Source organism: Canis lupus, chromosome 25 (genome assembly GCF_011100685.1).
Source record: "Canis lupus familiaris isolate Mischka breed German Shepherd chromosome 25, alternate assembly UU_Cfam_GSD_1.0, whole genome shotgun sequence".
In the NCBI taxonomy this organism is placed as follows: domain Eukaryota; kingdom Metazoa; phylum Chordata; class Mammalia; order Carnivora; family Canidae; genus Canis; species Canis lupus.
In genome coordinates, this window is record NC_049246.1 from 26,335,582 (window position 1) to 26,457,477 (window position 121,896).

The 121,896-nt window shown below is 46.0% G+C and overlaps 1 long non-coding RNA gene across 9 annotated transcripts; it reads right to left on the reverse strand.

The window, feature by feature from the left end:
* Positions 1-78,071: 78,071 nt before the first annotated feature.
* Positions 78,072-119,794, reverse strand: LOC100685020. 9 transcript variants are annotated; one of them, XR_005378606.1, is made up of 8 exons: positions 119,764-119,794; positions 114,079-114,194; positions 113,578-113,724; positions 113,288-113,359; positions 91,743-91,889; positions 86,984-87,092; positions 83,890-84,039; positions 78,072-79,197 (listed from the first exon to the last, which is right to left on the reverse strand). It is a non-coding gene; the product is annotated as an uncharacterized LOC100685020 (long non-coding RNA). The 9 variants fall into 9 exon arrangements; XR_005378599.1 differs by lacking the exons at positions 83,890-84,039; positions 86,984-87,092 and adding an exon at positions 94,149-94,307; XR_005378602.1 differs by lacking the exons at positions 83,890-84,039; positions 86,984-87,092; positions 113,578-113,724 and adding exons at positions 94,149-94,307; positions 113,839-113,991.
* Positions 119,795-121,896: the final 2,102 nt, after the last annotated feature.

Genomic DNA, 121,896 nt, shown 5'->3' on the forward strand with positions numbered 1-121,896 from the left:
CACTTTAGATTGCCCGAGAAAGACGACAAACTTTATAAAAACCAGCAACCTAAGAAAATTTTGTTTGTGATCTTTTTTTTTTTTAACTAGAGGTAGAGTCTAAATGTTTATACATGAGCACAGTGTCTGCTAAGTCTCTCTTAAAGGATTGTGAGATCTCTTATCCATCCACACACTTTACCATGTAGAAGTCAAATCAGAGGAGATATTTGTATCTTGCAGTTATATTTTAGCAATTTTGCAGACTGGATATCAAAACCAGAAAATTGAAAGGGATGTGCAACTCACTTTACAGAACTACAAATGGGCCATTCAGACTCACTGAATGGGTTTTTCCATATAGAATCACTGGTCCACCCACGTAGGGAATCAGAACACCAATGCCACCGCTTGAAAGGGAAGAACAGTTCATAGGACTTGGTTATATCCTTGTATCCTGTGTTTTTATTTTCTCAGGCAACTTTTCCGATAAAACAAGAGCTCTATGATCTTAAGCACCTGCTCTGTTCCAGGTCCTTTTTGCCACAGCTCCACTAAGGAAAAGCGTGTCTCCTCATTTTACAAAAGCGGGAACTCCTGAAGCATTGCAAAGTTTTGAAACTTGTCAAAGACCAAAATACAATTAAAGGGTGGTAGGGGATAGAATCTGTGGGCCTCCAGGGTTTGAGGCTCACCACTACACTCCCACTTTTCTCCTTAACAAGAAGCAGCTACTTTTAACAGTGGTTTCTTTTTCATTGCAATAGAATTGCAAAGATATTAACTGACCTTTATTACACTAAATCCAGGCTCTGTCGCTTATTGAATGACTTTAGACAAATTACTTAACCTCTCTGCCTCAGTTTCCTTATTTGCAAAAATGCAAATGTTAAAGGTATCTATCTTATGAGTCACTGTGAGGATTATGAATATTAAAATTAATATATATAAAGCACTGTAACAAGGTTTTATAAAACCTGTAACAGGCACAAAGTTCTATACAATTGTTGGTCATTATTATTATAGATTTCTAGTGTGCCATAAGACAGTGCCTCAGATATAATCATACTATAATAAATGGGCATCTTAAGTATTGTAAAAAAAATTCTGAAAATGGGATTTCTAAAACATACTATATAATGCTTTTAAACATCTTTGCAACATCACTAATGATAACGGAGTCAATAGCACTGTATTCTAGAGTCACATGTTAATTCCAAGACTGTTCATTATTTGCTTTGAAAACTATACAATAAATTATTGGTTTGTTGGACATTTTCTTCCAGTACGAAGTTTGGGTAGAGGGTGGATACAAAAAAATTTGATCTGAGGGACATCTGGCCGGCTCAGTTGGCAGAGCATGTGACTCTTGATGTCCAGGCTGTAAGCCTGAGCCCAATGGCTGGGTGTACAGATTACTTAAAATGCCAAAAAAATAAAAAAAAATCTAACATCACCAACTGCACTCTTTGTGAATGAAGGCAAAAAAAAAAAATCAGTACCTCATAGGAATCTCTGGGTTTCAATAAGTAAATACATAGGTTTACCTTGATAAAATATCCAGTATTTAATTTTTATATCAAATAGTTGACCATATCATTGTATTTTCTGTAATACTCAACTTCTGCAGTTCTAAAACATAACTTCATACTTTTTTCTCACATAACTGCAGAAAAAGAAGATTTATCATTTTGTAAGCCAATTTCCAATACGCATACAGACGCTAATTTACAAGCTTTAAAATGTAAATGTTAAAAATGCCATAAATCTAACATTTGTCTTTATTACGTGCTCTGCCTTTCTAAAGCGTAAAGCGGCTGGTACATTACCTGGGCGTTGCATTACTGAACAATAGAAGGTGGAGAAAATATCACTCTATACCTTTCTGGAAAGACGAGAAATCATCCTGCTCATTTTTGATACTAAGCCTTGGTTCAGGCATCCGCAGAGATAGCCTCGGGAGCTACTGAGAATGGCGGGTCTGGCCTCACCATGGGGCTCAGGCCTGCTCCCCATTTTTTCCTCTCTTCCTGATCACTCATTCCAGTTCACTTCAAATTCACAGACCAAACAGGAAATGCTTTCTTCGTGATTTCGCCCACAGCCCTTTTCCAATCTATTTCTGATGGTGGGAGGATCCAAAGCTTTGCCCTCCTGTCCGCGTCTATTTGCAAGTCACTCCGGCTCTTTGGGCTCAGCTCACACCTCGGTTCTCGGCCTGCCGCGCACACAACTGTCACACGCGAACGCACACACTGGCCAGCAAGAAGAGAGCGGGCCGCTGCAGGGGAACGTGGGGCCTCGGAGGTGGTGGGGGTATCCCTCCGTGATCCCTGCCTTTACAAACCTGCAAACCTGCTCTTGGCTGTCCATTCCTTTTCCGAGAAACGCAGGAAATACTGCCCTGCGGCGCTTCCCCAATCTTCCCCGAAGAGCCACAGTGCTGCCCCGAATCCTCCCAGCCCGGGGTACCTCTCCACTCTGGTTCCCCACCGAAAGGCCTCCTGGTGCCCTCAGCCTGGCGGCAGTTGACCAGCCGGGCATCCTCCTCTTCCCTGAAGGACCCCCACCCCCACCCCCACCCTCAGCCCAGAGCCAAGCGACAGAATACCGTGGAACGGGGCAGCTGGCCGAGGCCGGCGGAGGGACTTACTGCTTTCCTCCCAGGTTCCGGCCTTCAGCTACTTTCACCCACAGCAGGGTGAGTGGGTGGGGTTGCTAGCTTCGTGGGTGGCGTCTGACTCCCCCGACCCCAGTCAGGAAGGCTAGGAGGCTGGCCAGAAGGGCATCAAGAGTCCGGGCGCTCAGTGGCCCCGTTCCTGCCTTGGAAGCGCGTCCCTGGGGCCCGAGGCCCAGTCGCGCTGCCTTCCACCGCCACTCTGAGTCCCCGCAGTCACCGACGGGCGACACTCCGCCGTCTGAGCCCCCCGGGCGGCCTGTCCCGGGTCAGTGGGTCAGTGTGATTTAGCACGGCCATCACCCCCATCCAGGCCCTGGCCTGGGAGGTGCAAACAAGGTCTGGAGAATGTATGCGGGGGGGGGGGGGGGGGGGGGCGGGGATTAAAAACGTTCAAGTTCACACACACACAAAAATCAAAAAGCACTTCGATTACCCCTCTCCGCTTCCCCCTCCTCCACCTCACTAGGAGTTAAAGACGCTAGTAAGTCAATGCCCAAAGCTGAGCAGTCTCTGGCCAACTTGGGGGCGGAGGGAGTGCCCCACGTCTCCTTCCTTCCATCCACCAGTTACCTCTCCACTCCCAGGCAAGCAGCGCAGAGGAGCTCTGAGTTTCGCTGACGGCGGGAAAGAGCCCGGCGAGGAAAGAGAAGGCCGTACCTGCCGGGACTCGCGCTTCCTGGGGGGCCGGCGCGCGCTCCCCTGTGCGCCCGGGGAGCTACTGCGGCGGTGCCTCTCGCGGCCACTGTGCCGGCCGCCTCCGCGTCCCCCAGGTCCCGGCGCGGGTCCCCTCGCCCCTGCGCCCCGGCTCCCGGGCGCTGACTGGCCCGTGCGAGTCACGTGCAAGGGCGGGGGGCGGGGGTGCGCCGCAGAGGCTGCACCTCCGCTCTGCGCCGAGCTGCGGGGCTGTTCGAAAAACTCCCCTAGCAGGCAAAGTCCAGGAGCACGGATCTCGGAAAGGGCCGAAGTGCCAGTGCCGGGGCGCGGGGCTTCACCCACCGCCGCGCCTGAGGTCGATTCGCTTTGCAGTTTTGCCCAGGGTCGGCTTTATTCAGGAGCCCCCCTCGCCTCCCTCCTCCCTCCACCCCATCCCCCACCCCCGCCTCCCGGTGGTCCGGGTCTAGCCGCAGTCCTGGACTCCCGCGGCCAGGGGCGGGGCTGATAGAAGGAAAGGTGACCTCTTGGGCAAGACCCCTGATCGGCTGTGGTGCACGGGGCCATCAGACGAGCCCGGCTGGCTGCGAGTCTCCGCGAGGTAGTGGATAGTGGGGATCCCGCTAGCCCCAAACTGCGAGTGGAAAAGACACGAAAGCTGGGACTGGCCCACTCGAGTCAGAGCGCAGGCACCAAAGCTTCCCTTTAGCCTTCCCAGAAGCCTGGGGAGTCCGCAAGGTGGCCTCTCGAGTCCTCAATTTTATGTATTTATGCAGAACGTGCACCCCTTCCTGGCGACGCTTCCCATCTCCTACGGCCTCCCACCTTCAGATCTTTCCGTTTTCCCTGCAGCCTGCGGCGCCGCCGCACCAATCCCAGGGACGTGGCCGGGGCGTGGGGAGCCGGGCAGTCCAGCAGGGTTTCTCTGCAGAGAGGTCTTCCAGCCACCCCAGCCCCCTCCCTAGAGTTGGGGGCGGGGAGGGTGGCAGGCCTGAGTCTGGAGTCGGCGTCAGTGCCTAGAGGCCCCAGCGCAGCGGGGCTGCGAGCCGGAGAGTCCCTCAGACAGGTCTAAAGGTTAATAGAGCAATCACAGGGCCCTATTACCGCGTAAAAATAACCCATCGATTACCGCAGCCTTCAGCCCCAGATAACAGCCTGCCGGTCGCTCTTAGGCTTTCGGTTAAACACCCCCCCCCCCCCCCCCCGCAGAGCCGAGTTTCTCTCTCTAGGGCAGGTTTTTCATACCAGATTAGAGGGGTCGGGAGGGGGCCGGGATACCATCCTACATGAAACCCGTGCGGCCGCGAAGGAAGGGTAAAGGGTTGCGCCAGCTTCCGCTGTTGGTAATCGGCCGTGGGTTCCCGGCCTGCGCGAGGGCAACCCGGGCGCTCCGGACGAGACTAGCACGCGGGGCTGATTAGAAGGAAACCCCCAAAGGGATCGTGGCCAACTCATGGGGATTCTCAGGAAAATCCCGGAGGAAGGATTGAGCGCGGCTGCGCGGGGAGTTCTCTTTCCTGAGCGAAACGTGCGGAGGTTCAGACCGGCCGAGCCTTGGGGAGAAAACTGAGGCGCCTGGCGGAGCCGCGGAAGGTCTGAGCCAGGGCTGGACGCACCCACGCGGCCCCGATCCCGACCCGCAGGCAGCCGCTCGCCTAGGCCCCTTCCCACCCCGGAAGCTTAGGACGGTCTGTTTAGGGACCCTGCTCCGGCTTCCCTCAACTCCTTGCAAGCGCCTCTGCAGAATTTGGCGCTGACAGATCACAGATGTCTGGGAACCTAAGGGGCTCCTAGGGACGCGAAAGCTGGAGCGGTTTGGGGAGCACCCTCGGTGGGCGCACTTGCAGACGCATGGCGGAGAAGGGTATGCGACCCCTGTTCTGTCTGAAACGACATCCCCATTGGCCTGTGAGGGCTTTCTGGAGACTTACACGCGTGGGCTCGGACAAGCGACAAGCTGTACGGGCCTCCGTTTTCGGTGGGGATTTGTGTTTCCAGCGATGCCCGAGGTCTCAGAGCTGCTTTCTGCACGCGACCCTCAGAGCTGAGCCTGCAGCCTGGGCAGTGGATTTTCTTAGCAACAAGCCAAGGGCTTGGGGCTTAGCATCTGGTGGAGCGGCCATCCAGGCGTCCTCACCAAAGCCAAGGGCACAGACCACCCTCAGGCGGGCTTCTACCAGTTGTGCGGGGTGGCCGGCAGTGCAAGAGCTTGTGTGCTGAGGTTCGCAGCCGCTGGGTGCCCTGGGGCGACCCCACACACACACTGCCCCCACGCCAGGCCCTGAGAACTTAAGTCTCCTCCTCTGTACTGGGATGGTGGAGGTGGGGTGGGGTGGGGGTGGGGGGGTGCACGACAGGCCCAGCCTGCTCTACGTGGCCATTGTAAGACCCCAGATGGAAGAGCTTGGTTTTTCTAAGCGCTTGCTTGCTAGGAACCCGGGATTCCCCAGGAGTCCTCTTCTGGCAGGGACCCGACAGAACTGTTTTACCCATGCCCGTAGCTGGCGCTCTTCAGGTGGGCTGAGGCCTGGGAACCTTGAGAGATTTGTTCCTTCTGGGAACGCCCCTGAAATAGAGAATTTATTGTGTTTCCTGTGGCTTTTTTCTCTGGACCCGGAGCCCCAACTTTCTCCCCAAAGGGCTTAGCTCAAGGTCCAGAAGGTGGTTGGCGAACGGTCTGTTCTTTTGGGGTGTTTGATTTTCCCTTGCTCCCTCTCTTCCTCCCTCTCTTTCGATCGGCCCCCCTCCCTAGCTGGGGCAAGGCGGGAGCCCCTGCGGCCGCCGCGCGCGTTGCCAGGAGCAGGGAGCATTTCAAGGCCTCGCTGGGCCGCCGGCTGGAGGAGGTTTATCGGCTGCCGCTAGATTCCCAGGCTTCTCTCTCGTTCAGGAGGCCGCTGGGAAGGGTTGGGGGGGGGGGGCGGTGTTTGAGGTTCGGATTCTTGGCTATTTTTAAGGACATGTCCCTGGGCTGGCCTGGGATGGTGGCCCAACCCCGCTCACGTCCTCTTTCCGCTTTTCTTTCCCATAGTCAACAGGGAAATTTTAATACTGTAAAAAAAAAATCTTTGATCTCTTTTTACTAATGGCCTGCGTCTAATGAAGAGTCAAATCATGAGATTTTAGACAAATAAGAATTACTTAGATGTATTGCATACTTAAAAAAAAATTCTCCCCAGGACACAAAAATGAATTGCAGTTTCTTGCTCTCTTCAGGCCTCTGGGACTTGAGCTGGTCCATACCCCAGTAAAGACGCAATTGTAGGCTGGACATGGTGTAAGAGGAATCTGAACTCTAGTTCCCTGAAAAAAAGAGTGACTAAACCATGAATAAACCGTGCATGACAGACTTCATGGTGACACCAGGGAGGGTCTCCCCTGGCGGGGGTAACCGGATTTCCTTGTGGGACCCAAGCCAGCTCATTTTAACCTCAGGTGCCAGAATCTCAGATTTTGGTTGGTAAAGCCATTTGGCACCCTGCGGAAACCAGCCTCCGCGGTTCCTTTATGAAAACCAACAACACCTGAAAAAACACGGGGCCCCCATAGTCTTATAATCGGAACAAGGGACCCCCATAAAGAAAAAGAACCAAAGAGGGGACTAGGAAGTCCTCCCTCGTCCTTTATAACGAATTCCTCCAAGATGTACACGTTTCTCTGCGGACGTGGACACAAGGGCTCAAGACAGATATGCAAAGTGACCCGCGCTGAACGTATGCTGGCTCCGTCCCATGCGGCCCTTGAATTCCCCCACCGGGTGCCCGTTTCCTCCTCTAAGACTCACAGCCTCACTCGAGTTACCCACCCTGCCCCCTGTGCAACCCCCCTGCAGACAGACGACCGGAGCTGGGAGAACCAAATTGCCGGGCAGGGCTGGTCCCCGTTGACACAAAATTGGAGAATGAATTAAGCTGCAAGCCTACATAGACCTTTCTCTCCTCCAGCTTGGCATTTGAACACCCAGAATTCTTTGTGGGGTGGGGCTGTGAGTGGGGACATAGAGACCCCCGCTCCCTCCCACCAGAACGAGCTCAGCACCTCAGGAAGTGATCATCAGACTCCCACTGGCAGATGTGAGGAGAGAAGGAAGCTATGCTTTTTGATTCTGTCTTGTTTTTAAAAATACTATATCATCCGTCGCCGGGGTGGCTCACTCCTTAAGCGTGGGACTCTTGATTTCGGCTCAGATCATGATCTCAGGTTCCTGAGATTGAGTCCCTTATCGACTTAGAGCTGGGCGTGGAGCCTGCTAAAGATTCTTTCTCTCCCTCTCCTCTTCCCCTTCCCCCTCTCAAAAATAAAATAAATAAAATAAAATAAAATAAAACTATTTTAAAAATATTTGATGTTGCAAAGTGAAGCCATGGTTTCACAGACCTCCTCAAAAGCCTCCTTGGTGCTTCCGGGCCGAAGGATCAGAGGTTTTGGCACACCCTCTAATATTTTATAGTCATTTCCAAATTACTGAACACTCTCAAATTCCATTTTTTTTCTGGAGGAAACAACAACATCGGGGAGTGAGAGGGAGGAAGAAATGGTTTTACCGTCTCATTCATCTCATTCGAACAAGAACTCAGAGACGAAGAGAGGTTAAGACACTTTTCCCAGGTGGCAAAGCCAGTGCACTGGGCAATAATAGGTCACGAATCTAGATTTCTTAGAAGTCTTATTTTTTCCACCTTATTTAATATTGAGTTCCTATCATTAAACACTCTTCTAATTGTTTTTTTAAAGTAGTCTCCATACCTAGCTCAGAGCCCAATATGGGGCTTGAACTCAGCACCCTGAGATCAAAACCTGAGCTGAGATCAAGAGTCAGATGCTTCACCGACTGAGCCACACAGGTACCCTGAAACACTTTTCTGAAACCCGCGTTTTGTTTTTCCAATATTTCTAAATATCCTTTAATGAGTACACCTGACATTTAAAAATTAAAATGAATTTAAAATAAAGCAGGTTGTTGTCTCCTAATCTAAGATCCAGTGAGAAGGGAAAGAAAAGCATAAAGGAGGCTCCCCATTTTCATTAAATTGGGGGAGGATGCCAGAGACTCTTTAAACTGGGAAGGCGCTCATCAGGTCCCGGGGCAGCAGACGCAGAACTGAAACCCGGCCTCGGCGGCGCCCACAAGTCCCGGCACTTGAGCCAGCGGGCGCTGAGTGGAGAAACTTCGGCTGGCAGTGGCTGCGCTGACGCTTTCGCACACGCCCCTTTCTCCCCTTTCCCAGCCTGGCTCCCTCTCTCCCTCCTCACTCAAGAACCTTATGAAAACAGCAGCAAACGGGAGCTTCCTGTACCCACTGTCCAAGCTTCGGGGAGATGGGATCCTGGCCTGCAAACTCTTTGAGGTGTCCGGAGGTACCCCCTCTTTGGGCACCAAGCCTGTCACATCTGGGGCCTGTCTTGGTGATGTGGGCCTCAATGTTTTCACCCGTGGGTCCTCCCTCCCTCCCTCCTTCCCTGTCAGAGACTTTTAGAAGTTGCTGTGCTGGCAGTGCAGGATCCAGAGAAAGAATTTGATAAATGTTCTTGGAATACACAAAATGTCAATTTGCTTTACTCACAGGCCTTACATTCCCTAGAGTTATAAATTCGTTTATCTGTGGTTGGTTATACACCTGCCTCCCATACACACACATCCCAGAAGGTAAGCTCCATAAGGGCAGCGGCCATGGCTGGCACTTAGTAGATACTCAGTAAATGTTTGTTGAATGATTAAAATTACAAAAGGGATTGCTAATGGCATCTCTCAGGGCTGATGGGAGTTGGAGAATGGAACAGTCCTCTTTCAAAGGGAAATGTGTCCCTTGGCACACAGTAGGTGCCCGGGGTCACCACCTAGATGTGGAGGCCCAGGCTAGACACCAAGATTTGGGTCACTCAGGTAGCGTTTATCTGCGTGGCTCAGCCCCACCCTCACCAACTACAAAATCTCTTGCCCAAATCGAGGTTACCCCTAAGGAAACCCCATAGTCCCCGGCCTCCAGAATCTGCAGCAAGATGGGATTTCTGGGTGCAGGCATGCAGTCGGGATTTTGGAAGTTGAGTGGAGCTAGACAGCCCGATTAGGCGCTGAGACGGCGGTGATTGGCAAGGAAGGCTCCCTGGCTCCCCGGAACAAAGACCAAGGACGGGACAGAGGACGCGGGGAGCGGTGACTCGGGAGGCACCGGAGGACCCAGACCCATAAATCTTGAAAAGATGGAAGGACCCAGCCAAATACTAGGACCAAGAGGAAATGAAGGAGAGGGGGTATGGAGAGAAACAGAAACAAGAGAAAGGAGAGACAGAGGAAGGCAGGCAGAGATGGGGACAGAGAAAAAACTAGGGAGCACCTGGAGAGTGAGACAGGACTATGAAAGCTGGAGAGGAACAGGGTCCTTCCTTCCTTCCGTCTTCCCTTCCTCCTTTCCTCCCTTCCTTTCTTTTCCATTTATTGACAACCTACTCTGTGCCCCAAACTTTCCAGGCGCTTGGAACAAAATAGAGAAAATTGTGTCTCCAGGAGATTCTAGAAGAGGAAGCCAGACAATAAAAAAAAGTCAAATATATGGTGTTAAATGGTGAGGAACAGGGTATGACCATGCAGAGAGGGGAATTAGAGACGGACACCAGAGAAAGGAGAGAGGGGAAGATAGGAGAGAAAAAACACCAAGGTGACAGAAATAGAGATCGAGACCCCCAGCGAGAAGAGAAAGGCAAGAGAAATGGGAAGGAAAGCGCCAGGGCCCACTGGAGGGGGGGGACCAGATAGGGATGAGGTCAATCCGGAGGCGAGGGCTCCCCGCCCCCACCCCGCCCAGCTCCCAGGGAGGCCGGTGGTGGTGACCGGGACACCAGCGGCCGGAGGGCTGGAGCGCTGCCAGTCGTCAGACCCCGACGCACAGATCGGGGGACTTGTGGGGCCACCAGAGACACGATGTTCCCATCGCCAGCTCCGGCGCGTTTCCGCCCAGGCTGCCCCCTCCTCCGCCAGCCCCGGCACCCTTCCCCTGGCTACGGAGCCCGAGGTGACCCGGAGCTGGAGAAGACGCCCAGGCAGGCGCCGCGACCTGGCGCGGCCGAGCGAGAGACAGGAAAGTGTCAAGGAAGCAGAAGCCCAAGTGCGAAAACAGCGGGGGGGGGGGGGGGGGGGGTGGAGAAGGCGGGGGCAGGCAGGGGGTGCTGGTGCTGGTGGCTGGAGGCCTCGAGCTCCTCCACGCCCGTGGGCTTCCCCGCAATGGACAATAACATCGCTTCACACGCCATCACCTCACACTTGTAGCAGGTGCCCACAGAGAATGGTCTGGTCGTTCTTCTAACGCCTATCCCCGCTTGGAGGTATTTTTTATTTGGGAATGATTGGGGGTTTTTGCAACAGCAGGAGGAAAAGGGAGGCATGGAGCTTGCAATAACTAGACTGACGTATTTCTCTTCAAGGATATGAATTAAACTTCTGACACGAGAGAATAAGACGACCAAAAGATCCCTGGCATTTCATTTCTTTCCCACCAGCTTCAACTTTCCCCCACATTCGGCGGGACATCTGCATGCTTGATTGAAAGACGAGGGTGCTCTACCTTTAAAGTGTGCTTTCTTCTACAACCCCAGGCCCTCTTCGGCAGAGGTGCTAATAAACAGCAAATTGCCACAAGGCAAGGAAGTACAGGGAGACTAAGCAGGAAGCCAAGGTCTGAGTGAAATAGAATAATCAGCATCTAGATAGATAGGGGCCGGGCGAGCTTTTTGCTCCTCGGAGTTGCTGAGCTAACCCCAGCACTCTTTGCTAACCTTCTCCCATCCTTCCTCCTTCATCTCCTATCATGCAGCCTCTGGAGCTGGAGTCTTTCTCTGGTGAGCAGAAGAATCTCCCACCCACCCTCCATGAAGTCTCCGGAGAAACCCACACTCTGCTCGGAGGACTGAGAGCAGATAGTATAAGACACAGCCTCCTCATCAAAAGCGATCAATTTCTCAATTGCTATGTGAAAAATGTCTTTACTTCCGTTTCAGAAGCCCTAAATTCTCATCTCGCCCCCCACCTTTCTCTCTTTCCATCCCTCCCAGGTTCTGTAGCTAGCACACAGGCATTCCTCCCCAGATTCATTCATTCATTTCTTTTTTTCTCTCTCTCCCTCCCCACCCCACACTTCCATATACCGCTGTTGTCAGGGACTCTGACATCCTCACCCCAAACTCTTTGAATGTGGCTGTTTAGCAGATGTATTATTCTCAGTATGCTTCAGGATAAGACAAGCTAAATGTAAGTTATGTTTTATTTATTTATTTTTAAAGATTTTAGGGGATCCCTGGGTGGCTCAGTGGTTTAGCACCTGCCTTTGGCCCAGAGTGTGATCCTGGAGTCCCGGGATCGAGTCCCATGTCAGGCTCCCTGCATGGAGCCTGCTTCTCCCTCTGCCTGTGTCTCTGCTTCTCTCTCTCTCTCTCTCTCTCTCTCTGTGTGTGTGACCATCATGAATAAATAAATAAATAAATAAATAAACAATCTTTAAAAAAAGATTTTATTTATTTGACACACACAGAGAGCACAAGCAGGGGGAGCAGCAGAGGGAGAGGGAGAAGCAGGCTCCCCTCTAAGCAGGGAACCCTATGCGTAGGCTCCATCCCAGGACCACCACCCCCCCCCATCATGACCTGAGCCCTGAAGGCAGAGACTTAACAGACTGAGCCACCCAGGCACCCTGCTGGTACCCTCAAAACCTACAGTTGTTTACATAACTGACCCAAACTTAAAACCACAGAAATGATCCCCAGCTGGGGAATTGATAAGAGGATGTACATCCATACAACAGAATACTACTCAGTAACAAAAGAGAATGAAATGCCAATGCACACAACAAGAGTGGATCTCAAACACACAAGAGGCCAGACTCAAAAGACTAAATGAATCCATTTAGATGGCACTGATAGGGGTTGGGGGGGAGAGGTGACTACAAAGGGGCAGGAGGAAATTTGGGGGAGTGCTGAAAATATTCTCTATTTTTAGATTGTGGTGGTAATTACACCATTTGTGTGTTTATCAAAACACAAAGAGCTGTACACTAAAAAGAGTGAATTTACTGTAAGTAAATTTCATCTCAATAAATCAGATCCTTCAAAAAGCAGAGGGAAAATAGAGTTTTGCTGGGGTAGCATAAGATTCTTTAGCCCCTATACTCTCCCCCACACACACCCTCCCCAGTCTTGTTGCACACACCCATCCCCAGTCCTTAGCGAGACTCCACATCCCTGGTACATGTTCAACTCCCACTTAAAATACTTCAGAAGAGTGATTTATATACAGAAGAAAGTTTTGCATCTCTTTCAAAAGGATTCAATTTCCAAGGTTAGTCCTCCCTATTGCTCATCCTTCCTCGAGGCCAGCAGGAAATACTACAGCAGTCTATCTTGGACACAGCTCCAGTGCCTGTTTCACACATGTCCCATGCATGCATCCATGTTTCACAATGGGCTGCAGGGAAGGTGACATGTGAAGGAGGCTTATACTGTTCTCTCATCCTGAGGGTCCTGGAGCCAGGTATCAGAAGCTCAGAAATTGCTAAGTCACTTGCAGCAACAACCGTCACTCCCCAGGGAACCTACCAGGGCAGTAGAGGATGGAGAGTGAAAGACCTAGCTGGCCATCTGTCTCTCTAGACAGACTGGGTTTTGTCCAGCTGATCCCATGAGGCAAGAATAAACCAAACCATGGCCTTGCAAAAATGAGTTTACCACTGAGAGTAGGACTGTATTTCTAAATGGACTAAAGGAAAAGCATTTGCTGAAATGTGGCCTTTCCTGTACATGATTCTACTCAACCCTCACAACAGTTCTGTGGAATAAGTCATTTTGACTCTGATTCTTACATCAATTTTCATTACACTCAGCTGCAGTTTATGATGTGCGCAGGGATGGGCAACCATCGGGTGGATGGTAATGGGAAGAAATTGTGCCCTGTGCCAGATAAAACCACACTTTGTACTTGTATTTTTCAGAAATCATAGTCTAGTGAAGATCACTGGGGAGCCCAAAAGCCACTGATTGCCTGGGCCATACAATGGCTGCGCTACCTTCCCTGCTCAACATAAGTGTGTGTGTATGTGTGTGTGTTGATGTGTATCCTTCCCCAGAGTTGTTGATAATATCATTGTTTCTAACTCCAGGCAAACCACTGTGGTCATGGGGGTAAAATAAATGTTAGAGTTAACAGACACCTGTTGATCATTGGCTTTAATCTTATCCTTTTCACTTGAATTAAAAAAACCCAACACTAATAAAACACCACCCAAACCAAAAACAGAACAAAACTCTACAAAATATTGTGTTTCCTGTTATAAACAAAGCAAGCAGTTTGGCTTTGTCCATTTCCCTGTTACTTTCATCCCATCCCCATCCTTGCAGAGCTTGCTAATTAATCAGTGGAAGAACCAAAAGGTGAGAAAGAAAGGAAAGATGTGAAATGGATGCAGGAATCACAACTAGAAGAGCATGGTGGCAGGCAACATTCTGGGGAAAAAAGGAAAGGAATCCTGAGGACCACCAAGGATCTGATCTTACTCCCTGGGAGGCCATGGGTAAATCAAGGACTGGGGCTGTGGGCCACAGTCTTCCTCTTATGAAATGAAATTGGACACCGTGATCTGATAGTGCTTTCAGCCTGGATGCCTTCTGAACCTGAATTATTTAAATTCTCTTACAAGTGTTGGATTCATAGAGTGAACATTTATTGAATACTTACTATGTGCCAAGCACCCTGCAAACCTTTGGAGTGATGTAAGATGAACACGAGTCTCTACATTCAAACAGTTCAGATCAGTGAGAAACGGTCCAGCATAAAAGAAGAGAGAGAGAGAGAGAGAGAGAGAGAGAAACGGTCCAGCAAAAAGGCAACAAACAGAAGAAAGTTCTGGAACAGATAAGTGCATGAAGAGAAACCATGTAAACTCCTTGTGTGTGTGGGGGGGTAGTTGGGAGGGGGAAGTAAATTATTTTAAGGAACTGTATTATTTGTCAGTGTAGGTGTCCCAGACCTAAGGATGTAGTGGTGGCCTGACATGGGAATAGGAATTGCGAGGACCCTGCACGGTTCATGCGCTGACAGGCACACCCCAAACTTCCAACTTGCACGACCTTGCCCATTCCTTACATTTGATGCCAAACATGTATATGGGGTCATGGCTCCTGCAGAGTGCCAGGGTGGGGCTGGCGCAGGGCCTGGGAGTCCCCGTGGGGAGATGTGGGCTCTAGTTCCTATTACCACCCGGCAGTGTGGCCTCAGGCGTGCCCAGTCCCGGACACTGCCGGCGATCTGGCTCTCAGTTTCCTCATCTGTGAAATGTACAAGTTGAGCTGGATCATTCCTAAGCTCCCTTGCAGCTCTTTAAAAACAAATGAAAACATCGTTAAAAGACACTAGGGTTGGGGCAGCCCCGGTGGCTCAGTGGTTTAGCGCCGCCTTTAGCCCAGGGTGTGATCCTGGAGACCCAGGATCGAGTCCCACGTCGGGCTCCCTGCATGGAGCCTGCTTCTCCCTATGCCTGTGTCTCTGCCTCTCTCTATGTGTGTGTCTCTCATGAATAAATAAATAAAATCTTAAAAAAAAAAAAAAAAAAGAGGGATCCCTAGCTGGCTCAGCGGTTTAGCGCCTGCCTTTGGCCCAGGGCGTGGCTCCCTGCGTGGAGCCTGCTTCTCCCTCTGCCTGTGTCTCTCTCTCTCTGTCTCTCATGAATGAATAAATAAAATCTTTAAATAATAATAATAATAATAATAATAATAAGAAGAAGAAGAAGAAGAAGAAGAAGAAGAAGACGACGACACTAGGGTTAGGACGCCTGCCTGGTTAAGCCTCGCCTCTGCCATTGGCTCAGGGCGGGATCCCAGGGTGCCAGGATCGAGTCCCAGGCCGGGCTCCTGCAGGGAGCCTGCTTCTCCCTCTGCCTCTCTGTGTCCCTCATGAATAAACAAATAAAATCTTAAAAAACAAAAACACCAACTTAGGCTCAAGAGGTGGGATAAAGTCAAATATTTGTTGATTGATAGAAAAATGCTTCCTCCGAGCCACGCCTGTTGGGGCTTCCCTGAAGTCGCCAGGCCCCCTGGTGCACGCGGCCTCCCCGGGCCTCCCTCCTCCCGCGGGTGCCCCGCGCCTCCGCCCGCGCCGCCGGGGTGATGGATGGCCGCGGAGCCGGCGGCCCGTCAGGCCTTATTGATGAGGTGCGCGCTGACGGCCTCCGCGTAACCCGAGGCGGCAGGAGGCGAGCGCGGGGCGGCCGGCGGCCGCAGACTCCGCGGCGCTCGGGGTCAGCCCCCGGCCGGCTCCGCCGAGGGGGCGGCGGGTGCGGAAGCGCCTCCCGGGCCTGGCGCCCCGAGCGCGGGGCCCGCTTCCTCCGCGCGGCCGCCTGGCTTCCCGCGCCCCCGCCCTCGGGGCCGCAGCCTCCCCGGCCCCCGCCCCCCACCCCAACCCTCGGGGCCGCAGCCTCCCCGGCCTCCCCCCCGCCCCCCCCGCGCCCGCGCCCCGACCTCCGCTCTTCCCCCCGCGGCGAGGCCGGTGCAGGCGCCCGGACAGCGGGGGGGCCCCGGGGCTGCCCTAGCTCCCGAGCGCCTTCCCAGGGCAGGGCCGCGCCCCGCGAGGCGGGACTCCACTGTCTAGTGTCGGGGCGATGACGCCGAGCCGAGGGGAGAAAAGTCAGGACGCCCGCGAATATCCCCTCTGAGCTCGCTAGACATTTGTATAGTGAGAGTTAGGAAGACAGGCAGGTAAATGAAAGTGAGTACACCTACGCGTAAAGATGTAATGTGCCCACGTGGCATCCCCCCCCCCCCCGCCCCATTTTTGGACACTTTTTATTTTTTAATTGAGCAAGCTTTTAAAAATAGATTTTATTTATTTATTCATGAGAGACAGAGAGAGAGAGAGGCAGAGACAGAGGGAGAAGCAGGCTCCATGCAGGCAGCCCCATGTGGGACTTGATACTGGTACCCCAGGATCACGCCCCTGGGTCAAAGGCAGACGCTCAACCGCTGAGCCACACAGGCGTCGCGGTTTGGTTTGTTTTGTTTTGAACAATAGCAAAGACGCTTCCCTTGCTCTCATTGTAAAAAACGATGGAGCTTGGTTCATTCTCACGCTTCCTACTTAATTTCTTCCCAGTTTCTCCTTCTTCCATCTTGCTTTACCTCCTTTTCCATCCCCTGCCTTTTCAGAATGAGAAGAAAGGCTGCACGGCCCCTAAGGTGAGCGACTGAAGGCTGCAGAACAGGGGCAGGTGGCTTTTCGTTCCTCTGCCTTTCTAGTGAAAGCGCCCAGGGTCACCTCCTCTGTCCGAGCAGTGAAGGTGAGGATCTGGACATGAAGCCTGCAAAGCACTTTCAATTAATGAGAAATAAAGGCCTAAGTCAACAGGGGAGGCAGCTTAACCCCAAGAGCTAAGGGGCACAGTTGTTTTCCACACTTTGAGGCAGGGACTAGCCTTGACAGGTAGAGTCCGAATTCTGCATTAGATGTAACTTAACAACTGGAAAAGGGGTAGTCTTTCCTCTGGGGACAGTAGAGAGAGTGGTGATTGATGTGGCCCAAGAAACTCATTGGAGAACGCAGCTTAGGCCAGGAGAGTCCGGGTTTAGGCAGCAGGTGGTAGAAGCTCGTTGATCTGGGAGTCCCCAGTCTTGGGTTCTAATTTGACAACTGTTACCCAGTGAGTGGCAGGACTGCAGGCAAATCACTTAACCTGTCTAAACTTTAATTTCCTGTCCATAAGATAAAGAGACTAGACCCCTCCCTACATCAACATTTGTAACTTGGGGGCTCTAGAAGTAGGTATCAGTGCCCCCCAAAAGCTGTGATACAAAGGGGCTCACTCCTGGTCCTGCAAAGTGGAAGGGTGGGAATGCCAGGCCTTTAAGTCTGAACCTAATCTTAATGAGCTTGTGGAGCAAGGAACCCAAAATATGAGGCCAGTCTGAGTGTGTATGATAAAAGGCTTGGACTGCAGATGAAAACTTCAATCCATTTACTAGGCAAACATTTATTGAGTAACAGCTAACACTGGGCACTTACCATATGCCAGGCATGGTGCCAAGTCTGTTGCATGGATTGATGAGCTCATTTATCCACACGATCACTCTGTTTCCCCCATTTTATAGATGAAGAAACTGAGGCACAAAGTTATGAAGTAACTCACCCAGCTTGATAGGTCACGGGGCCAAGATTCACAAGCAAATAGTTTGCCTTCAGAACCCAAACACTGCCCATATAAAAAGGCACTGGTTTATATGGACACAAAAGGGAAAAAGCAAGGGCTTTCTTCTTATATATCCTCCTTTAAATTTTTTAAAAAATACTTTAAACTTCCATTCCCAAAATCAATCCCTTCTCTCCCTCTGGTTTCACAATGCTTAGTGCATTGTATTTCAGCTCACTGTCTCCCCATGTCTGCCTGTCTACATCTCCCCATCTCCCAAATTTCACTCTTCTTGAGGGCAGAAAGCCTATATTTGATATTCCATAGTTCCTAACAGGTAGTGGATGTTTTAAGAAATTTATTGAAGGCACCTGGGTGGCTCAGTGGTTGAGTGTCTGCCTTTGGCTCAGGTCGTGATCCCAGGGTCTTGGGATCCAGTCCTGTATTGGGCTCCCCACAGGGAGCCTGCTTCTTCCTCTACCTATGTCTCTGCCTCTCTCTGTGTGTCTCTCATGAATAAATAAATTAAATCTTTAAAAAAATAAGTCAAAAATAAAAGAAGTTTGTTGAGATAAACTCAGAAAATTGCAGTTTCAACTTGTCATTCCATAATATAAAATCCCTGTCCTTTATGACTGAAGATGTAGTATCAGGGATGTGACTGAAACACATGCGCCATGGTCTCTTCCACCCAATGCAAACATAGAAAAAAAGCTCACGTGCAGAAGACATCATGTGACACCTCACCAGCATCTCAGCTTGAGTGCACCTGTTGTGGGGTGACTATGGCTCCATGCATATTACTGGTCTCAGAACAGCCTCTCTCTGACACTGACATCGATGTGGTGTCCTGGAGTTGCAGGGACAGCAAAGATTCTGGTCCAATACACTCATTTACTAGATGAGGCAGTAAGGACCCAGAAAGGGCTACAGACTTATCCAGAGTCACATAGCTATTGCATGGTAGGGGTGGGAGCAGGGGCTCTGGGACTCTGCTTATATACTGTGTTCTTCCATTTCAAAATGCTGCTGTAGGAACTGATATCTCCCCTCTATAAATCTGAACCCCAAGGCCACGCTTTCCTCACCCTGATAAAATCACCAGGGTGAGAGTATTGGCGATAAGGCAGCACTGAGCTCTGGGGTAGTCTGGGAACCTGGTTAGCACTGTTGGCCCCGCCCTTTCCAGGAAGGTGGCAACAGTGACCCGGACTAGTCCCCAGTGGGGGCAGGTGGGGGTATGAAGATGTGATACAGGGTCTCAATGAATCATAGCCTTTCAAAACTATAGTCATCTCATGACCCTCTTAGAGTGAAGATAAACCATCCAAAAGGGGCACTCGATACATTTTTACATTTCCAAACTGAATATCTTCCAAATATCTTGTGGAGTCATAAATATTCCAGCCTTCACAATAAAGAAAATAAGACAGCAATGTTGGAGGGCACATGATGGGTAGGGTTCTGGACTTTATCGTTGTTTTGACTCCCACCATTTCATAGGGTGATCCTATGTTCCAGTTTATGCCCACCATCCTGGGTAATTGTCAGTAGCACATATAAATCAGTTTCACATAAATTAAATGATCCCTCTTTGTCACTTGAACTCTCTAAGCCTCAGTTCCCCATCTACAAAGTAAAGGGTTTTGAGTAAATATCTTTCATTTTCTTTTCTCTGGAAAATGCTTCAATTTTATGAATGTGGGGCTCTAAGAGATGTCTCATAGCTTCTTTTGTCTAGGCAGCTGAGAGCAAAGTCACTTATGGATTGGTGATTGCTGTTATTGACATTGAACTTTGGGCTTCAGGTTCACCAATGACAAACTGGGATTGATTAAAAATAATAAAATAAGCCAGCACTTCGGAATAACCAGAGCTCACCTCCCAAATAAGCAAATCATGTTATTTTTTTTCATTTTTGGGATATGTTACTTTATGTTACTGCTCTTGGCACTCTTTGAGTCCCTCCTCCATCTCTCTACCAGTTTGTATTTAATATCTAGCTAAATGGGAGAGGATTTTTTGATTTGGTTCTTAATTGGGTAATCAATTCACTGTCTCCTGTTTGTTTTATGAATTTTCCCCTGCTCATGATGTTTCCCAACTCCATTCTCATGATAAAGAAATGGTGTTGGGGACAAGGTTGTGGCAAGGCCACCTCCTTACTGTGCTCCTTGTTATGGCTACCCCAGCAGTCAGGCAGTCTCCCCTTTCCTCCTATTCTCACATAAACATCCCCCTTATACCCGCCTGACTCTTCGAAATGCAAGTGCATGTGTATATATGTGTGTGTGTATGCTTTATTTTGTCACTTCGTTAAGCTTAAAATAAGTCATTGATGGCTGTAATAATATTTAATAATGCTCCAGATCTCCCACAATGCTCTGCACAGAGTAGGTGCTCACATATACTTCAAAAAATTAATTATGCTTGAAGAAATCTGGAGACTGAATTCTCTGTATAAGAAATTGTCTATTTGTAAAATGCAAAAATCTGCCTCAATTTCTCTCTTTTTTCACATTTCAGGAAACCTCAGGCACAGCCACACTTGTAAACGTATGGCTTTGTAAACCACTTTATTTTTTACTGTTTTGATCTCACATGTGTGGAGGCTCTTAAAGTGCTATTTACTTCACTTTATACCTTGCACCTTGGAGAGGCTGGATGATAAATGAGAGATGAATAATTCCTTATTGCTACTTATCTGCTAAATCTATAAACTAGTGTCAGCATTTACTCAGTTGGGTTTAAAGCTATGTCTGGTATACTTATTAACCTGCTTAAAATAAGCCATAAAAATGGGCTTGGTAGGCAGTTTTTTAAACTAATTTTTAAAAATCACATTGGTCATTTTCCACTAACTCATGGGGTAACCTTTGGCAAATCACTTAACCTCCTTGTGCTTCACCTGCAGAATGAAGGGGGTGGGTTCCTAGATCAGCTGTAAGAGACTTGCAGCTCTGTTATTCCTAGATTCCATGATTTTCAAATGAGGAAATTAAGGGATCCTGATAACACCTATTAGAACAATTACAGATTAGTTCATATTCATGTCTCAAGAATCCTTGGCATATCCCTGGTGGGTGCGGGAGGCAGCACTTGGTAGTTATAGCAGAGCATTTTCAGTTGTATTCTGTTACTTATTAGTACTGTGACCTTTGGCAATGCAGCACTTCTGAGTCTCAGTGTCCTCATCTATAAAATGGGCACAATACAGTGATACACTGATTACTCCAGAGAGCAATCAAATGTGAAGATCAAGTGTGACATATATGTAAAAGTACTTTGATGAATATTATTCATTGTCCCCAATTTACATACGAGAGCAATTTACAATTCGAGGTACTGTTTGGTTAATCAGTTTGTAGCAGGGCCAAGGGAAGGATTATTTGACTTGTCTTATTCTACTTTTTTTTTGTCTTATTCTACTTTGATGACATGTTGAAATCATTTAAAAATTATATAAAGATTACATAATCTTTATAAAGCGAATATATAACAGTTGAGTCTTCAAGAAAAACCTGTGTCTGATGAGACATTTCTGAGAACGCTAAATGGCATAGTGATAAGAAAATCAGTCAATATCTTACTGGCCTACAGACCTAGGAACTCCCAGTTTCTCCCAGTAGAAAATAAAGCATTTTCCAAAGGCTTCGAAAATATGTACCCTTCCCAGCTCTGGTTTTCCTCATACCCATTGCTTTGGGATACACTCTGGCCAGGCAAGAGTACTTGTGGTCTGCCCAAGGCTTTGGGTTTGATTCCCTTCAGGGACCTGTGAGAGAAAGCCAGTTGTTGCTGAGGATTTTTGTTGTAGAGAATTCAGTCAGCAAAGGTGTCTGGAACATGTCCCTCTGAGAATTATTCTTCAGGACAGTACTACCATGTCTGTACTGTGCAGGGGGCTAGCAAATGTGATATGAAGATGAACATGATGCTTAACTGGGTCCTGCTTGCCTTGTAGAGGAGAAAGGCAGAGATGAACAGTCTACAAAACTGTAATCCTGGGATCCCTGGGTGGCGCAGCGGTTTGGCCCCTGCCTTTGGCCCAGGGCGCGATCCTGGAGACCCGGGATCGAATCCCACATCGGGCTCCCGGTGCATGGAGCCTGCTTCTCCCTCTGCCTATGTCTCTGCCTCTATCTCTCTCTTTCTCTGTGTGACTATCATAAATAAAATAAACTGAAACTTAAAAAAAAAACTGTAATCCTATAAAAATTAAAGTTCTGTGGTTCTACCAAAATTCTATTCAGATTCCCTTGTGGCCTGCCAAACAAACAAAGGCTGACCTCAATGTTAAAAAAATTTTAAAAAGTGGGGCGCCTGGGTGGCTCAGTTGAGCATCTGCCTTTGGCACAGGGCCTGATCCTGGGGTCCTGGGATCCAGTCCTATATTGGGCTCCCTACAGGGAGCCTGCTTCTCCTTCTGCCTATGTCTCTCTGCCTCTCCTGAATAAATAAAGAAGGAGAATAGGAGAGGTATTTTAAGTCTATATTTCTACTATACTTAGACTACAATTTTTGTTAAATGTTTACTTGCTAATTAACAACAATGAAACTGATCTTTAGTTTGATGTTACTTTTATCTTCTGTTGACCAAATGTGCCACATTTTAATTAAAAATCTCAGTACAAGGTCTTTTGAAGTTTCACTAAATTTTAGTACATACTTTTTAAAAGATTTTATTTTTAAGTAATCTCTACACCCAATATGAGGCTTGAACTTACAACCCCGAGATCTAGAGTTGCACGTTACACTCAGTGAGCCAGCCAGATGCCCCTAAGTTTCCCTAAGTTTATGGTGGGATTTTGTTCCTTTTTGTTAATATTCTCCCCCCCCACACACACACAAGCTCATTTCACACTCTGCTTATAAAGGGGGAGGAAAGCAGCCTTCATCTTTATAAAGTGCTACTCCTTTTAATAAATTAAAACTATTTCAGTTCAATAATGGGAGCTGACAGTCATTGAAACATGTCCTGTAATTCATATGGTCTTCAGTCCCATTCTTAGGGGTTAACTTTCTTGCTTTCACAAAGGTCTTCTTTTTGAACACCCTCTCCAGCTTTGGGGCACCACCAAAGGTCTGTCTTCCCTCCCCTGTCCAAGCTCTCCTCCCCTTCTCCGGGGTCTGAATAATCAGCTTTTATTTGCAGCTGGACCAGCACCTGGCCTTACATTCCAGCACACTCTTCTGCCAGCAAAGGGAGTTTTGAGAAGAGGAAAGTTACAAGAAGTTAGACTATTGTTTTCAATTTCAGAAACACTCAAGGTTACAAGTGAAATTCTGAGACAATCTGGATGGCTGTGAAAAAATTTTCTAAAGGGGGAGGGGAGACCTCTTTGTGGAAAAATCACTCCTACCAATGGTAAACGTCTTCATCCAGGAATCAAGAGTCCGAGACTATTCTTGGAGTTTGAGTCCATTGAGTTTTCGAAGTCTAAAGCAGAATTCTCTAAAATGGATATGCTTTTGTCATAAGCACAATAGTCACAAAATCAAAATCATAGGAAGAGACATATCTTGGATTTGATCAATCCTCCCCACGCCTCTCAAAACATCTCTTTTTCTAATGTCAAGGAAACAGGAACTCATTGTAATTCATTTGGAAAATACAGGAAAGCATATCAAGAAAGAGAAAATCTATCCTTCACTGCATCAGCCAGAAAGAACCACTGAGAACATTTGTTTTCTCCTTCCTCCCACCTCTCTCCACCACTTTCACACCGTATAGAGTGTTTTTGCAGTCTATTTTTAATTTTTTTAAATACGACAATTTCCATGTCATTACATATTTTTAAAGATTTTATTTATTTACTTATTTATTTGAAAAAGAAAGCACGAGGGTGCGGGGAGGGAGACGAACAAGCAGAGCATGGAGCAAGCCCTGCGCAGGGCTCAATCTCACAACCCTGAGATCATGACCTGAGCTGAAGCCAAGAGTCTGGGGCTGGCTCTACTGACTGAGTCACCCAGGCGTCCCTCTGTCATTAAATATTTTAAGGAAACAGTGTGACGGCTACATTATAGGTTTTGCGTTGTTTATGTAAATAAACTCTTACTGTTCATAGTTTGTGTTGTTTTCTACTTTTTGCTATAATAAATAGAAGTTTGATGTGCCCTTGTCAAATTGACATACATTTTGGTAAGTAGGGCACCTCATAGACCTCTGATTCTTTCCTTGGGGTAAATTTCTTTTTTGGGGCGGGGTGTAAATTTCTATTACTGGAAAAGTGGGCCCAAGAATGTGAACACTTATAGGGTTTTAGATCTGTATTGCAAGATTGCGTTCTAGAAATGTTGCATCCAAAATTTCCACCACCAGCAGCACTCAATTTTGGGCCAGATAACTTAAAAATACATCTATCAATTTTTCAGGTAAATTTCCACATTTTATCAGACAAATTTAATTTCTTAAGGGCTTTGAAGCCAGAGGTAAGAAACAAACAAACAAAGCCAAATGAAATCAAGGAGGAAAAAAAAAAAAAAAAGAAATCAAGGAGGGACATTGATGCCCAACTGAATGAATCACGCTGTAGAGACTATTTCAGGGACTGAGGAGAGGTCCTGTTTGTCTTGTAAAGTTTTTTTTTAATTTAAAAAAATATTTTATTTATTTATTCATAAGAGACACAGAGAGAGAGGAGAGACACAGGCAGAGGGAGGATAAGCAGGCTCCATGCAAAGAGCCCGATGTGAGATCCCGGGATCACGTCCTGAGCGGAAGGCAGATGCTCAATTGCTGAGCCACCCAGGCGTCCCTGTCTTGTAAAGTTTATGGGAATTTCAAAATATAAGAAACTGAAGCACAGAAATGTTAAGAATATGCCCAAGTAACACAGCCAGTAAGTAGTGCAGATGAGATTCAACATATTATTGTAACACTGGAGTCCAGACTCTTACCACTGACCCAGGGACAATTTGCACTTAGTATCTCATCAAATCTAAAGTTTCCAGAACATTCTTTGTCATGAGCTTATTGTCCAGAAGTTGCCTTTTGTAGCCTTTACCTTTTTAACCAGCAAATGAGAATAATCTCAGATTATGTACGAAGGGAAAATTTATCTTGGAAGAAGGTGGCACTCAACTATTGAGAAGCACATTCATACATCTTATTTCTAGGATATGCCAGAAATAGAAGAGAAATAATTTGCTTGCGGTCACCCAGTTTGCAGCTGGTTGCATCAGGACTAGAATCCAGGCTCTGGTGATTCTTTGGCTATTGCCTATAGTGTTTTCTCTGCCAGCAAATATCCTCTGTGGGCAAGTGAAGATTTGCCTAAGGCCCATAGAGCTTTAAAGTTTCATGGGGTTAGTGTCTAGCAACTGGGATTTCCCTCTCCAGGAGAAGTCTGAAGGGGAAGTGGCACAGCTGGGTTAGTGGGATGTGGGTTGCAGCAGCATGAGGGGCTTAGCACCCTGAGTTTAGGTGTGGGCAGGCAGAGATGATCCTCTCTCAGGGAAAGACCTGCCAGTCCAGTGAGTCACTTTCAAGCGGAAATCTCAGGCAGGAGTGATTATTACTAAGGGTAGAGACTGTTGCTGGCCTTCTGGGGAGGGGATTCCTGCATTGAATGGAAGGCTGAACCAGATAACCTCTGGGGCCCTTCTAGCTCCCGACCTCTCTGATTTGTATGTGTTGGAGTAAAGAAGTGAGCAGTCACGGGACTGGAATAGTTGATTTAGGGTCCCACCCCAGTCGCCAGTGGAGTTCTCATCTTGGGCAAATAATTTAACCTGTCAGTACAAGGCACAATGCCTGGCCCAGAGTAAAGCTTTGTAAATGTTTGCTGAATGAATGAACGAAAGAATGGAGGATGGATTTAAGTCTCCCAAGTCCGGAGGAATATTGGTGAATATTGGATTCTTACAGTGCCCTTTGATTATTGTGGAGTTTGAATGAGACTATGTAAACTATATATTGAACTTCTTAAACTATATGTTGAACTTCTTAAAAGGAAATTTGATCTGCCAAACCCAAAGGGATTCTAATTCATTCTTATACTGGCAAAGGATAGAAATATAACATACCAGCCTCAGGAAGCCTACTTCGCAGTGGTCAGTTTTGAGCCCACACCAAACTCTCTATTTCATTAATCCCTCCTGTCGCCAAATGGGGCAGCTCAAAGCCTCCCAGAACAGGGTGGGGCAGCCAGATCGCATCCCTCCCTCCACCCCCGCCCCGGATAAATGCCGAGGTCTAATGGATTGTTCAAGCTGCTGTCCAGATTAGATAGCAAGCCCCTTCGTTATCGCGGCTGGAGCAAACTCGGGCGGCCACTAGGATGAGAGCTTTCTAAAGGCAGCCCCGAGAAGCCTGGGGAATCCAGAGGGCAAGAGAGAGCAGAGAGCTGCTGACAAATCCTGGGGCCCCAAGGCTGTTTCCACAGAGCGCCTCTTCCCAGAACTTGCCCCGACCCTAAATCCTGCCCCTACTCCCATAGCATTTAAGGAAGCAGGTATCCGATGCGATTGGTTGTTACTAAGACAGTAACTTGTAGATTCTGCTTGTTAACCTCAGAGAAGGTGGGAACACTTGAATGACACCCCCCCCCCCTTGATACCAGAGAGATGCTTTTGCACAGTGATGACTGCATCAGAAGGGCTGTACCTTTCCTCATTTTTTGTTGTTCCTGAGTCACTGCAGGGGAAGCAGAGCTGACTTTCTGATTCTCCCTTCCTAATTCTCCATGGTCAAGTTTTTACCGGTTAATGACCCTGTTTTTTTAAGGAAAAGTTTCTTTAGAGTTTTAAGTTTCTTAAATAAACCTTAAGGTTTTTTTTTCTTATGAGCTATTTTTGTCTTCAGTCATTATCCAAAAGCAAAAAAAATCTACTATTTATCAACACTTATAAAAATAAAATTTCATATACGCTCTCACAACAAATTCTACATAAAACAATGATAAATGCTCAAATCATTATTTATCTACAAGGATATACTAATTGTTCTATCATTATTATGATAGAGCTACTGTGATATAACAGAAAGCAAATAAAATCTTAGCTGGTGAACAAGGAAAAGTTATCTATTTATGCCATATCAATTTCCTGTTAAATCTTACAGTTAGTGAAAAGCCATAATAAATGGTGTGGCAGGACAAATCATCTGGCTCAGTATGAAATGTTTCTACAACATTAAAAAAAAAACTCTGCATCATGTTTTCTTTCTTTCTTTCTTTCTTTCTTTCTTTCTTTCTTTCTTTCTTTCTTTCTTTTTTTTAGTGAATCAATCTTGGTAGACATCCACCTATGAAAATGATTGTATAGTGTGGTATTTTAGAGGTGGAAATTTAAGACCTTTCTTAAGGGCAAACAACACAGCTACTGTGTAGTTTAATATCCAGAAATTAAGATAAGTCGCCAACAGGATGGCTTCTGATTCACCCAATAAGACATCGTTATCCAGTGAGTTCTGCATGCAAGGATCACACTCAAATTAATTTAAAAACGAATTTACCATGAGGAGTAAGGATCTACGGTTGGGATGAGAAAAGAGCAAGCGAGAGTCGGGGGATTTTGGATTTTAAAGGTGGCACGAATATCTGGGAGCACCCCGGAGTCACTAAAATCAGCCAGGTCTGCAGCCGCCAAGGACCGGCAAAAGAGAAAGGTACTCAGGTAAAAAAAAAAAAAAAAAAAAGAGGAAGAAGAAAGAAAGAAAGAAAAGAAAAGAAAAAAGAAAAAGAAGAACAAATTTTATAGATAAAGAACAAAGTAGAAAGGGGAAAGGATTTTGATTAAGCAAGAAAAGGAAACTCAGGAATTGAATTGGAGGGAGGAGAACGAGAACCAGAGAGGGAGGTGGGGGTGGGTGGGGATGAACGAAAGAAAGGAGAAAACAAGGAAAGTTAAGACAATACTAAACGAATAAAGAAAATCCCTAAGACCTGCGGGTAGGGTGGCTGAGGGAGAACAACACATCACCGCATCTAAAGAAAAGGCAGCAGCCATTCCAAACCCCGCCCTGTCAAACAGCGACCCCGGGCACGCCGCACCGGCGCCTGGACACGCGACCCCCGCGCGGGCTTCGCTCTGGGGGCTGCGGCCACCGCCCCCCGCCCCCCCCCCCCCCCCCGGGGGGCTTAGCGAAACGTGCTTTTGGAAGGCTCTGCGGGACAGTCTTTTCTAAGACCAATTGGACGGGTGTTGGGGAACGGTCGAGTGCGCGGCCCAGAAATGATAAAAAGACAGTGCTCTCCCCCCAGAACTTGAGCTTGCCCAGGCCTGGGAATCCAGTGGCTTCTGCACAAGCCCCTGGTCCCGAAGCTTCGAGAAATCTCTACTTCCGGCCCCTGCGCCAGCCGGGGACCGTGCAGAAAATGTTAAAGCTCTTCAAATCGGGCCGAAGGAGACTTCCCCAATTCCGTGTTGGTAACCACTAAGCCCACGAGCTAGGGGTGCCATCCGCGCCCCTTAGAAGCCCCCCAAACCCGGCCCAAGAAAGGACTGAGGCAGTGCCTTGCGGACGGGAGTCGGGTCCGCGGAGACCCTCGCTCGACTAGGTCGCGGGGAGATGTCTTTCTGCACAGGGATGCTGCCGTGCACGACAGCCTAACTCGGGCTAGGGCGCGCGCGCGAGGGATACCCGTTTTGTTCAAACTCCTACTGTAGTTCTTGGCCTGTTCTGGGACCTTACGTGGGAGCCACCGGGTAGGCAGCAGAGGGACGCGGCTTCCTTGCGCCCTTCGCAGCCCAGACCAGACGGGGCACGGCACTGGGGCGAGCCGGGCCAGGGTCGCGCCAGCCCCCGCACTGGGAAAGGCGCGGGCGGGCTGTGGGTGGAAGCCCTGCCCACCTTCTCCACCTGGGTGTTGAGAATCCCCCGGGCTCGGAGCTCCCCAAAAAGGGTCTCCCGCGGAGAGAGCGATCTGGGACCCGTTTTGAGCAGCATCAGGCCCAGGCCCGAGGTCACACGGCTGATCCCGACCTGGACTCTGGGGTCTGCGGCCTGGGCTCTGTCGCCCACTGGCCCTGCTCGGGCACACTGGGTCCCGCCGGGATCCCGGGGTTGGAGACGCGACCCTGGAGACCGCTGGAGCGACACGCACCCGAGGTCGACCTGCCCTCTGCGGCGCCCTAAAGGTTGAAAGCCTTCAAAGCAACCTAACCGCAGCCTCGCCAGGGGCAGACACGATTAGAGGCAGTTCCGCTGCAAAGTGGCATTGCAGGCAAACGGTCTAGTTCGCTTGCAAAGACCCGCGGGTTCTAGAACGTGGTGCCGCGCGCCGGGGTTTCCTCCAAGCCTCGGGCGGCTGCAGCAGCCCCGTTGACCGCCACCGCCTCCTTCCCCACCTGCTCGGGCTCTGCGCCCACGGCCGCGCCGCAGGGACCACACGCCCGCACCTTAAGCGCACCCGAGGCGGGAGCAGCCTTCTTTGGGGCGCCCACGGCAGTTTTCCGCGAGGGCGGCGTGCTTCTCAGTGGGGTTTTTTCCTTTGGGGAGATCGCCTCCAATGCGGATTGGCAAATGGTCTGAGCCCCCTTTGCGGGGACACCCCGGCCATGTAACTTTGGGCAGAGTAACTTCTCCCAATCTTTCTTCTCGTCTTGCGGGGTGTGGGAGAAACACCACCTCCCACACGGAGATGAATTCGCAAACTTTTGAAGCGCCATTCAGAAGGGATTGCAATTGATCACTAATTAATACATTTTTTTTTTTTACTTTAGGAGCAATTATCTGCCTCTTTGGGGGTCCCTGAAGCTTTACTGGGTGTTCCCCTTATTTGGGAGTGTCCATTGCCACCACCCCCCTCCCAGCCCCCATTCTGTCCCTTAAAAAAAAAAGTTACTTTTCATTTCCTTCTCCAAACTCTCCACGCGGTTAGGACTGTTCGCCCCAGACCGGGCCCATGAAGGCCAGGGACACTTTCTAGGTCGTGGGTATCCCCGCTGGGCCGCGCGCGGGGACCCCACCCAGTCCGCGGGTGCCCACATTGGGAGCTCAGCAGTCCTCGGTTCCTTTTCATTTCGCCGACAGCCCTAAGCCTGGTCTCTTCCCTTCCCTCCCCTGTCCTTTCCTACCCTCCGCCGGAGCCTGACGCCTCCCGGTTTATTGACCTTAGATCGGCTTCGGGGCTTTATCAGGCCCGGCGGAGTGTCCCGCGGCGCACCCCCCCCCCCGGGGGGGGGAAGGGAGCCCTTCTTAAGCTTTTCTAGAAACCTCTTTCCTGCCCCGTCTCCACTGGGCTCCGAGAACCTACAGAGAAATCGTCTGAATTCTGGGGATCCTGGAGGGAACCGAAGCAGAGCCTTGAGGGCCACGGATATTTTCTGTGTCGCCCCTTTATAGATAACGCGGGTGAAAGTGCCTCCCTCCCTCCCAATTATTCGGATAATTGTCTTGAATCTCCACTTGGTGCTGTGTTTAGACAGTTGGAGATGGATCGTTTGAATTTCTTCAGTATCTGTCCTATCCCAGCCCTCAACGCCCTCTTCTCTACTGTCCCCAGCCCTAAAACATCTCTGGACTTACACATACAAACTATAATTTTACATCCTATAAATCACTTGGCAAATATAACTAGGCATTAGAAGGTCGTTTGAAATGGATATTTTATTGAGCTTGAGAAATAGAACAGGGATAAAGAGCAACTTCATACCATTTCCTCAATACCAGCCCCACAAAGCTGTCTTAAAATCTCCCCTCCTCCCCCCCTCCCCCCACCAACTGAACTTGGCCAATGCAAAAATCACCTTCACAGACAAATTCTTTAGAAGACAGAGGAAATGTCTATGTCACTAAAAATGAACTCCAATCTAAAAACTTCTGTAAAAAAAGTTCATGAACTGGGACTTTCAAATATCCTTTTACTCTAAGCAGATTTATCCAAATAAGACTAACAGAAACAAAACACTTATCACTATAATGGAAAAAAAAAAAGCCAAACCAATTTTGTGATCATAGGTCATAGGATTCTAGCAGCCTTTCGCAGTAAGGTTTTCCCTCATTTCAGATCGGCACTTCCTTAATCTTGCCCAGCTAAAGACCTTTCAATTCCCTTTATTTTTGACAAATACGCAGAAGAGTGAGAATGTCCACTCAAAGGGGGAACATGGGAAGGAACAGGAGAAACATGAGCTGGGCAGGGGAATGATAAGTAAAGCAGATGAATGTAAGTTTTGAGATAGCTTTTGAATTTGTCTCACTGGAAGCTGGCAAGGCTTTGGGAGAGGGAAACACAGAAGGAATAATTTTCCATTCCCTGTTAATATTTGTAGTAAGTGCACAGACATCAAGAGACTTTGCACTAAATCAGACCCAATTCCCAAAGAGCACTTGATTTGTCCTCAAGAGGCTACAGAGTTAAAATATGCCCTTGTCTGTTTTTAACCTTTGGGCAAAGGGAGGAAGCTCAGACAACTGGTTGGTTTTGAACTCTCCCAGAGCAATAGCTGTTAAATAATGCTTCACTGAGAACTCCAGTCTTCTCATTCTCCACCTCTGTTTTTTCAAAGCTACTCCTCTGTCTTTACTTTTCTTTCAGACTCACCCCTTTTCTCAGTTACAACTAAAATTCAAAGCTCATTTGTCCCAACTCTAGATTTAGAGAAAGCAGAGGTAATTTTGACTTGGATGCAAAAGCATATGCAACCAAGCTCTTCAAAGCACGACAAAGCGTGCTTTGCACAGTCATTACTGTACACTTGCAAAACCCACCTCTACTCCTCCTTCCCATCACATGCCTGGCTCCAGAATAAATGAAAAATTAAACCCTACACCTAGCCTGGCTGACCCTTGACCTGTAAATAGGCAAAGAAAAATATCAGATCCTGAAGGCCGAGAGGCCTATTCGCTAACAAACCAATGAAGCCAACAGGAAACGCTGGTGAGACTTTCTGCCCTGAAAGCATACTGAGCACCTCTGACATAGATCAGGAAGGGTTTTCCTAAGCTTTCTCAAGGGGTTCTCAAGACTGAGCATCAGTGGCCTCCTGGGGTGAGGTGGTGGTGGTGGGGAAGCCGTGAGATCTGGGTGTGTTGGAAGGAGCAAAGGCAGGAGGGTCCGGGGCACCTGGTCAAATCCCTTTGAGTTTTTGTGCGGTGTGTATTTATTTACTTTTTCTTAGGAGACTGGCCATCCCCATCGATTTCTGATTGTTGGAGTGGGAGGCTGAACCCGGAAATAGAGAAACTAAAACACTACCAAGTTGTGAGAAAGAGAAACAGAGGGAAAAAGTGGGAAAGGAAGCCTTGCCCTGTGGTTTGGCCTGGTAAGAATCTCCTTTCTTCCTGTCCTCAAAGGTCTGAGAGCCTCCAGCTCATCCTCAGTCACTCACTGATGGGTCCTTGCCCCTACCTCCCCTCTCCCCACAGGCTCCCAACTCAGCGCTCCAACCTTAACCGACCTTCTATTCCTCTGCGGGGCTGTGGGCCCTCCTGGGCTCCTCCTGGGCTCCTCCCGGTGCCCTGCATCACCCCTCTGCCCAGACAGGGGTCCCCAGGAAGGCCAGGAAAGGACTCACCCCTGGTGGGAGCGGTGCCCCTGTAGCTCCCCGCGGGCCCAGTGCGAGGCAGACTCTCAGGGACCGTCTCAGTTCCTCAGTCTCTCAGTCTCAGGGATTCCAGGCTGTTCTCAGCGGGGTGGGAGGGAGGCGTTGTGAGCTGCGTCTCCCAGCTCCCTCGGAGCTCCCAGCTTTCCCCTCGGAATTAGATAACAGGAAAAATAGATAAGAGAAGTGGTTCATTAATTCAGCAAGCATTTTTTTTTGGGGGGGGGGTATGTGTACAAGTGGAAGGAAATCCTGTTAGGGAATGAAGCCCTGGTTGGACATTTTTTTAAAAAGTCAATGTTCAGAATGTTCCAGAGATGCTTCCGGAAGGTCACTCAGAAGGACCGAGATGGACAGGAAACAAACTTAAGGAATCACTATTTGTGGGGAAAAGTGCTGACTTCACAGCAGGGGGCCCTGCACCCCAAGTCTCTCTCAGAGGCTAGTCCTGCCCTTCTGAGGAGTGGGGCTGGATGCTTCACATTGCCTGCTTAGGTAGGTGCTGTCATCCTCCGAGGGTAGAAATCACAGTCACTGCAGTACTGCTCTTCCTAGTACAGCAATACAAAATCAGAGATTTTTTAAAAATATTTTTTAAAATTTTATTTATTTATGATAGTCACACAGAGAGAGAGAGAGGCAGAGACATAGGCAGAGGGAGAAGCAGGCTCCATGCACCGGGAGCCCGACGTGGGATTCGATCCTAGGTCTCCAGGATCGCGCCCTGGGCCAAAGGCAGGCGCCAAACCGCTGTGCCACCCAGGGATCCCCAAAATCAGAGATTTTTAAAGAAAGATTTTATTTATTTATTCATGAGAGACACAGAGAGAGAGGCAGAGACATAGGCAGAGGGAGAAGCAGGCTCCCTCCCAGGGAGCCCGATGCAGGATTCAATCCCAGGACCCCAGGATCCTGACCTCAGCTGAAAGCTGAGGCTCAACCAACTGAGCCACCCAGGTATCCCCAAATCACAGATTTTCAAAGCTCTTTTTGTGTCGTATTGCCTGGGCTCCTCACAACGGGAGCAGGTAGGCAGATTATATAACAGTAAGAGGAAATTGAGACAGTTGAGCTCCAAGAGGTTAGAAATGTGTCCATGGCCCAGTCATACAGCAAGGAAAGGGGTACATGATTAATTGATGATTCCTCATCTAGCCATAAAGAAATCACTGGATTCTTAGAGTTAGAAGATACCTCAGAATTCCAATCTTCTACCCAAAGCAGAAAGCACCAATGAGGTGATTATCTGTACTCTGGATACTCCTGGTATGGGGAGCTCACCACTCTACATTGCATGTAGGTACAGCTCTACTGGCCACCACGCTTCCTTGTCTTCCAGACGACCCAGGATGGTGGGGCTGTGCCACGAACACAGGAAGAAGCAGGGAGCAGTGGTTGTGGCCTGACCGGAGGTATCAGGTAAACCAGGGCAGAAGCCTACCCTGTCAGGCCCGGCATTATTTAGAGTGAGTCTCACTCAGCTGTGGAGTCAGTATCTCCCAAAGGCAGTTAGTTCTTAAGAAGCCGCAGAAACACAACACCTTTATGTTTTAACCTATTTCCCAGTTCCCAGTCTCCCAAAATCCTTACCATAGTCTCTCTGGAAAGTGGGGAGAGAATGTACAAGGGATGACTTTTTTCCACATGGAGACCAGGAACCTGAATCAGCAAAGGTAAGCGAACTGCCAGAGGTCAAAGAGCAAGTATATGGTGGAAAAGAAATCAGAGAGATGAAGGCCTGGGAAAAAAAGGGGAAAATGTAATGGGATAATGAATTTTTTTTCCCTTCTAAGAATTTTTAGTTACTAATGTTTTTGTAAGTGATGAATAAGGTGTCTATTATTGTTATCTGCCTTTACACTCTTCCCCCGCCAAATAGCTTGTAGAAACTATGCCACAGGAAGATTTTAGTGTAAAACTCCCTGTGGTGTCAGATCATTAAAATTCCTAAAGAGTGAGCTGAACAGTATAAGGTCTGGATGCAGAAGCTTGGGTCCTTCTTTCTCCAGGACCAAGGTGTCTGTTATTTCACAAGAGGACTGCCTTGTTCCCACATAGCTTCTCTTATGGACTTTTAAAAAAATTATTATGGTAAAATATATATAACATAAAGTTTGCCATAGGAACCAGTTTTAAGTATATGTCCTCTTCCTAAGCTGAAACTCTGTCCTCATAGAACACTAACTTCCCATTCCTCCTCTCCCCTGGTGATCCCCATTCTACTTTCTGTCTCTATGGCTTTGACTAGTCTAAGTGTCTCATACAAGTGGGATCATATAGTCTTTATCTTTTTTTTTTTTTATAAGATCTTATTTATTTTTCATGAGAGACACACAGAGAGAGGGAGAGACACAGGCAGAGGGAGAAGCAGGCTCCCTACTGGGATCCCAGTGTGGGACTCCATCCCAGGACTTTGGGATCATGCCCTGGGCCAAAGGCAGGCACTAAACTGCCAAGCCACCCAGGGATCCCCTCGCTTGTTCTATTCAGTCAGAAGGTAACTCCTAGAGATGATGGAACTGCTGATAAAAGCAGCTAGAACTCTAAAAATCGATCAAAACCCACGCCAAGGAGAGAGCCCGAGACTTTCTGAGATCTGAGGAACACCTGTTTTTAGGTCTCCTTTCCCTGTTCCTTAACACACACACACACACACACACACACACACACACACACACACACACAGAGTTTTTATTAGTTTTTCTATTATCAAATTGTTACATATTTATTGCTAAAATCAAAAGTACTACAGAAGGTAGAAAGCAACAGTCTTTCTTACCACCTGTCCCTCTCTCTCACCAAATAACTCTTAAATTCTGACTTCCCTTCTAAAAACTCTCCTTCCTCTGGGGTGTTTGACATTGAACATATGATGAAGAGACAGTCTCCAGAAATTACATTTCTTCTTCTTGTGTGAGTAAATTAATTAATATCTTTAAGACTCAGTTTTCAAATCCATAAAATGGGCACGATAACAATTCTTATAGGGTTCCTATGGAGGTGAAATGGGAATTACTTAGTGTGAAGTCTAGAATTAAAATGAATGACTGAGTGAATGAATAAACTGTTATTAATATTATTAGCTGTGGGCAGAAGAGGAGGCTTGCTGGAATATTACTCAGCCATTAAAAAAAGAAATCTTGCCATTTGCAATGATGTGGATGGAACTAGAGGATAGTATGGTAAGTGAAATAAGTCAATCAGGGAAAAACAAATATGTGAAATTTAAGAAATAAAACAAAGGATCATAGGGGAAGAGAGGAAAAAATAAAACAAGACTAAATCATAGAGAGAGACAAACCATAAGAGACTCTTAATCATAGGAAACAAACTGAGGGTCGCTGGAGGGGACAGGAGTGTGGGGAAGGGGTAACTGGGTGATGGGTATTAAGGAGGGTATGTGATGTAATGATCACTGAGTGTTATATAAGAGTGATGACTCACTGACCTCTACCTCTGAAACCAATAATATATTATATGTTAATTAATTGATTTTAAATTTTTAAAAAGATTTTATTTATTTATTCATGAGAGACACACACAGAGAGAGGCAGAGACACAGGCAGAGGGAGAAGCAGGCCCCATGCAGGAAACCTGATGCGGGACTGGATCCCAGGACCCCAGGACCACAACCTGGACTGAAAGCAGGCACTAAACTGCTGAGCCACCCAGGGATGCCCTTGAATTTAAATTTAAAAAAAAAAAAAAAAAGGAAGACCCTTGCCTTTAGCCCAGTGACTCAGCTGGGGCCTCCTGAGTCAACCTATGTCCACGCAGGATATCTGTGGACAGTTGCCTGGCAGGTGTTGACCAGCTGCCCAAGAACCCTTCCAGGCTCAAGAGGAACTTATGGCTGTGCCATGCTTAGCAGGCAGCTCCTCCAGTTGTGGTGATGTTACTGTTGATAAGTGTGTCCTTGTGACTGGGAGGCCCTAGGGTGACCACCAGCTTTTGGTAAAGGTGAGAACGTCGGGCCTGGGCCTTTAGAACATCTCACTGACTCTGGAAGTCCCTGAAGTCCGTGTGGCATGGACTGGGGTAAGGATAATTGGAAAACAGGCCAAGTTCTGACTTAATTGCATTTCCACCCTGTTGACCTATCTCTCTTCTCTAGCTTGTCAGTTTCCAATTTTTATTTTATTTTATTTATTTATTTACTTATTTTTAAAGATTTTATTTATTTATTCATGAGAGAGAGAGAGAGAGGCAGAAACATAGGCAGAGGGAGAAGCAGGCGCCCTGTGGGGAGCCCGATGTGGGACTGGATCCCAGGACCCTGGGATCACAACCTGAGCCAAAGGCAGACGCTCAACCACTGAGCCATCCAGTGTCCCTCCTGAAAGTTTCTTAAATAAAACCCAGGCTGTCTAATTAGAGAGGTCCCTGGGGTTTTTTATTAGTGTCGCTTCATTCTAGCTTGATCTTCTGTGTCTGCACCCTCAGTCTCTCACCCTCTTGTTCTGCACATCGACTTGATGAGCCAGGACTGTAGCTATGAATGGAGACCATTCCTTGGATTCTCATCATGGTATCAAGTACGATGCTGAGCACTTTGTGTGTATTTTCTCTCACCCTTTTTTATCTAACTTTATAGAAGGGCCTTGAACTCAGGGCTACTAGCTTCAACCCTGATATGCTTCTTGCCTTGCCAGTGGACTCTGAACTGCTCATTGGACTTTTCCTCAAGGATGTTCTCCTCATGCTCTCTGCTAGATAATACCTGTGCAGCAGTTTACAATTTGGCAAGCATTCACCTCTGTTCTCTCATGTGACCCATTAACCTTGTGTGTTCAAGAGCCAGAATCTTTCCCTCCTTGGAAACTCAATCCCTCCACCCTAGATTCATCGGATTTCAGGCCCTCTGGTCATGTCCAAGACCAGTGCAACATTTCGTTACTCACACTTTACCAACATCCTACTCAGATCAGTCTTTTCGTAGAGTTGGGGCTCAAGGTGGACATATTTGCAAGCTCCTGTCTCTTGTGTTGATATATAAATTTGCATGTTTGGTTTTGGCTTGTTTCTCCTTGTGGAACATAAAGTCTGCAGGGGTAGGGACTGTCTGAAATTTTCCTTTTTAAGGGCAGAGAGGACCTTTTTGGGGGGCTGATCTCCGCGCTTGGCCTCTCTTGTCCCTTCTTCCAGTGGGAGAATCTTCCTTCCTATGGGACAACCTTTTTTGTGGTGTAGTTGGAACAAGTGACCTAAGTTGGTCAATTTGAAGATGCACTCAGTTTTCCTGAGACTTTCCAGCCAGGGCTAGTGATGAAGAAGCCATCTGTATATTGGGCTTCCAAAGTTGGTGGGATGTGCATCTTCAAATTCCACATGTGGAAGAAGGTCTGCTAGGTAACAAGGACCATGATGACATACTTAGAACCCCTAGATTCGGCTACACCTTTACTAAGCGAATATGAACTTTTTTAGATACTTGCCATGAGAAGAGTACCAACAAAGGGCTGCACACACAGAATAATCTGGAATTCCATGGACTGGCTGGCCTGTAAAATATATATATATAGTGTGGAGGCTGTGGAATTGAAGAAACCGAATCTCCATAAGTGATCAAGCCTCCTTTGACAGTACGTATTTTATTTTTAAGAGATTTTATTTATTTATGAAAGACACATGGAGAGAAAGGCAGAGACATAAGGAGAGGGAGAAGCAGGCTCCATGCAGGGAGCCCGCTGTGGGACTCAATCCTGGGACTCCGGGCTCACGACTTGAGCTGAAGGCAGACGCTCAACCGCTGAGCTACCCAGGCATCCCTCACATTATGTATTTTAAAAGGAAGACAGTGCAATAATTGTTGTCATCCTCCACAGTTTATTAAAAGAGATGAGTGCAATCGAAATAGAGGAAAGGACTCATTATAACCCACGTGTTCTTCCCTTTACCGGCCTTACTCATAGGAAAGTCTCTTGGCTGCTAATACACTGCTGTGTATATATAATAATATAATGTATTGTTATAATAAGATTATATATATTCACAGAAAGATGCAAAGACAGTACATTCCTTGTATTCTACTCTGTTTCCCTCAGTGATTGCATCTTACATAACCATGGTACAGTATCAACACCAGGACATTGACAGTATGTGTGTATCATTCTTTGTCATTCTATCATATGTAAATTCACGTACCCATCCCTGCAGTCAAGATACACAATTATTCCATCAGCACAAAGACCTCCTCCCCCTTGTACTACTCCTTTCTAGTCACACCCAACCCCCTTCCTAACACCTGGCAACCACCAATTTTCTCCACCTGTGTAATTTAATTATTTTGAGAATGTTATATAAATAGAATCATAGAGTACCTGACCTTGTGACATTGGCTTTTTAAAATCAGCATAATGTCCTTGAGATCCATCCAGGTTGTTGCATTAATTCATTAATTCATTTATCATTAATTCATCATTAATTCATTATTCATCATTAATTCATTTCATTGCTGAGTAGAATCCCATAGTATGGGTGCACCACTGTTTATTTAACCATTAACCAACTAAAGGACATTTTGGCTGTGTTGACTATTACAAAGGAAGCTGCTAAAAGTAATTATGTACAGCTTTTTGTGTGGATGTAAGTTTTCATTCCTCTGGGATGAATGCCCAGGAGTGTGATTGCTGCATCACATGATAATTGTATGTTTAGTTTTGTAAGAAACTACCAAACTGTCCTCCAGAGTGGCAGTACCATTTTATATTCCACTGTCAAAATGTGAGAGATCCAATTTTTCCACATCCTTGTCAGTATTTGATATCTGACTATTTTTAATTTAAGCTCTCTGATAAGTGTGTAGTGATATTTATCATGGTCTTAATTTGTTTTTTCTTTATGGCTAGTGATGTTTCTTGAAAGTCTTTTCATGTGCTTATTTGCAATTGTATATTTTCTTCAGCGAAATGTCTCTTCACATCTTTTGCCCATTTTCTAATTGGGTTGTTTTTTCAGTGTTGAGTTTGAGTTTTCTTTATTCTTTTTTTTTTTTTTTTAAAGAAGCCCATGTTCTTTTTTTTTTTTTTTAAGATTTTATTTATTTATTTATTCACGAGAGACAGAGAGAGAGGCAGAGACACAGGCAGAGGGAGAAGCAGGCTCCATGCAGAGAGCCCGATGTGGGACTCGATCCCAAGACCCCAGGATCACGCCCTGAGCCAAAGGTAGATGCTCAACCATTGAGCCACCCAGGCGTCCCTCAAATGACCTATTTCATATTAAGAAAGTTGTTGTAGTTTGTTTTTTGAGGAATTGGTCCATTTCATCTAAGTCTTCAAACATGTGTGTGTAGAATGGATCACAGTATTCACCTTTTGTCTTATGATGTCTGTAGGGTCTGAAATAATATTCCTTGTTTCATTCCTGATCTTGGCAATTTGTATCTTCACTTGCTTTTAACATTTTCATTTTTGTTAGAGTTTTGTCAACTTTACTGGTCTTTTCAAAGAACAAGTTTTTTGTTCCATTGATTTTTTTCTCTATTATTATTTTGGTTTTCAAATTCCATTGGTATCTGTTCTTGCCTTTGTAATTCTTTCCTTCAACTTGCTTTGTATTTATTTCACTTTGATTCTTATAGCTTCTTGAGGTGGGAGTTTAGATTACTTATTTGAGAGGTTTTTCTCTTTTCTAATACAAACGCTTAGTGTTATAAATTTCTTTCTTAGCACTGATTTAGCTATGCCCCTCAAAATTTTTCTTAAAAAAAAACCTATATACTCCTTTATATATTGGCAAACTGAGTCAGAACAAGATTACATGTTCAAGACACACAACTAGTCGATGGCAGAGAAACCTCTGTCTCTGGGACTAGTTATTTCTCCTATATTCCACAGCTTACCTGGTGATTTTATTTATTTTATTTTACCATAGTGCTTTTTTTCCCTTTTTAAGTCATTATTTAAATTGAAGTATAATTAGTATACAATGTTACATTAGTTTACGGTGTACAATATGGTGACTCACAATTCTATACATTACTCAGTACTCATCAAGATAAGTGTACTCTCTCTCTCTCTCTCTCTCTCTCCCTCCCTCTCTCTCTTTTTCAGTTTCAGAGATAGAATTTTAGTGATTCTAAAATTCTAGTTGCCTATAACACCTGGTGCTCATTACATCAAATGCCCTACTTAATGTCCATCACCCAATTATCCCTTCCCCTCACCCACTTCCCCTCTAGCAACCCTCAGTTTGTTTCCTAGAGTTCAGTGTCTATGGTTTACCTCCCTCTCAGTGTTTTTTAAAAACATTGAGATATAATTGTGATATAATATATTAGTTTCAGGTGAACAATGTAAGGACTTGGTATTTGTATATATTATGAAATGATCACCATAAATAAGTCTAGTTAACATCTTTTACCATACAATTTTTTTTCTTGTGATGACAACTTTTAAGATTTACTCTCTTTGCAGCTTTCAAATAGGCAATGGAGAATTATTAGGGATAGTCGCCATGCTGTACATTATATCCCATGACTTATTTTATAACTAAAAATTTGTACCTTGTGACCCTCTTCACTCATTTGGCCCACCCCTCATCCCTCACCTCTGGCAACCACCAATCTGTTTTCTGCATCTATGAGTTCATTAAAAAAAATTCCATGTATAAGTGAGATCATATTGAATTTATCCTTCTTTGTCTGACTTATTTCACTTGAAATAATGCCCTCAGATTCTATCCATGTTGTCATAAATGGCAAGAATTCTTTTTTATGGTTGAGTAATATTTCTATTGTGTATTTATCATAACCTTCTTTATCCATTCTTCTGTTGGTGGACACAGCTTGTTTCCATGTTTTGGCTACTTTTTAAAAAGATTTTATTTATTTATTAATGAGAGACACACAGAGAGTGGCAGAGACACAGGCAGAGGGAGAAGCAGGCTCCACGCAGGGAGCCCAATGTGGGACTTGATCCCAGGTCTCCAGGATCAGGCCCTGGGCTGAAGGTGTTGCTAAGCCACTCGGCTGCCCCAAATTTATCCTGTTTTGAGGTTCACTCAGTTTTTTGAATCTCTAAGTTTATGTCTTTTGCCAAATTTGGAAAATTTCAGGTTTTTTAAAAATACTTTTTAAGCCTTGCTCTCTTCTCCTCTTTTCCTGGGACTCCAGTGACATGAATGTTATTTTTGTTGTTGTCGTTATTGTCCCATCATCTCTGAGGTTCTTTTCATTTCTTTAAGCCTCTTTTCTGTCTATTGTTCAGGCTGGGTAATAATTTCTACTGTTTTATTTTCTTTTTCCTTTTTTTTTTTTTTAAGATTTTACTTTTAAGTAATCTCTATGCCCAATGTGGGGCTTCAACCCACAACCCTGAGATCAAGAGTTGCACTCTCCACTGACCAAGCCAGCCTACTATTCTATTTTCAAGTTCACTGATTCTTACTTTCATCCCCTCCATTCTGCTGCTGAATCCATCCACCAAGTTTTTCATTTTGGTCACCATATTTTTTAGTTCTAAAATTTCCACTTGGTTCTTCTTTATTTGCTCTTATTTACTAAGAGTTTCTGCTTTTTCATTTGTTTCAAGTGTTTGTAATTGAAACCTTTCTTTTATTTATTTATTTATTTATTTATTTATTTATTTATTTTTATTTATTTATGATAGTCACAGAGAGAGAGAGAGAGAGGGGCAGAGACACAGGCAGAGGTAGAAGCAGGCTCCATGCATCGGGAGCCCGACGTGGGATTCGATCCCGGGTCTCCAGGATCGTGCCCTGGGCCAAAGGCAGGCGCCAAACCGCTGTGCCACCCAGGGATCCCCCTTTCTTTTTTTTAAAGATTTTATTTATTTATTTGAGACAGAAAGAATAAACGGGGGGAGGGGCAGAGGGAGAGAGAGAGAAGCAGACTCCCCGCTGTGCAGGGAGCCTGCTGTGGGGCTTGATCCCAGGACCCTAAGATCATGCCCTGAGCCGAAGGCAGACAACTGACTGAGGCACACAGGTGTCCCTATTGAAGCATTTCTATTGGCTGCTGTTAAATCTTTGTCAGATAATTCTAACATATATGCCATCTTGGTTGATTGTCTTGCCTTATCAAGTTGAGTTTTCTCTGGTTCTCAGTATAACGAATGATTTTCAATTGAAACTTTGGCATTTTGCATGTTACATTACAAGACTGGATTTTAGTTAAATCTTCTGTTACAGTAGTTTCTGGAACTACTGGAAGTTTGGGCTCCCCACTAAGCCTCTACTGATGCCACTCTGTCTAAGATCACTAGAGGTGTGTTGTAACTTTGTGTGGCCTCCACTTATACCACAGGGAAGAGGGTGGTCTCATTATCAATGTGTGGTGGTGAAAGTCCTGACTCCATTAGGCTTCTCTGACACCATTCCAGTTGAGAGTGTGGTTGCTGAGTTGCTATTGGGTGGGATTATGGGACCAAGATTCTTACATGATTTTCATTGACAATGCAAAGTGGGGGACTTCACAAAAAAAGGTTAAACTTTATTGAAGGAGAAAGAAAAGATGAAATAAATGAAGAAACATACTATTCTCTTAGGTGAGAAAACTCAATATTGAAAGATATGTTGATATTTTAGAACTTCACAAATTTGTCTTAACATTTATTTGAAATAATAAAGGGATAAAAATAGCCATGAAAGAAAAGTAATCAAAAGAGACTTGACCACTAAATGTTAAAATGTATTATAAAGCTGTAATGATAGCAATGAGGCATTGACTTAATAATATGTAGATTGATCAATGGAACAGAAATAGGTAGTCCAGAAATATACATAGGAGTTTTTTACATTATAAATGTGGCATTTTATAAAGAACAGATTATTCAATAAAAATGTGTGGGCACCCCAAGATTGCCAGAACTCATACAGCAATTCGGCAGTGTGGCAGAATACAAAATCAATGCCCAAAAATTATTTTTATACACTAACAATGAGACTGAAGAAAGAGAAATTAAGGAGTCAATCCCATTTTCAATTGTACCCAAAAGCATAAGATACCTAAGAATAAACCTAACCAAAGAGGTAAAGGATCTATACCCTAAAAACTACAGAACACTTCTGAAAGAAATTGAGGAAGACACAAAGAGATGGAAAAATATTCCATGCTCGTGGATTGGAAGAATTAATATTGTGAAAATGTCAATGCTACCCAGGGCAATTTACACATTCAAAGCAATCCCTATCAAAATACCATGGACTTTCTTCAGAGAGTTGGAACAAATCATCTTAAGATTTGTGTGGAATCAGAAAAGACCCCGAATAGCCAGGGGAATATTAAAAAAGAAAACCATAGCTTGAGGCATCACAATGCCAGATTTCAGGTTGTACTACAAAGCTGTGGTCATCAAGACAGTGTGGTACTGGCACAAAAACAGACACGTAGATCAATGGAACAGAATAGAGAATCCAGAAGTGGACCCTCAACTCTATGGTCAACTAATATTCGACAAAGCAGGAAAGACTATCCATATCCAATGGAAAAAAGACAGTCTCTTCAATAAATGGAGATGGGAAAATTGGACAGCCACATGCAGAAGAATGAAACTAGACCATTCTCTTACACCAGACACAAAGATAAACTCAAAATGGATGAAAGATCTAAACGTGAGACGAGATTCCATCAAAATCCTAGAGAACACAGGCAACACCCTTTTTCAACTTGGTCACAGCAACTTCTTGCAAGATACATCTATGAAGGCAAGGGAAACAAAAGCAAAAAAACTATTGGAACTTAATCAAGATCAAAAGCTTCTGCACAGCCAAAGAAACAGTCAACAAAACTAAATGACAACCTACAGAATGGGAGAAGATATTTGCAAATGACATATCAGATAAAGGGCTAGTATCCAAGATCCATAAAGAACTTATTAAGCTCAACACCCAAGAAACAAACAATCCAATCGTGAAATGGGCAAAAGGCATGAACAGAAATTTCACCAAAGAAGACATACACATGGCTCACAAGCACATGAGAAAATGCTCCGCATCCCTTGCCATCAGGGAAATACAAATCAAAACCACAATGAGATATCGCCTCACACCAGTGAGAATGGTGAAAATTAACAAGACAGGAAACAACAAATGTTGGAGAGGGTGTGGAAAAAGGGGAACCCTCTTGCACTGTTGGTGGAAATGTGAACTGGTACGGCCATTCTGGAAAACTGTGTGGAGGTTCCTCAAAGAGTTACAAATAGAACTACCCTACGACCCAGCAATTGCACTACTGGGGATTTACCCCAAAGATACAGGTGCAGTGAAAAGCCGAGACATCTGCACCCCAATATTTATAGCAGCAATGTCCACAATAGCCAAACTGTGGAAGGAGCCTTGGTATCTATCGAAAGATGAATGGATAAAGAAGATGTGGTCTATGTAGACAATGGAATATTACTCAGCCACTAGAAAGGATGAATACTTACCATTCGCTTAAATGTGGATGGAACTGGAGGGTATTATGCTGAGTGAAGTAAGTCAATCGGAGAAGGACAAACATTATATGGTTTCACTCATACGGGGGAATACAAAAAATAGTGAAAGGGATTATAGGGGAAAGGAGAGAAAATGAGTAGGAGATATCAGAGAGGGAGACAAACTATGAGAGACTCCTAACTTTGGGAAACGAACAGGGGTAGTGGAAGGGGAGGTGAGTGGGGGGATGGGGTGTCTGGATGATGGGCACTGAGTGGGGCACTTGGCGGGATGAGCACTGGGTGTTATACTATATGTTGGCAAATTGAACTCCAATAAAAAATATACAAAAAAAAAAAGAATAAAGTAAAAAATTGTGTGGGCAATTGCAAACCATTTGTAAACAAATGTAAACATTTGATGGCAAATGTTATCTCACACTGTATGTTTAAATTTTAGTTGGATCAAATATCTAATTAAAAACAAAACCACAAAAGTTGTAGAAAAAATATGCTGAACATTTATATAATCTCAGGGTAGGAAAGACCATTCAATGCATGACATCAAAGGTACAAACTATAAAGATGTATCTTTATAGATTTAACTAGACAGAAAATTAAAACTCTGTATGGCAAAAATTATTATGATTTATTTGCAATTTACATGTCTGATAAGGATCAACATTTTAAATATACAACAAACACAAATCAGTAGGAACAAGACAAGGCTTCAGTACAAAATTAGATGAAGGATATGAATAGACATCTTATACAAAAAAAGAAATAAAACTTGCCAATTAATGTGAAAAAAGTTAAACTTCACTAATAATTTATATGAATGCACATAAAAACATAAATGCAATATTACTTTTGTTAATTGAGTTAATAAAGATGAAAGATGGTTAATGTGGCTGAAGAACAGAATAAGGTGGTCAGTGATTGGACCAAGATGAGCCTGGAGAAATAGGTTTGGGCCAGTTTGTGGCCATGCAAACCATGAGAGGATTTGGAGTTTTATCTCCAGAAAAATGTTAAGTTTTTGAAGAGTTTTAATCAAGAAAATTACATGCTCAGATAGACGTTTTGAATAGCTCACTATAGCTCACACAGGTGGATAGATAAATAGATAGATAGACACTATCTATTTAGGTATATAGCTGCATTATCTATTTGTGTTGGAAAATGTCTGAAAGGAAATAGTTAATTCTAATATTTTAATAGTAGCTGGTTTTGGGTGATGACATATCTGGTGATTTACATTTTTTTCTTTTTTCTAATTCATACTTACCAATTTTTCTGCAAATATTATGCATTAAGAACTTATTTTTTTTTTAGATTAAGGATGTGTGGAGATAAAGAAGCACAGGATTTAACACCTGATTTTCTCACTTACTAGGTGTTTAGCTATTGAACAAGATACTTAATTCTTCTGAACACGGCCTGTTTCGTATATGTTCCTGTGAATAAAAATAAATATAAAATAACAAAGTTTTATACTTAAAAGTGGTAATGATAAAATAGTTGTCTCACAGGGCTTTTATAAGCATTATGTGCAATTGCACACATAATTAGTATTTTATAAACTACTATGTAAACATTAGTTGAGATGATGTTTATATCACTCACAGTTTTCCAATACATGTTAATAAATCTCTTAATTTATCTGTGTAATTTATTTAAAGGAATAAATGAGATACCACTGTACCTTTCTGATTAAATGTGCAAAGAAGCTACTTTAAGTTTATTTATTTTAACAAGGATTTATTGAATGCTTGGATGAAGTTGGGTAGTGTCAATACTGTGACAAATTTTGGAGGTTTCAAAAGATTATCATTTGTAGCAAATATTCCCAAGGGAGTTTCCATTTCTGAGTTGGTATCACCCATTCTTTGTACTGAAAAAAAAATATTTTTAAAGATTTTATTTATTTATTCATGAAAGACAGAGAGAGAGGCAGAGACATAGGCAGAGGTAGAAGCAGGCTCCATGCAGGAAGCCCGATGTGGAACTCGATCCCGGGACTCCAGGATCACTCCCTGGGCCAAAGGCAGATGCTGAACTACTGAGCCACCCAGTACAATTTTTAAAAAATATTTATTTTATTTTATTTATTTAATAATAATTTATTTAAGTATTTATTTAAATATTTTATTTATTTATTCATGACACACACACACACACACACACACACAGACGCAGAGACACAGGCGGAGAGAGAAGCAGGCTCCATGCAGGGCGCCTGGTGGGACTTGATCCCAGGACTCCAGAATCACGCCCTGGGCTAAAGGGAGGTGCTAAACTGCTGAGCCACCCAGGGATCCCCATCCTAAAATTAAAAAAAAATATATATATATATATATTTATTTATTAGAGAGACAGAGTGTGAGCAGGGGGAGGAGCAGAGGGAGAGAATCTTCAAGCAGACTTCCCATTGAAAGCTGAGCCCCACCTGGAGCTCCATCTTGCCACCTGAGATCATGACCTGAGCTGAAACCAAGAGTTGAACACTTGACTGACTGAGCCACTTAGGTGCCCCTAGACTGTGCTTTTTGAACAAATAAAATTATCAGACAAAATTATCAAATCAACTGGCCAGTAGAGAGTATAGCATTTGAATAGAATTGCCAGGTAATCTTCAGGACATATGAGACCTACTTAGACTAAAATACAATGTGTTATTTGTCTGAAATTCAAATTTAACTGGGTATCTTGTGTTTTTATGTGCTAAACCTGGCAACTCTGAACATGGAGAGCCCACTATTTTGGGGTCAATAGAGGGGATGTGTGTATTGGTGAGGATAGCATGTAAGTGGGAGGGTACCTAGAGCACTGCATTATGAAAGTACCCTTTTCCAAAATTTGGATTAGTTATGACAACCTAGAGTTGAGAATAAATGAGTATTTAATGAAAGCGGCATTTGAATCGATTCATGAAGGATGGTGGATTTCCCAGGAATAGTATCCATGTACATAACATAGTATGTTGGACATAAGGCCTGCGTGTTCCACCCATGATTCCCATAATTCCTGTTTTATGATTTGTTTTTCTCAAGTCACTCATGCACACTGATTCACTGATGTGTCAGAGCCTCCCTCTATCAAGCTGGCTTGTGACTAAGCTGATGATGATTGAGTCCACAGACCAACACACTTGTCGCTTTAGGCTGAAAGGGAAGGAGCTGGGCCAGGAGACGCCATGCTGAGTTGGTGTTTTTCTGGGAGTAAAGTCTCCTCTCGGGAAGGTGAATGAACTCTTTTTCTGCCCTGCTGCACAAGTCACCTTTCCCTGGTCCCTTGGTAAAGAGTGTATCTTCCTCCCTTTGACAGCTTATTGTCACCGGATGGTTTGTTCCCATTTGTTGAATAGTGTGATGGACACTTGAGAGTCACCACCTCACGCCCTTTTCATTAAAAACAAAAAATAAAAACAAAAACAAAAAAACAAAAAACAACCAACCCACCCATAAATACCAACATTGAGATTTGGGTTTCTATCTGAGAAAAATCTGGAAAGATACTGCACATTTAAAGCTAGTTAATTTGGCAGAATGGGATTAAGAGATTGGGGAGTGAGAGTAGGGTAGGTGCTTGTACTCTTTTTTTTTTCTTTTAAGATTATTTATTTATTTGACACAGAGAGAGAGAGATTGAGAGAGAGAGAGAGAGAGAGGCTTGCACAAGCGAGGGGAGCAACAGGCAGAGGGAAAGGGAAAAGCAGGCTCCCCATTGAGGGAGCCTGACATGAGGCTCCATTCCAGAACCCCAGGATCATGACCTGAGCTGAAGGCAGATGCTTTACCAACTGAACCATCCAGGTGCTCTGGCACTTTTACTTTTTATAGCCTATACACTTTTATATTGCATGCAAAGAAAAAATCTCCTTACATAGAGAAAGTCATGATATTTCAATAGACCAGTAACAAGGTGGTAAAACTAGAGACCCAATTCTAAACTAAAACCCACTCCCAAACACAATTATTTTCATTCATTTTGAAGTACTGCATTTCTCATGGCACAGCTACAGTCATAGATTATGTGCTACTTTGTATTCTGCTGTGTTGCTCAAAATTTTATCACGGCTGTTCCTTTATATTGCTGTAAATTCTAAGTGTCACTTTTCAGGGCTAGAAGGTGGACTTTGAGTTACCAGTGACTTGCATCACCAACTTGTCTTCCCTGACCAGCTGAGGAAGGGCAGGGGGTGTGTTCCTTGTTTTTTTTTTTTTTTTTTTTTTCCCATCTGGAAAATGAGGTATCGGAAGTAGGTTTGCTCTGGGGTCCCTTCCAGGTGTCATCTATTACCTTCATGAAGTACATCATAAATAATGATCCTTTGGACATAATTCTTTGTAAATCTTCATTTAATCCACCAGCTTTTCTGTTTTAAGATCACTTGGTGTAACACAGCTCATTTATCCTCATGATAGATACACTGTGGTAGATAGAACTTTCGCTTTCAGAGATGGAGAAACTGAGTCTGGAGGTGTGGGATGATTTACCACAGCATTGGCCTCTTATCAGGGCAGCCCCGGGATTTGGCTTCTCCGTGTTATGGGTGATGGATAGCAGACGAGATCTCCAAAGAGCAGACAATACGAGGCGGCTTAGGTATGATTATTAAATAGATCCATCATGCTCCTGTCATCTCCATTTTTCCTCCTTTTAGATTCTAAGTCACGATTTTTCTGTGGCGTTACTTTGGGACATATTCATGAATGGACCCTTGGAACCAACACACACACACACACACACACACACACACACACACACACATGGCAATTTGGTCACACCTACTGGGCAGATAAAGCCAAAGGGAGCCTGCAAAAGGATCTGTAGATAAAAAGTCCGGTATCTGGGCAGGTAACACCCAATTACAACAGAGCAGTGTTGACTTACACTTTTCCTTATCGGGGGAATCAGGTATTTGTGTAAATCAGAAAAGGATTTGATGGATACTACTTCATTGGAGTTTCCAGCCAAAGGACAGGTTTGGTTAAACAAAATATATATTCTTCTTATCTACAGTGGCAACTATCATGCAACTCCCCGTCTCCCTTCTACTCCTCCAAGCCTTATAAAAACGAGGGCCTTATCTAGAGTTTGTAAGAGCCTAATGTCTAGCAGAGTCTGTGCTAAAATCACTCTGACAACACTGCATCTCAGGCCCAGCTCAAGCCATCCGGGCAGACAGATGATCTTTCCTTATCTCCAATTGTCCTGGCAATAAATGTCTTTTTTTAAAGATGCCTGTTTAGACTACCCCAGGGGAGGAGAACAGGTACCATCTCGCTTGCTGGGAGAAGATCTGGAGGCTTGCTCTGTGGCGTTCAAGGGCCGTGCCAGGAAAGCACAGCTCGGAGGAGGAGGCTGCGGGTCCCCACGAGTCCAGAAAGAAGACCACCTGAAACAATGAGGAGATGGGGAGCCTCGGGCAGGGGTGGGAAGTCTGAGTTTGGGTAATAAATACGTAGGGCTGGAGGCAGACACAGGGGAAGAGGGTTAAAGTGGGGAGAGTGATTTGCATCAGGCAAGACAAAGTTGCTGAGATTTGGGTGTCGCTTCTCAAAAAAGCTGGTGGCCTTTCAGGCGTGCTGTCAGGCACTGGCTGGGGATGGTGAGCAGCACAGACGGTGGAGTCCAAGACCTGAATGAAGCTCTGTCCCGGAGCTGCTGGGAGGCCTGGATCAAGGCTCTCTCCCTCTCTGGGCTCTGGAATTGGTCTTTCTGGAGCACGCTCTGTGGTGCTCGGGACCCCGGGTGCAGGAAGGCAGCCACCTGTGCCTGCATTGCTCGGGCTTGAGACGCGTGGCCCTGGAACTCACACGGGGTGGGCTGGGAGCCAGGTGAACACTCTTCTGGCTTCAGCCTTTGCCATGGATCCAACCTGAGTTTGCCTCTCCTCTGGCTTCTAGGGCGCTTGGTTTTTGGATACAAGTAATGAGTTTGTCGCAGTGAAAATCCTGGGGCAGCCCGGAGTCTCCCCAAGAGCTTCCTGTGAGAACCAGCACATCGGATGTATGGGTGGCTCAGCTGGTTAAGTGTCTGCCTTTGGCTCAGGTCATGATCTCAGGGTCCTGCGATCTAGCGCCGTGTCCAGCTCCCTGCTCAGCCGGGGAGCCTGCTTCTCCCTCTCCTGCTCCCCCAGCTTATGCTGTCTCTCTGTCAAATAAATTAATAAAATTAAAAAGAAAGAAAGAAAGAAAGAAAGAGCACATCATCTCCACCTTCCCCCCTAAAAGCAGCATCTAATCTCGTGCTTCAGATGACCCAGTGACACAGATGCGTCTCTCTTCCTGGGAAAATCACTTCAGAACTGCACAGGGCAGTCCACATCTTCCCTCTAGCTACTTAGTCTAAATATAATTCCTCTCCTTAGTTTTGTTTTGCATTTCCCTAATAATTAGTGATGTGGAGCATCTTTTCAGGTGCTTATTGGCTTTTCCTATGTCTTCTTTAGAGAATATCCATTTAAGTCCTTTGTTCAGTTTTTAATGGGGATGTTTTTTCATTGAGTTATAGAAATTCTTTTTTCCCCCAAGATTTTATTTTTAGGTAAGCTCTATACCCAACGTGGGGCTCAAACTCACTACCTCAAATCAAGAGTCGCAAGTTCTACTGACTCAGCCAGCCAGGTGCCCCTAGTTGTCAAAATTCTTTAGGTAGTCTGGATATTCCTCTGATATGAGACATAGGATCTGCAAATATCTCCCCCATTCTGTAGATTCCCTTTTCACTCTTTGGATTATGTCCTTGGATGCACAGAAGTTTTAACGTTTGATGTAGAGTCAAATTTATTTTTCTCTTTTTGCCTGTGCCTGTTGCCATCCTTTCTTAGTTTTAATTCATTCTTTTTAGTCCTGGTAAGGCAATCAGGGCTCAGAACATTGGAGAGAGGAGCATTCAGTCATGTATCTCCTTGGCATTTACTGCAGAGTACTTGGAGGGAGCAGACGGTGACGATCCAGGGCTGTCCTCTGTCAGAAGCCACAGGCAAAGCTTGAGATTCACTCTTGGAGTTTATTTCCTCTCTGCTCAGCCAGCTCAGCCTTATTTCAACTATGTGCTATCACCTTTCTTCCCAAAGCCACAATTCTCTGGATTTTGTGACCCTTGCCTTCCCGAGAGACACACAGCATAGCGGCCACACTTGTGGACAATTTCAGGGTCCTTATGATGTCAAATGGATGGACTGTGAGATGTGGGATGGTTTTGGAGAGCCAGGGGCACAGCGATTTTCATGATCACAGGATCCCAGACAGTGGGGGAGAACAGAACCTCATAGCCCTGTGCTCTCCTGGGCCCAACAACTCCTGGCATATGCATGCGCGCACGTGCACGAGTGTGTGTGTGTGTGTGTGTGTGTGTGTGTTGACAGAAGAAAGAGAGAAAGGGAAAGGCTGTAGCCACTTTGTTCCTTCCCTAGGAGGAAGCAGACCCTTATGCTCACATTTGGGACAGAAATCTGCCTTTTCTCTTCAAGGCTGACTCTGGTTTGGGACTCTCCGAAGCTGTTCTCTAAAGTGACTCTTTTGTTCAACTTCAGATATCGGCCTGTAACTCATTTTGTTTTTACTATAAAAAATTCCATTTTAAAAAAAAGATTTTATTTATTTATTTATTCACAAGAGAGATTGAGAGAGAGGCAGAGACACAGGCAGAGGGAGAAGCAGGCTCCATGCAGGGAGCCCGACGTGGGACTCGATCCTGGGTCTCCAGGATCACGCCCTGAGCTGAAGGCAGGCACTCAACTGCTGAGCCACCCAGGCATCCCGAAAAATTCTTCCTTGACTATGAAATTAATTCACACACCCTGAAAAAATTTTGGAAAATGTAAACATATACAATGAAGAAAATAGGAGCCATCTATAAAATCTCTATTGAGAGGCAGCCTTACATTACATTCTGAGGTATTTCTTTCCAGGTTTGAGAGGGAGAGGTGGGTTGGTAAGCAGAAAAACAGCTAGATAGACAGACAGGCATAGCTACTTCAGTAGGCATATATTTCTTGGTTGATGTCATCCCTATATTTCATTCCTTCTCTCTTCCCAGACCTCCTTGTCTTCTCTCTCAGCTTCTTAGCTAATTGAGAAAACAGAAGCCATCCATGTGCTCTCACCCTACCGTCCACCCACCTACCTCTCTCAGGGCTTGTCTGTGACCCTCCTTCCCATCTACACGTGGCCACACTGCCCTTGGTCTTCTATAAGGCTGCTCTCTCCTCTCCTGTGGACTGGACCCCATTCCTTCCTGATGCTTAAAGGGGGTGGGTCCTACAAATCTCCCCTCTCTTCTTTGACTCATTCATTCTTTCTTTCCTTTTGGATCATTCTTGCCACCATCAGACACAGTATAATAGCTGCCTTCTTTCAAAACTAAACTCCCCCTTACTTAATTGCACATTCCCCTGAAAGCAGGGGATAAACCATGCCCGTTCTATGAGGGATGAGTAGGTGCATTCAGTTGTAGTATAAGGTACACTGAGATTGTGGGAAGTGATTCTGGAAGGGGAGGCTGAGCTCAGAGGGCTCAGGGCTTAGTGTGCTTTATTCTAGAAATGATAGGGAATCATTTAGGGTTTTTGAGGAAGAGGGCCATGGAGGCTTCCTGTGTTGGCTTACAGCAATGAGGAATGGTGGGGAGGGCCATTGGGTGGCAGGGGTCCCAGCTCAGGCCAGAGAGGACTAGGTCCTCAGTGACCGAAGTAGCCATAGAACCCAGAAGAAGCACTCTGCAAGAGACCTGGTCTGGTGTGAATTTTTAAGTCACAAAAATAGGTTGGACATGACTGGAGAAGGAGTGAGGGGTAAAAGATACCTCCAGCAGTGGGACAGAATATTTATGAAAATGGGGTTCTCTCGCTTTTTAAAAGAAGGCCTGAGAGGAAGATAACAAGGCAGATGGTTTCTACAATGTGGAGGTGGGACGCTGGTTCTGGAATGCTTCCACTAGAGAAAGAACCATGAAGGTTTTGTCTGCTGGGCCTTCCCAAGAGTAGGCTAGGGTGACTGATGGTGGGAGGGGGGTCGGAAGGGCTCTCTAGGTACCTGCCCCTCTGCCAGTGGGGCCTCCTGTGGACGGCAGCAGGGGCAGGTGGTGTGCAGTGAGCCCAGTCCTGAGCAGGTGTGGAGGATGCTTCTGTGGAAGGGCTCTTAGTTTGATTCTCCTTCATTTACAAACAAAGCGAGAAGGGTCCCATGGAGGGGATTTGTGGGGGGAAGCAGAAAAATCTCTTGGTGAAAGGAAAAGTCTGGGATTGGACAGGGGGATGAGTGGTGGGGAGTGGGTATGGTGGGGATTGAGGACAGCTCTCAAAACTTACAAGTAACCGGGCAGCTGGGAGTGAGAAGATGGGAGACGTAGAAGAGTCCAGAAGGAGTCACTCGGGGAACAAGTCCTTTCGCAAGCAGACCAGAAGGGCTTGGAGGGGAGCTGTCGAGCTCTGCAAGGCCTCTTGGGTTCCTCTCTTTATTTACATGAAAGGTAATATTTTCGCTTCTGAACTTGGAAAGTAGGACCCCTCCCAACCTCTTCCTTGAAAAGGGAGCACCAACGGCCAATTGGTTATTTATTTCTTTCTAATCCTGTGGTTTTATGGGGCCGTAAATGAGGGCAGCAGGGAATTAAAGAAAAAGGTGTAGCCAAGACAAATAGCAGAGTCCTTGCCCATGTGGCACTTGCAGTCTAAAGGTGTGCATGATGCAATCTCATGGTCGCTGTGTTCCCAGGAGGTCAGGGGGAGGCTACCAGGGCCAGTCCCGGGGGAAGCCAGGACGTATTTGGGAGGGACAGGTGGCCTCAATCCACAAAGAATAACTGAAGGAAAGGCTTCTCCTGGAGCAGTGAGGGGACACATGGCAGGTCAGCGCAGGTGGGCACAGGCAGGCGGCAGGATGGGAGATAGCTGGAATGATGCAGGATGGAAGGGACCCTGAGCTCATCTTCATTTTGGAGAAGTTTTCGTTTTGGGGTCATAGTTGAGTAGAGAGAACTGGGGAGCAGGAGACTTGAGTAAGGCCAGCAGGTGCCCAGCTGTATGACAGAAGCTACCAAGAGTCCCCTGGCCTCACCAGGCGATTGGCGATTCTGGATGCCTCTCCCAAGGGAACCACCTCTCACGCCTGGACTATTTGGGGATGTGTTTAACACTGATGAGATGAAGAGCCCATGCATCTGTGACAAGGAAGTACTTCCCGAAATAAGTTAGTGAAAAGTAATCTGGATATTTGGGGACTTTAGCAAGTTCTGGAAGGCTAGAAATGAAGAAAAGGCTGTCCTGTTAACATGGCTTTAGTGGAGGTGTGGTCCCTGGGGAGAGAGGCCAGCCTGGGTTTGTTAGCAGTTTTCTTTCTTTTCTTTTCTTTTCTTTTCTTTTTTCTTTTCTTTTCTTTTCTTTTCTTTTCTTTTTTCTTTTCTTTTCTTTTCTATTCTTTTCTTTCTTTTCTTTCTTTTCTTCTTTTCTTTCGTTCTTTCTTTCTCTTTCTTCTTTCTTTCTTTTCTTTCTTTCTTCTTTCTTTCTTTCTCCTTCCTTCCTTCCTTCCTTCTTCTTTCTTTCTTTCTTTCTTTCTTTCTTTCTTTCTTTCTTTCTTTCTTTCAGATTTTACTTATTTATTCACGAGAGAAAGAGAGAGAAAGTCAGAGACATAGGCAGATGGAGAAGCAGGCTCTCCTGTGGGGAAGCCAATGTGGGACTCGATCCCAGGACCATGGAATCATGCCAAGGCATGATGGCATCATGCCAAGGACCTGTGGCCAAGGCAGACACTCTACCACTGGGCCACTCAGGTGCCCCTGTTAGTGGTTTTCTAGTGCAGGCCAATTGGCATTGGATTCCTCAGCAGAGAGTGGTGACTTCCCAGGCCACAGCATGTTGAGTAAAGGATCTTATAATCCATACATTCAACCTTGGGGACATCATGCTGAGTGAGATAAGCCAACCAGAAAAGGACAAACACTGTATGATTCCACTTACTTGTGGTTCCTGAAATAGTCAAATCTAGAGAGACAGGAAGTAGAACAGGGGCTGCCAGGGGCTGGGGGCAAGGGGGAGGGGGTGTTAGTGTTTACTGGGGACGGGTTCAGTTTGGGAAAATGAAAAAATTCTAGAGATGGATGGCGCTGATGGCTGCACAGCCATGCATGTGTACCCAATGCCTCTAACTAGTACACTTAAAAATAAGATGGTATAGGGGCACCTGGGTGGCTCAGTTGGTTAAGCAACTGCCTTTGGCCTGGGTCATGATCCTAGGATCCTGGGGTCAAGCCCCACGTCAGGCTCCCTGCTAAGTGGGGAGCCTGCTTCTCCCTCTCCCTCTGCCCTTCCACCTGCCTGTGAGTGTTCTCTCTCTCTCTCTCTCTCTCTCTCAAATAAATACATAAAATCTTTTTTTAAAAAATGAGACAGTATGTCTTACATGTAGCATGCATATGTAAATCTGCAAGTCACTTGGGATGGACTTTCTTTGCATCAGTCTGGTTCTGACCTGGATTTGGCTCTCTGAGCCAGTAGGTGGTGGCTGATGGGGAGTCAGGCAGCTCTTCTCCATTGGGTCATGATAAATGGATAAACACCACCCTGTTTTTAAGTCAGTCTCCTCTGCGTGGGGGGCAAACCTCTGGAGCCCACTCACCTCTGGGAGAAAGGCAAAGGGTGCCCCTGCAACATGCAAAGTGAGGCCCAGGGTCTGAAGCCACAGCACCCCCTCATCCCTTCCCCTCTCCCCACCGCGGCAAAGAGGCAGGGAAATGCAAGTAGATGGTGTTGGTCAGGAGCAGCTGGCCATTTGGAAGCACGGGTTTCCACGTCTGGGTCTCTATCGCCATCGTTAACCGGTGAGCTGCTAACCCCCATGCACCTCAGCTCCCTAATCTGTAAGGTGGCCTCCTTATTATCCATCCCTCAGGATTTAGAGACTTCTGTAATATAAAATGTACAAAGCACGGGGGGCTTTGCACGTGCAAGGGGCTTGCACGGGGAAGCTGTTCAACGATGCCACTTACCTTCCTCAGCCACCTCCCCGCCTTGTAGCCATGTAGTCCTGGGGGTTCAGGCTGTGGTCACAGAATACCGCACCCGGAGTGTCCTAAGCCCCACACATTTATTTCTCTCGGTTCTGGAGGCTGGGAAGTCCGAGATCATGGTGCCGGCGGATTCCGCGTCTGGTGAAGACCCACTTTCTCCCACCTTCTTGTTTTGTCTTCAGCGGGCTGAAGGGGTTAGGGAGTTCTGTGGAGTCTCTTCTTTTTATTTTTTATTTATTTTAATTTTTAAATTATTATTTTTTATTGGAGTTCAATTTGCCAACATATAACACCCAGTGCTCATCCAGCCAAGTGCCCCCCTCAGTGCCCATCACCCAGTCACCCCAAACACCCACCTCCCCCCTCCCCTTCCACTACCCCTTGTTCGTTTCCCAGAGTTAGGAGTCTCTCATGTTTTGTCACCCTCCCTGATATTTTCACTCATTTTCTCTCCTTTCCCTTTATTCCCTTTCATTAATTTTTATATTCTGTGGGGTCTCTTTTATAAGGGTACTAAACCTGCTTATCACTTCCCAAAGGCCCTACCTCCGCATATCATCACTTGGGGGCATTAGGATTTTAACATACGAATTTCAAGGGACCACAAACTTTCAGGTCATAGCAGTATAATTTAAGAAATACACAGAAAGCTCCTTCCCTTGAGATTTTAAAGAAGAGGGCAGATGTCTTTCTGCCGTGGAGTTTTGGAGGGAGGGCGGGGACAGAAGGTCTTCTGCAGGTCCTTGGTCCCCCAAATCCTGACTTTCACAGGGGTGGCCTTTCCATGCGTGAGGGCTTCTTCGGGACTGTCTTTTCCTGATGATGTTTATGAATATGTCTGTGAAAATGCCCCATTCCACCAGTGGGCAGAGAGTTTATTTTTGGCCAGTCAGCAGCCGGATAAAGACCTGGTCATGGCCTTTGGCTCACAGCCCCTCGTTAGGCGCTGAGGGCCAGGGTTGGTGGCCATCAAGAGAGGTGTCCTGACCCTCCCGCAGTCGGGTCAAAGTGACCTCCAGCCAGCTCCAGGCCAGAAGCCAAAAAGGATAAAGCGGAAAGTATTAAGTTGTCTGGATTTGATTTGATTTTTCATTTTGTTTTTGTTTTTATTGAAGTTGGATTTGTCACCATATAGTGTAACACCCAGTGCTCATCCCATCAAGCACCCCCCTCAGTGCTCATCACCCAGTTACCCCATCCCCTACCCGCCCTGGATTTTATTTTATATGATGTAAAACATCTGAGCACCAGGAACTAGAAGTCTAGAAATTGGGAGTCCAGAGGAAAAATACATTGGAAGGTTGTACTTTGCCACTTCTCACTACCATTAGTAAGGAGAGATTGGGAGTGATACAAAGGTAAAAAGAGCCGAGGGAACAGAAAATCATGAGAGCATGTGGAAGAATTTGGGCTCTTGTGCACTACTGGTGGGAGTGTAAAATGAGGCAGCCACTGCCCCATTTAAAGTTCCTCAAAAATAATTAAGCCTGGAATTGTCATTTGATGCACAAATCCCACTTTGGGACACATATTCAAAAGAATTGAAAGCAGGGCCTCCAAGAAATCTTCATGCACCCACGTTCAGAACAGGATTATTCACAGTTGCCCAAAGGTGGAAGCAACCACGTATCCATCAGCGGATGGAGGGATAAATGAATGTGGTCCATGCATACAACGGCATAGTATTCAGCCTTAAAAAGGAAGGATGTTCTGACACAGGCTCCTGCGTGGATGAACCTCGAGGGCATTCTGCTAAGTGAAGTAAGCCAGCCACGAAAAGACAAAGACCGTATGATTCCACTTACGTGCGGTATCTAGAATGGTCAAATTCACAGAATTCAGAAAACAGAATGGTGGTTGCCAGGGACTGCAGGGGTACAGAGTGAGCAGTAGTTTAATGGATATAGAGTTTCAGTTCAAAAAGACACAAAGAAGACTGGAGATGGATGCTGGTGATGGTTGCACAACAATTAATGCCCCTGGAGTGTACACGTACAAGTGGTTAGGAGGGTAAGTTTTCTGTTATGTGTGTGTTTTGCCTTAGTTAATTTTAAAAAATAGAGCTGAGGTTGTGCAGGGGTGCAGAAGCCAGTGAGGTGGTTGGGAGGGACGGGTAGCCTCTCTTCTTAAGGAACGGACCTTAAGGAACTCTAGGGAGTTCTTCTCCCTAGAGAAGGTGCAAGTGGGCACAGGCAGGGAGGGAGGCAGTGGGGTTTGAGAGAAGCAGGGTGAGGAGGGACCCAAAGTTCAACCCCTTTGTTTTAGAGAAGTAAAAGAAGAGGTTTGTGGTTGAATGGAGGGAGCAAGCAGGCAGAAGCCTCAGTTTCCGCATCTGTACAATGGGGTTTGTGAACCATCTTCCTTAGCATAGTCCCTGGGACACAGGTCCTCTAGGCTTTTGGTGTGTGGCTAATCCCCTGGCTCTGGTTCTGGAAGGAGTTCACCAGGACAATCCTCGGTAGGATTTCTGGGGGATGGGAGAGGATGTGGGCAGAGCCCAGGGGCTGATTGATGCTGCCACCGATCAGTCTAGGTTCTCTCTGGTGTCCCTTGAAACTCTTTATCATCCCACCCACCTGCCTGCCTTCTGTGTTACTGCTCTCAGCTTCCTTGTCTGCCACCTTTTTAAAAATTTTATTTTATTTGAGAGACAGAGAGAGAGAGAGGAAGAGAGAGAGAGAGAGACAGCATGTGCTCAGGGAGAGGGGCAGAAGGAGAAGCAGACTCCACTGAGCCGTGAGTCCGAGCTAGGGCTCAATCCCAGGACCCCAGGATTGTGACCTGATGTTCAACTGACTGAGCCACCCAGGTGCCCCATCTGCCACCCACTTTTCTTTCTTCTCCTGGGTGCCATTCCTTTTCCTTCATGTCCAAAAGCAGCAAAGAAATACCATTTTTGTGTGAGGCTGACTTTTACCGAAGGCCTGGGTGCCAGCAAGGAGATGTTCACCTCTCAGGACAACAGGGCAGACACATTTAAATGCAACATTGGACAGTATTGTTCTGGGGTTCTGCGTATCCTTGCAAGAGAATTTTCCCTCACATGAGAATTTAGCACCGACTGCCATGTTGTACCCCCTCTCCACAGACCCTCCTCCTACTCTTGCCTTTCGTCCTGCCCTGACTATTTCTTCCTTGTCAGATTGTGCAGAAACTCGAAAATTCCTTTCACCTTACCATGCACGGTGGGGCAGCTCTGTATCTGGCTGCCATGCTTCCTGAGGGCAGGGGTTGGGGATGTGGGAGGTGCTACTCACCTTTCTCTTCTAAGAAGCCCCAGTCAGGTATTTCCTGAGAAGGAAAGGAGATAATGTAGGTGAACACAGGAGAGTGTGGAATGAGGCTTAGACAAGAGCAACGAGCCTCCTCATTGACCCTGACTGTGAGGCTGCTTCCCTGACAAAGGGGCCCAAGAGTTGTAGCAGCAGGGCAGGTGCATGGGTGACAGGATAGCCCCCATCTCCCTCACGTGGCCTGGGCTCTGCAGCAGCACAAGAGAGGCTCCGTCCCAAAGCCTTAAGGATGGGTTCCTGTGGGTGGAGGCCAAAGCCCTGGATGGAGAGCTCAACTGCCATATGTGCAGGAAGACACTGATTTTTCATCTGGTACATGTTGGTTCTATGGTCCAAGGTGAGGGAAGTGCATAGCATTGGAGTGAGGAGGTTGGGTCTCAGGTAGGCACATCTGCCCCATCTTAGCTGAGTGACTGGGCAAGTTAGCCCCTCTGTGTCTTCTGTGAAGCATGGAGATAATAAGGGGCTACCTTATGGGGTTGTTGCAAGGAGTCGGTGAAATACTGTGTACAAAATAATTTGGCATATAGTAAGTGCTCAGCAAAACTCACCTGATGGCATAATGATGATCATCATGGTTATGTCAAAGCCCCAGGGTTGAAGAATGTGCAGCCTGGTAGGAGGCCAGGTATGCTATGTCCCTAGGGAAGTCCAGCCCATTTGCACTGCACCATTCCTGTCCTGTTTTTGAGAACGCTCAGAACACAGGTCTGGGGTGGGGAACAGGACTAGCCAGGAGCCCCTGGCAGTGATTTGGGGTGAATGAGCAGGACCAGGTATTAGGCTGTAGTTGCCAAGGAGTTGGACATAAGTGAGGAGACTGTTAGGCACTGCCATGGGCATTTGTGAGTCTTCCTTGGCAGCTCTAAACAGAAGGAGAGAGATGTCCATCTTTGGGGGCAGGTTCAGAAATCACAATTCCTGTCGTTGAGAGGTGACCAGGATGATGTCCCAAGTCCTTTGGTTTTGTTTAATGTTCAGCAAAAGATACTTCCTGCCATTGGATACCATCCCTGAGACAGGGGGGGATGCAGGGATGTGGACCAAGAGAGACTTCCCAGAAGAGGAAGTGGGTTCTGAAGGATGAATAGGAGTTTGCAAGTTGGATGATACCAGAGCAGGGCATCCTGGGTACACAAGCCAGTGTATGCTAATATATTTGGTGATGTATCCTCTCCCTTTGGCTCCTGTTACACCAGACTGTTTGCTGCAGCCCATGCTCCCCTAGCCCTGCTGCCTTACTGCCAGCTGCTGAGACCTGGTCTGTCATTCGGGCAGTGTCGCCAGGATTCTATGGCATTGCTCACTGGATAAGGGTACTGATATCCCTACCCCCTTATACCTACAAATCCTGATGCTGGAGGTCTTGGGGAGGAGTGGAGAGTATGTGGGCAGAAAGAAAAGGCAGGAAAGCATATTATGTGAATACAGGTACCTCTACATGTGGAGACATTTTTTGGGTGACGAATATGTTCATTCTTGCAGCTCTGGTGATGGTCTCATACATGTGTCAAAACCTATCAAATTGTAGGGGCACCTGGTGGTTCAGTTGGTTAAGTGTCTGCCATTGGCTCAGGTCATGAGCCAAGACCCTAGGATCCAGCCCCTTATTGAGTTCCCCTCTCAGCAGAGAGTCTGCTTCTCCCTCTCCCTCTGCACTTGTGCATGTGCTCTCTCTCTCTCTCTCTCTCTCACTCTATCTCAAAAAAATAAAAAAATTAAAAAAACCCTCATCAATTTGTATACTTAAATGGTGCAGCTTATTATATAGGGGTTATGCATCCACAAAACTTAAAAAACAGTACATTGGTGCCTTAAAATTTTTGGTTGCTTTTTTTCTTTTTAAAGGTTTTATTTATTCATGAGAGACACAGAGAGAGGCAGACACAGGCAGAGGGAGAAGCAAGCTCCCCACAAGTAGCCTGGGATCACACCCTGAGCTGAAGGCAGATGCTCAACTGCTGAGCAACCAGTGTCCCCTTTGGTTGCTTTTTAAACATGTTTCTTTTTTTTAAAACATGTTTATTTTTCAGTGTAAAACTAGTACAGGATTACCAGAGAAATTTAGAAATTCATGAAAGCAGGAAAAACAAAGTGAATCACAATTTGTTTGCTTTTGCTTTTTGGTGAGGGATCATTATTACCAAACCAAAATATGTGCATGAGGCTCACCCAGCATCAGTCGCACTGAATGGAGAGTCTCCTGGGGGCCTGTGTCCTGCAAATGTCTAACTACTCCCCCACCCTGAGACTCTGGTCCAGTGAGTCTGAGAGGGAGATCTGGAATCTGAGTTTCAAGCTACGTGGTGCCTGGGTGGCTCAGTCCGTTAAGCGTCTGACCTTGGTTCAGGTCAAGATCTTAGGGTCCTGGGATGGAGCCTGGAGTCAGGTTCCCCATTCAGCAGCAAGTCTGTTTGTCCCTGTCCCTCTGCCCTCCTCCCCTCCCCTGTTCTTCTCTCTCTCAAGTAAAAACAAAAACAAAAACAACAAAAAAACCCCCACTATCTTCTCTTCTCAAAAACTCTGATCTAGGCAGCCCACAGCCTAGTTTTTGAGGAATGCTAAGATGGAGAGTGAATCACGAAGCCCTGATAGTCCCAGACCTTTTCTCCTTAGTCCCAACCATGCTACTAGTACCCCCGGATACATGTTGAGGTCACAGCTGTGTGGTGAGAGAGAACTGGCTGATTCTAGTCTTAAGAAGTCTTGTAGAGGTACCTCGGTGTCTCAGTCGGTTGAGGGTCTACCTTCGGCTCACATCACGATCCTGGGGTCCTGGGATCGAGCCTGCTCCCCTTCCCGTCTGCCTCTCCCCACCCCCACTCCAGCTCATGTTCTCTCTCTCTCAAATAGATAAATAAAATCTTTAAAGAAAAGAAGCCTTGTAGTAGCAGCAGCAGCAGTAATATTAATGGTAGTAGTGCTAATATTTTTTAAAGATTTATTTATTTATTTATTTGAGAGAGAGAGAGAGAGAACACGAGTAGGAAGGTCAGAAGGAAAGAGAGCCTCAGGCAAGCTCCCCACTGAGTGTAGAGCCTGGCTTGGGGCTCAGTCTCAAGACCCCAAGATCATAACTTGAACTGAAACCAAGAGTTCGTTGCTCAACAGACTGTGCCACCCAGGTGCCCCAGCAGTAGTGCTAATGTTAGTGATACTAATAGTGGTGCTGGTCCTAATGGTTATAAAGGTAATGGCAATATTAATGGTAGTAGTGGTAGTATGAATGGTAGCAGTAGTAGTGCTAATACTAATGGTTACAATAGTAGTGGCAATATTAGTGGCAGCAATAGTAGTAGGGATATTAATGGTAACAATAGCTAACATTTACGGAGCTAATGCATCTAAGGCACTGTTTCAAGAGCTCTCCCTGTGTTATCTCAGTGCTAGTGGTTAAGAGCAAGTTCGATGTTTCAGTGTGAACTTCACCCTGCCACCACGAGTTCTGCAGCCTTGGGCAAGTTACCTAAAAGTCTTAAGTTTCACATGTCTCCAAAGCAGATATACAGATGGTCAACAAGCACACAAAAAGATGCTCAACATCAATAATCATCTGGGAAATGTAAGTCAAAACTCCAAGGAGACACCACCTCGCTCACATCCGTTTGGATGGCTGCTATCAGAAAAAATAGAAAATCAGTGCTAGTGAGGATGTAGAGAAATCAGAACCCTTGTGCTCTGCTGGTGGGAATGGTTGGTGTAGCAACTGTGGAAAACGGGATGGTGGATCCTCAAAAAAATAACCATTTTATCCAGAAAATCCACTTCTGGGTATAGACACAAAAGAATGGAAAGTGGAGACTCGAATGGATATTTGCACACCATGCTCATAGCATTATTCAGTGGCCAAAAGATGGAAACGACCCATCTTTGTTGATGATAAACAAAATGTGGCATACACGTTTAATGGAATTCTACTATTCAGCCTTTGCAAGGAAGGACATTCTGACCCAGGATCCCACATGGATGAACCTTGAGGAAGTTATGCTGAGTGAAATCAGCCAGTTACAAAAAGACAACGACTGTATGATTCCACATAGATGAGGTACCTAGAGTAGTTAGACTCATAGAGATGGGGAGTAGAAAGGTAGTTGCTAGGGCCTGGGGGGAGGTAGTGATGGGGCTTATGGTTCAATGTCAATTTGGGAAGATGAAAATGTGTTGGGGGCACCTGGGTGGCTCAGTCGGTTAAATGCCTGATGCTTGTTTTCAGCTCAGGTCATGATCTCAGTGTGGTGAGATTGAGCCCCACATCAGGCTCTGTGCTCAGCAGGAAGTCTGCTTGAGATTCTCTCTCTCAACCCCTCCCTGCCCGTCCCTCTTTAAGAAATTGTTCTGGAGTTGGATGAGGGTGATGGCTGCACAACAGTGTGAAAGGTACTTAATGCCTCTGAGCTGCACACTGACAAATGGTTAAGATGGTAATTTCATGTTATGTGTATTTTGTAGTTAAAAAAAGAGAAGGGGGAAAAGCTCCTAGGTTCCAGTTTCTTCCTTTCTAAAATTGGGCAAAAACTCTCCCCTACCTCTGAGGATGTGAGGGTTGAACGTATGAACATGTCTCACACCTGAGAGAGGCAGCCAGCCCCGGGTGAGTGGTCAGCAATGCTCACTGCTGCAATGCTTGTTAGTGTCATTTCAAGGGCCAGTGCCCGGGGATGGTCAGCCCTTTTCTGGGTGACCTCAGGCACATCCCTACACAATTCTGGGCCTCGGTTTCTCCACACAGGAAAGAGGAGCTGGGATCATCGCCCTAAATGTGATGATCAGTGCAAGCTGCCTGTTGGAATCACCCTCCTAGAACCTGGAACTGACATCCAGGGGCAGCTCTGGCCCCTTTATTCTGCTGGCAGCCAGGGCTGAGACTGCTCTGCTGAGATTGGCAATGCTGGGGTGATGTGGGGTAAGTCGGGATTTGTGACTCACAACCCCCCATCTGGAGAAGCCCTGGAGAAGCTCGTATTTGATGGACCTTCCCCCTATGGGTGTGTGACACGCGGTCCTGGTGTGTGCAGGCGTGTGCATGCTTGTGCCTTTGACTTGTGGCCATTGACACATCAGTGCGTTGTCTATGCAAGCAGCAGCGGAGGTGTGAACGTGGAGGGAGGGGGCGCTGTGTGGAACGGCACACCCCTCAGGGACCAAGGACATGGGGAGGCCTTATGGCGGCATCTTTCCAGCCTCGCCTGCACACAGGGGAGGCTTCTACAACACTGGTGCCTGAGTCTCAGAGTCCCAAGGCCCCGGTCTCATTAGTCTGGGGATGGCCTGGGCTCCGGGATTTTTCACAGCTCCCCTGGGAGGTTTGCTGTACAGCCAGGTAGAGAGCCTCTGCCTTCAGGGCCAAGGAGAGGAGGCCCCAGCCCAGCAAGTCTAGTCCAAGGGCTGTGTGGTGTGTGAGGGAGGCTACCTGTAAGCTGTTTATTGCCTGCTTGAATTACTGGGTAAATATTGACCCGAGGCTCTGGTGTCCCAGGAGCTACCTGTTGTTTTCACGGGCACATCTCTGGTGCGGTGGGGACACCTCAGGCTTGGGCTGTGCCAGCCAAGAGAGAGGCAACACGGAGGCTGAGCATCTCTCCAGGAACCCGGTGCCAGGTCCTCCACTGGAAGCTGGGCTTTGTGGGCAGGCACATTGATATGAGGGAGAAGACAGAGCGGTGGAGTCAGGCTGATGTTGCTCAAATGAGCCACGAGAACTTTGACAAGTGTTCGAAGCTGTCTGAACCTCAGTTTCCCCATCTGTATGACAAGAAGAGCAGTAGCTATCTGCAGAGTTACTGTGAGGATAAAGTGGCATGCTGCATGTAACATGCCCGTCACATAGCAGTTGCTCAATAAATGGGCTTTTTTTTTTTTTTTTTTTTTCTGGACTAGAGAACCAGCCAACTGCCTGGTCTGTGGGAAGTTGCTGCAGTCCTCCTGCCACCAGGATGGTGTGTTACCCAGTGAGAAGCTGATGGCCCCTGGGCCAAAGGAGACAGAACTCTTTCCCTTCCTGTTATGGGCCGATTTGTGACCTTCCATCCCCAAACTCCTGTTTCAAAGTCCTAACTCTCAGCATCTCAGAATATGATTGTGTTTGGAGACAGGGCCTTGAAGAGGCACTTGCATTAAAATGAGGTAATCGGAGTGGGCCCTAATCCAATTGGACTAGTATTTTTATAAGAAGAGGAGATTAGAACACAGACACGTACAGAGGGAAGCCGTGCAAGGACCTGGGGGAAGACGGCTGACTACAGAGCAAGAGAAAGAGGCCTCAGGAGAAACCAGCCCTCCTGACACCTTGATCTTGGACTTCCAGCTAAATGATGAGAAAATACATTTCTGCACTTTAAGCCTTCCAGTGTGTGGTACTTGGTGATGGCAGCCCGAGCAAACTCATACAAGTTCCTATAGCAAAGGGAAGGGAGAAGAAATGGGTAGGAAATATCAGAAAGGGAGATAGAACATGAAGACTCCTAACTCTGGGAAACGAACTAGGGGTGGTGGAAGGGGAGGAGGTGGGGGGTGGGGGTGACTGGGTGGCGGGCACTGAGGGGGGCACTGGAAGGGATGAGCACTGGGTGTTATTCTGTATTTGGCAAATTGAACACCAATTAAAAATACATTTATTATTTAAAAAAAACAAAAACAAAAACCGCTCCAGATCCTGCTCCTCACCAACCACATCAAACTCTGTCCTCTTCTCCCAGCTTCTAAATCCTGGACTCCTCCCCTGCCCCCCCCTCCCCCCCGGAGAATCCACTCACTGAGTTCTAAAATCTCCCAGCTTTTTCCGTCACTGTCATAACCCATTGGCCACCTTCTCTCTCTGAGAAGAGAGATTGGTCTCCGCAGAGACCAAGGATTGGTCAGATGAGAGAAGGATTGGTCACCGCATCCTCTCTTGCTCACCTCTGCTCCAGGACAGCCTTGGTACCAAGTTAATTTTTCAAGGTCAAATGTGATCACATGACGGAGCACCTCCCCACCTGCTTGGCCCAACCCCTTTCCCTCACTGTGATCTATGCTTTCGCTACATAGAACCCCTTTATGGTTTCTGGAATGTGCTGTGTTAATCTTATGCCCCTGGGCCTCTGATCTGGGCCCCCCGCCTGAGCACATTCCACCTTTCCTGCTGTCAAACTCCTATTCATTCTTTATAGCCCCTGTGTGATGTTCCCTCTCAGAAGCCCTCCTGGACGTTCCAGGATCATGATCAGCCCTCCCTCTTCTCTCTGCCTTCCTGGCCCGTGTACAAACACTATCACATGCAGTTGTGAGATGCTCTGGTTCTGTGTCTTTCCTCCTACCCGGAGTGTGAGCTGATGAAATCAAGGACCTTGCCTTATTTATCTCACATTCCAAGCATCTTGCCCCATGTCTGACATGCTTGGTGTGAAATAGCTGCTTCTCAAATGAAGGGGTTAAATGTATAGTTTAGACCAAGATTTTAGGCTGGCTAATTCCTTATCATGGGGGCTATCTTATGCTTTGTAGGATGTTGAGCCTCTACCTGCCAGAGGCCAGTAGTACTTCCCTTCTCAAATTTGGACACCCTCAAATATCTCCAGACTATATCAGATGTCCCCAGGGGACAAAATTGCCAAGTTAAGAACCACTGTGAGGCTTGCAGAGATCTCTGACCTCCTGAGAACAACACTGTTGGCACATCCAAGGCTATCATGACATCAATGTTGATTTTGTTAGAGTAGGAATCAGAAATAAACAGCAATTTTGGAAGCTTTGTGCTGACAGGGGTCCTATGAAAAATGGCAGGGAGACCAGGAGTCCTTTTCTAGTAATAAGGTTAAGGAGACCAAGTTTCTAAAATTGTGGCTTGAGTTTCCTATAAATTGGGTGCAAACTCAATGGGAGAGGATACACATTTCCCAAGCAGAGGGTCTGACGGCAGTTGGGACCACAGTTTTCAGAAATCACATTGGTGCCCATTCCACCTTAAATCCCCTCTTTTTTCTTTACTGATTTTCTCCAAAATTACTTTGGCCCTGAAGCTTCTTCAGCACCCCAGTAAGCATCAGTGTCCTCAGAGCACCTTGCATTGCCCTCATTTTGTCAGATGTATCCACCAGTGTCTGAGTGTCCCTCTGCTTGCCTGCTGTCCATCTCTGTCTCACCCATGCCCAGCATGGTGACTTGAGGAAGAGCATGTTCCTTCCTGTGTTGACCCTGGCTTGCTCTGGTGACCTCTCTCAGGGGTGAATTGGGCATATTTTCTGATCTCCCTGCACTCTGTTTCCTCTCTTGTAAAACCAGGGTCATAATATCTACCTCACTGTGAGTGTACAAGGATAAGTGCTCAATAATGTCAGCTCCTCGCAGTCCTACAGGTCAAGGCACAAAACTTTATTATTTAGTGACAAGGTAAGAGATGGCTGGATAAATTGCCTTTTTTTTTTTTTTAAATATTTTATTTGAGAGAGAGCAAGAGGGAGAGAGAACCTGAAACAGATTCCGCACTGAGCAGAGAGCCCAACATGGGGCTCAATCCCATAATCATAAGACCATGACCTGAGCCGAAACCAAGAGCCAGACACTTAATTGAGCCACCCAGGCATCCCATGAACTGCCTTTTCTATACAAAGCAAATTTTCTATATAAAGCAAGGAAGTAAAAAAAAAAATAAAAAAAAAAATAAAGCAAGGAAGTCCTCTTACCTGGCACAGTAGCACACCTCCATAGGTCCTCCTTCCAACCACATCATTGTCTAAATCCAATTTCCTTGAAACAGTGACATATTGAGTCTTACCAGTAGACTTTTGAGATAAAATATAGGATGCTCAATTAAATTTGAATTTCAGATAGACAATGAATAACTTTCTGCAGAAATATGTTTCAAATACTGCATGGGATATACAATAAAAATTATTCATTATTCATCTGAAATTCAAATTTAACTGGGCATTCTGTATTTTTTCATGCTGAATCCACAAGCTTGCTAACTGGCCATTGACATCGGGTAAATACATTTGTTAGACCCTTTCCAGAGAGGTTTAGTTAGGAAAAGAATAGGAGGCTCATAGAATCACCTCTTGGTGGCAACCAGTAAAAAAGATTATTGGCTTGACAAAATTTTAGCTAGGCACCCCACTCTTCTCCTAGGCCCTTCTGTGCACTTCCTGATAAAATCCAGTTTTAGCAAGAACCCTTCTAAGGCAATTGAACAAAACGCCCTCATCTTTTATATCAGATCAAGATCCTGGGGCCCCACCACCTCCTTGTGATATCTGACCGCCCTGGTCTGCTTTCACTGGGAGTCCCATTAGGTTGGTTTTTAGCCAGAAACCTTCTCACCTCTAATGTTTTCTCTTCATTTTCTGTCTGTTGACCCCCACCTTGGCTATAAATCCACACTTGCCCATGCTCTATTCAGAGCTGAGCCCAGTCTCTCTCTCCCATCATAAAATCCCCTACAGTGGTTCCCATATTGTCCTGATAGGTCTGCATAAAGTCGGCCTCACCATCTTCAACAAGGATCATTGATTTTTTTTCTTTTCTGATACCAGTGCAATAGTCCTGATGGATCCTTTTATATGGATTGGTTCACCAGCTGAGTTTTATCTGTCATGAAACAGCTTTAAAGAATACAAGAAAGCCTAGTTTCCACTGATCCTGTTGCTTTTACATGAAACATGCGTGTAAGGCTTCTGTGCTGGCCCTTCTTCTCAAAATTTTTGGCAAAGGTGACCAAAAAATAGCTTCTGTGGAAATTATTTATTTAGTATTAATGGGGCAAAGTTAGATCTTGGCTAGACATTTCAAGTAAACAGGATCACTCTGCATAGCCTTGTTTGAAACCAGAGATTTCCTGTGACCCCTAGAGTTTTAACAAGAGCCAGAGAAGTTATATTTATAGAAACCCCGTTAATTTTACCCCCCACCTCCGCATTTAATCCCAAATACAACAAATCCCGGAACGTCTGCAGACAGTGGCCTGTTTGATGGATGAGGCCAGGAGGCGATCCCTTGATGCGGTTGTGTTGATAAATGGAGGCTGGGTTGAGGTTGTCACAGTGGAGCTGGGGGTGGATGCCAGTGGGTATACAATATTTTTAAGAAGCTGCAAACACAATCAATTAATAAAAACATTAACCCCCAGCACACAGTGTCTTTCGGTCAAGTTTCTTGGAGGGCTTTGCAAATTGCTCCTGACCTCAGCAGCTTAAAAGAATTCCCAGGCAGAGCTGGAAATACTGTGGCTTTTTCATATTTCTTCTTGAGTCATCCACTGTCTCCATTATTCCTAAACATTTGCTCAGGCACTTTGTGGAAGCTGACTTTGGTGGAAGCCCCTGCTGGCGGGGCTGTCAGTTGCATAGACTGCTGTAAGCTGCCTACCAAAATTTTTTCCTACTGGAAGACCTTCCTACTCCTGTGAGAGCTTGAACCAGAAGGAATTTCCAAAGGGAGAGAGGGGAAAATACCTCGAGTTTCCAGAATCCGAGGATTCTTCTACTCTTAACAGAGGATCAGCAAAGTGCTGGGGTGTGGGAGGCGTCATGGTAAAAAGAATATCAGAAGATCCGGGTCTTAGCCCTGGCCACAGGTGACCTTGGGCAAGGTTACTTACATAGTCTAACCTTTACTTTTCTCATCTGTTTAACAAGGGAATAACATTGTCTATTCTACTAGGTTGTTCTGAGGGATTTCCAGTGAGATAATGCATGTATGGGAAATATAAATTATTGTTATTGTGGTCAAAAGCTGTATTGGCATCTGAATTGAGGCATATCTATTGGACCTAGTGTACTGGGATGACCCATGGACCTCACAATCATGGGGACATCATTGAGTTGTAATTTTAGTCTTCTCAGAAAGGCCTGATGATGACGTCCAGCCAACCTGTGAGTAGAACCTCCCTAGTGACCTGCTATCTCTTCTGGGGCTCTTTGGGGACAGAAAGTACCTTCAGGTCACCATGGTCCTCCCTTCAGCCAATGTTTGTCCAATTACAAGAAACATTTCTTTTCAGTGATAGAGAAAAGAGACGAGAAGAGAAAATACTAGAATGTATTGCAAATAGGTTGAGTTTTGATTTGTGAAACTTTTGTTTCAGATAGTTTATACACATCCATGTGTGTCTGTGTGTCACACTGTAATTGAAAATACATTTCCTGGGATGCCTGGATGACTCAATGGTTGAACATCTGCCTTTGTCTCAGGTTGTGATCCTGGGGTCCTGGAATCGAGTCCCTTATCAGGCTCCCCAAGGCGAACTTGCTTCTCCCTCTGCCTGTCTCTGCTTCTCTCTCTCTCTACGTCTCTCATAAATAATTAAAAAAAAAAATCTTAAAAAAAAAGATTTCTTACTGTGAATTGTGCTTTAAAAAAAATGCACTGCTTTAAGCAAAGACAAATATGATTGCATCACTGGGGCAGCTTTGAGTCCAAAATCCAGCCAAGGAAGTGAGTGCTGACAGAGTCAAAGAGGCAAGGAGTCCAGAAATGCCTTCTTGATTTGAGTCATGGGATGGTGTCATGACACCAGTATTGTGACACCAAGCAGGTTCTGACTCCAGCTCCTAACTTTGTAGCTCTGAGCTTCTCTGAGCCTCATTTCCTAACCCACAACACAATGGGCTGGCTTCTGTGAGTGACAAAGCCTTTGCAGTGCTAACATTTTGGGGCTTACTACGTCTTTGTTGTTATGGAACCCTTTGGGCCTCTTCAGTGTGAGAAGGAGCTGAATCCAATGCCACATTTATCTCTCACACCTTCGGGACCACTTCCTCCTCCAGGGTTCCCAGACAGCACTTCCAATGTCCTTAGAGTGTGCGGAAATGGAGGTGCTTTCTTAACAGTTCCCTCTGCTTCTCAGAGAAAGAAGATTCTCCCTCCAGGCTGTTTTCACCCATTTGGATAATGTGAGGGACATTTGGGATAGTTTTGGCTGGGACTTTTGTCAGCAGTGGGATTGGCAAACCCAGACATTTCCTGGCTTTGTCCTCTGCAGGGGCTCTCTGGCCACAAGGTTAATGGGCCTTCCATCTCCCAGCTGCAGGCCACCTAAACTCCCCTTGGCAGAGCCGAGCTTCGTTGGGAGGGGGCTCTTCCCTCACCCACCCCTTGTCTTCCCCTCTGATTTTCCTCTCTCCTCTTCCCCTTATTTTTCATGTCCCCCTTTCCATCTAACTCATGCCGTCTCTGAGGCTTCCTACTTTGTCAATGGACTTAGCTGATCTATTTTTATTTTGGAGGAAACATTTGTAGAGGTGTAAGTAAGGCCAATCTGTGAAACTGTATCACTTAGACAGTGGCACATGGTAAAAATTATGTAATTGTTGACATAGAGGTTACATCACCCTGATGTTCTTCCACTGGGCTTTTTGACTCCTCCTGACCCGTGAATCTGAAGCCTATTCATCTGGAATAGTTTCTTATTGCTTTTGAGGTGGGTGATGATGCTTTTCCTTTTAAAATGCCTTCAGTAACTGTCTGACAAAACATTTAAAGACATACTGAATAGTACAAAAGCATTTGATAACTATCTCAAATACTGGTAATCAGAAATCAATATGTTCAGGATGCCTGGTGGTTCAGTGATTGAGCGTCTGCCTTTGGGTCAGGTCATGATCCCAGGGTCCTGGGATCGAGTCCTGCACCGGGCTCCCTGCTCCCTGCTCCGTGGAGATCCTGCTTCTCCCTTTCCCTCTGCCTCTCCCCTCCACTGTGTTCTCGCTTGCTCTGCTCTGTCTCTCAAATAAATAAACAATCTTAAAAAATAAAAAAGAAATTGGTAGGTTCATGGATTTTTTTTTAGAGTGAGTACCACCCTTTCTTATAATTCCAGTAAAGATTGAATTCCTGAAAATTAAAAAAAGATTAATTTGTATAAACTTGGAAAAAAAAGGATTGTATTCCTGGAATTTTACACTATTAACGAAACAGTATTAAAATATCTTCCTCCCTAAAGTCATTATGTGCCCTGCCCCTCCCTTCCTTCCGTATTGGGTGGGGGTTGGCACCTCAGAGTCTCCTGAGTTAGCCCTGATCCTCCGAAAACCAGGTGCCAACATGGGTTTAATGTCTGAGGAGAGAAAATGAGGAGGGAATCAGAAAAGCGGGGAGAGCTGTCAGTCTGTGAAGCAAGTGTAACTGGAGGGAAGGAGAGGGAGAGAAGTTGGATGGAAGTTTCTAGACTAACATGAAGTCAGAGGCCAGTTTGGGAAAGCAGTATTGGAGTCCATGAGCTCACACCGGCCATGGGTGGGTGGGTGCGGTTGTCCCGGGTATCCCAGGAATTTTGTGCCTACCTGATAGAAATCTGCCCTCTACACACCCTCTCTTCCTAAAGAGCTTTTTGCAGTGGGCAGGGCCTTTCTGTTTTGTCATTACTTACTAACCAATAATAACTGCGGGTGACCCGCATGCACATCCTCTGTGCTGCTTGCAACACAGCAAATGGAGCTCCTCCAGGGTTTGGTTAGCAGGTTCTGGTAGGTGGAGAAAGCAAACAGCACAGGGGGTGGCTGTGTGGGACCAGGGCACCATAGAGCTTGGATGGGGTGACTTCACCAGTGCCTCACTTAGGGTCCTGATGCCAATCTGGGCCATGTGTTCTCAAGGAGCAGATCAGGGTCCCCTCCCAGGCAGGGAAGTAAAGCACATTTTGGGTTCCAGAGCACAAAGCACGAGAGAGTCACCCAGCATTTGAGACTGCTCTACCCCTTGGCAGTTTAGGTGAGTTGGGCTCCAATCTTGTTTCCAGCCTGGGTCAGCCCGGAGGCCTCCTGAGATTTGTGTGAAGGGCCAGCCTTACGTCCTTGGGGTCCTCCTCTCTGCTGCTACATCCAGATGTGCCAGGTTGGTTCGCCCCCTTGCCAGCTAGCACCTCCTTGGAAACAAGAAGTCTCAACACATGTGTACTTCGTCAGGCTACTAAGTTTACTGAAGCTTTAGGTTTTATGTGTAGGGATCACCACATGGACATCCTTCTACCATCTTGTTTCCCCCTCCCTCCTGGCTCCACATCTTTCCAAAAACCTAAGTTTTCTGCAGTATCTGGGTCTCCCAGCTCACACTCAGGTCCCCCAGGGAGTATGACCTCCAAGGTGGTCAGTGTGCCTCCCTCCCCTAAAGCTGCCTTCCCCAGGTCCCTGGCATTCTGGGGGAGGAAGACTCTCCATCTTCCTACCACTTCTTGTAAATCTTTCTTTCTTACTTTTTTTTTTTCCAAACAATTCCAAACTCACAAGAGAGTTGCCAAAAGAGTATGAAGAATTCCTACATACCCAGATTTCCCAAATGTTAACATCATTCTTTTTTAAGATTTTATTTATTCATTTGACACACACACACACACACACACACACACACACACAGAACAAAAGCTGGCAGAGTGGCAGGCAGAGGGAGAGGGAGAAGCAGGCTCCCCGCTGAGCAAGGAGCTGGACATGGGGCTTGATTCCAGAGTCCTTACCTGAGCCGCAGGCAGACGCTTAACCGACTGAGCCACCCCAGGCGTGCCGAATGTTAACATCTTACAGAAGCACAGTACGATGATCAAAATGAAAAATTGACGTTGATGCTCTTTGTGATCTAATCTGCAGGTCTTACTCAAATTCTGCTCACACCCTTTTTCTGGCCCAAGGTCCAATTCAGGACAGGCTTACATATTGTATTTAGTGGCCATGTCACCTTAGTCTCTTAATCTGAGTTCTAGGTCAAGGGTCAGCAAACTTTTTCTGTAAAGAACCAGATAGTAAATATTTTAGGCTTTGCAGCCTGTACGGCCTCTCTTAAAATTATTATCATTATTTTTTGCTCTAAGTGAATAGCTGTCAAATCTAGGCCAATAAAATACATGGTCCTCCAAATACTTCCCTGCTCAAAGTGCCTGACAACCATCTGCATTTATTCAGTGTATTCTAAGCAAACTGCTCTGATGAGTGATGGATGGGAGATGTGTCTCCAGGCTGTGGCTGAGTGCTCCCCGTCCTAGGTTTGGGCCAGGAAGAGTGAGTGTTTTCTGAGTCTGACAGCCAAGGCAGTGGGGAAGATGTTAAGGGCCGGTTGTCTGTCTCCTCCATCATTTGGGTCTGAGGCTGCTAAGGCTCTACTCGGGCCTGCCCACGGAACGCCTAGGAGACAGATTTCCTTTTCCCCAAAGTGAGACCCTTGGAATCCCAGACAGGCAGAGTCAGCTGAGGATTGGGGGAGTGCCTGGGGGAGGGCCAGGGGAGGGATGAAGGGGCAGCACTGAGCCTCTTTAGCAATCAAAGCCAGCATTGTTCTCAAAGAGTTAACTGCATACCAGGCTTGCAATTAGCAAGGAATAATGGGGTGTGATGGGTGTAGAACAACGGCTGGAACTGATTTTCAGCCTTACAGTGAGAAACTGCCCTGCTGATTCCCTTTCCTTATTTCCTGGTAACTTGCAGGCGGCAGGCTCAGTAGAGCAGAAATCCTTGGGGGAGGGGGTGGGAAGGGCAGGGGAGCAATCTGTCTTTGAATAATTTAAACAATGCAGCACAGCCAAGCTAAATGGAGCTTATCAAATGTTACACCTCTTAAAGCTGCAATCAGAGGCGGCAGGATATTAACTGTAAAGCCCTCCCTCTCCGCAGAGGGAAACCGAGGAACAGACCTGCTACTAACTGGAAAGAAAGGGAGTTTGAGAGGCGGCAGGAGAGAGAATTGGATCTGTTTTTAAGGCCAGATCAATAATGTGAAGGAAGAAGTAACGACCCAAGGACAAGAGAGAGGGATAGCATTTACTGAGCACCTGCTGTGTACACAACTAGGGCACTTCTATACAGGATATTTTCTTTAACCTTTGCCCCAGTTCTAAAAGACACGTGCTAGTATTCATATGTATTTTTAAATAGAAAAGCGAATCATTTAAGACGAATTCACTTCAAATGCTAGGAAACGCTGGCCCCAACTGGCCTGAACAAACGGATTTCCTACCCTCTCCACCTCTCCCCCTACCCACCCCTTCCGACTCATCTAGCTTAGATGTCTGACAAACCAGTTTGATTGAGGGCTCAGACAATAACACCAGGAGACCATTTCTCTCCATCTCTTGGCTCTGTTTTCTGCTGTGTGAGCTTTGGGCTCTGGCTCCTTGAAGTGGTAAAATGACAGCAGCAGGTACCAATCCCTGCATCATCCAGGGTTCTTGCTCAGCGAGGAAGAAGAACCATGCCTCTAAAAGTTGAAGCAGGACCTCCATGTCCAGCCAAGTTGGAGCTACAGACACCAGATTCAGTTCTCCTTGAACAATCAAGAAACAGAACACAATATATGAAACAACGATTTTTAGACAATTAATAATAGGCAGTGCATGACAGGGATCTCTGAGAGAAGGAAACAGGAGAAAGTTTCTAGGCTGTAGCATGAAAGGAGAGATCCAGGTGGAGTCTGACAGTCTCCCTGGGAAGGCCAGAGCTCACAGACCAGAGTGGTGGAGAGAACAGAGCTGCTCAGAGAGCTGGCTTTGGAGACCTTCACAGGATCCCCTTAAGTAGTTAGAAGAGCACTGATAGATGCATTCATGCACGGAAACTACTGGGAAAACCAGGAAAAGAACTCCTTCAAGGAATAGGCATAACCATCCCCAGAGTTCACACAGATTAGTGATAGTTCATGTTCCACAAGACAGAACAGAATGCCTGGTAATACTTGGAGCACTGGGTAGAGGACTCAGGGGGTTAGGGCCTCAATGGTGGCAGTAAGTCTGATTAGCCTAAGACATAGCACTGCACTGATTGTGATGAGTAAATTGTACACACACACACACCTGTAAAGGAACAAGTTATTTCCCAGCAACTTAACTGAATCCCAGAACAAAACTTAAGAACATTGAAAGGAATACAAAAATATTCAGGACCTGAGCAGATAAAATTCAACATGTCTTTGAGGCAATTAGAATTACCAAGCATGCAGGGCACCTTGGTGGCTCAGCCTTTGAGTGTCTGCCTTTGGCTCAGGTCGTGATCCTGGGGTCCTGGGATCAAGTTCCACATTGGGCTCTCTACAGGGAGGCTGCTTCTCCCTCTGCCTATGTCTCTGCCTCTCTCTGTGTGTCTCACTCTCTGTGTCTCTCATGAATAAATAAGATCTTCAAAAAAATTATCAAGCATGCAAAGAAGCAGGAAAATAAGACCCATAATGAAGAGAAATATCAATCAATAGAAACAGACTCAGAAATGAGATAGATGATAGAAATAGTAGACAAGCACACTAAAATAGTTATTTTTAAAAATATTTTTATTTATTTATTTAACAGCACACAAGCAGGAGGAGCTGCAGGAGAGGGAGAAGCAGGCTCCCCACTTAGCAGAGAGCCAGACATGGGGTTCTATCCTAGGATCCCAGGATCATAACCTGAGCTGAAGGCAGATGCATAACAGACTGAGCCATCCAGGTGCCCCTAAAATAGTTATTATAAGTATTTTCTATCTATTTAAGATGACAGAGGAAAACATAAGTGTGGTATGGAATATATGAAACTTTTAGAGATGAGAAAGAATGTCTGAGATAAAAACCAGACAGGGTGGATTAACAGTAGACTCAATATCCAGCAGAAAAGATTAGTGAACTTGAAGAAATAACAATGAAAACTATTCAATATGAAACACAGAGAAAAGAATTGGGGATATCTGTAGGATCCCAGTGAGCCGTGGGACAACTTCAAGAGGCTTAATACATGCACAGCTTGGAGATACTGCTGGTTCAGTTGCAGGCCACTATAAAAAGCAAATATTTCAATAAAGTAAGTCAAATGAAGTTTTTTTTCCCCCATAAAATTTCTGTTTACACTATACTATGGTATATTAAGTGTACAATAACATTATGTCTAATAAAGCAATGTACAGGAGTACCTGGGTAGCTCAGTCAGTTAAGTGTTTGACTTTGGCTCAGGTCATGATCTCAGGGTCACTAGATCAAGCCCCACATTGGGCTCTGTGCTGAGCACTGCGCCTGCTTGAGATTCTCTCTCTTCTTCCTCCCTACCACCTGCCCTTGCTTGTGCTTTCTCTCTAAAAACAAAAAAATAGGGCAGCCCCGGTGGCGCAGCGGTTTAGCGCCGCCTGCAGCCTAAGGCATGATCCTGGAGACCTGGGATCTAGTCCCACGTCAGGCTTCCTGCATGGAGCCTGCTTCTCCCTCTGTCTGTGTCTCTGCCCCCCCCCCCCCCGAATAAAGAAATAAATCGTTAAAAAACAAACAAACAAACAAACAAACAAAAAACAAATAGGGATTCCCTGGGTGGCTCAGCACTTTGGTGCCTGCCTTTGGCTCGGGGCGCGATCCTGGAGACCCTGGATCGAGTCCCACATCGGGCTCCCGGCATGGAGCCTGCTTCTCCCTCCTCCTGTGTCTCTGCCTCTCTCTCTCTCTGCCTCTCTCTCTCTCTATGTCTATCATAAATAAATAAATAAACAAATCTTTAAAAAAATAAAAACAAACAAATAAATAAAAAATAAATAAAAGCAGTTTATTGCTAAAAAATGTTAACCACCATCTCAGCTTTCAGCAAGTCAGCAAGTCAGTCCCATCTTCAGGCTTCACTTCTAATTCTGCCTCTCTTGCTATTTTTACCACATGTGTAGTTACTTTCCCCATGAAAGTCTTGAACCTCTCAAAGTCCTCCATGATGGTTGATCAAGTTCTTCCAAGCTCTTGTTAATGTTGATATTTTGATCTCTTCCCATGAATCACAAATGTTCTGAAGGGCATCTGGAGTAGAGAATCCTTTCCAGAAGATTTTCAATTTACTTTGCCTAAATCCACCAGATGGATAGAGTATCTATCTACGGCAATTAGAGTCTTGCAAACTGTGTTTCTTAAATAATAAAACTTAAATAATAAGATTTAAGGTCAGAATTACTCCTGGATCCATGCGCTACAGAATGGATGCTCTGTTAGCAGACAGATAACATTCATTTGGTTGTCTATCTCCATCATAGCTCTCGGGTGACCCAGGTATATTGTACATCTACATTGAAAATCTATTGTTTAGTGTTTCTACCTTCATTAATTCTCTGAGCTAGATCTTCTGGATAACTTGCTGCAGCTTCTACATTAGCACTTGCTGTTTCACCTTGTACTTTTATGTTATGGAGGTGGCTTCTTTCCATAAACCTCATGAGCAACTTCTGCTAGCTTCAGAGCCTTCTCTTGCAGCTTCCTCACCTTCATGGAATTGAAGAGAGTTAGGGCCTTGCTCTGGATCAGCCTTTGGCTTGAAGGAATGTTATGGCGGTTTGATCTTCTACTAGACCACTCAGACTTTCTCCATATCAGCAATAAGACTGTTTCACTTTCTTATCATTTATATGTTCACCAGGGTAACACTTTTAATTTTCTTAAAGAATATTTCCCTTGCATTCACAAGTTGACTAATTGTTTGGTGCAAGAGACCTAGCTTTTAGCCTATCTTTGCTTTCAACATGCCTTCCTCACTAAGCTTAATCATTTCTAGCTTTCGATTTAAAGTGAAAAATATGAGACTCTTCCTTTCACTTGAACACTTAGAGGCCCGTATAGAGTTGTCAATTGGTCTAATTTCAATATTGTTGTGTCTCAGCAAATAGGAAGGCCTGAGGAGAGAGAGAGAAATGGGGTGATGGCTATTTGGTAAAATAGTCAGAGTACACACATTATTTATTGATTATGTTTGACATCTTACATGGATGTGGTTCATGGTCCCCCCCAATAATGACAATAGTAACATCAAAGATCACTGATAACAGATCACTGTAACACATAGAATAATAATGAGACCTTTGAAATATTATGAGAATTATCAAAATGTGACACAGAGACACAAAATGAGCAAATATCGTTGAAAAAAATGGTACCCATACACTTGCTGGAGGCAGAGTTGCTGCAAACTGTTAATTTGTAAAAAACACAATATCTGCAAAGGGAAATAAAGTGAAGCACCATAAAATGAGGAATGTCAGTATACATATAATTGGAGGGCCTCAAGAAAAGTAAGTGGACGGGGACTTGTGCATGGAAGATGCTCTACTGTTAAAGAGGTGGATGATCCTGTTGCCGTGACCTTGAACCTCTTCCACTCTATGAAGTTGAGTCTCATAATGACAGTGATAATAATGATGATGGTGATGATTTATTCACTGATCATATTTGATGTGAGAATATGTACAATATTTAGTTTTGCCCTTACAACAATCCTGCCAAATCTGTCATCATCCTCAAATTACAGATGAGGAAACAGGCATATGAAGCCTGTTTGTGCCATGAAGATATAGTTGGAACAAATATCTTGAGGAACACAGTTTGATTGTATAAACTCACATAGTTCTGTGAGAAGGCAAGACCTTGGCCTCTGGGCATTACTTGAGCTAAAGAGTAGGAATCAGGGAATATCCCTGGTTTTATCCCTCAAATGATTTGTGTATATGGCAAATCTTTTCCAATCTCCAGCTGTCTTGTTTCCTACCTATAATATGAGAATATTGGAACAGTTGTTCTGTCAGTGAGAACATTTGTATTGGTTCCCATCACATGTGTGTTTCTTTCCCCTCAGGGCTCCTATCACTTGGTAAGAAGTGCCTTTTGGGTGGTATGGAAATCCAGACACCAGCTCATTTTCCCTAGCTAAGGGCACAATAGAATAGTCCATATGTTGGATAAATTAGATTTTTTTTTCAAAAATCCATAAATGCCTAAAATGAGGCATTGGATAACAATTCTGTTGGATAACTCAAGATGGAGAAGGGACACACATGCAGGTCAGGTGACAGATGACTGAAGAATTTTTGGCAGAAGATCCAAAGGAGACATGACCTCGGACTTGGGTATTTGAAAGGCTGCTATGAAGAAGGATGGCTAGACTTTGTAGAGGACATCTTTTAGTTCTGTAAGATTGAGAATCCATCTTTTTGCATATCTTTAACTGTGACCTTGAGAACAATGGACAGCTACCTCCCTCACCACCCAATCCTTTTTGGGACAATGTAGCACAGAAAAGGTGCTTTGCTGAGAAAGAAGTTGGACTCTCTTCTTAGATTGGCCTTTCTTTGGCAGTAAGATGAAGAGAGCCTCAGGGCCTTTCTTATGTTTGGCTTTGTTCTTTCTGCATTTCTGCCCTAAGATCCTGGGAGACATTCTGCATGATTAATCTAAAGACTCCTTAGCTTAAGCTAACTTCAGCTGATTTTTGTATGTGCAACCTAGAGTCCTAAATTTCTCAGGAATCCATCTAGGATTACAGGTGGAAGTCTGGGGAAATGCATCGCACCATATACCAGAGAATAAGTGCTAAAAAGAGCATTGCAAATCTGGAAAGGACTGCTTTGGGAGAGGTAAGTCCCTCACTGTGGGATGGCACAGTGTTCACAGTGATCAGGTGTTCAGAAGGGCAGCATAGACACAAAAGCTCATTTAGTAAAAATGGGTTAGATGGCATCTTATCTTATCCCCTTATTCTAATAACACAGATAATATACACATATGTTCTTTGCAAGAACAATGTATTTCAGTCCACGCGCACAAGTTCGTTTTCAAATGTTATCTTTTGGTGGGCTCTTTTGGATGCCAACTAAATACTTCTCTTAGGACTTGAGTAGTCATTAATAATTTCTGATCATGATAAAGAACATTTCTTCTTGCTTTCCTGGTTATCTTTGGCCCAAGAATTGCAGAGTTTTTTTGCATGTATAAAAGTAAAGAAACCATATTTTTTGAAAGTTTGGATCTACCCTGGAAATAAATTCATTCAGGCTATTCTATTACAGTCACCTTCAGTTACGTGGCATTTGTTTGTGAGATATTTGTAGCACTGATATTCTGATAAATGACACTCCTTGAAAATTTCACTTTAATATATGTCAATAATGTTTGATGACCCTAAAACTGGCATAGAGCTCCCTGGTTCCCTAAATGAAAGGTACTACTGCATATAACTTTTCCTTGATGATAAAGAGATATTATGATATCTCTCATTTCTTGTACTTACGGTAACACAGTGATGTCATCCAAGACCATTGAGATGTGTACAGTTATTTTCCCTTAAGCTAAATTACCATATTGGTCTGCTTTCCATGGTTTAAGTTTTACTAAACTCACTCTTAAATTGTCAATCCAGACTTCACTAATACTAGTGTGTGTGGCTGTCCAAGGAACACCTTATGTTTGCTTGTGCCAGACACCATGACAAACACATATGTGTATTCATGCACACTTGCACAGACACTCACTCTCTCTAGCATGAGAGAGTTGTAGGGTTGGTTTGAGACTTATGATCCTAACTAGACAGATGTCACAAGGGCCACAAGGAGAGGAGGACCATAGCATATACAAAACAATTTCTGTGTGTTGCCTTCCCAAAGTCCTTCCTCTGGGCTCATTGTCTTTGCTTCTCCAACATCTGCTCAAGCTTCCCTTGGTTCTGGCTCTGGGATTTTCAGCACAGCCCAGACCCTGCTTAAGTTGCGCTTCTGAGGTCTGTTGCTCTTTGGATCTAAATGGTCTTGGCCATTGCCAAGTATTGTTTCATTTATTCCCTGAGTCACTTCTCAGGCATTTATCTCCCTCCCAGCTAGCTCTCAGACTCCCCATTAACTGCATATAAACAGTCCTAGACATCTGAGGGTCTCTCTTTGCCATTAAAATAATTTTGACTGGATTCATTGATTTCACTCCCACTGTCTTATTTTGTTTGGGCTGCTATAACAGGAATACCATAGACTGAGTGCCTTAAACAACAAACAATTATTTCTCAGTTCTGGAGGCTGGGAAGTCTGAGAGCAAGGTACCATCATGGTCGGGTTCTGGTAAGGGATCTCTATTCCTTGTTTCTCACATAGTTGAGGGAGACCATGAGGATCTTATCCCTTCCTCTTCTTATAAGGGCACTGATCCCACCCTCATGACCTCATGGAACCCTAACTAGCTCCCAAAGACCCTTTCTCCAAATAACTATCACATTGGAGATTAGACTTTCAACATAAGAATTTGAAGGGGACAGAAACATTTGGTCCATAACACACACCTTATACAGCTCTTTGTGTGGCAAAGTTATAAATGATTTGATCTGTTATACACCACAGACAACATTATATAAACCTATTATCAGCATGGACTCAACAGTTGTAATTACTTTCATAAGATAATTGCTATTTTTAAAAAAGATTTTATTTATTTATTTGAGACACAGAGAGAGAGGCAGAGACATAGGCAGAGGGAGGAGCAGGCTTCCTGTGGGAAGCCTGATGCAGGACTTGATCCCAGGACCTGGGATCACATCCTGAGCTGAAGGCAGACACTCAACCACTGAGCCACTCAGGTTCCCCAAGATAATTGCTATTAACTCTCTAACTTGAAGTTGAGAAAATAGCATTTTCCTTTCCAAACTCACTGTCTTTGATGAAGCCTTTTAAAGTGAATTGCAGCTATCATAGTATCACCTCCAAGTATTTCACAATGTAGCTCTAAAAAATAAGACCATTGTCTTACATAGTCGGAATAGCATTATGATACAAAAAAGTTACTGTCTTGGTTTCCTCTAATACCCATTTTTGTATTCAAATTTCTCTAGATGTCCTAACAAGACTCTAATCTATGATCATGCAATGCACCTGATCATTTTGCCCCTTCATGCTCATTTATCTAGTGGTGTTGATGTGCACAATCTCCCACCTTCTGGATTTGTCTCCTTGCTTCCCACATGATGTCTTCTAGCTTGTTGCTCTGTCCCCTGCCTAACCTCTAAGTGGAAAGTTCTGTGGCCCAAGGGCTCCCAATGTCTCCCCCCTCCACCACTGTTGACCCTGCCGTTCTGACCTGTGGCTCAACATCTCCTTACAGGGCAGAGAACCCTTGTGAGAAGCAGTTCCGGAGCTGAGGGAAGTCTGTCTGTCCCTTGACTTGCCTAGTCACCTACCTCAGGGACCCTTCTTGGTTCAGAAGATCTCCTCGGAGAAAGAAAGAAAATGCTCATGGTTGAATTTGATGCTTTATACTTTGGCTTCTGTTCCAGGCTCCACTCTGTCCTCCTTGCCCCCTGGCCACCCTCACTTCCAAAGCATCCTGCAGTTTAGTTTGGTTCCATTTGACTAAATGAATGGAGCTCCCACTATGTGCCAGGCATGGTGCTAGGTGACAGGTTTTACAAAGCTGGATAAGACATCGTCCCAGGACTTTAACCTCAAAGACTAGTGGGGAAGATGTGGCTATAATCAGATAAAATCAGTACAATACCCTAAATGTTCTTTATTTTTAGTCGTGGTAAAATGTACATAGCATAACACTTATTATCTTACCCATTTTTAAAGTGCACAGTTAAGTAGTATTTAGAACATTCACATTGCTGTAAGTGTTTTTGTATGGCGGGCATTGGGGCCAGGAGGAGAGCACTCAAATCAGTCTGGGGTAAGGAAGCTTCCTGGAGGAGAAGTTTTCTGAGATTCATCCTGCAAAGTAGATACGCATCATCTCGGTAAAGGAGAGAGAGAAGGGCACTCCAGACACAGTAGTCCATCCCAGAATACCATAGACTGGTGGCTTATAAACCATAAATTTATTTCTCAAAGTCTGGAGGCTGGCAAGTCCAAGATCAAGGTCCTGCAGATTCAGTGTCTGGTGAGGACCTACTTCCTGATTTTTAGACAACTGTCTTCTCATTGTGTCTTCACGTGAAAGAAAGGGGAAGGGATCTCTCTGGAGTCTCTTCTATAAAGGCACGAATTGCATTCATGAGGGCTTCACCTTTATGACCTAATCATCTTCCAAAGGCCCTGTTGCCTCATACTATCACATTGGAAGTTAGGATTTCAACATACACCTTTTTTTTGGGGGGGGGGGGTGAGGGTGGGGGAGGGGGGTACAAATAGTCAGTCCATAACGCAAACTGAGGAAACAACCCAGGTAAAGGGCATCGGAGCAGGAAACAGCTTGACAGTTTCAGGGAACCACAAGCAGGTCATGATGACGAGCATGGATTATGCCGTGGAGGAATCAAAGGTAAAGGCTGGAGAAGGAGACAGGGCCGTGTCACAGAGGGGCAGGATATGCTTCACTAATGAGCTTGGACTTTATCTTGAGCATTAGGGACTCCCTGAAAAATACAAGAAGGGTGTGATGTGGTCACATCTGTAGGTCTAGGAGCTCATGCTAATGGAGTGAGCATGGGTGGGAAGAAGTGAAACAGGGGCTGAGCATCCAGGCAGGGGTAGTGCAGAGCTGGTGAGAAATGCTGGGAAGCTTGACTGAGGTGGGGCAGTATAGGACAGCAGGGCAGAGATGAGGAGGAGTCTGGAGGGACTATGATTAGTAAGGGGTGGGGCCAAGGGAGAAAGAAAAGAATGATTCCCTCATTTCTGGCCTGGATCATTAGGTGGATGTTAGTGCCCATTAACGGAGGGAGGGAAAGTAGTTTGATGAAGAGCTATGGGTGGTGGGAGATGAGGAATCATGACTTTGTTCTTGGAAATGTTAAATATTGAAGGTGTCTAGAATGCCTGCATTTTGTTCCACCCACCAGGAGCTGGTCAAATCCAGGTACTTGAGCATGTCTGCCTGTGGCTCTGGGAGAAATATGGGCTGCGACATGAGGTCAGTAGGTAGATGGCAGTTGGAATCATGAGAACAAATGATATCACCCAGGTCACAGAGGGAAAAGTGTGGTGGACCAGGAGTGGCACAATGGTCAGAAAAAAAAAAAAGAAAGACAAGGAGTGTGTTGGACAGAAGCCATGAGAAGAGAGTTCTAAGAACAAAAGAGAGGCTCATAGCACTAAACACAAGAGGTCCAGTAAGACAAAGTCTGAAAGATGTGCCTTAAATTTGGGAACAGGAAGGCCATTACGGGTGTTCTTGGCCAAGGCAGTTTTAGTGAAGTAGAAGGAGTGAAAGAAAATAGTGGATTAATCTTGCAAAAATGGGTCCAGGGTATTTTGACTTTAAGAGAGAAGCTGATGAGATCAAAACGAGGTTGTTCAAAATACTCTGAGTAAAAAAATTGGGGTCAAACAGGTGTAGTCAATGTCACGTCTGTTCCAACTCAAACACATGTTCATCCTGGACAAAAACCCAAGCTCCTCATCCAGGCTTTGATGGTCCCAGGAATTCCAGATAGATTTCTCTCTATTTCCCCACAAGCCTCCATTCTAGCCGATGAGCCTTGAATAGGGACAGGTTTTCCCCACCCTGCCCTTCTGCTTATGTTGTTCCTCATCCTGGGACCCCTGCCCCCGACTTTTGTTCCCTCCAGTTCCTGCCTACCCTTTAAGGCCAGGCTCTGTCTAGCTTCCTTTGGGAAAACCTCCCTGTCTCCTTCAGCAAGACCCATCTCATCCTCTCTGGCAGGGAGCAGGGGTACAGTCTGTTCCTCTCAATAATAAAAGATCAAATCTACTTTATAAATTGGTCATTCTTTTCTCCCACACATTTGAGATGTCTTCTCAACCCAACTAACTTCTTTAGGATTAGGTATTGGACCTTTTTTTTTTTTTTTTTTTTAATGCTCCCTAAACTATTTAACTCAGAACCTAGTGCTTGGAGGGTCTTCATTAGCTATGGAGGAAAATCTTAAAATGAGACAATAAGGTTAGGCTGGCTAACATTAGGGTCTGCTCGAGGCTAAATCTCCCAGACACCAACAGCATGAGATACAGGGCACCACGAGGCTTTGCACACATCTGGGGCTTGATCCATCAGGCTTTGTTGCAAAGCTCAGAAAAGGGCATGTGCTTCATGAAAGAGCCTGGCTCTTTTCTGAGGGACGCCAGAGGTCTTTTATGGAGAAAAGCAGACACAAAGTTAGGTGCTTTGTACATCTAGTCTCATTTAACACATTACTAATTGCTCCCACTTGGATGCCTAAGGTGGTAGTGAATTCTCAGAGGTTGGTGGGTGCTTAGTTGCAGACCACAGAATCAGTATTAGCCAGTAGTTAGGGCAGGAAAAAATTTAAAGATGTGTGTGAGCTCTAAGTTCTAGGTTGTTCCTTGGGGAGCCATCCCCAGAGCCATGTGGAACTGGCCTGGTCAGGGAACTGTTGCTCAGTGGCCTCGGTTGCTCTTCATGCCCCCTGGCAGATGTCCCACCCAGCCTGCCTCCTTGCGAACAACTCAAAGTCTCATGCAGGTGCATTGCTTGGTGTCACCTAAGTTATGCACCTGTGCCCTTGCAGGAAAGGAGGTTGGGAAATTGCTCTGTTGTCTTTTGTTTTGGGTAAGTGGCTCTACAATGCGGGGAACCACAATAAATCCAGAGAGAACCACAAAAACACACACTTGGGTTTGGGAAGCCACAAGTAATAGTGTTGCTCATGTATCAGCTGCACATGTATCAGCTCATCAGACCATTTCCAAATTGGACAGTTAGGGAGACTGAGGCACAGAGAGGCTGGCTCACCTGAGTCACATAACTGGCAATGGGATGGTACGGATTCAGGGCTGTCCCATATTGTTTTACTCTTTCCCCGGGGCTTAGAGGATTAGACCCTTATGAAGTGATGGCACCTCTGGCAACAAAGGAGAAGCAGAAATTACTGTGGAGGTTGAAGAAGGTTCAGTTCAAGGTTTCAAAGGGACAGAGGGCTGGTGACCACATCCAACAAGCAGTTAGAGATTGAGAATTGGGGCCATTTTACTCTGTCCTCCCAGCCTTGGAGAGGGTTCTGGACAAAATGCTTCTATAACTCCAGCATTGCAATCAAGGCAAATGGCTTCTCTACGCCTTCCCAAGACACACGCACACACCCATGCACACACGCATGCGTGCATGTTCACACACACACAAGACACATTGCCATGTGCACACACATGCATGCATGCTGGCATCGGCATGCACGCTGACACATAGACACACACTGTGACACACACAACACATGGCAGGTAACATGGACTGCCTCTGGCTGTAGAAGTGCTTTCAAGCGCCTTTCTTTCTTGTCCTTGCCTGGAGTTTACAGCACTTGGAAAATGTCAGGCGTGGGAGGCCTTCTAGTCTTGGGTTAGGTTAAAACTCCCTCTACATATTTGGAGGGCGTCCAGGCCCTGCGAGCGCATTCACAGAGCAGATAACAGTGACCTTGCTGGTGAGGGAGGACAGCCCAGCTGAGGCCAAGGAGCCGTGCTGGCTGAGCTGAGGTCACTTCCCCTCCCCTGCTGCACCTGGGTTGGATCTAATGTCAAAGACCTCGGTCCCAGCTTTGGGCAGGAACACAATGCTTGATTCTCTAGGAGAGGTTGAGAGCCAAGTGCTGGCCCTGCAGGTTTGGGGTGGACATGAGTCCATCTGTTTCCTAGGGGCCCACGGTCTAGTGGCCAAACATCAATCTCATTGCCTTCCTAAAGACACAAAGCATGCCTCTCCAGAATGGTGACAGATTTTCCATCCTAGCTGGGGCTGCATCCTGCTCCTTGACAGCCCTGAGGCTTCTCAGCTGGGAGAGCTCAACTCTGTACCATGAGTGGCGTGTATGTGGAGGGGGCCCCAAATTAGAAACTAACCCTTAGTGCCCTGGAGCTTGAAGGCACAGAGGTGATCTCATTGAAACAAATCTGTTCTACTGCCCCCACTTCAAGGGGCCATCCTGTCCTGACCACAGGTGACAGGGAGCTCCCTCCCTTGGGAGCAGCTATGTGGTAGGCAGAGTCCACTGATGTCCTGCCTCTCAGTCACTTCCACTCACTGGTCTTGACGGGGCCCCTGGAGCTACTCAGGTGAGGACCAACCCTTCTTCCACATGACAGCCTTTCAAATATTGGAAAACAGCTGGCATTCATACATTTGGCAAATACTTGATAGGATACCTACTAGGTACTGGGCCCAGTGCTGGGAGTTGGGAGCAGACATGGAATTGACCATGAGCAGCTGGAGAGGGCAGACAGGAAAGCCGAGCAGGCCTCACAGGGTCAGGAACCTGCAGGGTTAGGGGAGCACATGGGGGGCTGCACTGCCCAGAGGAGACGGCAGCAAGCCATGTGCTGGAGCTCATTCAGTGGGTACTTGGATGGCAGTGCCGGGGGCTCTAAGCCCTCCCAACAGGGTATGCAAAGTCTGGGGGTGCAGCAGAACATCCCCAAACTTCAGGTGACTTAGAGCATGGAGCTACAGAGCAGCTGCAGGATCTGCAGGGCATCATTTGGATCTTATCCTGGGGCCATGGCAAGGTGAGTGGGTGGGAGAGCATACTGCAGAGTTCTAAGCAGGGAAAGGCAGGATCAGGTGTGGATTTTATTTTATTTTATTTTTTAAATATTTTATTTATTTATTCATGAGAGACACACAGAGAGAGAGGCAGAGGCAGAGGCAGAGAGAGAAGCAGGCTCCCCAAGGGGAGCCCAATGCAGAACACTATCCCAGGACCCTGGGACATGCCCTGAGGCAAAGGGAGACACTCAACCACTGAGCCACCCAGGCGTCCCCAGGTGTAGATTTTAATGAGGCCACCCTGGCTGTGGATAAAGGAGCCGATTCCCAGGCCATCCACTCACTCGGGCCGAGTGTCCAGGAGGGGCTGCTGGAGAAGTCTGGGCCAGAGGTGCTGGGTGTCTGTGCTGAGCAGCAGCCACGATGTGAAGGGCAGTGGGCAGAGCTCAGAGACGTAATGAATGCATCCCCAGGGAAGCTAGTGAACTTCTTCTCTGGACATGCATCTCCAGAGTCTGCACACACTCCTCACCAGACATAGCTCTGAAGCTCCTCGCTGGCCACTCACCCTCTTGGGTTGCGCTCCCCTTTACGATATAGGGCAACTTCAAGTGTGCTGTCCAGAACGGAACACAGTATTTTAGACAACGTCTGAACGGTGTAGGGTATCTTGGCCCTTTCTCTCTTCTCTTCTTGTCTCTATCCTTTCTGCCACGGAGGCTGACATCAGTGACCTGGTAGCCACTGCCCACAGTTGGTCCATAGGCAACTCAAACCATCTTCTCACAGCCATGAACCTTCTCCAGCTGGGTATTACAAAGCTACATGCTCCCATCTGGGGTTTGGGCATTTGGTTTCTAATTAATAGAAACTCACATTTCTAATTTTTCTTTATATTTATTCCTATTTTAAAAGAAGATTTTATTTATTTGGTTGTTTATTTATTTATTCATGACAGACACACAGAGAGAGGCAGAGAGATAGACAGTGGGAGAAGTGAGAAATAGGCTCCTTGCAGGGAGCCCGATGCAGGACTTGATCCCCGGTCGGGGATCATGCCCTGAGCCGAAGGCAGCCGCTCAACCACTGAACCACCCAGGCGTCCCTATTCCTAAGGAATTCAATTCGCTTAGATTCAGTGCTCCCATCTCCACCTCCTTGCCCTTAAGAGACAGGAGCCCTTGGGTTAGGAGCCATGAGATTTGACCTCCGGATTGATACGTGACTTTCTACTACAGTTACGTCTGCTGCATAAAAGAACAAATAATGTCCTTTTTCATAAGGCTTGAAAAAAGAATTTTATGATTTTTAAAAGTTTTTTCCAGAAGTTCCTGCCTAGAATGCTTTTCTTTCCATCTTAGGGGGACAACATGTTGCTACTTGTATGAATCAAAGAAGCAGTGGGGTGGCTGACCAGCCCCACACACCTTTGTGGAAGCCCACGGCTGGACTTGGGGCTGCCCCCGGGAGGCCCACCAGGCAAACCAGGGAAAAGACACAGTATCCGAGCCAACCTGCTCTCCTTGAAATAGCAGGGGACCTGGCACAGCTGCCAACTGGGCTTAGATCTCCAAAAGACCATATAAAAGTGCAGTGGGAGTGTGTGTGTGTGTGTGTGTGTGTGTGTGTGTGTGTGTACAGTGGGAGTCAGGTTATTAGGGGTGGAGGGAAGGGGACTGTTTGATTAATGGGTGTCCTGTGAACCTGCACATTTGCCCAAGGCTGCATTCCTAGGCTTTCAAACCCGGGGCAGTTTGATAAGCTGAGACCAAAGTCCTCTTTCCTTCCAGCAAGGAGAGCAAACAGGGCCACTCGCTAATCCCAGCCCTGGCCTCTGGGGCCGTCTCTCGGCAACGGGCCCACCAAGTGGCCTTTCACAGGCCAATCAATGGGGCAGCCTCGGTGTTACCCGGACTTGTGGGAAGCCTGAGAGCCAGCTTGCCCGAGCAGGGTGGGAGGGAGGCCATGGCTCCCCGGACCTCCAGCACGCAGTCTGGAGGCTCATGCTTGGCCAAAGAGGCCCTCCATAATCACAGCACCTGCTGAGCTGGCTTCTCTCCCTCTGTGTCCTGCCACCCCTTCCCCCTGCAATCCTTCCCACCTGGGCAGCTTATCAGTAGGGCTTTCTCCATTCCTCCAGTGCTTGCCTAGAATGTTCTTCCCAACCCCCACAACCTTCAAGCTCGTTCCTCCTCTTCCAGGAAGATTTCCCTGATCAGTCCAGCCTATATGGGACTCTCCTTCCTCTGGATTCCTAGTGCCCTCAGAGCCCTTGCTCATGGCTTAGTACCAGACACATCTCCAGTCAGTTTGGGTACTCTGGTTTGACATTACCAGCTACTCTGTCAGCACCCTGAGGTGAGGGTAAGGCTCATACTTTGGGACTTCTTCCACCATCCTACAAGTGGAAGGCACACTGTTAGTTTTGGGAGGATCACACTGGGTAGGGAGGCTTGTGGGACTAAGGGGATGGAGCAGGGGGAGAGGGGAGTAGCTCAGAAGCTGGAGGATTTAATCCTAGGAAGATGTAGGGTTAGGGCTGGAAAGATGTTTATTTCTGGGGAGTCACAGTAGATGCCTGGGGGTGTCTATCAGCCTGTCCCCACACTCCTCCCCTCTCTCTGAGAACTGGGGTGGGCAGGCATGGTGGAGCTGCAACCCCAGGGATTCCTATACCTGACTGGGGAGGCTTAGGGTTGTGATGGACCTAAAGGCCCTTCCAGATTCTCTTCTATGGCGACTGAGAGAGATGGGCCTCCATCTGGAGATATTTCCCTCTGAGGAGTTGTAAGCTAGCTAGAAGTTGGCCACAAGCAGGGAGGAGCCATGGAAGCCAGGCTTCGAGAGAGGAGGCAGCCATGTAGAGACAGGCAGGACTGGAGAGCTCAGCCCAGGCTTACAGGGGCGCTTGCTGTCTGCAGCATCTAGGTCAATGCTCACTGTACTCCTGAGAGCACGTACTGTTACTATACTGTCATACTAATGGGAAAATCAGCCTTGGAGACATTCAGTAACTCACCCAAAGACACTCAGCCAGTGAGCGGTAGACTTGAGCCCTGTCTTGCCAGGTTACTGCATCCAAGTGGAACCTTCCTGCTGCCTTTGCTCTCAGTAGCTTTGTAGATCCAGGCATCGCACACTTCAGTTCCATGACATTCCAGAAGAACTGTGGCCAAAACTTGTAATAAGGTTTTGCTCTATCATCTGTCTATCCATTATCTATCTATCATCTATCTATCTATCATCTGTCATCTATCTCATCATCTATCAGCATTATTAAACCCTGCCATATATAAGACACTCTGAGAGGAACTGCAATGTGTTTCAGTCTTGCCAATTTAGCATAGACAATGAGGGACAGAAGATGATCAGGGATAAAACTGTGTGTCTCATAAAATTCCCTTGTAGGGATCATTACAAATGCAGATTCCCTGGTCGTCCCAGAAATTCGAATTCAGAATGGGGGAGGGGCTCAGAGGAATCTGCTTTTTCAAGTTCCCCAGGGGTGTCTGATAGACATAACCCTCAGATCACATGCTGAAAAACAACTGTCTGGACAGTGTTGTTCAGAGAAGATGATTAGTGAGACCTGGGTGCTAAGGCCAAGCACTCTGACATCCCCTGAGAGGGCCTAAGTAACCCTGGGAAGATGTGGTATGGCAAGGGGAGAACAATCCAGGGGCTGGTAACCTGGGCAAAGGCCCAGCATCCCAGCATCTATCCATGATAGCAAGAGGCACGCCCATGAAGGGGCAAAGGGTGTTTTATAGGAAGCAAGATGGCAGGAAATGGCCATTGTTAGCTTTTGCTCATTAACAATAATGCCGCAATAGCAACAAGAACCGTTTCGCCAACTCCTTCAGTGGAAGTGGGTAACCTCCTATATTCATTCCTAGGGGCTATGTGGACCTTCCCTGGTAAAGAGGTGTTATTTAATACCTCATCCAGCACTACAGAAACCAAGGAAACCCAAGTGCAACTAGGACTGGGGTCGAGATGAGAGCAGTTGGGAACCCTAGAAGTCTTGGGCTGAATGAAGACAGAGAGATGGTCATTGTCATCATCATTAGCGTTATCTGCTATGGGCTTTTCGGGGAATGCCTCATTCATCATGCAACTGCATTTTAGAGGGGAAGCCAAGACAGCAAGCTGTCCACTTACCTGCCCAGGTGGTAGGTAGTGGAGTGCAAGTCTGCTGTTAGGCTATGCCTGGTCTTGGCCTCTCCCGACAGATGGGGCAGTCTTGGAACACCCCAGAAGATACTAATTTGTCTTCTTTTCAGCCTTCTTCCCGGGACATTGCCCTGGTCAACTAACCCTTAAGGCCACCAGGAACCAGGTCCTGAGCTCTCTCTCTTGGACAGGACCTCAGTCTCTGTCACTCTATATCCAGCTTTTCCTGTGGAGCAGTCCCCAACCAGACAGTGTCTCAGTACCAACCCCCACCCCGCCCTAACTGGTTACCAAGTGCCAGGGCAAGCTTCACCCCCAGCACAGCACCTCCTCATCCTGCTGCCCCCAGCCTCCCTCTGCAGAAAACACCCAGTGCCCTGCCTCTGCCTCCCCAGCCTGCCCTTGGGGGCCCCACTTTCTTCCACTCCTTGCTTATTAGTGTGTGTGTGAGAAGAAAAGGAATTTCTTTTGCCATTTATCCTTGGAGCAGCCTCCAAAAGGAGTTGAAGGACACGCTGCAAAGTGTGAAAAAAACGAGGCCTGAGCTTGCCAGGAGGGCCCAAGTGGTTATTTTAATCATGTGGAACAGCCCCCTTTTCATGGAAAATTTTCTACTCTAACACCTGTGGCCATTAAAGGAACGTTCACTCTTTTCTAGCCTGGGGTCCCAGGGGTCACCCTCTAGTTGGGGCTGGCTGCCAGCTCAAGTAATTATTCCTGCTGTGCTTCCTCTTCACCTTCCTCATCCCTTCCCAGCCCAGCTGTGCCTTCCTTCAGGCCTGCAGTAGATGCAGGGGAGCAATTCTACTTGACTTCCCTCCTCCCCTGCAGTTTCTGGAAAGAATAAACTGGCAAGACCAGCACCCCCTCCTTCCCCCAGCACTAGCTGGCTCTCAGGGCTTGTTACATCAGCTCTAGCTCTCTCTCTGTCCCTCTGGTGCCCCCTCCCCATTTCCTCATTCTTCCTTATGCAGACCCACTGCCCACTTGATCCCTGGAGGTGGTTCAGGACCTTCTATTCCCTAACGTCCTCGATGACCCTCTTAACGCAAAGAAATTGGGGGAGTCCCTAAAGAAATGATACCACCCAACTCTCTTTTGATCCATCGTCCTCGTAGGTGCCTAGTTCCCTTTTTCCAATTACACATGCTGCCTTTGGTTTGCAAATTATCCATGCACTTAGAGATACTGTATCTCCCTGCTTCCCCAGCTTCTTAGGGAGTAACAGATCCAGAGAGGGGATGAGATTTACCGAGTTGCGCAGCGTTCAGTGCAGGTGGAGAAGGACTAGAAATGGGCTGTCCTTGGAAGCCAAATTTGCCAGAGGAGTTGCCTCGACTTTCTCCATTTTGTCACTTGTTCTGCAGTCCCCTTCAGTCCTGTCTCCTCCAGTCATGCCACGGAAACAGCCCTTAAGGTGACCAATGACCTCAATGTCACTAAACTTGATGGACATTTTCTCTCTTCCTCTTAACCTCTCAGCAGCATTTGACATTGTTGATACAATCCCCTCTTTCAGTTTGAAGTATTCTCTTCCTTTGCTTCTGTGCTTCCACAGAAGCCTTGCTTCCTCTGACTACTTTGGTCACGTCTCTGTCTCGACTGCAGGAAATCCTCACTCTAGTGCTTATTAAGCTGGTATTCCTCAAGGCTCAAGTTTACGTTCTCTCCCCACTCTATACTCTCTCCCTTTCCAATTCCATCCAGACCCACTGTTTCTACCACCACCCACACATCTCCAGCCCTGACCTTTGCTTTATGCTCCATTTGATGTCATGTGGATGCCTCAATGACACCTCAAACTTAACTCGTGATCTTCCCTGCGATTCCAGTGTTGTATAACTCTGCCAGACACTATTGAGCAAAGCTGTGTCCTGATTTTCTCCCCAAATCTGCTTCGTGCTCCTGAACTCACCGGATAGAACCAATCAAACGGTATTACAGGCCAGAAATCTCAGAGTCATGCTTGATACCTCTTTCTCTCTCTCCCTTACCATATGCAATCTATCATCTGGTCCACCACACTTGTGCAACCTACCTTCACTTCCTCCATAGTACCCTGATGGTTTAACTATTCTCCCACATTAGAATATGAGATACAGAGCAGTTAAAGTAGAAATGGAGACGAAAGACAGATGTTGACATGATGACATTTAGCACACACTCTAGAATTTGGACTGTATCTACAAGAACACAATTCTATGAAATTACATCAAGTTAAAAAGTCAACCTGTGGTAGCAAGTGCACCATGATTTCAAGCATGTAGCACAGACTGTGCTTGGTACTGAAGGTGGCATCCAGGTGTATCAGTAGTTGACCTTTTATGCTCAGAGCTTTGATTTCCTGTAAGGCCGTTAATACATGCAGTAGCAATTGAAACAGTAGAAAGTGATACTCAAATCAATAAAAAAAAGTAGGGACTTCCAAAATAACTAAAATTTTCCTTCATGTTACTCAAATGTGACACTGATTACCAGAGGGTGGAACCCGTAGTACCCAACCCAATGCCTAGCACATAATAGTTCTCTGTAAATGTTTTTGAATAAATAAATGTCTACAATCTAAAATATATGAGACTTTAAAAATAAATTAAATAAAATATATGGGACTTCATTCTTTATTCATCAGACAAGTGCTAGAAAATATCAAGCATAATTCAATGACAGTTGGAAGGAAGAACTGAAGGTGACTCCATCTCTAACTTTCTTCCTGGCCCAGACTTCTCACCTCTCTGCTGATTTAGTACTTTCTAGAATAACATCTTTACTGATGATCTAGGAAGGAATGGACAGAAGCCTGGTAGCTATAGATGTGGGGTTTGTGGGAGGGGAAGTTATCTGACAGTCACTTCCCTGATAACTGGGGCCTCAGTTTGAGGATTAAAAGCATTTTTCAGGGTGAGCTTACTAAAGAGCTTCAGGTCCCACACCAAGCAGGAAATATAAGTTTGTCACCATTTTGCAGAAGAATAAGGCTAGAACGGAGAAGAGATGTGGTTTATAAGGGACACCTAGAGAGTTGATGGCAAAGCCAGCAGAACCCAGGTCTCTAGATTCTTTCTCCAAGGATCCTTCTACCCCAACAAGTTGACTCATGGGATGATGGGTGACCCAGGAAGGAGCCTTTCCTGTTATTGAAGTGAGTGAATTCACAAAAACAATACTGAAACAGAAAAACAAAGCTGGAGAACTCATACTTCTTCATTTTACTCCAGACTCACAGTAATCCAAACTGTGTGGTACTGGCATAAGGATAAATGTATAGACCAATGTAATAGAATTGAGCTAAAATAATCCAGATATAAACTTATACATCTATGGCCAATTGATTTTCAACAAGTGTGCCAAAACCATTCAGTGGGGAAATAATAATATCTTCAAGAAATGGTGCTGAGAAGACTATCTAAATGTCAAAGAGGTGAAGCTGGTCTCTTTCCTCATACTATTTATGGTATTTAACTTAAAATGGATCAACAACCTGTATGCAAGCGCTAAAACTATAAAACTCTTGAAAGAAAAGATAGGGATGAATCATCATGAACTTGGATTTGGCAATGTTCTCTTAGATACGACATCAAAAACAAAGGAGCAAAAGAAAAAATAGATCAATTGGACTACCTGAGTGGCTCAGTGGCTGAGCGTCTGCTTTTGGCTCAGGGTGTGATCCTGGGTCTGGGCATCAAGTCCTGCATTAGGCTCTCTGCAGAGAGCCTGCTTCTCACTCTGCCTCTTTCTCTGTGTCTCTCATGAACAAATAAATAAAATCTTTTTTAAAAAATAAGTTGGACTCACCAAAAGTAAAAACTTATGCGTTAAGAAAGTGAAAAGACAACTTACAGGGTGGTAGAAAATATTTGCAAATCATAAATCTGATAAATATCTAGTATCCAGAATATATAGAGACCTCATACACCTCAACAACCAAAAGACAGAAACCTCAATTTAAAAATGGGCAGAAGTCTTGAATAGACATTTCTCCAAGGAATTTATACAAATGGCCAACAAGCACATGAAAAGATGCTTTACATCATTAGTACTTAAGGGAATACAAATCAAAATTATAATGAGATACCACTTCACATCCACTAGGATGGCTATAATGAAAAAACCAAACTCCAAAAATAACAAGTGTTGGAGAAGATGTAGGGAAATTGGATCCATTGCACTTTGCTGGCAGGACTGTTAAATGGTTTGGCAGCTGTGGAAAGTAGAATGGTGGTCCTTCCAAAAATTAAATATAGAATTACCACATGATCCAGAAATTCACTTCTAGGTATATGCCCCAAATAATAGAAAACATGTATGAAAACAAATACTTTTGCATGTCCATGGCCACACTATTCACAATGGCTAGAAGGCAGGAAAAACCCAAATGGGGATCCCTGGGTGGCGCAGCAGGTTTAGTGCCTGCCTTTGGCCCAGGGCGTGACCCGGGATCGAATCCCACGTCGGGCTCCCGGTGCATGGAGCCTGCTTCTCCCTCTGCCTATGTCTCTGCCTCTCTCTCTCTCTCTCTCTCTCTCTCTCTCTCACTGTGTGGCTATCATAAATAAATAAAATAAAAAAATTAAAAAAAAAACCCAAATGTCCATGAACAGGCTATTGAATAAATAAAAAGTGATATATCCATACAATATGCTTGAGTCACAAGAAGGAATCAAAGAACTGATACATGCTATCATGTGAATGAACCTTGAAAACATTATCCCAGGTAAAACAAATCAGGCACAAAAGATCTCATATTGTATGACTTCATTCATAGGAAATCTCTGAATAAGTAATTCTACAGAGACAGAAAGCAGGTGTGTAGTGGCCAGGGGCTTAGGCAAGGGGGAATGAGGAGTGACTGCTTAAGGGGTATGAAGTTTTCTTTTAGGATGATGAAAATGTTCTGGAACTTGATGGTGATCATTGTGGCTGCACAACATTGTGAACGTACTAAATGTTACTGAATATACACCTTAGAATGGTTAATTTAACGCTATGTGAATTTCACCTAACAAAAGAGTTAATTCACTCAGAGAATCATTGAGAAAAAAAAAGTATTTAAACCTACTGTATGCTTCTTACAAACTTTTCACATTTAGCCAGTATGGGGAATAAAAAAACAAACAAACCCACATGCATTTTCTGGAGCATGCAGAGTTGTGAAACACATGTACTGAATAAGCTGAAATTATGAACTGATTGAACCCAAGAGGCCAATTGAGCTAGCAGGCTGAGATTTCCCTTGTAACCAGATATGTCCCTGCTGCCAAGCAGCATTGTCCTTATCCAATGCGCTACTTCCACTTTCCCTCTTTTACAAAGGGTTCTACCTTTAGATCAAATCTGGGATGGAAGGCGTGCTGGGATGAAAGGGGAGGGGATATCTTAGGAAACCGAGCTTCCATGGGCAGCAGGTTGGCTGTGATTGGAGAGATAGTTCTTGTCAGCTGACTGACAAAAATCCAGAGATGAAAGGCCAAAGCATTTGATAGAAGAGGCCCTTAGAACAAAGCCCAACCTGACCTAAAGACCGTCACTACCCAGGTCCCTTAGCAGAGCTCAGGAATCACTAGTAGAAATGCCTGTGATGATGGTAGCATAATGTGGCCATCCTGGTAGATTACAAAGGGAAGAATTGGGACCTGACATGAGCTGAGTGATTCAGGACAGGACAGTGAATAAAAGAGATGGAGGCTGGATCTGAAAGAAAATAGCATCACAGATATTTGGAAGGACCTCTGAAAAGTCATGCCCAGGCAAGTAGCCAGCTCTGGGTAAACAGGGTTGATGCCCCCTCATTCTTAACCACCAACCAATTAACCACTATGTTTATTGGCTTATTCCTCTGCAGTGACTTTCTTGGGTCACCCCTTGGATATGTCCATTCGATGGCCTCTAAGGGCACAGTCTGTGCCTTTAGGGCCCAACTGCATTCTATGATAGATATTTGTGTGCATAACTAAACCCTTACTGACTCCAAGCCCCTTTTGGCCAGGATGAGTCTGACTAATCTTTGTTTTCCCCCACAAAGCCTAATATGGTGCTTTATTCTGAGAGGGTGCTCATAGATGTTTATTGTATGGATGACCTTAGGGGACAGGTTTTGTCTGCCAGCAAGCTTTCACTGGGGAAGCACAATATGAACCTAATATGGCTCTAATGGGATATCAAACACAGAAGCCTAAGGGATGGCATAGGAGCTAGGTCTGATTCTAGTATATGTGCTGCCGAAAGGAGCACACTAGGTCTGATTCTTATTGTTTACTTTAGTCCCCAAAGTGATTGGCCCAGTTGTGGCCTTGCGACCTCAGCAGAACCAGTCAGAATCCTTTCATGAGATTTGATACATAGGCTCCAAAAAAATGTTTCTTGCTTTTGGATTATGAGCTGTGAGGACCATGAGGACACCCAGAGGTTCACATAGCATATTTATTATCATGCTGAGAGTTTTTTTATAAGAATCAAGACAACTGTATTAGGCAAGCAAAGGCTGGATATGGAGAGAGAGATAAACAGAGGTTGATGGCATTTGACATTCTGGTCTTGCCTGAAGTCATTATAGCTCAGACTCACCAATTATAGGGTGAATAGTTTCCCTCTTTTCCCAGTTAGGTTGGTTTTAATTGGGTTTTTTCTTCAAACCCAAGAGTCATGACTAATGCTTATGGCTGGATCATTAGTAAGAGTATCCTGTTCTGAACCTCACTTAGCAGTAGAAAGAATTTCAGGCAGATTCTAGAGAGAATAGTAGGAATTTGGTGTGGTATAGTCCTGTGGTCTCCATACTCTCAGAGGTTAACTCAAAGCTTGGGCACTTGAGGGAAGCCAAAAAATGCTTAGGAGCTTGGAGTCATAGATAAGCAAAATGCCTGGAGGATAGTGATGAAATCAGCCTCAGCCATTGACATAGGGAGCTGAGGCAGAGATAGGGAGAATGAGACTGAATGGGCAGGGAAGATAAACTCTCAGTATACATGGGAAGCAGGCCAGTGTGGGCAGCAGATCCAGGTAAATCATGCTAAAATGAGTAAAGATTGGCCATCAGTAGAGACTAGGCCAGATACGAGGATAACATCTATCTCTCCCACCCTTCATCCACCGATTTTATATGTCAGGCACTATATCATCTGTCAAGGTTATACTAGTGACCATAATGACATTGTCCCAACCCTCATACAGTTTATGCCCTGTAGAGAAGACAGATATTTAAAAAGTAATTATGTGGGAGTCCACAGTAGTATGAAGCAGGAAGCATAGGTACCTAACCTAGTCAGGGGGTTGGGGGAAGGATTCACTGAGGAAGACTCTCTTCAATTTATTTAAATTAATGTGGATATAAAATGCTTAGATGTGGGAACCATACTTTAATCTATTTCTGGTTAAAAAAAAAAAAAGGATGGGTTTATAACCACAGCATAGGGCTATTATTAGATATGTGCCTGGTACGCAGAAGACACTAAGTTGTAGTTGTTCTTACTATCCATAATTTATGGATCAATCAGAGAAGCAATGCCAATTCCCATCCATTTCCATGTCAATAATTTTGCCTCATATTCTGCTTGAGAATGATTGAAGTGTTGGGAAAGCAGACTATCAGATGGTGAAAAAGAGGGTGTCCTCTGTCTGGCTGGGAGGATCTTTTCAGTTCTACAGATAAGTGAGCATGCATGGAGCAGCCACTCATCCTGGGTGCTGATAAATTATTTTAAATAAAATATCCTTGTCTTGGTATTTGAAAACATATCTTTGATTCTATGTCAACAGTTCTCTAACTACTTTTTGGATAAACCATACGTGGTCAGGGACTACATATTTTCAGTTTAATTAAAGAAATTCAATAGACATTTATTTTTTTTTATTTTTTTTTAATTTTTATTTGTTTATGATAGTCACAGAGAGAGAGAGAGAGTGAGAGAGGCAGAGACACAGGTAGAGGGAGAAGCAGGCTCCATGCTCCGGGAGCCCGACATGGGATTCGATCCTGGGTCTCCAGGATCACGCCCTGGGCCAAAGGCAGGCACCAAACCGCTGCGCCACCCAGGGATCCCTCAATAGACATTTAATTAGGTGCCAAGGCTATATGCCAAGGCTGAGTTAGGCCCTAAAGACAAATGGAAGACTTGGTGTTGCCTTGAGAAAATATGGGGGAGAGGAGATGTGATCATTATAACATGGGACAGTTTAAAGGGAGAATAGATACAAGAGTTGTAGAAACAGAGGAAAGAGTAATGAATTCTTCTAGGGGAAGGGATAAAGAATAGCAACAAGGGGAATATGACAGTTAAAGATGTGGTCATCACCAAGGGGTTGAAGGCATTCCAAGCCAAGGAATACCTGGGCAAAAGTCTAGAGACTTGGGTGGTGTCCTGTGGCTTTCACTTGGGCGTTGTGGGGAGGAGGTGGAAAAAGTTGAAGAGGCTCGTAGGGGGTGAATGCTTTGGAGTCTGGACTCTGACAATAAGAAGGTCTTTGGGACTATCATAAATAAATAAAAAAATTAAAAAAAAAAAAATAAGAAGGTCTTGAAAGTCTTTTTTTTTTTTAAGATTTTATTTATTTATTTGAGAAGGAGAGAGCATGAGCAAGCAGAGGGCAGAAGGAGAAGCAGACTCCCCACAGAGCAGGGAGCATGATGCAGAGCTGGATCTCAGGACCCCAAAATTATGACCTGAGCCAGAGGCAGATGTTTAACCTACTGAGACACCCAGGCAACCATCCTGAAAGGTTTTAATTAGGACCTGAGGTGATCAGAATGGTGTTCTGCAAAGGTCACTCAGGCAGCACTGTGAAGGATGGACTGGAGAAGGGGTAGTTGGGGCTGAAGACCACTTGGGGGTGATAGAAATAGCCCAGATGAGACACAGTCGTGGCCTGTCCCAGGGTGGTAGCTGTGGAGATGTCAAGGGAGGCTTTAGGTATAAAATTGAGAAAGGATGTGAAAAAGTTTGGATGTGAAGCTGGAAGGAGTGGAGGATGGCTCCCAGGCCTTTTTGGCATAGTGACTTGGAAAACATAGGACATTATGGAGTGTGTAGGAATAGGGCAGGGGGTAGGAAAAGCCAGGCTGACTTTCCTGGTTGGGCTCCAATACACCTGGATACCTGGGGTGCATACATGGAGGATGAGGGATACTGGGTCAGTCACAGGGGTGGGGGTGATCCAGGCAGGCAGCGGTCTCAGCAGGGAGCCCTCTGTCCTAAAATAGCACCAAGAGTCATATTTTGAAGGAGGCAAACCGTCCAGGAACATGGAGGAGTGGCCAGACCCTTGCACATATGCACCAGGGGAGCATATGAGCTTTCCAAACCTACAAGTACTTTCTCAGGGGGTTCATATGAGCCCAGCTGCTGACACAGGCAGGGACACTTTCAGGGATTGTGGAAATTCTGACAGTCCCATTGTCTTGTCCGCTTTCTCCAAATAAGAAACAAAGTACGGATCATTTCAAATGTGTAAAACAAAGCACTAGATTTATATATTCTAAAGGGATTCTCTTTCCTGAGATCCAAAAGGATTGCAAACTCTTCAATTACACCTGGTTCTCTGATTGTGCTGTTTTCCCTCAGAACTGACCACCACCAGTCAGGTTAATTCAGCATGCTTCAGCTCAAAGCTGAAGATGGGCTAGCGTCGTGCCTCAACTGAAGGACATTCCTGAGACCTAACCCTTTTCATCACTAGTATAGGCATTTTTCTTCTTGTTTTCCATTTAGTTAGGTGACATAATGAAGGAAAATATGCTAATATGATACAGATAATTGTGGTAACGTGAACTGCTAAATGGACAGAGATGGCGACATGGCCAACAGCGGTTGTCTGCAGCCAGGCAGCACCACCATGAGAAACTCAAAGTTCTTTCAAGAAATGCCATACAAAGGTCCAAGATAGGCACATAAAAAGGAGTTCCTAAGTATTTGTATATGAAAGCATGGGGTATATGAGAGTCAAATATATAAAACTGAGAACCACTTAACTTTAATTTACGGACTTATTTTTGTAAAAATTTTCTTCTTTTTCATTACTTAAAAAAAAAATGAGTAGAATATCCAAGGCTCTCCTTTGTGCAGTTCATACTAAATGTCTTTACCCTAATGTGATCTGTCAGTGGAAAGAGATCAGTCAAGGGAAAAGAGAAACAGAGGAAGGAATAGAAAGCAATACATAGAGAGACGGAAAGGGGAAAGGAGACTGGGCACTTTGCCCAGCAGCTATGTTCTCTGCAGGAAAGGTCAAGATCATGGACTGGGCTCCCCCTGGCCCAGCACTTCTCCCACCCTGTGAGGTCTAAGGTAAGCCATTTCTCTGAGTTCTTTCTCTGCCTAATGAAGGGGTTCCATGAGATCTCAGGCATAATCCTAAGACTTGCCATATACTAAATGGTGCTTTAGGTGCTAAGTAAAGTGTTTTCTGGTGGAACCTGAACTGGAGAGACCCCTGACTCAGAGTGGAGGGCTGTGCTGAGGAATAGCCCTGACCAAGAGGATAAGAAGTTAGCAAACTAAACCATCAGACCCACACAAATGCCTTCCTCTTCCTCAATCCCAGAATGCAAGATCCTCATGTAGGTCCCATGACAGAAGCTGGAGAAACTAACTAGTCCAAGAAAATGACTAAGCTCTCCCTCAGTCACCAGGGCACGAATTCCCACAGGGCATGAGACCCTTGTGCACTTAGAACATCCAGTGATACTTTAGTGACACAACCAAAGATCACAACACATCTCCTACTTCAAAAACAGAGACCAAGACAAATAGATAAAAGGAAGCTGAAAGTAATAAACAATGTAAAGAACAGAAGGAAACTCAAAAAAATAATTATAATGAATATATTTTAGAGAATCAGATGTTGCCTTAATTAGACCAGAAACTATGAAAAAGGAGCAATCAGAAACCAAGAAAGATCTCTTAGAAATTAAAATACAGAAGAAAAAGATTTTATAGGAGGCTATGAAGATAAAGTTGAAAAAAAAAAAAAGAATCTCTCCAAAAGTAGAAGAGACAAAGAAATAGAGGGAAATAAGAAATAAAAGATGAGAAACCTAGACTATCAATTTAGGATATCCAATATCCATTAATAGGAGTTCCAGAAAGAAGGAATGAGAGAAGATGGTCAAGAGGAGAAATTAGCCAAGAAATAATAGGTGAATTTTCCATAGAATAAAGGAGGTGAGTTTCCAGATAAAGAGCCTATTGAATGATTAAGACATAAAGAAAAGATACATTAAGAAATATCACCATGAGGGGAACCTGGGTGGCTCAGTTGGTTAAGCATCTGCCTTCAGCTGTGTTCATGATTCTAGGGTCCTGGGCTGGAGCCCTGTATCGGGCTCCCTGCTCAGCAGGGAATCTGCTTCTCCCTCTACCCTACCCCTGCTCATTTTTTCTCTTGCTCACGTTCTCTCTCTCTCTCTCTCTCTAAATAAATAAATAAATAAATAAATAAATAAATAAATAAATAAATAAATAAATAAATAAATAAATAAATAAATAAATAAAATCTTAAAAAAAAATCACCATGAAACATTCCAGCAACAGGTATAAGGAGAATTTCCTAAGAGCTTCCAGTAGCAAACAAGACAAGGCCCCATACAAAGTCTCAGGAAGAGGAACGTATGTCTTGAGAAGTCTGGCAAGGAAGTAATCCTGTTAAAGTACTATGAAAAAATGATTTCCATTCTAGACTTCAAAACCCCACCAAATAAAGATACCGAAGGAGATACTCCAGCAAGACAAAGGAGTACCTTAGCAAAGTAGAGGAAACAGGATCTAGGAACAGGGTTACAGTAATATTTCTATTGTGAGAATAATCACTATTATTTGACTCAAATATACTATATAATTATTGAAGGATGAGAGAAGGTCAAAGGGAGAGCAGGGCAAAGTTGCTACGTTCTCATCTGCCACATAAAAAAGCCGTTCGATGATGCCTGAAACTGATAAATACTAAGAGCAGCACAAGTGCATTATTCAGAACTAGAAAGGCAAATGCCAGAAGCAGTCCTAAGAATTGACAGTGGTTTGGGGAGAACAGGGCACAGGGACAGGGTGGAGAGCAGACCGCGGGAAATCAGTCTTGTTGTGAGACATTCTTCTATTACTGATTAGCTTGAAATATAAAAACTCTGTGCGCATATTATTTTGATAAAAAAATCCTGAGACTCAAAGAAGCAAATACACCTGCGAGCAATGAGCAGTCAAGCGGCCCAGTCCCACCGCCGGGAGACACGAGTGGGCCGCCTTCCCTTGGCTGCTGAACTGCAGGACCGGCCGCGGGGCTGCAGGCGTCCGGGAGCGTGAGATGGCGGGGGGGAGGCTTGAACCCCCGCGGGGGCTAAGCGGTCTCCCCTTGGTGCCCAGCCAGCTGCTCTGAGGTCCCAAAGACCCGGCGCGTGCGGTCCCGGACCTGCGCTGAGCTGCCGAGTCGGGTCCGATTACCCCGCCCCGCCCCGGCTCCGCCCCTCCATGGCCCCGCCCCCGGTCCCGCCCCGCTCCCCAGCCCCGCCCCTCATTGGCCCCGCCCAGACCGGCCCCGCCCCTCATTGGCCCCGCCCGGCCCCGCCCCGCCCCTCACTGGCCCCGCCCCGCCCCGGCCCCGCCCCCTCCCGCGGCGCCCTGCCCTCCCCTCCCGCCCCGCCCCGCACGGGCCGCCCTCCCCGCCGCTGCCCGCGGCCGCAGGAATCCCTGTCGCCCCGGGACTCAGCTGACAGCGGACAGACAATGGTATTTCCCATCAGCCTGGGTATCAGGAGCCGGCCTTATCCAGCGGTGTTTTTCTATTAGTCTAACACCCCATTGTCCACCCCTTATCACTGAAATGTTGATGTCATGCCTGGCTTGGAAGTGGTTTCTGCATCGCGGCGCTGGGATAGCTTCGCTTTAATTGGGGGGAGGGGGAGGGGTGGAGGAGCCCATTTATCAGAATTCTCATGAGAATTCACCCCTTTCCTCCTTCCAGTGGGGCCGCCGAGGGCGCCACGGTGGGGTGGGTTCCCAGCCACAATCCCTGGCCTTTCTCTCCATCCCTGCGTCTCCACCCGGCTGGCCTCCCTCGAAGTTAAAATGCTGAGGAGGGTGGCCAGGATGCTGTGGGCCGCTTTTGTCCCTCTTTGCTTTGGGCTGTGACCCCTGTCTGGTGAGCTCTGGGTGGGGAGGGGCCATGGCTCTCACTTCTTGGAATCTCCTGCAGCCTCTAAAGGCCCCACCCTGCCTGTTCTCAGTAGGATCTCGGTAACCGCCTGGGGATCAAACCAAAAAGGCGGTGGGCTGGGAAGGTCCAGTCTGAGAGCAGATGGAAAACTGAGACTGGACTTCATCTCCACTACATCTCCCCTCATCTCCAACAACTGCTGCCCCAAATTGTGCCAACTCCTAAGGAAAGTCTTAAAAATATGATCTGGGCTGTCTCTACTGTCCGCAGGGCTTCTCTGATACTCTTTGTTGGTTGTGGAGGCCCAAACATAGGAGACTACATGTGTGTGTGTGTGTGTGTGTTTGTGTGTGCGCGCTGCGTGTTTGGTTATTGTAAAGCCCCTCTGAGAATCTGGTTAAGAGAGAAAGTGGTGGTGAGCTCTGGGATGGAGTGGGCCCTTGCTGCAGTATGCTTGGGCAGATTGCTTAACTTTTCCTGGAGACCCGGGATCGAATCCCACATTGGGCTCCCGGTGCATGGAGCTTGCTTCTCCCTCTGCCTATGTCTCTGCCTCTCTCTCTCTCTCTCTCTGTGACTATCATAAATTAAAAAAAAAAACAAAAAACAACTTTTCCAAGACTCCATCCCCTCATCCATTAAGCAGTACAGTAAGGTTGCTGCTCAAGGGATTGTCCTGGAATTACAACCATTAGGTGCTTAGCTGGGTGCCTGGCACACATATGCACACAGTAAATAGTGGCTGCTGTTAGTACAGCTATTTGTGGGCTTTGCACAAAGCCCTAGGTTTGCACAAACTGGTGAGCAGGGCAGAGGAGAGGAGCCAGTTCTCTCTTGGAGAGCTGGGGCAGAGAGGAGGCGGTGGCTCCTGCAGGCTAGCTCAGCCCATGTTGGGCTACCAGGAGCAGAATGAGCCCACAGGGCCTCAAGTTCTTGCCTGAGCTTTCAACAGAAACTAAATGCATACTGTAAGTATTCAGAGACTAGTCTCTGTGGAGTCAACATTTATATATAAAGGGTCTGTCTTGAAGTGTTGCTGAGAAAATTGAATTTGGAATATGGTTGGCAAGCTCCAGGTGAAGGTAGTTTTGACCTGTGCCAAGTGGCCTCAACATAGAAACCCAACTGAACACACACACAAACCCTGCAAGCAGGTGCTGCTCTAAGCAAAAGCGTGGGGCTCAAGGCCTGCCTGATGACACCCAGAACACAGCAGAGCTCTCAGGCCACCAAGAGTCTAGTCACCTCCCCACGGCTCCCTCAGTCTGCTTCCAACACAGCTGTTGAAACCCTTCCCATCCACTCCCCCCTCCCCCAGGCCAATATCCTAAAGGTCAAGAGGTCCACTTGGGAACACCTTCCCACTTGGCTGGTTCTCGCCAGACCCCGTGAAGTACACGAGGGGGGAGTTCTATACTGATGTTCTACTAAGGAAGCTGGGCTCACAGAGTCTGAAGTCAAATGTAGGTCTTTTGAGTCCACAGCTAGGCCTTTTCCCACAACATCCAGTGACAGCAGACAAAGCATGTGGCTCTGTCTCTTAAGTACATATTCCTGGGATCAAAAGATGCATAGAGGTTGGGGTCTACTTTTGTCGCCATGTTTACTGTGTGATCTTCGCTTGCAAGGAGCTTGCTGGGTTTCTCACATGCACTGCCAGCCATCCTTGGGGACCTTGGCCTGGAGACCAGGATGAAGAGAACCAGAGGTCCAGGGTAGGGGTGCTCTTCCTTGACTGCAATTCCAGACCACATGGTTTCTTCCTTCTCTTTCCTGACAGGCCTCTCCTTTGGTAGTTCCAAAGTCTGAAGGCTGAGGAGGAGAGGGGGCAGGAATAATAGGCTGTGCGAATGGGAAATTTGCCAGGGCTGCTTTAAGCCAAGCAAGTCTTCTCATCCCAGAGGCTTCAAAGGGCTCCTATGTGTCTCAAATCTGTCCTCTAAGGACTGGGTGAAATTCCACCAAATTCCATCGATCCCATTTTAAGGGCAAATATTTCCGTGTGGGCCAACACACAACTGTCATGAACACCTTAGTGTGAATGAGTAACTTTTTCGTGCTGTCTTCTAAGAGTGCAGGTAGCGACCCTAAGTACTGAGGGGAGAGGGCGCAAGAGAAGGGGGTACAGAAACAGAAGACTTGCTACCCACTTGACATTCTTCCCCACTTGTCACTTTTTTTTTAATGAGTTGTTCCACATGTGGCACATGGATTCCTTTAGTTCCTTTGGTTCAAGGGAGCATTTGCTGGGTGTCCTGTGCTCAACCCACCATTTAGGCTTCCTGAGCTTTGATGGTCTCAGTGTGTGGTTTTTGGGAGGTTAGAGGGTGTAGCTGGGTTTCTTTGAAAATTCTTACATACATTGAAGTGTCCCTCCCTTCCCAGATAAACTGGAGTTTAGAGAGTTATCAGGGCTTTACCAATAGTGCTTAGCATACAAAGTCAGGTTCATCCCCTTTCTCCTTTCTCCCTCCTGCCTGTCCTTCACCTTTCACCTTTCTCCTTGTGGTCTGGGGGTTTACAGGTGAAATCGTCACTCACCCAAGAAGTCTGTAACCTAGAAGAGGAAATGATGGATTCTTCCTTGATCACGCACCCCCCCACACACACCAAATTTTAACTTTCACAGAGCATTTAATAGCACTTCTTGGGCTTGTCACTATCATTTGGTCTTGTGTCTGCCTCTAGATCACAAGCCCCCTCAGGGCAGGAACAGGTCACCTGTGTGTCCATGCCCATCCCCAGGTCTTTGCACAGGGCTGGCACACAGAGCGTGTTCAGCAAATATGGGCTGGATGAATGTCTGAGCTGATGAAGACTGGGGTGCTCATCAAAGACCAACAATTCTGGGGGAGAATGAACTGTGTCTGGATTTTAAAAAATTTTTATTTTATTTATGAGAGACACACAGAGGCCAGAGACCTACGCAGAGGGAGAAGCAGGACCTGGTGCAGGACTTGATCCCAGAACCCCAAGATCACAACCTGAGTCAAAGGCAGATGCTCAATCACTGAGCCACTTAGGGGCCCCTGTGTCTGGAATTTCCAAGGAGGTTTTGTTAGGGGAAACCCAGTGAGCATGAACTCAAGCAGGGAGGGTTTGCACAGCCAGGTGCCAGCCGGGTTTCTTTCCATATCACAGCCTCCTCCATCAGGAGCCAGAAGAGATGCTGAGGAGGGAGCATCCCTGAAGCCACTTTTAAGGAAGGAGAGGAAAGGCCCTTAACCTGAGCACCCACTGGGTACCAGCTGCTCACCTTGGCACCTCTCAGCTCTCTTACCAAAACTCAAGTAGGGGAAGCTAAGTTTCTAAATAACCCACCTCCACAGCCCCATTCCCCTCCCCGCCCCCTCAGCAGAGGAGACAGACACGCTGGGTGGGTTAAGAACTTGCTGGAGAGTGTGGGGTTTGCCCCAGGCCTGAGCGACAGCTGACACCCCCAGCCAGTTGTCTTAGGGTCCCAGAGAGGCCTTTCTCTCTCTGCTAGCACTTCCTCTGTGCTTCCGCACCATCTTCCTCGTCTGTCCCTCCGGGGCTCCTCCCTGGCTCCGGGGGTCTGCTGCCTGTGGCCGGCCTCCCCTTTATCTTGTCTCCCCGTTTCCACGCTATCAGCCATTATCTGGCGCTCTCCCACCCTGGCCGGGCAGGGCAGGAAGCCGGCCTGTGACTCTCCTCTCTTTACTCTCCATCCTCTTCCTTCTCCAGAGACAAAAGCAAAAACAGCCTGTTAACAGATCTGCCGTTTCCCTTGGCTCCCTGACTCCCATTTCCCACTCTCATTTTTTCACAGGCTCCACTTTTCCACCTCGGGAACCCCTGCACCCCGAGGCCCCTGAGCCCAGAGCTGTCACTTCCTCAGGGACCGTCTGCCAGGAGGTCGGCACCGGTAGACCCAAGGCTGTCCCCTCTGCAAAGCCCCCTGCTCCCTTTTATCCTTTTGAGATCAGCCCTGCCCAGCTGGTCGTCTGGCTGTCTGCGCCGCGGTGGGGCGGGCCGGTGCTCTGGCCTTGCTCATTAGCAGGCTGGCTGTGGCTCTGATTATAGCCATGTGAGGGGGGTGTTTTTGGTCAAAGAGCATCACGCATCCATTTATTATGTCGCCATTCACTCAGACATTTACCGTGCACTTCCTACGCTGCTGCTGGAGACCCAGAGATGAGCAAAATACGACCTCTGCCCTCAAACAGCCTATAATTTGTGGGGAGTAGGGAGGTCATTGGACTGAGTTAAAGTGCTCTATCTAATGCGTGGTAGCGATTGCTAAGTGCAACAAGAGGGGGTGAACACAAGAGGCTCTGAGAGTTCCGAGGAGGGAGAGATGGACGCTAACAAGGGGAGCTGATGCTTATCAGCGTTCTCCACACCAGCCCAGCCCCAGCCAGCCGCCAGCCACTGCTAAGCACTTCATAGTCCCCTCTTTCCTCCTCCTGGCAAACCCGTGCAGCAGGTGTGATTATCATCCTCAATTTGCAGACAAGAGGCTGAGGTTTAAGGAAGTGAGGTAATGGGTCCATCACCTGCAGTCATGGCTAGAGCCTCCTTTCCCTTCGAAGGCCCAGTTCAAATACCAGCTTCATCCCCACTCTCAAGCCCCTTGGTCTATACAGCACACCAGCACGCAGGGAGGGAGAGTGAGCTCTGGAGAAATCTCTCTCTGGCTCAAGATGTTTAAGAGCACTGAGTCTCTGTTTTACTCATCTGTAAAGGAAGGTACTAACAGTACCTTCTCCTAGGTTCATTGTGGGGTTTATTTCTTTTTAAAGATTTTATTTATTTATTCATGAGAGACACACAGAGAGAGGCAGAGACATAGGCAGAGGGAGAAGCAGGCTCCATGCAGGGAGCCTGGTGCAGAACTCAATCCCAGGATCCTGGGATCATGCCCTGAGCCAAAAGCGGATGCTCAACCACTGAGCCACTCAGGTGCCCCTCATTGTGGGTTTTAAAGAAACTGTGCATACAGTGTGTTTACACAGTGACTGCACAGAGTATATAGTAGATAAATATTAGCCATGAGCATTTTGGTCATTACTATTACTACTACAGGAAAGTTATTAGGGGGTGACGTTTCACAGGAGAGTGACTTAGGAGGCAGATTGTCAGGGTTGATATAAATTCTGCATCTGTTTTTCAAAGACCATGCAACACTTGCCCTGGGCATCATCATCTCAAGCAAGAGAACCTGCACTGTGTAGGATCCAGAATTTGTCTTCCTATTTTTCTTTCAAGTTTACTGTAAGTCTCCCCAGTGATAAAACAAACAAACAAACGAAAAACCTGTTAATTTCAAAGTCATAAAAAAAACAAAGTCATCTGGGTCCTTAAACCTGAGTCCCTTCTCTTGTGATTATTGAACCCCCGCCCTTTTTTTTTTTTTACCATAGTGAAGTATACATAACTGAAACTCACCGTTTTAGTTAAAGTACAGTTCAGTGGCATTAGGTACGTTCACATTACTGTGCAGCCATCACTTCTGTTCATCTCTAGAACTTCTTCAGCAGCACAAACAGATACTTTGTCCCCACTGAACACTAACTGCCCACTCTCCCTCTCTCACAGAGCCCCTGGCAATCCCCATGCTGCTTTCTGCCTCTCTGAGCTTGACTTCTCTGGGTATCTCATATAAGTGGACTCATATAAGATTTTTCCTTTTCTGACTGGATATGCCACTCAGCATAAAATTCCACAGGGAACCTTCATGTTGTAGCATGTGTCACGATTCCCTTCCTTTTTTTTTTTTAAGATTTTATTTATTTATTCATGAGAAACAGAGAGACAGAGAGGTAGAGACACAGGCAGAGGAAGATGCAGGCTCCATGCAGGGAGCCTGATGCGGGACTCAACCCCGGGGCTCCAGGATCATGCCCTGGGCTGAAGGTGGCGCTAAACCGCTGAGCCACCCAGGCTGCCCGATTTCCTTCCTTTTTGGGGCTGAATAATATTCCATTGTATGGCTAGACCACACTTTGTTTATCCATTCGTCTGTTCATGGACCCTTGGGTTGTTTGTACCTTTTGCTATTATGAATAATGCTGCTACGAACATAGTGTACAAATATCCTTTCAGATCTGTGCTTTCAATGGTCTTATGCACATATCTAGAAGTAGAGTTTCTGGGTCAAATGGTAACCTGATGTTTAATTTTTTGAGGAACCATCGTACTGTTTTCCATAGTGGTTGCATGATTTCACATTCTACCAGTAGCACATAGGGTTCCTGCATATTCACATCCTCATCAACTGCCTCAAAAGACAGTTTTTCTTTATGAGGGGTTAGGGTGCAGAGTGAATGGTCTTTTATCCAGAGTTCAAATCCTCTGTGTCCTTTACAACTGGCCTAGCCTGGCCCTGAGACTCAGCCAGTCTAAGGCTGCTCCTTCTTCCCCTAGGCATTTGCCTTCAGCGGTCTGGATCAGCCACTGGCCCAGCCGTCAGCACATTGACCGGCTTCCTGCTGGCTTTGCTCTGAAGGATGCTAACCATGGGGTTTCCTCGCTGATTGCTCATGAGGCGCCTCCTGCCCTGAATGGGCACAGACGCCGACAGCACAGGGGGACTCCACTCCCTTTCTCAAGGAGGGTGAGTTATTGGAGGGAATTCTGGCTCCCTGACTAGTTAAATCATCTCTTGACTCAGACAAGAGCCCTTTGCCCCACAAGAGAACATTACTCATCCCGGCACCCGCGGGACCAGGCTCTATGTCAGGGGAAAGTGCCGCTCCTATTCCCCTCGCTCAGAAACTCATAAATCATCCCTTTAGAATTTCAGCTCTTCAGATAGAAAAGGAACAGCTGGCCAAGCCAGGTCTCCCAAGTGCTGCAACACTTTTTTCTGGGTGGGTGCTGGGGGTAGCCTCAGAGGATCTGGGGACTCCAGATGCCAGGACTCTGCTCAGGCCTCCATTCAAGCCAGCCAACTCTCCCACTGCTGGTCCATGTGAGACAGAAGGACTTCAGGTCCGGCATCCTCCAGGACTTGAATGGTCATGGAGGGAGTTCATGGAAAGCCCAAGTGTTCTGTTTGTGGTGGCCACCCTGCCCCTAGACCAGCACTTACTTGGTCATGGCCAGACTCAATATTTGTTGTACAAATGTTGAAAACCTCTCCCCTGAAGTAATATGGTTCTTTCTGTGCCTCAACTTCCTCATCTGTAAGATGGAAGAAAGACTGGACAATCTCTATGGCTCCTTCCAACTCTAACATTCTATGACACCAGTGGTCCAAGAGCTCCTTGTGGATTGGCTATAAGTCAACATTACCTGGTGCTGAGGTTTGTTTGGCTGTTTCAATGGGAGCAGAAGATTGGATGACCATGCTGGAAGGTCCATAAACTGTGAAGATAGCACCAGATGCATGAACACTTTTCAGAACCAACCTGCTTATGTTTTTGCTATGTTTTTTAGAGAGGCACAGCTGGATTCATAGACAGATAAGGATCCTTTCCTAACAGTGTGAGTGTATAGTGTGCCCATTTAGTGTGTCTATTTTGAAGCTCAGGAATTCTGATGGGAGACATAGCTTAGTGTTGATACCATTGCTCCCAGCACACCTTTGAATGTGAGACGCAGGTTAACCAGGTGGTCATGGCGAGTAATAAGGAGCTCCAGATTATAATTTTGACCACGGCTGCAGGCTGATCTCACCATGAATTCTCATTGACTAGCCTTCAAATGTGAGCTGCAGGCCCCCACATCTCCTAAGGGATTGAAATAAATCATTCCACCACTGGGTAAATAAAGTCTATCAATGGGTCCAGGAATCTGAGCTGATGGAGGGGAAAAAATACTGGATGAGGAACCAGAACACTTACCCACTAATTGGCTGGGTGACTTGGCAAACAGAATGGATGGAGATGTTCTCTGCCCCTGCCCCCTTAACCCCACATGAGGTCCAGCAGTGTCTGATGTCCCAAACATTTCACTTTTACTTCACCTTGTCTGAGTTGGATTTTGGTCATATGCAGCTAAAGGAGTTGCAAAACAGAAGACCACCTCACCTCTAGCACTCCACTGACTATTTTATTCATTAAAATAAATGTATTGAGGAGTACCTGGTGGAGTTGTCAGGTTGGGCATCTGACTCTGGTCTCGGCTCAGGTTGTGATCTCAGGGTCTTGAGATCAAGCCCTGTGTTGGGCTCTGCACTCAGTGTGGAGTTGGTCTGAAACTAAATAAAAGAGAAGAAATAAAATCCTTTTTTTTTTTTTAAAGAAGGAAGATAAGGAATTAACAACTGCTGAGTGCTTACTATCTGCCAGGAACTGTACACATGTTCTCTTATTTAGTATTCACCATAGCTCTTTGAAATACGGGTTAGCCCTCCATTTCACAACTGGGGAAACCAAGGCACAGGGAGGCTATGTAATTGGCTCAAGTCCACAGAGTTAGTAAGAATCAGAGGTAGGGTTTGGATTCAGAACTGTCTGATTCCAGCACTCTGGATTCTCTTCCTCACAGGGGATAAAGTTTTTAGTCACAAATGGTCCCCCCAGCATTTGTTAGTTATTTATTTATTTATTTATTTATTTATTTATTTATTTATTTATGACAGACACACAGAGAGAGAGAGAGAGAGGCAAAGACACAGGCAGAGGGAGAGCAGGCTCCATGCAGGGAATCCAATGTGGGACTGGATCCCGGGTCTCCAGGATACATCCTGGGCTGAAGGTGGCACTAAACTGCTAGGCCACCGGGGCTGCCCCCCTCCCAGCATTTTTATGTTGGTAAGGAGACATCCCACTGGACCTGGGCTGACTTTGAAGGCAGAAGTCTAGCCAGGCTATCCTGTCACTCAGTTCCTCATCAGCCATCCTCAGAGGCTGTGCCACTGTTGCTCTCCACAAATGCTATGTTTTATTAATGTAAGAAGCAATTCTTAAGCAACTGAGTTCTTTCTCCACTGGCTTTTGAAAATCCTACTTCTGGCTCTCTGTTTCTATCATGTTTTAATATCCTGTCTGGACTTGGGTTTCAAACTTGGGTGGGATGTGACAGAGATGAAGACTGGGGAGAAAAACCATGCTACCTCTGAGAGGTGCATACTGGACTCCTAGTGTAGCCCTAAGAAGGATGGTGAGTTGCCTTGATCCTACTAATAGTGATTGCTTGTGGAACCTCTGCTACATGCCAGGCACTTTCTATAGCTTTACTACTCTTTTTGCAAGATGTTATTGACCCCATTTTATAGGTTTCAAAATAGAGGCCCAAAGATGCAAAATAACTTGCTCTGCTTTGAGATGGTTTCAAAGTCCGTGCTTATTCTGACATACTATAAGGTGTATTAGCATGGCCTAGGGAAGCCTGGGGGTTCCTGCATAGGTGAAGATTATCCCTTGTTCAAGACATAGCCAGGTTCCAACAACTGGACCAGGCAGGCCAGGCCAGCAGTGGGGTCTGCACCATTGGGAGATCTGGAACTTAGCTAAGGCCCCTCCTTTGACCACTGATTTCTCTGATGCTTCATTGCAGTTTTCACAATCCTCAGTCATGTCAATGCAGCATCCTCACCATGGTGAAAAAGCCACTACTTTTGGAAAATGTGTTCAGAGAGTACTAGCCCTTCTGTTCTTCAAAATGAATGTGTTAGATCCACCATGATTGTACAAGGTCTTTTAAATCTCAGAGTTCCCTCTGAGAGGAGGCTCCAAATGTTCACCCTTGGGACTCCAGAGGCTGAAAGTCCAGTCATCCAACGCCCCTCCGCAGAAACTCCTGTGGAGCTATCCAAGGTCCTGCAAATGCTTTGACCTGTGCTCTGTTTAATCAACCATCTCTCTACCTGTGTTCTTGCCCTTCTTCCCTTTCCTGGCTTTGGACCTCACAAAACCTTTCCTGTGTAACTTACCCTTATTTTCTAGGCCCTGCTCACCTGAGCTCACCTGACTCTGTCCATGATAATCTTGACTCCAAGCCTCCAAGCCAGTCCAGGGGTCACTCTTAACTACCATTGTCCCTGCTGATTATCAGCTGACCCACCTGCCCAGCACTGCACACATTTCTATCCCCTACCTCCTCACAAAGCCACTTGGTTTCTTGGGTGCCTATTCATCTGATAGACTTCCGAGAGACAATTTATTGACTTTTTTCCATTCTTCTTTCTTGGCCCCATACCTAGCCATTTATGAAATGATTCCTGGAATTAGAGCAGTGGGGATACTTAATAAAGCCAAACCATAACTTGAGGAGGCTTGTGGTTCTGGCCCATGATATGGTCACATCTACTCTGTCTCTCAATACATACTGATACAATTGATTCTTCAAGGAAAATCAGCTAGAAAAATAGCTTCCATTAAAATGCACCACCTTGCTTTCTCATGAGAACTAGAGTTCTGGTGTTCTAGTTTGGCCTTGCCCCTGACCAGCTGTGTGACCTCAGGCATTTAAACCACGTATCTCTTTATACTTTCTGTCACTTATTTGCTTTCTCATCAGATATTTACTGACCATGTATCATGCATTATGCACTAGGTACCCGGGATGCTACTAGGAGAAGGATACAGTTTTAAAGAACCCACAGTCTAATCCTGGAGACCAATATGTAAATGGTTAAAGCAAAAGTAATGTGATAAATTATTATAACAGTAGGGACAACATGCTAAGGGAAAACACAGGCCACATCTGCACTTGCTGTTCTGTCTGCTTAGAAGGCTTTCCCCCTAGGCACTTGTATGACTCACATCCTCACTTCTGCAAGTTCTTTGGTCAATGTCATGTTATCAGAGAGGCCTTCCCTGACCACCCTATTTGAAAGAGGAAACCCACCCTTAGCCTGGCACCTCCCTGTATCTCTCTTCTGCTTTATTTTTCTCCAGAGCATTTATCATCCTCTGGCAGGAAAGGGTGCGTTCATCTGTGAAGTGGAAGACTGAGCCAATGATCAGTGGTGGGTTGAATGGTGGCCCCAAAAAGTTCTGTCCATGTCTTAGCCCCCAGAACCTATGAATTTCCTCCTTTGGAAAAAAGGTCTTTGCAGATGTACTTAGGTTAAGGATCTTGAGATGATGTCATCCTGGATTAGCTGGTGACAAGTGTCCTTATTAAAGACAGAAGAGAAGACACGGACACACAGAGAAGAAAGCCACATGGAGGCAGAAGCAGAAAGTGGAGTAATACAGGCACCAGCCAAGGAACATCTAGAGCCACCAGCAGCTGGAAGAAGCTAGGAGGGGTTCTTTTCTAGAGCCTTCAAAGACAGCACAACTCTGCAGAAATCTTGACATCAGACTCTGATCTTCATAACTGTGAGAGAATAATTTTCTGTTGTTTAAGTCACCAAGTTTGCGATCATTTGTTATGACAGTCACAGCACAGGAATTCAGTGTCTATCTATATTATCTCTATGATCATCCTCAGGCTAAACAGTCTGAAGCCTAAGTAGTTAGGACTATGAATACCATTCAACAATACCAATCTTTTAAATGATTCATCAGCTGTATTAGTGGAAGTACACATAATTTGGGGAGAACATTGGGTGCTGTTGGCCACCTACATGAGCCACATTGGGTAAATATGCATAGCAAGGGGTGGTCTCTTGCTGTTCCCAGGATGAAAAGAAAGATACATGGTCATCTGTGCGGGGACAGGGACACCCACCGGCCATGCCCACAAATTAAAAAAAGGGACACTTTAACTACAGCATGGTTTCTATAGAAGAAAAGTGAGGGGAAAACCCCCAAATTTCTATAGGCAAATAGTTATACAAGCCATACAACATTTTTACTTTAGAAATCCTATGCAGGTGTGTCTGGGTGGTTTAGTCGGTTAAGCGTCCAACTCTTGGTTTCGGCTCAGGTCATGATCAGGGTTGTTGGATGGAGCCCCGCATCAGGCCCTGCACTGGGTGTGGAGTCTGCTTAAGATTCTCTCTCTCCCTCTCCCTCTGCCTTTCACCTCATTCTAAAATAAAGAAATCTTTGGGAAAAAATCCTATTCAAAAGTTTGTATTTCTAGACTATGGGAATAGTATATTAGGATAGCATATCTAGTATATTAGTATAGTATGTTAGAAATATACTCTATTTCTAAATGCACTCATACATCATGTAAATCCCTTGAAAAAGATCTGTAAGGACATGTGCTCAGCTGATAGCATCAGCCACCCTTGGGAGGGCACAGAGATGGAACAGAGTTCAAAAGGCATTTTCACTTCATCTGCTTGTTTGAATCTTTTTACAATAATTCAGGCCATTTAAAAAATTTTTTTTAAATTTCAACAACAACCAAGATGAAACAAAATGCCCCCAGCTGAGAGCATGATGTGATTACTGGTGGCCTTGCAGCCAGCCTGGTGCAAGTGGGGCGGGAGGTGGGGTTTGGTGTTCTCTGACGCTCCAGCCTCAAAAATTTTGCCTCTACAGCAAGTTCTTCTCTGGTTCCTCGTCATTGTGATGGGGCCTTGATGTGAGACCGATGAATGGACAGAGTCCTAGCACCTAGTGTTCTGGACAGAGAGGCTGTTCTGGCAAGCCAGTGAGGCACTTTCCTTTGATCTTCGTTCTGGTAGGCAGTCTGGGGACTCGCTTCTTGTAGCAAACCCTCACTCGCAGTGACAGTCCTCCACCCTGTTTCTGAGGAATAGCCAGTAACGGTTCCACCCCAGCCCACTCCACCCTGGAGGCCATTTGGGTAGGTTGAGGGTGGAAGCATCTCATTCAATGTGGCATTGGATGTGCACCCTGGGGGGCTACAGTGAAGGTCCTCAGAGAGAACAGATGCCATGGGGCATGCATGGAAGGCCCTTGTCATCCGTCCCTCCAGCCTACTGGGGCCTCAGGAGGGGAGGTAGCTCTTTGCCTCTCCATCAGGTGCTGGCCAGGGGCTCAGGTGGTCTGAGGATCACAGGACACCTGGATCACAGAAGCGCTACTGGGAAGGCGGAGAAGACTCAGGCTGCCACTGGGGGAGAATTCTAAAAGTGTGCATTTACTAATATAAATTATTTATTATATGTTGGCACAAAGGATAAAATGACCTGAGAATACAGCAGACGGGCTCCTTAGGGCTCCTTCAGTGAACAGAGAGGTCTCATTTGTAACCAATGTCTGTTGCTGATAAACCAAATGATACAATACTGAAAAAGAGGACTTTTTTTTTTTTTTCCTCAGAAAACTCTCCAACTCCTTCTCCCACTCCCTACTTCTGTGCGTTGGTACTTTTCTTAGCAAATATTATATGTGTGGAATAAAGGAATCAGGCCAGAACTGTCACAGGCAAGGGGAGCCTAACGAGACATGACGACTACATGTAATGTGGTCTCTTGGACTGGAAGTCTGGAACAGAAGGACATTAGGTAAAAACTAAGGAAATCTGAATAAACTATGGACATCAGTTAATAATAATGTATCAGTATTGGTTCTTTCATGGTACCAAGTGTATCATATTAATGTAAAATGTGGACAACAGGGGAAACTGGGTGGGGGTGTATGGAAACTCTCTGTACAGTCTTTTCAACTTTTCTGTAAATCTAAATCTATTCTAAATTTTTAGTAAATTTTTTTGTTTAAAAAAAATCAGGCCTGGGCGCCAGGGTGGTTCAGTCAGGCACCTGCTTTCAGCTCAGGTCATGATCTCAGGGTCCTGGGACCAACCTTCATGTCAGGCTCCCTGCTCAGCTGGAACTTGCTTCTCCCTCTCCCCTTGCCGCTCTCTCCCACCCTCATTCTCTCTCTCTCTCTCTCTCTCTCTCCAATAATAAATAAATAAATAAATAAAATCTTTAAAAAAAAATCAAGCCTGACCTGATTTAATGGATGCCCATGCCAAATGAAGATTGCAGGTGGTAGTTGGGGGGAGGTGAGTAGAATTTGGAATGTAAGGGATTATGATGAGTTTATTTGAAGTAAGATTGGAGTGCTTTGCCCTAAACATTCTTCCTCCATTGTTGTAGTTGACTCATATAACTGTGTGCAATATTAATATTTCCACTTTACAGATGGAGAAACCAAGCTCAGAGAGGTTATATGGTTTCCCACCACGAGCCCCAGTTTGTGTTTCTTTTGCTCCTATAGTCTGGTTAATTTCCCAAATTTACCATTTCACTTTGTGTGTCAGTGTCTGCCAAGCACTCTGTCCCTCTTTTTCTCTGCCTGATAAATTGTCCATCTTTTTCCATCCTTTTAAAACCTCCTCAGATGGGGCATCTGAGTGGCTCAGTAGGTTGGACATCCGATTCTTGATTTTAGCTCTGGTCGCGATCTCTGGGTAATGGGATCCAGTCTGCTTGTCCCTCTCCCTCTGCTCCTCTCTCCACTACCCTCCCACTCTAAAATAAATAAATAACATCTTACAATATAGAATTTCTTCAGGTTTCACCTCCTCTGAGAAGTCATCCTTGATGTTCTCACGTAATTAATCATCCTATACTCTGTGCTCCTTCTGAACCCCCCCAAAATGAATTATTTCCTCGAAATTATCTGTCTGTGCATTGGACTATGAGCAAACTGATGGCAGGGGCTGTGCCTTTTTCTTTTTTTCTTTTAAGATTTTGTGTACTTATTTGAGAAAGAGAGTGAGCAAAGAGAGCACAAGCCAGGGGAGGGGCAAAGGGAGAAGGAGGAGCCGATTCCCTGCTGAGCAGGGAGCCTGATGTGGGGCTCAATCCTGGGACCCTGGGATCATAATGTGAGCTGAGGGCAGACCCTTACCTGACTGACCCCCCTGTCCCCCACCAGGTGCACGGGACTGTGTCTTTTTCATCTTCAAATCTACACTGTCTGGCTCAGTACCTGGCACACAGTGGCTGGGCAGTCTGTATCTCTTGAATTGAATGAAGCTAATATGAAACCATTATTCATTTTCTCAGGCTGCCATAGCAAATTACTATAGACCAGGTGGCTCAAACAGTAGAAATTTATTTTCTCATAATTCTGGATGCCGGAAGCCTGAGAATGAGGTGAGGTTGGTTTCTTCTGAAGCTTCTCTCTCTTGTCTTGCAGATGTCATCTTCTGCCTGGGTCCTCACATGGCCTTCTCTCTGTACATGTCCATGTTCTAATCTCCTCTTATTAAGACACTAGTCATATCAATTAGGGCCATCCTCATGACCTCACTTAACTGTAGCTATTTCTTTGAAGACTCTAACTTCAAATGCAGTTGTATTCTGAGGTCCTGGGTATTAGGATTTCAACACAGGAATTTGGAGGGGACATACTCAGGCCATAGCTAAACTAGAGCAGGCTGTGGGGCTGGAAGGTGGTGGAGACCTCAAGTGTTCACCACTTAAAAGGGGCAGGTGAAATGTGTGCAAAGGCCTGAACATCACTCAGCTGTTGTCCCGAGGGCATTGCTGCTATTCAGGGACAGAGGATGTGAGAGGGGCTTGGGTTGGGAAAACAAGCTGAGGGCGTGAGATGAAGGAGCCACAGAACAGGCTTGTTTTTATTTATCACCACTAACAATTGCTTCAGCCAGAAGAGGGATCCTGGAAGCCTCCGGTCTGTGCTCTGCTTTCTGGCCTTGACCTCCTGGCTATCATGCTCACAGTCTCCCTCTCTTGCTCCTTTTTCTCTCACACTGTTACTTTCGCCTGGTCCAGCCCACACAGCATGCAACATCTTCAAGGCCTTGTGCTCTGGGGCAGGGGGAGGCCTCGGAATGGAATTTCAGACTAAACTTGCACTGGCAAGCCACCTTCCAAGGGCAAGGAGATGCCTCGGGCAGCAGCTGCAGCCGCCCAGGGAGAGCCAGAAGGTTCTAGCTGCTTGTTGTGCATTGGAGGGGATGGTCCTGACAACCAGGCCAGTCTGAGGAAGGGCCTGAGAGCCCCAATCCTGAGGGTCCAGTTGTCTAGGACCCCGGGAATGCACAAGGACATTCAGAGGACTAGAGGCAGCCGAACAACAGTTGGTTTTGTGCCATTAACATTGCTACTT